General features: G+C 36.7%; 1 protein-coding gene and 1 long non-coding RNA gene across 3 annotated transcripts; both read right to left on the bottom strand.

Annotated features, from left to right (window-relative positions):
- Positions 1–52,876: 52,876 nt before the first annotated feature.
- BMP5 (bone morphogenetic protein 5) lies at positions 52,877–108,451 on the bottom strand. 2 transcript variants are annotated; one of them, XM_035322561.1, is made up of 8 exons: positions 108,230–108,451; positions 107,266–107,633; positions 84,778–84,970; positions 79,337–79,485; positions 68,571–68,768; positions 60,675–60,751; positions 58,748–58,858; positions 52,877–55,080 (listed from the first exon to the last, which is right to left on the bottom strand). In XM_035322561.1, the coding sequence occupies exons 2-8, from the start codon at positions 107,513–107,515 to the stop codon at positions 54,931–54,933; spliced, it is 1,128 nt and encodes a 375-aa protein (XP_035178452.1). In that variant the 5' UTR covers positions 107,516–107,633; positions 108,230–108,451; the 3' UTR covers positions 52,877–54,930. The 2 variants fall into 2 exon arrangements, with proteins under 2 accessions (XP_035178452.1, XP_035178450.1); XM_035322559.1 differs by having other exon boundaries at positions 107,266–108,451.
- Positions 108,452–110,669: 2,218 nt separating this feature from the next.
- On the bottom strand, positions 110,670–116,846 carry LOC118165322. The gene is made up of 3 exons (XR_004749986.1): positions 116,552–116,846; positions 114,890–116,053; positions 110,670–113,448 (listed from the first exon to the last, which is right to left on the bottom strand). It is a non-coding gene; the product is annotated as an uncharacterized LOC118165322 (long non-coding RNA).
- Positions 116,847–144,179: the final 27,333 nt, after the last annotated feature.

Genomic DNA, 144,179 nt, shown 5'->3' with positions numbered 1-144,179 from the left:
GGAGTCCCCAAATCATGAATCAGAGTTTTAACCAGAGAGGACACTAATGATTTGTGCTATTCATGAGTCAGAGCAAGAGTGAATGAAGTCAGTAATCAATGAGAAGGATATCATCAAAATAAGTGGCCTATTATTTTAAGTATTACACAAGCAATTCTACCAAAAATGGAGATTTAGAAAAGAAGGTGTTTGAGAAGTATCTTTAAGAAAAACATTAATATATCTTGCTTAAAAAGATTGTGTAGCTACTCTGAAAGAAAAAGGGAAGGGGGATATAATTGAAAACATATTTCCTGAGGAATGATATCTAAAAACAGTGATTCGGCTTTTAAAAACAAACTGCAAATTATATTCCCATCCCATTAAGAAAGCAAATGATTCCTTTGATTCTTAACACATGTCATCATGACAAAACAGAAAACTATGACTTTTTAACCAAGGTAAAAATTGAGTATGTCACATTTTCCCTTATAGCATAAAAACAAGAATGAATTTCATGGCAGGCAGAACGTTTCAAACTGATATAAATATTTTAATTTCAATACGTATTTCGGGAACTCTCCAGTAGTAGGAATTATTATTTTTGCATATCACAAAAGCTAAGAGTTTAGCAGAATTCTAAGAAGGACAGTGCCCACATGCATGAAAAAATAGCTAAAAACAAAAGGCTAAAAAATATAACAAATATTTATCCAGTTGGTGCTTGGAATGATAGTTTTCCTTAGAAGCAGAATTAATTTTTGATCACTACCTGATTTTTTATGATAACCAATGGATTGCAGTTCCTAAGACAGGTTACATACCAGCTAGACCTTAGACCTGATGTACTTGTATTTTAATGTGTATGTATCTCAATACATACCTCTGCTGTAAACAAAATACATCATGCACATCAATATGCAATGCTATTTATTTTTTATAAGAATCGGGCTGTAATCTTTAAGACTTGATTGCTCTCTTTTATAGTGCCATAACTAAGCCCTTCCATCTCTACCACCACAAAAGATAAGGCTAGACACAATAGCTGAAATGACAGTAAGCATGACAACTTGAGCAATGCTTATTCAGCTCTGATTTCACAATAGGTAACATGTCACCTAGCAACAGCAATACAAGGGCATGAGAGATGATGTCAGAAAACAATAAAGTTGATGGATTCGTGGCTATGATGAAATCAACTTTCTCCTAAAGGGCTGCCCAGCAGCCAGATATAAAGAATATCTAGGCAACAAGGGAAGACTGACTTCATACAAGATATGACCCAAGACTTTGATAGCAGTTCGTCTTTTATGGGGCGCTGTGGGATAAGTAAGAAGAACACCCTATTGCTAGTGTAGCTGTGCAGAAGGAGGATTGCTGGCTAGAAGCTGATCACTGGCCTGGCTCTCCTTCTTAGCAATTACTGGTACACTGGTCTGTACAGAGGTATACCATCAAAGCCTGTTGTCATGACTTTTGCTGCCAAAACACAATTTTAATGCCAAAGGACTCTTTTTGGCCTCAGAAGCAGAAGTGGGATTTTCCCTATGGGAAAAAAGTACTTTATTTTCCTCATACAATAAGAAATGCAGAAGTCCCATGTAATGACATATTTGGCCTTTGTGCAGGTGTTGCATGTAGGATCTGGAGGAAGACAAGTGGCCAGATGTTCCTTATTCCTTGTAAACTGGCCTACCCCAGCATGTCCCCACTGATACATCCCTAACAGATGCAAAGCACACCTTTATATAAAGCACAATACACTGTCACCCATACTTCCTTACTCATCACTGTATTAAAACCAGTTACAGCATTAAACACGAGAACTTCTTATATGAAAATTCTGCCACAAAAGGCTCAAATATAGCTTGCAGTATCAGTGAACAATGATCTGAACAGTGAAAAATAAGTGAACCCCATCATATCTACCCTGGAATTTCATACTGCTGCCTATTACTACAGTGTCTGAATGCTTTCCACATAGAATCAGTAACAACAGCAATGCCCGTACTGTGAAAATGACAATGATAATAATAATAATAACAACGGTCCCTTTGGGTTGGATTTTTTTTTTTTTTGAGATGCAAGATTTTAGTCATTATTTTTTATTTATATGGATATATTCTCAAATGCTAATACTGTTAGTACTGCTGTGGCTGTGATGGTCTAAGGATATGCACAAGTCTGTAGGCAGCAGCTTTATTTTTATTGAGATTAATCAGTATATTTGAAAAAAGATCATTCTCTGGGCACATGAATCCCTCCAAAAGTGCTTCAACTTTTTTGCTGCAGGGGCAAGAAGGAGGACTAGTTGAGAGATTTGGTGCTTTTATGAAAGAAGGACAAATAAGGGTTATGAATATTGTTCTCCAGCAGTAAAGTTTCTTCAGAGAAGGCTTTTGTTAGTGGAATGAAAAGTTTAACATCAGGAACAGAAAAAGAAATCTGTTTTGTCTAGTCTTACCAGATTATCTGGTAAGACAAACACAAACCTTGGTTCCTCTGGAATATGATCCTGTACATTTCCATGTGTTCCTGTTAATTTAATGCCTTGTATGTACTTTTACAGCTGGATTCATGAGCTGAAGCTGTTAAATTTAATTTCTAGCAAGCTAAATAGCTTATGGTCTAGTTTTATTATTCATATTTCTGAACCTTAAGCAATAAGACATTGCCTGTAGGGATGTGTTAAACCAACACATGACTAATCTGCCCCATGAGAGCATGAGTAAAGGAGGGGCCATGTATCCACAGCTGATCCCCAATGACTTTTTCTCATTATTCTTGCAGACAAAATAGTATAATTTTAAAATTAGTACAATAAGAGAGAATAAAGCTTGGTGACTAACCTGATGAACTGTTAAAAAATTTAATAAAGCAAAACAAGACTGAAAGATAAAGTGGGCTGTAACGAGTCTTCCTGGTATCATTCTTCACATCTGACAGACTCACCTGCTGTGAAAGGAGATAAAGGACATTTCCCGCTGAGATGTAAACTTTTTAGACCCTGATCTGCAAGTCAACAAATGTGGCAATCAGTCTGAGGTAGGCCTTGCTCACCAACAGGAATCTATTTTAAATTATTGTGGAATTTTGCAGACACATACTGTTTTGGATACCTATATTAATCTTAATGATAAAGTATATTTTCTTAAATAAAGCTCCAGTCATTCTTTAAAGCAAGCATTCTCTCTTATGTTTTAACTCCACTTATGTATTCCTCAGCAAAATATCTTTTATGCATATTTTTCTCATGAAAAATGACAGGCAAACTATGGATATGTTATTTGATCTATAATTTATGCTCCAAATTACAACTGCTTTCAATTTGATACACTTTTTTAAGCAAAGGCCTCCTTAGATATCAAGCTTCCCTCACATCAGATGAATCCTTCGGAGACTTGCCACTCAAGTTTGAAGGATTTCAGCAAATTTGGCAACCTTCACTGAAGGAGAGGCTCTGACTGGCGATAACCATGGTGGTGTGGCAGATCAGAAACAAAGTGCAATGGGGAGGTGATCTGGGGGTGGCTGCTTAGCACGTCTGCAATTTATTTACTCTTACCAAGGTGCAGCCAGTTCTCCAACATTGTAAACTGGCCTCTTACTGTGAGGCAAAAGCAACAAACCTGAAAACAGCAAACCACCAACAACATAAAATTGATACCAAGCCTGAAATGTGTATGTTTAATGTTAGCTTAATAAAATGCAACTGTACAACTGTGCTGCTTCAGGACTGTTTTGTGAGGTGCTGAGCACTACTAACTTAAGACACATATTTTTAAATGTGGAGCTGTACAGAGCAAAAAGAAAGGCATTTCATTATGTTTCTGGTCTGGATACCCAAAATAACAGTGCTTGAATGAACACCCCAAAATCCTTATATGCTAGTTTTATATGAATGCTAATGAAAATTAAAAGCCCAGAATTAAAAGCCTTCAACACCTCAAATGCCTGTACAGATTCAGTGTTAACTGCCATTTCGTTCTGTAGAACAACTCTATGTTAACTAAAAATACATTAGCTATATTGCTTAATGTAAATTTAGAAACCTAAATAAATGTAGCAGGTCCTACATAGAAAGGATATATATTTATTCCAATTGGATTTCATGAGCGTATGACTTGAGGGATTATATTCAATGTATGCTAAATTGGAAGAAATAGTTCCTTCTCTCTATGTGTGAAAATGTGCTTCATTAGTATTTCCAATAATATACTTTCTAAGGAGAAAATTTGCATAAATCCATATACACACACACACACACATTGAGGTGTACCTTTTATTATTAATACTGAGACATGAACTTGCACAGCATTCATGTATATTTCTACCAGCATTTAAATATTGACATATTTATATTTCCAACATCTAGATTATGCTCAGGAAACTAGTTTACTGATGATCGGAGCACCAGAAAACCAGTGAACCCTACTTTATAAATATTTGCAACAAGCAGTCTCTTCTGTGGCTTCTTCACAATTAATTCACTGGCAAATAATTCAGGTTTGTAAACATGGATGCCCAATATTTTTAAGCACTGTAGTGAATGAGACATTTGTATGGGGCTACAATTATGAAATATAAGGTGATACATAGTCTGTAGAGGATTGGCAGATGAATGAGACTGTGACCCTGCCCATCTAAAATGGCTGTTGGCTATAATTACCTAACAAGTAGCATTGGTTTAAGGTTACCATAAAGATAAGGAGCTTAAGGCCCTCTGCATTTTAAGCTCTGCCCTGAGCTCTGTCACAACATCTTCTTTTTATTTTCTAATGAGCAAAACAGAAAAGAAAGAAAGAGCATCCATGTATATCATCCCATCTTACTTGCTTAAAAGTATGTATGTTGCATCATGCAGCAAGGTGAAACAGCTGTTCTATTATCTTATGTTGTGCATGTGACAATGAAGAGTGTCAAAATTGATAAGGACATGAAGATCTGATCTTCTCATTCTGGGGATCATCGCCAGTGCTTTTGTTTATCCAGCAATTGACAATATCGTTCTTTTGCAATGATATATTCTGGTCCTGAAGCCTCCTGTATTGCTACAATGAGAACTGATTTTCTTGGCTCCCAGCAATGTCAAAAAGGAACAAAATGAAGTCTTCCAAATGTAAAAACACAAACCACAAAAGTATTAAACCTACATTTTTCTATTTTTCCTCTATTATTTGTATTTTGGAAGGGTGTTTTATTTTGGTTATTATTTTCGCAACAAAGTAAAACTAAAATACTGAATCTATCTGTAATTTCAAAAGCCTGAATTGGAATTACAACATATACAGCAGCAGGCAGTTCAGAAAACTGGCCTTTTTAAACATTTCAGAATGGTTGGAAATATCATCTGCCAAAAGCACATGGAACACCTCTTAAACAGACGCAGAACAGTATGCTACAAAGGACACTGAATTCAAGTGCCCTTTAAAACAGTTATCCAGCTTTAAATACAAGCTGAAGTGAAAGCCAAAAGACATTCATAAGACTGAAACACCACAGCTTGGACTTCCTCATACTGTGTGCTAAGGAAAAAAATGGATTGTAAAAAGTCACGAGCTGAGCTTCCATTGACCTTTGCTCTGCCTCCTTAACTCTGAAGGACTATAGATAGCCATAATCGTGCTTCAAGAAGAGATAGTCCAGATTCACAGTACCTGCTAGTGTGCTCATAAGTAGCAGAGGGAAAAAAAATCAAAACCTCAAAGGTAGCATATTTGTACTCTATAATTAGCCACAACAAAGTGACTTAGGAATAACAATTCTTTTTGACAACAGAACTTTATATTTTTTTTTCCTAAGAGTGTAGTTGCTTTATGCAGTGGGTGTTCTGCTCTGTTGGTTTCACTGAAAAATTACAGGAGGCTCAAAGGTGGAAAATCATCCTTGTTTTGGCAGATCAGGATCTTTAGTGTGGGTTGAGACCACAGTCCTGACAACAGTCTTGTTTTTTCCAGAGCTCATTTTGGAAGGAAATGGAATAACATGCTCCATTTCTAACCCTTTCTATTTTTCCTTACTTCTTTGCCCTTTTCCAGCCTCCAGTTGCAAGAAACTTGGGTACAGCTCACACAAGCTCTACTCACTCTTGAATTATTGTAATTCCTGCTGGCTCACAACAGCAGAAGCAAACCTGGTATGATGATCTCCACTGAGCTACCAAAGCACTGTTTTGAAGTATCTTCTGTCAAAACTGAAGTTTGCAGGAAAAAAAAAAAAAAATCACATTCTACTTTTTTTCTAGCTATATTGTTGATATCAACTTACTAAATAGGTTCATGCAAGATAGAGCCACACATATGCATATCTAAATGAGTCACGCATAGGTGAAAGACTGCAACTTAAACATATCCAAACATGTCCAATTCATGTGCTCATTCATGTGCAGATAAAAAGGCAACTGTCTACTGCCTTTTTTGAGAAAAAAACAGAATCTACTGTTTTTTTAAATACCTGACTTCGGCAGCTCAGGGCATTATCAACAGCTGGGCCTAACAATCCATTTTCAGCTATTGAGATCTGTGCTGTGCCCATAACAGTGAGTGTCCACAAAGCACTAGTGAGAAAGATGTGCTAGCAGGAGGCCACCTTTTCTGTTGAAGGAACACAGCCAGCCAGGGTAGCCAGAAGAGAACTTTCTTGCCTTCACCAGGTAATAAATACAAGACAAAAAAAAAAAAAAAGAAACCAAATGCTTCTCACAAGGAGAGAGTCACAAAAGGCTTCAGTCTCTCCCAGTGGAGCAAAATAAAGGTAAGAGCTCATTTGAGAGCTGGGACTGTGTGACTAGTACTTCAGAAGAACTAGGAAGCAAGAATCCCACTGGAATGAATTTGAACCACAAATATGATTGTTACATTTATTTCTCAAGGAAGCAGAAAAAATCTTGTGAGACAACAGAGCATATTCTAGAGAGAAAACACAGGTAACAAGTTACATTCTGGAAAAGAGGGAGAGAGGAATGTTTTCTCTGTGTGGGACAAACACCTAAGTAGTGCTTGGTCCTGTAAATTCTCATCCCATCTGAGTATCTCTGTTGAAAGGAATCTCCCAGTGGCCTCATTGCAGATCCAGTGAATAGACCTCAGTGAGTTTTTACTCACCAGCTGAGTGTGTTTATAGGGTTGGTGGTGGGTGAGATTGGGGCCAGTTCTTTATTTTGTAAGCAGAAGGATCCTAAGGTTTTAAGGTTTTGTACTGTGAAAAGTCTTATCCTCAAAAAGAATCAATTCATGATATTCATCTTCTATCACAGCATCAGGGAAACTGTGTTTGATTTCCCACAAAGTGAGCAGGGGTAGAAGTTGTCAACACACAGCAGTCAAGAATTAGGTGTATATTTCCTAATTTTCCAAACATAGGAATTTACATGAAAGTATTCTAATCTTTTCCCAGGTCAGAATTTCTGTTTATATATGTTTCTCTTTCAAACAAGAGTTTTGTGGGGTTTTTTGATTGTTTGTTTGTTTTTTAATTGTTACTGGGACAGCAGATCTTTAAAAAGATTCATGTAATCCAGAGAGTTGCCTATATATTTCCTGTAGAAATACTACAAAGAAAAGAGAGAGATATTCCCCTCCTGCCCTCCCTCAGTCCTAGTTTCCTTAAATTAAGTCACAATACTAGTGAAAGGTTTTCTTCAAGGTTAGAGAGGGAGGATCTGAAGCAACTGTATGTGAAGGTAAACTCAGCACTCAAAGGGAGTGATAACAGTATCTGCTTTTAACATTCCTCAGCATCCTCCTTCCTTGAACTGAGACCCCCCCCCCCCTTCAGGACTTGTTATAGCAAAGTTATTCTCTTCCTGTAAGCTAAATCTAAGTGTTTGATAGCTTCACCATACTGAAGGCAAAACACATACTTTGAAGAAACCACAGTTCACATTTTAAGATATTTCATCACTTAAGGCCACAGCTGGTCAGTACCAAAGAAGCAATCAAGAGACTAAGGACTGTCAACAAAGAACAGTTCTTTACATTAGAGAATCAGACACATTTGCACTCAATTAACACTTTGCTTAAAAATAGACAAAGATAAGTGGTAATGAGTGTGGTGCCCCACAACCTGGTCATTATGTATACAATAGCAATGCACACCAGTAGTTATCATTATGCTTTACCGTTCTGTTGGCTATAGCAACAAAAAGATACACTATCAATTCCTTATCATGTTTTGGATGTACGTGGAGATATTATTGTAAAGCTGTCTCCATGATATGGTCAAAAGAATGATAATCTAGTATTTGTTTAAAAGTGAAATTTATATAGTCTTATTCTCTTTTACTGAAAATCCTTACTTAGGGCTGAGTAAAAATAATCCTCTGTCATGTATGGGTGGCAAAGATGACTTTAGGTCATTTTCAGTGTTCTTGAGGTTCAGTAGAAACTAATTCAACTGTAGTAGAAGTTAGCTCTGCTTCAAAATGATACAAATCTGTTCATAGACTCAAAGAAGCAGGGATCACTGGAGTGCAGGAATACTCTGGACTATCACCTACTCAGGAAAATCTCATTTGTTTTCATTTTCAAGGCTAAAAGTCTGTTGGTACACAGCTTTCCAGTCCTTTTCCATCAATATTATATGGACATTCATGCATGCAGGAGAATTTACATCTGTATAGATCAACTAGCCCAACAGCTGTTTTGCAGCACCTGAGTAGTACAAAGCAGAGAGAATTAGGCTGAGAAGAAAACTCGTGTTATAGCAGGTCACAATTCAGTAAAGCTTTCAGCCTCACCTCAAACATTTCCATCTGCAAAGCTGTATCTGGAGAAGGCATACAGCATTTACAGAGCACTCAACAAAAGAGTAAACTCTTTTGTCATTTTCCACAGCAGCTTTCTAGTGAAGGAAAACACTTGTAGAACAACAGTAATAACTTTCTTTTTACAGAAGTATAGTTCACTAGCGATGGTTCCCACATGGAGAAGAAATGCCTCTTTTTTTTTTTTTTTTTTTTTTTTTTTTGTACTTACTTGGCACTTGGGACCTATTTATTACTTCATATACTTGGATGTAATGGCAGTTAACACACAGTTATGATGGGGAAGTGATGTAGGATTCTAAAAGATACAAATTGCAGTGCATATTAAACTTTAATCTGCTGCCAGTCACAAGTTCTTCAGCCTTCCTAGGCCTGCATGGCCCCTCCAGAAGAAGCACAATGGACATGAGCTGTATGGTGTCTTAGTAAAACCCAGTGCTGCAATCCCACTAACTGGCAGAACGGTATCAGTATGTCTTCTCTCTGAATTTTCCTGATGCTATGAAGATGAACATAAGTAATTGCTGTTTATGCTGCAGTCCAACCATACAATATTTGGCTTCCACAGTCACCTTAGAATAGGTGGTTAACAACATTTGCATTAGTTGCAACATGTTCTCTAAATCCTTATACTTTTACTAACTGCAATGGAAATACAGGAATATATCACAATTAAGTATAAGATTCAGTACATGATTAAGATACTTATATTTGTGTCTACATGTAATTGTGTATGCCAGACACACAAGCTCCAGTGAAGGCTTAGCCAATACAGCCTGTGGAGCTGGAAGAGCCATTCCCAGATCCAGGCACAAAGTAAATTAAATCACTCTCTAGACTGTGCTGATTAGATAACAGCTGTCATGGGAACTTAAACACCCTTATTGGAATTCAACGGCCTACTTACAAAAATCCAGTGCCATTTGAGAAGCCTTAGTTCCCTAGCTCCCAGTCTGGAGCAGAGGTCTCCTGCAGGTCCTGTGACATCTGTCAAACCTGCTGCGGATATCTTGGACACTCTAGAGCTCCTCACATGGTCCTAGGTACAACCCCCCTATGGTGTGTCTGCAGACACTGCAAGCATTTTTAGAGTCTCTTTGCAATGCCCAATGCTGGAACTGTAAAGGCAGCAGTCATCAAGTACTGCAGTTGTGAATATCCAGCACTCAAATGCAGGTCTCTGGGAGATTTGCAGCCACGCGTTAAATTTTCCTATTCAATAGTGGGGCAGAATCAGGGACCCCTGAATGGGATTCAGAAAGCAGAGGTCTAAAAAAGCAGCTAGTAGAAAATGTTCCAAGCAGTGGATTGTCTTCATCTTCACCCTATTTAAGACTTTCTGTACCTAATTACAGACTGAAGAGATAACTCTGTCTGATGGCATTTCATAATCTGGAAACTGGGGACATTTTTATCTTGCAAGAAAACCAAGATAACCATACACCTCCTGTTTAGCCATTAGTCCAGTGGCAGTGGTCCGAATCATGCCAGAGCAGAGCCAAATCCTTGTATTTCAGTGTAGGAATAACCTAGACATCACTGTATTTTTCCTTGGGGTAATGCCAGTAAGCAAGCCACGGAGTTGCTGACTTTCTTAATCCCTGGCTAAAAAGCCTTTAATCACACAATGAAAAGTTTTAATGTACCAGAAGAAACCGACAGCTCAAATGCCCTAAGACCTCAGAAGTCTGGTGGTTTACAAACACTGTTAGACCCTTTCAGCCAAAGGATGGGCCCAAAAACATATTTCTCATAAGTGGTAGGGGCACTTTATCTTCTGAAATTCAAAATAAAATCTCTACTGTCTTTAAGCATTAAGGCTGAGTTGTCTGTGGATATGCTGAGAAATAAAATTTGAGACATATGAGCAGCTTTGAAATCATAATCCTAAATACACAGGAATTTTATATACCGCCAGTGCAGGAGTTAGCTGAGTAAGGAGTGAGAAAATCTGTGCTTTAGATTTAGGCTTCCAAAGAGGTATTTAGGTATATAAATTCTGCTGTAATCTCAGCTATTCTAGCTCTTAAATAGCTAATTTGGCACAAAGATCGTTGTTCAGTTATAGCAAAAAGTTGATTTAAAATGTTCAACATTTTAACAAACCTAACATGAATTTAAAACTGAATTATTGCACACAATATATATAAATCTATTATGCATTAATATTCTATTTTTTGTCTTGTACCTTAAATCACCATACTGCAAAATGAAAAAGATTTATCAAACATAAAAGCAAGGATGTTTCTCAGCAGCTTACTATAAGTTAAAGTAATTGTTATATTTTTTTTCTAAAAATTAAGTAAATGAATGTATCTTTTATTACACCATAATGTGATGCATTTTTATGTCTGCTAAATGCATTATTTAATACCAAAATATAAAACTACAAGGAAATGTTAGTGGAGCTTGCTGGGATGAGGTCAACTCACTGCTGGAAAAGTAAATACAGATCACAAATACAAAAGAATCTGGAAAGTAACTCTGACTATTTTTAGCTAATGGCATGCTTCTGCTCCTTGAGAGATAATACTCCCTTCAAGCTGGAATTTACACTAAGTCTTATGCAGCAAGTGTAATCTCAGAAGAGGACAATATATGGAAATATGCATCTGATTTTTTTATTTTCTCTTTTAATATTATCTACTGGAAAATATTATTATGATTTGTTTTTCCTCTTGGTTCCATTTTTTTTTCTTGCCTCTCACTTTAAAATATGTATAATTTATTAGAAACATAATAGAAATTAGGACTGCACTGGCCTAACAAACATACAGTCAAAGAGTTGCATTTGCGTTCATGAATACATTTATACTACTAAAGGAATCCTCAGTGTTCAGAGAGTCAGTGCACGCATTAAGTAAATTATTTTAATTTTACATATTTACACTAAAAATATTTGTGCTCAAGTGGAAATACAAGGATACTGCTCACAGACTGAACTGTGTGGTACTCAAATTCAAATGATGAGCATTATCTTTCAGAAAGAGAAAAAAAGGCTCTGTTAGCGCTCTTAGGCAAGAATGGATTAATTTTTATCTTAATCCAGTTTATATAAAAGCATTTCCTCCTCTTTGATGTGGTATATACTAAGTGAAAACATCATACTCTACCCATCAAAATCATGCAAGTGGTCATTCTTTCTTTTGCACTGATGTTACAAAAGGAGATAGCCTGCATGGCTGGAAGGTATCCATGATATTAAACAGTTCATGGGGCTGTGAAGTGCTGAGAGCAATCATGCAGAGCAACAGGCCACAGGAATGCAAATCATCCACAAAGCCAAAAGTGGAGCTAGCAGGTGGCCTCTCCTATTCATCTGATGTCAACACACTGTTCACATCAAGCCCTTTTAACATCTGGGTAGGCCCACTATTGCTTTTAATTAAATATAATACAGCCATTCAATGTTCTCGCATACAAGAAAACCACACAGTAAAAAGCATATCTTTTGCACACTGAGGGTCACTATAGTTATATAAATAAATAGTACCATTTAACTTAGATTGTAAGGTAGTTTAGATTTCATATACTTTCCATATACTATTCAGTGCTCAACAGTTAGAGCCTCTATGACATGTCAGTGACTGACCATATTTCCATGGAAAATGTTCTTGTTCCTTCAGAGGATTTAGAAGGGGAAAAAAGCCTTATAATTAACTTTTTCTACCTTTGAAACATTTCCACTGTAAAAGGTTTTGAACAGAAACATTTGTTCTCAAAATTAGTTTATAGAGAGAATTTAACTGTGTTAACGTATAAGCCATGGAAACTGTCATAATATCTAATTAAATTATTACTGACGTTCCAATCAGTAGCAAAAAAACATCTGTAACTGTAATTCTACTACAGAGAAAGCATAATTAAATCTATTCAGTAATGGGTAACAAGCTATTTCAGAAGTACACTGCAAGGCTTTAGAAGGCTGGAATGCTTCAAATATCTTTTTCAAGTATAATAAACCTTTATTTTAAGTGAGAACATGAATATATGCATTCTTCCGAAGACCCTTTATTAGTATTTAATTTCAATGCATTTATGATTACATTAGTTTTTCTGTTTGAAAGACTGGAAAAAATAACTGCCATAATTCAGAGCCCAGGACACAAGAAAAGCACATAAGTGTGTTTTAGTCTTTCTGTATGGAGAGCAGAAGGTAATGGCATGATTCATTTTAATTTCACAAGATACGTTATATAAAGCACACAGTGGAGTGTTTTCTTGAAGAGAAACATTTTCCAGAATTGAAGCCAGAAAAATGTGACAATGCTGAGATGCATTGTAAAAATATTCAGAAAATAGATGGCTCAGAAGGAAAGTAATGGGATGTGAAGCATTTAAACTAAGGTCACAAGGTCACCTGTTGGTAATGGACTAGGAGTTTTAATGTAAATGATGGCTGTGCAGTAGCTCTGCTTGAAGAGAGATAGATGTCCTAGTGGGCAGATGTGATCAACCCACAGCTACATCACAGTTTCCTTTTTTTCTTCCTCCAGTCAGAAGACTGCATCTAACTAGCATCACATTCTGCGATACCCTCTCAAGTCTGAGCTGAGGCACACTAGCAGACCAATGTTTGGAAAATAGCCTGCCTGAATGTGTCTGCACTGTAATTATAAATATAATGTGGATATTCGATCTCCCTCCTAGAAATCTGAAATTATAACAAAAAAGTGTAAGAGACAACAAAAACAGCAATGTGCCAAACTTCTACCTCAGCCACTCATAAATATGTATGTCAAAGGTTGAATATTTTATTTCATTATTAATATTTTATTCTACCTGAACATACCATCCATGCAGAAACTGTTTCATTAACTCAGACACTCAATAGCATATATCACAAATAAACAGTCCATTTTGCATTCATTATTCTTATATAAAAAACCTGTATGTCTAATAACAGTCATAGCATATACAAGAAAATGGTACCTCAATAGCACTTCCAGAGTGAATGTCAGGTTTCAGCTGCATAACTTCTGCTGATTCACAGGGGCTTATGTGCCTAAAAGCCCTATTAAACACTTTCAAAATTTATGGCTATGTAACTTTTCCCAGTGTTAAGCTAGTCTAACTGTAGGCAAAAATATGTGGTACAAATATGTGGCAGTCATGGTGCAGATAAGAAGTTTATTGGCCTGCTAGAAAAAAAAAAAAAAAAAAAAAAAAAAAAAAAAAAAAAGTTTAGAGAGTGTTGCTCCTGCTGAGGTCATTGGCAAAACTTCCACTGACTCTAACTGCAGCAGAGCTAGGCCTGGGGGGAAGAGATTTTCTTTCTCTTCTGTGTAAATTCCACCATTTATTTGGTTTGAGTTCGGGGTGGTTGCCTTCACTGAAGAGAAGGGAAGAGAGAAACTGAATCCTTAATGCTGGCAACTCTCATAACAATTCTGAAAAACTTCAGGACTGTACTCATCCAATCCAGTAGAGATTTGTCTATTCAGCTCATGGCTGTTGAAGAAGAAATATATAAACATCATGCAAATTAATATATTCTGATAACCTGACAGCCACTATAAGTAATCAGATCCAACAGATTTACAAACTGCATAGTTAAGAAACAACTGTAAGTGGTTAGGCAAATCAGACACCTAGCACTGAAGCATTTTGATACTGTGTAAATGGAAAAAAAAGACACTCTACCATTCAATTTGGTAACTATATATAATCTCCACAGTTGTCCATGCTGAAAACATCTGTTTCTTATACTATTAAATGTTTTTTTTGCACATAAGGAAATTTATGCATATACTTAATGAGACATCTTATCAGACAAGTATCTTTTTAACACATTCTTTGTACCTGAATATACTTTCCTTAGTTTACAATGTCTTTGGTAAAGAAGCCAGAAACACCATCTAAAGTAATCAACTGGAAATAAGTATCTCTGTTAAGTACTGCTTTCCAAATATTGAAATCTCAGTATGACAATAGAAGTTCCAAAAGTTCCAGACTTATTTTAGTTCTTAAATCAGTTTGGCAACTGCAAACCTAATCAGCATTTTTCTATTACATCTTGTAATTAAGTGTGGAGTTTTTGAAAATAAATCATTAGAATAATTTTCGTAGACTGTAGGAATTCACTTTAAAACCTAACAAAAATTAAAAATAAAAAATTATTCTCCTACCAATCTATGTCTTAAATGCCCTACAGTCACAATAAAATAATTGGTATTTTGGAAGCCATGTCTTGAGTGTAGATATTCCACCTCTGCTTTGTAATAAGTTTCAGCTCTTTTCTTGGAAAGATCAACCTCTCTTTGGTACTTCAGTCAAATGTGTAGCATTTCAGACTTATTTTATTGAAGAATCTACACTTTTCTTTTATTCATTTTATTGGGGAAGTAATTATGTTTTTGAGGTGTTATCTCTGTTACGTACTTCATGACCTATTGTACATATGTCAAATATATTTTTGAAAATATGATACTCTTTGGGGGAATTCTGAGGCACTCATACAGATTTCAGCTGGATTAAGTGCTGTAATGAAAATGCTGCCCAAGTGTATTTTATACTACAGTAAGTACTTATTTCAGAATTCAATTATACCTACAGGAATATATTCTGTGTCTGATTATCTGGGAATGCCAAAGATACACAGTGTTCTGGCAGAATGACTTCAGCTCTGCTAACTATTCTTTTGAACAGGAGATTGGGTGAAAATATTACATGCAGGTTGAATTTCCTCCTCTGGTCTACCAAACAAAGGTATTTACTTCAAGGAAGTGAGAACAAAAAGGCTGCTCATTTATGTGCTCTTCTTAGCTTTTCCACTACAGCTACACCATTGGAAATGTAGTTAGACTTTTTTTTTTTTTTTTTTTTTTTTTGAATTATGGCTCAAGGCAAAAAGGAAAAAGGGCACTGTGGTCTGGGCTAGTGCAATACTTAGTAAGAGCTAGGCCAAGATCCTCCTGCAGTACAAACAGTAAACAAGAAAAAGAAAAAGAAAAAGAAAAAGAAAAAGAAAAAGAAAAAGAAAAAGAAAAAGAAAAAAAAAGCAAAAGGATGAGCTACCTTAATATTTCATTCTGACTTTATTTTGGGAAATAGCAATCTTAAATTCTTACTCTGTGTTTGATTAATATTTATTAAGAAAAAATAAATAGCATTTCTGTTTGGATTTCTTGTGTTTTATAACATTCACTCTTATGTAAAAATCAGTGATAGTCTCTTCCACTTCTAGTTCCAGTGAATTCTTTCAGTGATGTCTTGATGTGCTTTCAATAGCTGGTTTCAATTTTACTGGTTCATTGGCCTACTTGAAGACATTTCATTCAAGCAAATTCAATTTTACCAGCAGTTTGAACTGAAGTTTGTTATTCTGTTTAGAAGTTGGTTGTATGAGCAATTTATTGCTATATATATTTTTTTACTATCTCTAAAATGTTGAATGATTCTTAAGATATAATTCTGTGAAAAAGTTTTTATCAAAAAAAAAACAAACTTTATTTTTAGTATCAAATATGTTATTGTTATTCACATAAAGAACGTAAAATATACAAAATCATTGGAACTGGTGATATAATTACTGTTAAATATTATTGCCATTTTATTTAGTATTTTACACATTTTAATCCTTCAGTAGCTTTAGTATGCATTACTTAAAGGCTCTTCCTTTTGTCATACTAAAAGCAAGCTAACACATTCCTTTTCCCAAATCTTTTATCTTTCTGACCTCTTGATAAAGTGAAACTTTTTAAACTTTAAAAAGTTTTACAATGTGTTATATGACAGTTCCCACATAGAATGTTCCATGCCTTATCTTAACAAAGAGTTTAGAAAACTCTTTATATGTAGCAGATATCCAAAAAGAGCTTACAGACATGCTTAGAAAAATAGAGATACAACAAATTCCTTTAGACTGTGATTTTCAGTAACAAAGGGTGAGGATTTTAGAAGAATGGTACATATTGATTAGATCAGTGTTGTTAGAAATAGCAGATAATGTTTTTAGGAACATGGGACTTTCTACAGATCTGAAATGCAGGCAGCAAACTTCAATCTAAGTGCAGACTGATTATAACTTTTCTGAATTACTTAGGTATCAGAGAATGTGAATAAAGGAGGGTGACAGCAACAGTATAAGTGATGAAGTTCTTGGTCCTTAAAAAGCAAAGAGACGATTAGTGAAGCATGTTCTCCAAGACATTGGAGTTCAGGGGCATATGTAAACCTATTCTTTTTTTTTTTTTTTTAATTTTCAACTCTCATATTTACAATAGAAACACCAATTTATAAGGCAATTATTAAAATTGAGATCCCATGAGTTTAACCATTCTATTCCATGTATTACGTTCAACAGCTGTTCTCCATTGATTCCTCCAAAACCTCATTGCTAATATCAAGTCAATGGTTGTCAGACAGGAAGTTTAAAAAAAAAAAAAAAAAAAAAAAAAAGAGGTATGGATAACTTCAGCCTACTCAAGTACAAGGGACACAGCCAAAGGAGAGTGTTCAGACTTCTGACCTTTCCACATATTTCAGCTACTGTCAGATGGATTAGATAATGGAACTACTGTCAGTACCTAAAACATCACATTTGCTCTTTGGTTGGCCTGTTCTTAAGGTAAGAAGTGACAGTAGTACTACCTCCATTCGCATCGCGATCTACTGCCTATGGCATGTGGACAAGAAATGAAAGACAAGGTTCCACCTTAACCTCAGGTGATTCAAATCCTTATCTTTCTTCCAGAAGATGAAACCATTTATTGACTGTCCTGCTGAAGGGGCACTGCTGGGCTGTCAAGAACACAAACTGTAGAATTAAAAAGGACCTGTGACTGTTAGGGCCCTCTGCATATAAGATCAATAAAATGTTCATATTTTTGCATCCATATGCATCACACTTGGTAATCAGAATATAGAAACAATCTTGATAGCAAAAACTGAAATGATTTTTTTATTATTAAATTATGTTGATAGATTTGGCCAGAAAAATGTTGCTTAAATCAATGGCCTGATTAGTTCCAATGGTGCTAATTAGTTCTCCCATCTGACTATGCCGTGAACTTGACAAAATATAACCACCATGATTTTCACTTCATGAAGAGCTGTGCTGTAACACAGATTACAGGAATCATTGACTATACTCCAGTTAATACTATTGACATGACTAAAATCAGAAAATGTGAGATCATGTCAGACAAAGTTCCAGTGATTTCCAGATTATTAATATATTTGTTTTTGTGACTATCTATGTTAATTCTATGGAAAAGAGTTTTGTTTAATTAAAATTCAAGAAAGATTCAAATTTAAAAAAAAAAAATAAAAAATACATCAATTTGTAATACATTAAGATAAAAATATCAGTACAGTTCAGAAATGAATCTGGCAATAAAGTATTTATCTTTTGACTAAATAATTTAGCATTTGGCTTCATGATCTTCTTAATACTTCCCTCATCCAGGCTCCTACGAAGTCCTCAAAATATGCAGAATGATATATTGTGTTCTGGTTAATCACTGAGCTAATGAGTAGATACAAGTTTTTAGGTGGGAAAAAGTGCTCTGAACTATATTTTTGTGGTCTACACTTCCTTACTCATGTCTAAGGAAACACAGATAAGCCCAACATTATATACTCTCTTAGTGAAAGGCTATTATAATCAAGCTGATATTCTTCTCATTTATATAAGCTTTTTTTTTTTTTTTTTTTTTCCTGTTTTGGAATCTTCTTAACTAACATAACCCATCTGTGACAGCTGCTGTTGATAAAAGCTCTCTAAAAGCTGCTCTGCTTGAAAACAACACGCAATGTATTTTTTCTTTCACAACATTAAAAAATATTAGAAACAATTATTAAAAACAATAGTCTGCTATTACTTTGTATTATGCAATTTTCTTCTTGTATGCAATTGCATTTCTTTACAATTATAATTGAAAGACTTCTATTTTTTTTTTTAAATTTGGGATACTTACATAAAGAAAATGTCAAGTAAAGTAGGAAAAATACCTCAGTGATTAGGTTCATTACTCATGACTAGCAATTTTAGAAAGAAGGAAGGATCAAACTGAAGATTTTTTTAGCAGTTGATTGGGAAATATTATTAGGCATATATGAGAGAAGTAGTAAAAAATACCAGTTCAAGAATATTTTGTAAAGCAGACACAGTAATAAATTATATATATATATATTATATTATATATTAAGAAAGAATAATGTAGGTTGTGATTGAGACTTGTAAAAAAAGAATCTGGTTGCATTTAATACCAATACATCTGATATGTATACTGGTACACTGATATAGCTGGAATTTTTCTATATTTATATTTTATAGAATTACATTTTAATATAAACACTAACAGGATGAAATGTCTTTTTTTCTGGAATTTCTTAAATTCTGAATATCAGAATATGCCATTGGATTACAATTATTTTATATGTGAAGAAGGTTGGGGGGGTCATTTAAAGGAAATTTAAAATGTAAGAAAGAAAAGAAAAGAGAAACTCTATTTAACTACCCTTTGATCTCCTAGTACATGAGACAAAAATTCTTCCACTTGAACAAATGAAGTAACTCAATAACACACTTAGTCTTCTTTGTTCATTATCACTAGAAATGGTAGGTCACGTTTTTAACATCTGCTGATAGCAGTGTGATAACAGGCGAGAAGTGGTGTGTTCTGACTGGAGAAGAGTAAGCAGCCTTTGGTAAGTAAGATTTTCTTCTGTCTGCTGAGTTGGAGCCCATCTGGTCCTTCTAAGGTGCCTTGGTTTTTGCCTCTTCACCATTCTGACTGAATATATGTTTACTGAACATCTGAGTTTCATATAAATACCCTTACTTTTAAACTGCACAGAATCTTTGCTTTGGAGGAATTTGAGTACTCTGGCCATTGAATGAGGGGCTATTTAATGATGAGAAATATCAAAGAAATGGCTTCAGTTAATTCCCTTGTGCTAACTTTTCCCTCCAATGCCACAACACTACTAGGTGGGCCACATGCACCAGGGGCCATCCCTAATCAGTACAGATCATAAACTGAACCAGTCCATTGCTCAGGCAATAAAGAACACTGCAATCAAATGTTTGAGTCCAGTTTGCCTTCCTCTGCTGTACACAGTCCTTCGCTATCCAAATTGCCTTTGTGCCATAAAACATCCTCACATGTTTTTATGCCACACAGCTACCCTCAGGTATACGCTATGAAAATACAACTTAAATTAACTGCAAGATATCCCTCAGATTATTTCAGAGGGATATGAGTTTGTGGGCGCACACACACATACAGACAAAGTAAAAACTATTCTTCAGAGATAAGGGAATGATTTGGGGCACTCACAGGTAATGCTGGGCCAAGTATTACATAGTATGGCTGCAGTCAAGCCACCTGGTCTTGAATCTAGAGGATGATCCCTGGACCTGGCCCTAGTAAGATCAACTTGGATCACTGAAAGGTGGCCACCAGCATAATGTCTTATCTGTATTTACTGGGTATATCTAGTGAATCCCTAGTGCCTCGTAAGGTATGTCCTAAGGACTTGTAGGATACATGTCAGGCTTGCATATCTGAGCACTGTAGTCTGGAGCTTGGTCAATCAAGAGATATTAGTGAGCAGCCTACAACAAGTTCATAGCCCTTTATGTGGTTGCAGCAAAGCAAATGAAGCTGCAGTTATAGGGCAGGTTACAAATTCTGAGGTGTTGACTTGACTCTCATCTGGATTTGGACACATTTTCACTGAAACCATATCCTCTTACTCTAGAGGACACCAGTATGGCAGCTGAGCTGGCAGGCATCCCTGCCACTGTGAAGGCATGAGTGATTTTCAGAGAAAAACTCACCAAAGAATTATCACTGGGGGAAAAGAAATGCACTCCTTGTAAAGCTATATGTTGGTGTCCCTATCTTTCAGGGGACCACTGAAAACTTTAAATAAAGAAGCTCACCCCCCATACAATTACTTGGGTCTGAGGTGGACCAGTTTTGCACCATTTCAGATCAGATGGTTACATTTCACCTATTGAAAATGAGATTTTATGGATGGAAGTGTCAGGCAACTTCAAATAAGCAGAGCTGCCAGCCCTGCCTGTAATAAAAAGTTGTACATACACACACAGACATAGACCTCCTCAGAAACCTCATCTATGCTCACATGTCTCCTTCTGGACAGAAACAGCAGAGCTGGCCAGACAGAGATGGGAGGAGTACAGAACAAGCGTGAACTGTCTGGAGTCAGCCAGAAATGAGGCTCCCACCACTGCGGACGTTGCTTATAGGTCACAGTCATGCAGCATGCGTGAGTGATAAACTCAAGAGTTATGAGTCATTAGAGCAACTTATAGGTCATATGTATGCAGACGTGACCAGAGGGCAACAGCACAGGCTGGAAGCCAGATCTGCTGCTGATGGTATGACGGGTAGCACTCTTCCTTTCTAGTCAGCACTAAATCAACTCCACTCCCTGACCGAATGAATAGCTGTCAAACAGGGAAAAATCCTCCCTAAATAGAAGTCAAGAGGTGCATGGAGTGTTTCATTGCACCCCTTGACATCGTTCCCATTAGGCTAGCTGCCATGATGAGTGGATAGAAACATAGACTGGACTTGTTAGGAGGGTGGGTGGCCTATTTAATGCCTATAGTAGTGTGTGGTTATTAATGTACCCTCTCAAAACAGAGGAAAAACACCAAAGCTGCATGTTGAGGGAATTTAGGGGAGCTCCAAAAGACTGGCAGCTTCAAGGAATGCATTTTAATAAACACAGAGCCCTAAGAAACAAAACAAATAATAATATATTATTAAAATTAAAAACATATTATTAAAAGAAGGGCTTTATGATAGTGTTTGGACCATTTTCTGGTTTCTTGGCTGACACTTTCCTCCCTGCTGTTCCAGACTTTCCCACAAGCATTGTCACAGCTATAGGCTTCAACAGCCCTTCATCTGCTCTTGAGGTTCTTACAACTTTTTTTTCCCCATTAGGAACTGCACACAAAGCTCTTTAGTAGTGCCAGTTTTGTTTTCTTTTAATAATAATAATTAAAAAAAAAAAAAAAGTTAAACTGGGCAAGCTCTTTTCTTGAAAAGAATGAGGAATGACAGCAGCAAACTAACAGAAAAGACCAAATATATTCTTTTGTTTCTATTTTGCAGATTTTTTTTTCCAGCTTCCACTTATATTGCTTATTTTTCTTTTTTTACACCAGTGGGTCACCTTTCACACCATGTTGATCTTCAATGCCATCACTGATAGCTATGTAATGGAGCTATGTAATGTACTATGAAAAAAAAAAAAAAAAAAAAAAAAAGGAGAGAAAAAAAAATCTGGCTTAGAAGACAATGATTCTTTCCTTTGGGTAGTGGGAAATTAAGGAGTGGATAAGTATTTGTTTGGACTGTCTGAGAACTGTGCAGGTTCTATATGCCAGAATAAGTACTCTATTTACTAGCACTTACATTTGACTATACCAGAGTTGCTCTCCAAATGTTAATAAGCTAAGCAACAAATATGGTGGGGATACTACTTTAAACTTGTTCTTATAAGTCATAAATAGTGCAGGAGACTGTTCTAGTACATTGATAAATGGATAAACAACAAAAGGGCTGTCGTTATAAGAAAATAGTTCTGCTGCAATTGGTACTACATTTTAACATCAATGAGCAAAGCTGAAAAGAAGCATTTGCACATATTGTGCCCTCATTATAAAACAAGATTTCTCCTTTTGCTTTCATTCTTTGTCTTCTAGGTTCATGATGTGTTTAACTTTTTCTCTCTTTGTAGAATAAGCCCTAAAGAAGCATTGTCTACTGATCCAATGAAGCTATTTAAAACAGCAGCAAACATCTACGCAATACATAGGACATCATTCTCATGAGGGCAACAGCTGTTTTCAGGTCTTATCTTTCCAGAAAAGAAAGAAGATATTACATTCACAGAGAACATGTCCAAGCATTAGATTTAGTTTTGTATGTCTAAACGTATTAGCATTGTAATATAATAAAAAGTGCTATAAGAATGTCTTGACAAGCTTTAACAATGATAAGGTCTTTTTTTTTTCCCTGAAAGGTTCAGTTTCAGTGATCTTAACTCTACACATAAATTCTGTCTGCTGAATTCATACAATAGTTTCATTTGTTTTTCTTCAGGTTAACTTTTACACAAAACTTCTTGTTCGGTTCATCCTGTACCTCATGGGTTAAAGTACTAATCCAGACAGTAGCTAATTAACTCTCTGTGTTGAAGAATTTTAACCCTAATCTTTAAGGAGAGGCTTAAAAGTTACAAAGCCTTCTGGGAGCAAGTGGGCAAAATCAGCGTCTGTTGAAACTATTCTATTTAATGTAAATATGTTCCCACTAGATCAGGGACCAAAACACAGACATTACTCACTTGGGTGAGTAACTCACTGAGACCAGAATCATGGCCTATTTCTGTCTCAGTTAACACTCTCTTAGAGCAATAGTGTTTCATGGTATTTATATTACTTCAGGAACATAAACTGGTCTTGTCACATGCATTACTGGGTCTGACTCCATAGTCTCCTGCCTTCCCCATACCAGACCCAAGACTGGTATTGATACTGTCCTGCAGACCTACAGCTTGCTAACACCTTGTCTTCTGATCTGGAATCCACTGGTCCAAGGTTTACAGCATCTGGCTTGAAGGAAGATGACCACAATTGAATCTTGTTGATTCAGAGCTCACATGGTGGAAGATAGGATTGTGTTGGAGAGTCAGCCCAACTTGTTTTGAGTTATGCTCTTCACCACTTAATCACTGTAAAGTTTTCCTGTTGGTAATTTGTACCTTCCACATGATCATTTCAGCCTATTATTTCTTGATCTTTCCTCACCAATCAAGAAATCTATTTTTTTTCTTCTGTTCTCATTTCATATCATTCTACTAGGTACACTTCTTTAAGTGTACCACACTGCCACATTAATTCATCTTTTTTTTTTTTTTTTTTTTTTTTTTTTATGGATAAACCATGTCTTCAAGGTCTCAGTTTACTTCCTCTGCTTCCCTTTTTATCTGAACTATATTTTTTCCTGAAGTGCAAAGCCCATAACTGGATGCAGCAAGGCTCAATCAGAATGAAAGGATTATTTTTTATACCATAAGTTCTGTCAGTCTCAGGCTAGACAAGTTCTTTCTTGACACTTCAGAAACTTCTGAATACTTCTTGCCCTGCTGTGACTTAAGCCTGGCTTATAGAGGCCTTAGAGCCTTCTCCCCACTCCTGCCACAGCTCCCTGCAAACCACAAGGAGATTAATGATTAATTAAACCCAGATTCTTTGACATTTTTCTACATCCAATAATTCATTCTGTCACAACAACAATGGAATTAAAACAAAATGAAACAGTCATTAAAAAAAACAGGTTGTAGTACAGAGTCACTAAGTAAGCAGTCCTTAGGTCACTAACTAACCCAGCCAGCTTTTTATAGACCTTCCCCCACCTAAACCAGGACATCAAATTGCTTTATTAATTCAAAGTAATGCATGCAGGGAATCATCACCCAAAAATTTAGTTTGTGGGTAGTGGGCTGTACAAATAATTATATTTTCTGTATGACCACAGAACCAAAATATACAACACAATTCTTATTTCCTCTCCCACTAATCAAAATAGCATTAACTAGTTTTCTTTTTCTTTTTCTTTAAAATAATAGGGGTTTAAACAGGAATTCATGGGGAGAGAAAGAGTGACAGAGAAAGCTACCACACTGTATTCTGCAGGAAAAAGCTGAAAACAAGAAGGAAAAGAAAAAAAAAAAAAAAAAATAGGCAGAGAACTTGAGCAGGACATCTAAGCAAATATTCAAACTACTTCATTGTGTCCTACCTATGGATGCACTGACAGTGGCAGAACAGAATTACGAAAGCATTTTAGATTTGTTATGAACTAAACTAGGCTTTAAAGCATTTGGAAAATTTCTCATTTCCAAAATTTTCTTTATTTTTCATTTGGTGTGAACAGTTAAACAAACTTCAAGTCAAATTTGCAACTGTTTGCGAATGACTTCAAATTGCATTTTAGAAAAAGATAGGAAGGTTCAAAGATATTTTTTACTGGAAGAAAAAAGTGGCCCACTTCAGTAGTTAGACAGTGTAAGCAGAGCACACATCTGAGTCTCTATTCAAAGCAAAACACTGAAAAAAGCCTGTAAATTCATCATGACAGTATAATAAAAATTTAGACAATATAAATCACTTAAAACTACTATAAATAGTAACTTTTATTTACACTCACATGCAGATGAATTTTTCTGAGTATGGAGGGCAGGAGATTAAAGATGTTCTGCCAAAAAAACAGGATTAAAAGATAGAGTTCAAATGTATATTTAGGGCTGGGAAAGATGAGGGATGGTAGTGATTATTTTAGAGCTCCACCAAGCACCTTTGTCCAATTAGCCAAATGCTTTCTTTTTCAGAATAGCTTGGAGGAGTCCAGAGCTGCTGGCTGTCCTATGGAGCAGACATAAGTACTGCTGCTGAAGACTGTTAATCTTTGTTGTTTTAAATCTGGCCCTCTTTACAGTGAGAGACCAGTTCTACCTCTTATTGCAAAAAGCAGCGTACAGGTACAATGGCTGTATATGAACAAAGTCACTTTGCCTCATAGGAATTATTAAAATGTGTCCTTCCATTTGTACTGGGTCTGTCTGGGGTGTTAACTTTCCCTGCAGCAGCCCACACGGTGCTGCGCTCTGCACTTGTAGCTAGAACAGCAGTGGTATCACACCGGTGTTGTGTCTGCTGCTGAGAAGTGCTGGCACAGCAGCAGGACTCTCTCTAACACTCCTAGGGGGTGGGCAAAAAAAGTGAGAAAGAAACATCAGCAGGGCAGCTGACCTAAACCAACCAAAGGGATATTCCATACCATATGATGCCACACTCAGCAATAAAAGGTGGAAAAAGGAAGAAGACGATAGGGGTGGGCTCTCGTTGCAGAAATGTCTGTCCTCCTCCCGAACACCGGCTACGTGCGTTGAGGCCCTGCTTCAAGGACGTGGTCAAGCATCGCTCATTTGTGGGAAGTAGAGAGTAATTTCTTTCCTCTGCACTTCCACATAGCCTTTACTTGTTTTGTTTTGTTATTCCCTTTCCCCCTCCCTCTTCCCCTTCCCCATTTTCACCTTTAGTTGAATTGTTTAATTAATAATAATATTTCCTTAATAATATTTTTTCTCTTTAATTAAATCATCCTTATCTCAACCCGTGAGTTGTTCTTTCCTTTACTTCTTCCCCTCCTCATCTGAGGAGGGGGAGTGAGAGAGCGGTTGTGGTATTCAGCTGCCTAGCATGGTAAAACCACCACACCATTTCACAGATTTTCCTTCTCCCACCCAAACACTGAGCTTGATATTCCTCATTCAGACAAAAGTTTGTGTCATCCCCCTCAGGGGTCCATTTCCCTGACTCAACAATCTCACCCTTGATGTCTATTTTTCTTATATTCTCTATAAATTTGTACATGACAGTTTAAATGAACCAAAATATAGTGGTTATTATGCAGGGATATACAGAATAAATATTTTAGCAAAGTACTTTTATAAAGTTGAGCATCTTCAAATCACAAAGCCAAAAATTAGAGATCATAAGAATGCTCTACGCTAAGGTTGCTGCTAATATCATTTGGTTGCAATAGGAAAGCCTTGAATCATTTCTTGGACTAAAAAACAATGAAGATAACAATACTTGGTATAATATTCCCTCCCCTTCTCAACATACATGAGACAACTATTCAGATTAAAATGTGGGTAGGCCATTCCCTGACTTTCCCATTGACCATGATTATTTGTATATCCAAGAAGGCTCAGACAGTTACACAGTCCTGTTGCTTTTCTTCATTACATCAATTTAAGAGTACAAAGCCCACTGAAGGGGATGTCTCTTTAGTACTAGAATAATTAACACAATGATAGCTGGACTACTAGAGCAGTTAGTATCAACATAATGAATCAACCCAGTATTTGCTTTAACAAACAAAATGTTTGGGTCAATATTAAATGTCTATGTTCATCCTTTTATTTAACCTCTTTTCACTTCAGTAATTTTTTAAAGTAAAGTCTTTTCAAATGCTGGAATAGCTTTAGCTTTAAAGCACTAAAACAAAAAGCTTTTCCACTTTTGGCTGAAACTATGCTCTGAATTCATTGACATTTGCTGGTTATTTCAGTCCTCATGGAAGTCCTGTTTTGGATTAGTTCACAATGTCAAAATGTTTCACCAGATGTACTTAAACACAGTAATCAAATCACCACTCATTTTTTTGATAACCTAAACAGATTGAAGGTTTTTAGACCTTTTCTCCAGTTCTTAAGAAATGTTGCCATCATCTCCAATTTCTGAAGATCCTATGCAAAATGCAAACACCAGAGATCTCTATGATTTCTCTTAGTATTCTTGTCATGGGTGTATTTGGAAGATGATAATAATAATAATTATTATAGTTATTATTATTACTAGTTTAAAAAATCGACTCCCCTGTGTGTCAGGGGAAGAAAATAAGAAAAGATTTTTGAAGAGAAATACAAAGGGGAAAAAAGATTCTATGATCACAGTGAAACTACTCTTCCTTTTAAGCTAAATAGGTCATTACATAGTTTCTTAGAGCCTGAACAATTAAGTAAGTTTTCTTGTAGAAGCTAAACCTGTAGAATTTTAACCATTTTTCAGTATTGATTTCAGAAAAGTGAAATTTCAGTCACAGAGAGGAGCTGATACTGAGGAAGAAGCAGAGTTTCTCCAGGATCATGATGGTGCACATCCTGAGACTCACTGGTGAAGGAAGGGAAAGATACGGAAATGTGAATCAGGTCATTCTGCCTATTTGAGCAAGCATATCTACTCCAATCTCTGTTTCCCTGTGGATTTGATCAACACAAAGCATGTGCTGCCTCGAGGGCTCAGTGTGCACTCAGTGGGATTACTTAATGGAAATGAAGTAGATGGCCAGGAAATCACCATGGTATGAAACTAGTGACAGAGGAAGGGGGAAGGGTTTCATTTTCAGGCACACACTCTTTTGACAAGCCTGCCATCAATCCCATCTCCTGTGGCTCCTTCAGAGAGCAGCTGTTACAGGCATGAAAGAAAAAGCGGGGGCTACCACAAGAAGCACTCTAACATCAATATCTTAACTGTTCTGTCCCTCCAACTTCACTATATCGATCTTGCAGACAAAGTCTTCTGTTTGCCCGGGCCACCTTAGTGACAAAGATTCCCACCACAGTTGTCAATCATATGTTGGTAATTTCTTAATTGTTTTTGACTGCTTTTCCTTATTTCTACAACTCTTTCTGCTTGTATTCTGCAGCATGCGCTTCTGCTACAAGTTGCCAGAATACCCCATGAAACACACTGGACAAATCAGTCGGCCTGGGTTGCTGGGATGTTCTGGCAGATCAGAAAAGGCCAGTAGAGAAGAAGAAATAAAAATATGAGCAAAAACATAGACACAAACAAAAATACAAATACAAATGCAAATACAACTCACTTTTGGAGTTGTATTAGGAATTACTTACGTGTTAAGAATGGGGTACTTGTTCTTAGACCCTGACTCCCACTACTGTGTCAAGTGCTGTTGTCAAACCCAGCTAAATCACAGGAATTCATGGCACTCTGTTCTTTCTAGACCTACATCAGAAATTTGCACCATATCACCTTCATTCCAGCAGCAAACATCTCAAACAAGATTAAAAGGAGCATCAAAAAGAGCAGTGGTCACTAGAGTGGAAACCTAACCCTGTTAAAGTCCATTAACTATAGTGGGGCCAGGATTTCACCCCAGCTTCTTTTTTTCCTGCTTTAAGTGTGTGATTTGACAGGGGAAAAGTTCAATCGAAGGCACACAGTTAGACTATGCATACAACAAAGAGAAGGGAGGGGAAAAAAAGCAGCACAAAGGATTACTTTAAAGTTAGACCTCAGCTCCTTTAGTTTTACACAATGAAGGAAAGCACATAGGTTTCAACAGGATGAAAGCAGACTTTATTTTGTAAAGAGATCTCAGGATGAAACAAAGGACTGTAATTGTACCTCCTATCTGCAAATCTGAGGTGGTGAAGGAAGAGAAAGTGGGTGGATGGTTAACAAGAATAGCTTGAAACCATGCTTTGTTAACAGAGTAAAATTAGCTTGCTGAGAACCTTTATTTTCCACATAACTTTTAACAAGAGCATTATTTTACATATCTCCATGGTAGAGAGCCCATTTACAAATTTGCAGCAAGTAACCACTGAACTTGAACTAATTTTTCTCTCTGTTTTCTGTTTCATCTACTTAATTAGCAGCAGTACATTTGAGTTGGGTTGCTTACATCTGTAGCTGAAGGTCTGTCAGCGTTTCTATACTGCACACCTAGGGTGTTATTGAACTGGTCTATTGCTGCTTCACAAAATACCTTCTAACCTGATTACGTCTGAGAAAGGTTTATAGGTAAACGTATAGGTTGTTTTTCAAAGAGTCATTCAGGTAGCTCTGCTGAAATGGTTTGAAACAGCCAAGTAAAATGAAAATGGAGGAGTACTCAATTTGCACGCCCTTTTTTTTGTTCATTTTTGAAGCTCCAAAAAGCCACATGTGGTCCGAGCAGAAGTCCACCCAGCTTGGAACCTGTCTGCAGCAGGAGTTGCAGCAGATGCTGGAGAGAAAGCGATACCCCTGCCGCACGTCCCAACCACTGCCATAGCATCGCCCCACATGTTTGCCATACAAATGGGTTGAGATCTGCAAGTTGTGCATGATTTTTTTACAGTTACATTTTAGCAGACATATACTGTACTTGGCATCATAAAACTTGCTTCGAAGCACAGTTATATTATTACATGTAGGTTCATTCTGCAATTTCTACAAACCATCTGTTGTGGGGCACGCAAGAATGTACTTTTACTCTTGTGTGTTTGCATGGGGCTTAACACCAATGAACTGGTGTGGCCTGTCAGTACTGCCATCCGAAAACACCCTCAGAACTCACCAGTCTGTTTTAAAAACCTGGCAACTCTTCTCATTTTTTCTAGCCTTTCCTGTGAACTTGCAAATGCAGGATACAGATTGTCCCCATCATTCATTTAAAGACCTGATCGGTTTTTGGCTGGAAATGCCTTCTACAACTCCACAATGAAATTCAGAAATAGAGATTTTCCACTCATTTTTGTTAGGGCTTTTCTACCTTGCAGAGTGAATTTCATTATGACTTATGTCATGGCAGGTGTGTTTCTCCCCTCACCTTCTTAATGCAGGAAGCATATGAGGCATTACCCACAGTAATAACCCCACTGAATATCTCTACCACTAAAGATGACTGGGAAGCCAACTGGCCAGTTTGGAGTTCCCTTTCATAAGGGAAATTCCATGGGAGTTATGGGGCTTGTATAATAATAGCCTTATTCTATTATATTTTCCTATATGAACTTCATGTTCAGGTTATGGGTTTGGGGAAAGAGTTTTTAAAAGATATAAGGAGCTAACATTTGTGAACAACAATTGAAGATGTAGATTCATCTTCATGTAGATTCAGATTTAATTTCAAATTGTCATGTTTTGGAGAGTATAGATTGAACCTCCTGAGATTATCAGACCTTTATTTTTAAGGGTTTTATTTATTTATTTATTTATTTATTATTTTTTTTACATGTTTAAGTTCATTCAAATTTATTTAGCAGATCCATCTTTGGAGGAGGAAATCTCTACCTTATTAAATTCAATGAGTCAAAGACAGGAAGGTAGAAAAATATGTATTACTTGGAAAAATCTGTTGATTAATACTGAAGGGCTCTCTACACAATTTAAAATTAAGATTAATCTCAATCCATATAATATATGGAAAATCATTTAAAAATTGCAACCTGAGATTTCAGTCTTGAACAGTTCTGCCACACCAAAATGAATGCATATTTGCACTCTGAATTATATACATATTTAACTCTTATCCTCTAAACATAAACTCTTTTTAGAGTGTTCATTAAATCTACAGTAAAACTTCTTTAACATTGTGTATCTAGCATCTTTTTACAATACAGGAGTTGCAACATACAAAGTACAACACAAAACCAATCAAATAAATTTATCTATAGAACAAATACATTTGAGGGGTTTTATAGAGCTGCTGCTATTCTTGTTAAATTTCCTTTTTTTTTTTTTTCTTCTAATTTCCCTTTTGTCTATTTAGCACATCAATATTTTTTTTCTTTTCTTCTTTTATGGTTTCAGCCCAAACTGTGCTGCCCAGTTCAGGCATCAGGCAGCATGATGGTATTTATAGTGTTCTGGGATGTGGCAGTCTGTCTCTCCTGGTAGTGGGAAATGAAGAATTTGCACCACTTAAAGAAAGTGCTGTTCTAAAACAAGTTTCTTGCTCTGCCAGGCAATGCCACTACATTGTACAGCTTCACAGATGAAGCTTAGCCCAAGTGCATAGATTTTACAAGATTTCTTTACACTTGTATGGTAAATCCAGTCTACCTACTGTCTTTCTTGCAAAGGTAGAAGTATTTGCCAAGCAATCACTAGGCTAGTGTGTAAAAGTCAGGATGTGAAAACAATATTTTTTCTCTTTTCTCAAGTGAATGTACAAAAACATAAAAAGTACAAAAAAAAAAAAAAAGGCATAAAAAGTTAATGATTGAATTGAAAATAAGTGTTGATATCTTCTCAAAGGTGATTCCTCTTAATACGGTTGAGGATTTTACAGTCAGAGATTAGGAGCTGGGGTAGATACATTGCATCATCAAAGGGTAGCTGCCAACACCAAGCCATTGTGTGAAAGGGAAGGCTGCACCAACAGCCCTCTGCAACAGCACAAAAGCTACAACTCATAATTTTGTGCAGAGATTACTTACGTAAGGCTGCCTAAAAATCTTGATAGTGCTAGATCCTGTGTTTTCAATTGTGTATTCTTATAAATTCTTATGAATTGTGTATTCTTATAAATTCTTATAAAGGGATTCTTATCCCTTTGACATTCCTGTATCTAATTAATGCAAGGTGAAGCAGGATACAAGTTCATCAAATAAAATTCTACCATTTCTAACATTCAGCAACCTTATTCCAGGCACACAGAACAGGCAAAATTAGATTGTCATCAAGATCAAAGGTTCGGTGGCAGTGAGGAATAAAACTGATTGTTCACTAAAGCTGGAAACTACTATGATTTCTTAGCTAAGCATTGTTGCATAGAAACTAACGTTAGGACTCAGAAATGGTAGGATACATACAAGAAAATACCAAGTCACTTTCAGTATAAATTGCTGAAGTTTTTGGTAAAGTCCAAAGCATAGCCTAAATTATAAGCAGCTGTCAAACTGTCACACTGTCAGTTATCTAACATAGTCCCATTACTATTTCTCAGCCACCTATGAAAACTGGTGAAATAAATAGGTAATATGTCAGAAGATTCTCCTGTAAACCATCCATTAAGAGCTGGCTCACTTCCTGTGTTGTGTGAAGTTTTGTCTCCTAGCATTCTCATCTGTATATTTAGGCTTTATAGGTCTAAATCTTGGGAGTTAGAAATAAAATGATAGATGTTCACTCTTCTTTAGAGCCCGTCTCAATGTGCTCTTGCAGCAATGTGTTCCACCAGCTAACCATGACTGTTATGAAGAAACATTTCCATACGTCACTTCTAGATCTGCTGCCAGAAAATCACTCTGTTTTTCCTGCGTTCTATCAGCCAGTTGATCATGCTACTGAACAAGGTGATCCACCCAAACCCAGCAGCTGTGACGGCCTGTGATTCACATGGTGAGGAATGCGGTATGACACCAAATTTTGCAGCCCCTTGTTTTTAGAAAGCTGATCCACACCATGCACCCTGGCTTCCCTTGCAGTCCAGCTCTGCAGCAACCTGTGGAACTAGTTTGAAAGCAGATGAGTTAACTGCCGCTGAAGTATTTTTAAAGTGTCAGAGGTATTTTTAAAGTAATTGTATTCCTTTGATGAACTTTGCCTGAAGGCTAATGACTGTAAACATTCCTACATAAGAGGAGTCTTCATTACCAGATCCTCAGCAATTGTCTTTACAAAGAAAAAATGTATGAGAGCTGCACGGCTGGGAGGAAACACGAGCTTTCTTTTACTTTATTTATTTATTTATTTATTGAATGAATGAACTTCTGTTTAATAACACTCCCCAGTTATATTATGAAACAACTATATTTCTGTGACACTAGGAAGTCATTAGGTTTTCATGAAACTGCTAGAAAAGAACGTTTTTAAAAGTCTGTTGGATTCTTGTATTGCCACTGTTTTTTTTTTGTTGTTGTTGTTGTTGTTTTGTTTGTTTGTTTGTTTGTTTTTTCTTTCAACAATTGAATTGTCCTCTAAGGAGTTTATTCACATTCTACAGATTTGCTGTAAGTTATTGTGAAATCTGGCTTTGTCAGTAGCATGGACCATTTCAGTTGCTTTTCCCAGCTCTGGCCAGCTGATGTTATTAGTCTTTATTAAGTGACTAGTTGTGGATTTTTATGAGCTTCTACCACAAGATACATAACATAGGTAAAATCGTAGAGAATGGATTCATCCTGGAAAAGATGACACACGTGGCAAATATCCATCTTGTACTTAAGAGGTTAACTGTATGCAATACAACTTTATTGAGTATGCTTTTGTATTTAAAGTGTCCACAGTGTGATCTTTTGAAAGCTAAAGGTTAGATATTTTTTAATTGTGGAGTTTCTTATCTTTCTCTAGCGATAAATCTCTGTGGAATAGAAATTGATACAAAACAATTTTGCTTCAGACTTATTCTGGGGAAAAATTAAAAATAGTGTTAACAGAGTAATAAGTGTAAAATGTAGCAAATGCATTAAAAATAATTAAAAATAATTAGAACATTCTGAACATGAAAAAGGAAATGAAAAAGAGAGCAGGAAAGAGTTGAGCTCCATTATAAACTTTCCATACTAAGTGGTACAGTTACAGATAACACAAGACATATTAGAGTTTTTGCTGTTGTTGCTTTGTTTGTTTTTAATGAATCATTGACAGCTACATGGAGAAACATTTTTCTGTATCTACTAATCAGTTGGAGTATAGATAACCCTTTCCCAACACTGATATGGTATCACAATTGTCAGCATAGTCAGAAAGCACATACAGCTCTTTCTCTCGTGGTGATGGCACAGCAGTTGTGCCATCTACCTGATATGACCTAGCTTTGCTCAGTAAAAAAGTATCTCTTCATGCCCACAAATAACCGCTATTGATTTCATGATGCTCCTTTCTTAGCAATTTGACACTAAGGACTGCTGGCACCCAACTCTTTCAACGTGGAAGCTCTTTATCACCAAGGTAAATAAGGAAGCTATGGTCTCAGTAGCTGAAGCTCCTATCAGGTCAGCTTTTAATTATCTCAGTCCAGTAATGACTGGTAATCTCAACACTTTAAGCTTTACTGTACCTGTTGTTCTCCACTTACTACACCTGAAAAAGCAGGTGTGGAGCCTCCTTTTCCAAGCCTTTCTTACTGCTTCTTTCTTCACCTTCTGATCCACACCACTCCACCATCCCACTGGCTTAACAAAACAGAAATGGTACATTTATCTAAATTCTTGAAGGATGCTACATTATATATATAAGAATGGAACGTATATAATATATTAATCATTTATGTGTTAAACTAAGAGTAACCCCTAGCTTGGTTAGCCTATCTTTCATTGGTTGAAGCTGATTTTCCCTCAATGAATTCAAAGTTCATTTGCTATTTTAAGGGAATCCAGTAAAATTTTGTTCTGTGGGAGGGCAGTACAGTGGGGAAATAGTGAGGTTTGGCTTGAAGCAGAATTAGCTGGAGAATTTCTGGGTTTTGGCTGTACTTACTGTAATAGCAGATTAGTCTATGCTGAGAGATTTACTAGGGCCTGCAGAAAATTAGAAAACCAAATTTTCTTATGGTGGAAACTTCTCTATGATGTGAAAGCCTGCTTAGATATTCTCTGCGCAATCTGCCACTGGCTGCTTTCCGCAGACATCGGATACCTGCATCATAGCAATGCCATCTGAGGAGAACATATCTTTTGATCCCTTGGATGTGCTTTCTTGCACATTTAAAAATGGAAAGAAAGTTAGACAAGGGAACAAGTCTATAATTTCATTCCCTGCACTGTTTCTCCACAGCCTAGCAATTATTCAGGAGTTAAAAGACTGGATTTTAATAGATATGGCAAAACAATTAATATTAATAAAAAATAATATTAATAAAACCATTAATATTGGTGAATATTGGTGAACTGCAGTAATGAAATAGTTTTACCACCATTTTTGGCTAAACCTCTGCCAAACAGGTAGTTGTTTGTCATAAGAATCTGCAATGAGCATTTCATGTTTATGCAAAACTCATTTATACTGATTTCATATCAGTAGAATTCATTCTGGCTCATGGTGTTTTTCCTGATTTAAACCTGTACAGATCTGAGCAGAATCTGACAGTAAAGAGAACTAAGGTCCTATTAGATACTGGAACTCATAGTTGTTGAACAGAAAAGCTTTTATGCATGTGTCAGTGTTACTGAAAAATGTGCTATGTCACAATGCTTAGTGCATAAATCTTAGTTCAGTCTTGGTTTTCTCTAAGAGATCCTGATGTTTTCTCCCACATAATTTCTTCAGCTTTTTTTTTTTCCTCTTTGCTCAAACACTTTGTATATTTGTGTTTTAACACTGAATAACTTTTAACAGAGAAAAACTATTTGCACATATAAATCGATTTTAGGAACCAAAAATATGTGAAAGCTACTTCATGGATTTCTGGCCTTGTATCAGGAAACTGTGGAGAAGTAAACATTGCATCTCATGTACTGACCACGAGGTCATGATACACTCAGTTATGAAATGTCATTTATAAACTACTACCTTTGTGGTTTTGGGGAGGGGGATGGGTTTTGGTTTGTACCTTGAAAATCCTTAACCCTAAGGATTCACTCTTATGGGAATAAATCTGTAAATTAGGTTAGTCTAGGACCGGATGCTGTTGTTAGAAGCAGGGGGGCATTATTAAAAAAAAAAAAAAAAAAAAAAAAAAAGACAGGAGGAACAAATTATTTGCACTGTAGCAAGAAATCCTTAGATCAAGCAGTCCCTTTCAAAGTGTGATTGTGGAATGTAGCAGCTGCTCAAGATTCTGCCAAGTTGTGGGAGATTCATGACCAGTAGATTAATTTGCTTTTCACCAATTATAATTTATCTTACATCAGGACTGTTTACATTTTCTCTGTCATCTACATGCATTAGCACCAGGTTAATGTGCAAACCGTGTATTAAATTATGTCCTGTATAAATCTTTCCTGCTAAATAGCAGAGTCCTTGTCCTTACTTCCTGAGAATAACCTTTGATCTTCACATCAACAACGAAAATAATTACCATCTCTGCCCAACCCAGGACAAGTCATTTCACTCCTAAATAGCTACACAGCTGGAGACAGATGTGTGCCTCTCCCTGGATAGACCCTTCAGGGTCTTCCACAAGGCTTTATATCATACTTGTCATTCGTTTATCAGTGTCCAAATGTTGTACACTGGAAATGTGTGTAAAACATTCTCAGAATTTCAAACAATAACAAATCAGAGTGGGGGAGGGGAAAAAAAAAAGCTGAAGGAAATAATAGAAGTCTCCCAGCTGTGCGAATTTAAGTAGTTGTATTAACAGCAAATGAATTCTGAAAGTTGCCTTCTGCCATCTCCAGCAAAGGTTGATTCAGGGAATGCATTATTGATTTTCAAATCCGGTTCCAGACTAATGAAAAAATGTTTAAAACCTACCTTAGCATGTACAAAGACATCCAGACTATGGTATTCTATTTAGAGAAATAATGCATTTTTTTTTTTTTTTCAGGAACCTGATATTTCTGTGTGTTGTGGAGCACAGAGTTTTTCTAATATCTTTTTTTTTTTTTTTTTTTTTCTCTCAGATAAAGAAGATTTTTCTCTCAAGTGTATGTCCCATGTTGGATTCTGTTTTCCCCTTAATTTTATGATCATGTCTCTTTTAAGCCAAAATAATTTTTTATCTTTATTTTTTTCTTAATAATATGAAAGATTGTATCATTTCTGCTACATTATAAAAAAGTTTTTTTTTATGATACAATAAACAGAAATAATTTAAAGGAGAACAGAAATGGAAAAGATAAATTAAAAATATTTTTAACATTACCTCATGAAATTCAATATCACAAGCTTATCTCCATCTATTATAAGGCTACTGATAAACAGATTATTACAGTTAAGCTTAATTTAAAAAGTTTTGTGTCTTAGGAGGAATATAAAAACCTTCAAAGCCAATTTAATGAGACAACTCTTATTAAAGAAAATTTTTAAGAATCCTCTGAGATCAACCTTCATATGAGTTTGATCCAATATGGCAAATGCAACTCAAAAGGAAAAAGATGATGTTCAGCAGTCTGAATAATAATCTTAAATATATTTTATTTTTTGAGTTGTGAAGTCAGTAGGATTCAAGCAGAAAGTGTCAATCACATCTAAATAAGAGAAGAATTGTCTAATTAGGTTTATATTTTCCCCCCCTTTGCAGCCACTTACTTTGTTATCAGTCATCCCTGGTCTCTGCAGGAAGTAGGGACAGCCCTGGATGACTGCTCCATTGCTCACTACCACAACCCTTTTCACCTGAGAGCAGCACCTCTTCCAGCTCTCTTAGTTCAAAACATCAAGGTGAAGTCAAGTGGGAGAATAGTCTTGAGGGAAAAAAATATGAAACTGCCTGTTGCCTAATGGCCGTGTTCACTTGATCACTCTTGTTGTACTTTGCTATTTGAGAATTCAGGACAGAGCCATCCTCTCTGGCTGAAGAAAAGATCTCATCCTTGCTGAATGCTCTTTTTGGTCCTGTGCCTCTATTTATCTTCTACTGTCAGTGGAAACACATCTATACTAATGAACAAAATGGGCCATGGCTCATCTCGTGCCTCAAAGGACAAATGGTATGGCATAGTGCACATCTATAGAGTCAAGTTGCTCTCCAGTCTTCCTATGAAAACAGCCTCATCCATAACACATCTTGGGAGCAGTCTCCAAGCCCACAACTTCCCTGAATTGAGATGAAGCATAAAAGAGTGCCAACTATGGCATAAAGAGTGCCAACATAGCCAAAACTATGCCTAGAGTGAACCACAGCCTTTAGTAATCTGCAGTTCAAAGACAACAGGATGGACATGGAAACAGGACTGACCCATGCCCTGGCCTTGTTTAATTTAAGTGGAGATGTTTAACTGTAGGCTAAAATTGCCATCCTGACTCATGAGGTGTGTTTCAAATGTACGGAGGAAGTAAATGGTCAAATTTTTGTGGGCATTTATGTATCGGCTGTGCATGGTCCTACTGTTTTATTAGTTATACACAATTCTTGTGGAATCACAAAAAAAAAAATAATAATAAAATAAAATAAAATTACTTTTTTGTGTTCACATGAAGAACAAGTTTTTAAGTGGCAATGGTAGAACAGAACTAAAGCTAACAATGCAAGACAAGGAGAAAAAGCTACTGCACTTCAAAGATATTTGCTGAAATTCAGTTGTATAAGCAATTCCATTCTTTTCTGCATTTAGATCACCCAAAATAGTGAGCTGTGTCTGATGAAAATTAGATCAGCTACTATGTGAAGATCTCATATTGCATTCACCAGAGAAATGCAGTAAGCTTTCTTGGTCTACATCTCTTTAACATTTCTGTGAATGGGAGGCTTCACAGTGACCACAGGGTTCAGAGTCCAGATAACATACCCTGAAGCAACTGGGGAGTATCACATTCTATATAAAACATTTTTCAGCTAATACGGCAAGCAGTGATACTTTCAAAAGCTTCTAAGTGACTTAAAAGCGTAAGTCACCTTTTCAGCCAGAACCTTGCTTTGTATCAGGGACAGTCATCAAAAAGCTGAGCACCATGACCCCAGTGCTTTACATACCTCGCCATCCGCAGGAGTGCTCTGCAGGAGTTAAGTCTCTCTTTCTGGGGTCCAGAAGCTGAATGGAGAACTCACTAAGCTAATGAGCATATGGTACTAAAGCAATTCTGGAAGATTTGCTGAAGCCTGTAGTGCATGAAGAAGGCCCCATGTAGCTGGAATTCATGCCATGAATTCCTTTGCAAGCTAATATTTTTGCAGTCTTAGGCATAAAACTCAATATCGGTGGTAAAAGCTAATCATGTCAGCATTCCCTTTACCTAAAAAACTGAGTGTCAGAGACCAAGTTGTGGTAATTTGGGGTTCAGAGAAGCGTGAGGGGATTAAATCCCACATTTCCCTCATGAATTCTTCAGTCTTTAAGGTAACAACCCTCATAATTATAAGCATATTTTTAGTCCTGCAATGAGATTTAATGCTCTCCCTAAAGAACAGTTCTGTCAGGCAATATTAGGGCTACTTTATTCCAAAACATCCATCAGAATTGAAAGCCACTCTGCAGATACCCAGGTAAGGCATATGTAAGTGAGAATGGCAGTTGCATGCCACATACCTGGGAGGGTGGAGAAGATGAGGAGGACCTGCAGGAATAGTCCATGGGTGGAGAATGACAGCAGCAACCTGAGCTCCCATGGGATAGAGCGGGCTGGGCTGCATGCTCAGCTAGATCCCAGGAAGATCTGGCAGTGTTGACTTCAGATCTTGAGTCACCTGCTACCACAGAGACAATTCTGGATGTGCAGCAGCTCACGTGATACAGGCAGGTGATTTGGCTTCCAGATGAACATAAATTGCTCATTAAAAAAGGTAAGGACAGATTAAAAAATAAAGGTGCAAATCTCTCAAATTAAAGTGACCAGAATCAGAAACTTCACAAACACTGTGTTACTGAAGGGTGGGGAACCCATCTTCACTCCTGTGGTATTTTTGTGTCTTAATCCAGCATGCTCTGAAGCTGAGTCTCTACATCAGCTGAGCCAGCCAACAGTCCTTCTCACTCATGCTCCCACCCTTTCTACTAGACTGACTTCAGCATTTGACAAGCATTGCACTGAAGCCAGTCAGTGTGCTGGGAAAACAACAGCCCTTTTTTTCACATTAATTTTCTGTTGGATTTGCCTGCTAAAATGACTCAGCTGGAGATGCCCAAACAAACTGAAGGGAAAGGTCAGGACTCTGGCATCCAGCATTTAAATCAGGTTATGCTTGCACAGCAGCCCAGTGAGCCTGCCAATGAAAAAGGTAAGGATTACCTGGGCTTTGTTGTAAGTGTGTCTAGCTACTAATCAAGTGTAGCCAGTCCCAGAATTCTCAAAGGGAAGTATTCAAGCATTTTTAGAGAACTTCACTGGACGAAGTTTGAGTTTAGGCAATTTGACAATTTGATGATGCTTAAGTTGGCTTTTTTTTTTTTTTTTTTTTTTTTTTAATTTTCAATGTTTATTCTAGCAGTAAAATAGCATTTGGATTCCTAGATCAATTTGGAATTTTTAACTCTGGGTATCAAAGCTACTTTTAAAAATGTTCTAGAAGTCCCTAATTTGTGTAAATGACTTTGAGAATTTTAGCCATTATGATCCCAAACTATTCAAGGATAATTGTAAATGCTGTAATAACTTCTGTGTTTTACAAGTCTGCACTAGGCTTTTCAAGCAAATATTACATATGATAAGTAACACATTACTGTATTAATACCTTTATAGCCCAACTCTGACAAAGGCAAACAAGAGTAGGACATACAGAGAATCTGCATTTAAATAACAATTGATTAATTGAAGTAGTGCTTAACAACAAGATATGAAGGAAGTTGCTGATGACTTAAGGAGATTCTCTAATTTTTTTCTCGTTAGTCAGACTCCTGACTCCAATTGCAGTATGTACTAAATAAGAAAAAGTACCATATGAAGTAGTACTCAGCTTGAGCTTCTTTGGAGGATTGATTATTGTTATGATTGTCACAGTTTCTCTCAGAACAGTCTCTCCTAATATCTATTGTTAGTTATGTGTTTGAAAATGATGTTTCTGTGAATAATCAATTTTGATTTATATTCATTATAGTTCTTACTTTATTACCTTACTTTTACACAAACTTGTTTCCTGCTGCTTAAGAAAGAATTTATTTAAAAAAATAATAATAATAATAAAAAATACATAATATCTTACTATCCATGAGGGACTTAAATCCAAATCTTGAAATTTCTTTCACTTCCTGAGATCCTCCTTGGGAACAGGCCCCAAGAAGGTTCCAGCAATCCCAACAGAGTCTGCCATTCTCATATTTCTACTTATTCATACTTTCATGAATAAGTTTAAAATGAAAGTACAGCAGTCACAGCACAAATGTGGTAACTGAAAGGACAGATGATCATCTCTTTATGCATTTTCACACGCTGTAATTCATTATCAATCATATTTTTCTGTGACTGTCTGAGCTCTAAGAATTGACAAATACTCTAAATAGCAGGTAAAAACCAACATAAGATGAGTGATTTTACCTACTCAAAATCTATTTCAATGGCAGAAAAACAGAGAAAGGAAAAAAAAAAAAAAAAAAAAAAAAAAAAAACAGGAGCCAGAAAGGGAAAAGAGTTTATACTGGGATTCTAATCAGATTTTCATCAGCTAGTAAAATTTTTACAAGTGCTTTTTATCAAACAAGAGTAAGTTTAGAAATTATAGAAATTCAAGCTTTTCAATTGCATGTAGAACCCATGGGACTAAAATCTGGGCTTTCTGTATCTTTCCATTATTTGTCACTGAGATGTATGCTGGTTGTTGGGTGAATTCCAGATCCAGGTTTCCTTTCTTTGTGCACAGTGCTGTCACAGAGTGCCGTGACATGGGAAAGCTCCATTTCTTGTTGCTGCAGATGAGTGTCAACTCTCCAGGTGATATCAATCAAATATAATAAAGCTACTCCAAAAAGCTCCAGCTGCAGATCTAGCCCAAGGACTGAAGCTTTGAGCCTTATGCACGACATCTCAAAGCAAAGTCATATGTGATGGTAACAAAATACAGCCCAAGCAGTATTGTTTTCATGCAAAAAACACTGCTGCTCTTTGACAGTGTGAATTGGGACTGATCCATGCAGACCAAACACCCATGCTCAGCAACTGCAAAGTAAGAGAAAAACTTGTCTGAACAAGGATATGAGAGGACTAAGCCATGTTCTACTTTCTGTACTGTGTACTCTGCACACACTATCTGGAAGAAGCCACAAGTCAGCCAAGTATAGGTTCATACTCCAGAGAGACCTAGCTCTTTGCAACTGACTGTTACCTGTCATCCAGGGAACTCAGAAAGTCAACTGCAGAATGTAGAGCTTGGGATTTTCACATTGTGTTCTGGCCTTTCCAGTGATATTCTGCATCCATAAATCAATTCATTGCCCTCAACAGCACATCACTTGTTTGAAATAGATTGAATGAAAAAAAAAAGGCCAAAATTCCATTCAAAGGCCAGTCTGTATTCCAAGAGAAGATATTTTATTTATTTATGCATGCAAATAAAGCACCTAAACCATAAACATCACATTGAAAGACACATAAATAGTCAGAGAATATGTGCTAACAAATAGAGAACCATTTTCACAGCAACAGCAGGTGAAGAGGAAAATGAAAAATGGCAGATGAGGTAGCAATGCTCTGAAGGTTAAAATTAGTAAAGGGAGAAATATAACTACTTAGAACTTGTCATATATCTCATAGCTTGAAATAATACAAATATAGAAATAGGTATTCATAAAGATTGTGGTATTTTATGAAGTGCTGATCTAAAAGAACAGATGGTGCTGTAGAGAAATGGAGATCCACATTACCACTCCGCATACAATAAGAAAAGATGTGGAATTTCCTCAACTTCACACTCTTGATCTTTGCACTGTCCCTAAAACGCCTTTTAAGCCTTACCTTTTATTTTTACAAAGTTTAGTTAGAACAGCAATTTGAAGGAAATGGGAGACAGATTTGTGGACCGGGTGATGGAGGACAGTGATTATAGAAAAGGCACAGAGAGATTGATATGAAAAGCAGGCAGGCAGCCAAGATTGCCTGCAAGATTTGCATCTTAGCGGGTAGCATGAGGAGAGAGATTTGGTAAGGAACAAGAAACTGGTTAGACAAATAATTGGTCATACAGGCCTTGGTATGATAATTTGTGATCATCAAATCAACAAGGATTGATGTATACTAGTGCAATAGATGGAGGAGCCAATTGGAGACCTTGATGATGGTTTTCACTTGGTTTCCAAGTAGTTTCACTTGAAAGCACTTGGGTATCAAGGGGGGGGTTGCATGATAGATTTCTGAATGTAGAGACATTAAATATACACTACAGTTCACCAGTGTAAACAGCGTTAAAGACTGAAAAGTTAAGAGAAATAAGAAAAGACTGAAAAGTTAAGAGAAATAAGAAAAAAAAAAAAATGTTTCTTGGGGTGTCTGTGTTGTTCCTTAAGGGCTCTTGGTCCCTTGGGATGTTCAGCATCTACCATTTGTTCAGGAGATGAAACAAAAATGTATAGCCAGAAATCAAAACAAGATCTAAACCCATCTGGGGATATCACCTCACCAGTATTTTAACTGAATGCACAGTCTTCTTGCTCCAAGCTATTTTGAGATAGTTCTCCATTTTCTCATGACCTTTGAGATGAGGTCTATAGTTCCATCTACCTTCTTTCTTCCCCCCCCCCCCCCCCCCCGCGGGGTGTGTTTTTTTTTTAATCTGAAAATAAGTGTAGGGTTGGGAGTAGCAAGTATTCTGATCCAGCAAGTTCACTATGATTTTGGACATACGTTTCCAAAGTTAAAAAATGGAGATGACACTGAGTGTGCTAAGACTGAAGCATAAAACCTGAACCCTTTGGTTTCTAGTGACATCAGTCAGTAAAGTGACATCAGACATCATACAGTAAAGAATGTTACCATAACCACCTGTACTTCTCTCTAGCTTATTCACTCATAGATTAATGTCATCAGGGAAATAAAGATCAACACAACTGACAAGTATATTTAAGCTCTGATTTCAGTTCTCTCTTGCCCTACTTGTAGATGGCAGCAGAGAACTGTGTACACCTTGCTTGAGCTTGTATGCCCCTGGAAAGATTTCTGTAATGCAATGAATCATCCCACTATGTCACTAATTACAGAAACCTCCTCTCGGTTGCAGTGAGCCATCAGCTCTATACATTATGTTTCTCAGTCTTTTTCACAATATGTCAATGATTCAGAGAACAAGAACATCAGTGTTTTAGAGACTGGAGAAAGTCACTTCAAAGGAAGTGATACAAATAAATAAATAGAGAGAGAGAGAGAGAGAGAGAGAGAGAGAGAGAGAGAGAGAGAGCCTGGGCAAATAACCACCTTTGATAGTAACTAAAGAAGTTTTTTAGGGTGGAACAAACTATAACATTGAAGTCAAGTGAGCACATCAGAATAAATATAGGGAAGGAAGAGCCCGGACAAATAAGTTATAATTTTCTAATAAAGTACTATTTCACATGGTGCGTATATGCAAATAACTTACATCACTACTGATACATCTGAGTCCTTCATTATCACTAAAGAATTTATCCTCTTAATTCACCTGTGCTTCTATTATTGTATTACAAATGAAAACAGAATAAGGTGCCTTAGTCCTACCAAGGCAAACCTATCTTTGAAAATTTTCACCTATCACAAAAAGAAGCATATGGTAGATTAGAATTAGGAAACAAACCAACATTCAGTGCCCAAAGTAGCACAATTTCTGTTCTGCTCTACAAATTTCAATCTCAGAATGTTTCACAAAAACTAATTTATTTCATTTGTCTTTTATAAATGCATCATCAAGACATGCAAATATGGAATTTTTGATTTCCAAAGTTTCATAGTGAATCAGTGACAGAAGCAAGGAAACAATCCAGAGATTAAGACCCCTTCTCTTTTTCTCATATAAATGAAGCACAAGACTCTAGGCTTATAATCTTGAAACTGTATCTTAAGTTTTAGTAATAACTTATATGATATGAACTAGACATGTGACCTCAAACATCAGTCCTCAGCCTTTCCAAAATTAATTGACTAAATAGTTTTTATAGATAGCCACTGCTGGTTTTTTTGTTTTGTTTTGTTTTCTTTACAAGCCAGACAGAAATGGGGAGAAAGGATCCTTATGTACTAGAACACAGCCAAGGGTTAAATAAAGTAGGTACAATATGAAAACTGTACAAATGAAGGAACTCCTTTAGGAAAATATCTTTCTTTGTATTGATTTGAATATTTACAAAGATCTACATCTTTGTGCTTAACAAGGAAAAGGTTAAATAAGGCTACTGTGAGTTATATTAAAACTTTACTAACTGGACAGCCTTTATACTGTAATAGACCTTTTTAAAAAAAAGAAAATATCTACCATACAATCTTGACCTTGGAAGAGGTTGAGAAGACAAGTACTGTCAGAGGCTCCCTTTCCTACAGATCTTAGCCAGCACCAAAAATATCAGCAGAACATTTTCTATTTTCATTTAATTCTCTCTGCGTTTTAATTGGACTTGTGTGTACATTTCAATATCAGGCTGCCAAAGTGAAGAAATTCTCAGCTATGCGCAGATGAGTGTATGGCTAAGTGTCTAATGCAGTTAACCACTTCACTGCAACTTTGAAGCAATGCATGAGGCAGGGGAGCTGTCTCAAGTAGGACCCTCAGAGATGCAACTAATCAAAGATAAAAGTACTCCTGACAGGACAATAGTCAGAAGATGGTGCTATTAGAACTTCTAAGAAAGCTGGGGTTCTACATGAAACCAATGATTACAAAACAGGCTCAAGAGAAAGGAAGCCATAAGTGAAAAATAGCAACTTGATTTCAAAGCGAGAGAGCTCAGCATCTCTCTGAACACACTTTACAGAAAGATACTCACTGACTTAGAGATCCTTTGATTTTTTGCCTTGGCTTGCTTGCACGGTTCATACCAAAGAGGAAACACATACACATACCAAAGAGGAAAAAAAATACACATTAAATTGCCATTCACAAACTTCTGCAAAACTGTTTGGATCTTATCAGCTCTCTTCAGAGAGCCACAGATGATTAGGAACATTTTCATGTATTTCTACACCATGTAGTACACCTCCATGTCAAGATGTAGGTTCTGACTGACATGCTGCTAGTATTGCAAACAATCTGGAAACATGCAATAACGCAACTGCACGGCTTCTGGGGTAGGGTTAGCTCAAGTATCTGCATAAAACTGCTGGATTCTGTCACATAAAAATAGCATTAGAAACATTTCCTTTTCTCTTTTTAAGGGAAAAAAATTGAAGTTGCCCAGATTTTCATTGACAGAATACCAACTTTTCTGCAGTGTGAGAAGACTGAAGCATGACTGTGAAAGAGAAAAGGCTGATATTGGTGGGAAAATAAGCAAACAAAATGTAATTACCAAAGCCTCTGTTTGCATGCAAATGAGTGTGGTAATTACACAGATAGAAAATGGATCTTTAGAAATGCATGAAATTAGAGTAGTCCACAGGAAGTTAGTTGCATCAATTCATACGATGAGTGAGAGGGATTCTGCAGGCTTTGGGCAACCATGAAAACAAGATTATAGAGAAAAATACAGAACCATTAATAAATAAATAAATAAATAAAAAACACCTGTAAGTGTGGTTTGCAATCTGATGGAGTTCTGATTCTTGGTAGAAAACTACTGTGTCATTTTTAATATCTAGAATAAAAAGAACATATATTTATATCATGAAAATCTACTTGAGCACAAGTGTCCTCTTCATGACCCGACTATGTCAATGGAAATACCATTCCTGGCTGCCCTTCTGGAGGTATTGGTCCTTCAGGAGGAACTTAGTATATTTAGTGTTTCACCTTCTAGTGAAACAGTTTTTTCAACAACAATAACAACAAAGTAAAAACAAACAAACAAACAAAATCAGCAGAAGAAAAGATCCCATTTGTGAGCTAAAATAGCATGACTAGCTTCATAGTATAGGGCAGAAGCCAGGACAGAAGCTGTCTGCAATGCCATTGTTGCACTCAGACAAGAATATTAGTGCTGATCTTAGTTATAGCCTCATTTTGGAAGACAGAGCTACAAGGAAGGCTTTCAGGGAACCTACACACCTGCAATCAGCTATGAAAATATGCAGAGCTGTTCCTCCTGCCTTGTAACCAAGGATTCCAAGGAGAGGGACATCATAGCCGTGTATTATATTTAGTTACTTACTTTTTAAAAAAATAAAAAATAAGGAAGTATGTGCATGTAATCTGATTCTTGTCTTGATAGTTATAGTTATTACTTGATTTATTGGCTTATTTCTTATAGGTTTTTCAACAGCAGAAGTCAATTTAGGGGATAGATACAGAGGAGTGAAAGGAAAACATGGTAAGAAGCATTTAGCCATACTACTTAGTTATTCTACAGTAAATCCAGAGAAATACAATCTCTTCTACTGCAGTTTGTATTTACATCATGGAAAAAGCTAAAAGAATGGCAAAAGACTTTGAGACACTTGGTGGAAATGGGGTGTAACATGATTGAAGAGAGGGATCAAATTCTTTCCTGCCAAAAATGGGCAAACCTCTGTGAAAATGTCAGTGAAGCTTCACTCAGTAACACTAGTAGAGCTTTTAGCCAGTATGGGAATTTTACAATGAATATTTTTCTGTCATTGAAATAGAGGCATATCTTTAAGCACATTTCTGATAAAATGCTGACATTTTGAGTATGCTTGACCGTGCACGGTTCTGCCAGACACCTCTCCCATTTGCCTGCAGTGGACATGAAGATGCAAATCTCCTGGACAGCCCCCACATCTGGACTGTGTCAGAGAAGGGAACCCTGCATCTTCCAGGCTGCTTTCCATGAACCTGGGAACCCGCAGTGCTGGCTCCTCATCAGGGTACATCAGCACCCCACCACCCCAGCCCTTGCCAAGCTGCCAGGGCTTCTGCAAGACGTGGACACAGCCCTGGGTCCCCTGCTCCCACCAACCTGGGTTTGGATGCTTTCGATCTTAAATGCTTTGATCTTTTTTTTTTTTTTTTTTTTTTTTTTTCCCTTTTAACTTCTAATGGAAGTTTGGGAATTTCAGTTCAATTCTGAACTGAGTGTTTTTTTTCCCCCAGAATCACAGAATCGTACGTTATGACTTTCAGCCAGATTTTGTTGTGGATAGATGAGAGGAAAGAGCAAAAGCATAGTGGCTTGGTTATAAGGAGAAGAAAACTGAGAATTAAGCAGTTAAATTGTATTCTGGCACAAGTAAAGTTCTCATTACTTCACTGTCCAATACAGATAAACAGTAATAATCAGAAATATGTTCATGAGGATTTCAAGGCCACTGCTAATTTTTGTGGATTTACATCAGTGTATCTGAGAGTAACTATCTGATCCTTGGATAATATGTCCTGAGGTAAGCAATGTAGATCCTGCTAATTAACTCTTTAATTTTGTCTGAATTAATAGATTTCAGAACATGAAATTTGACCAAGGTCATTAGTTTGCTTCCTTAATTCAAGTTTTTTACTAGCTATATTGGCATAGTTAAATTTTCTTGCTAAATGCACAAACACTTTTCAAAGGAAGGTTTCAGGGAACTCTATGTACTTACTTCCACATCTGTATCCACAAGAATTTATAACATTATATCAAATCAAGAAAACCCCAAATACATGTGAAAAATGAAAAGTTAGCAAAAAGGTTTCTCAAAGTTTTACATCCCAATTAAGCAAGTAACTGGCTTGGCAGGTCTTGTTTTTGTTCCATCCCTGCAGCACAGTGTAGGAAAGAGCATTCCCTGTGGGAGTTGTTAGTCTTGAATAACAAAACAGATAACATGTGGAGAAGGCTGAAAAGAGCTGTTTCAGAGCTTAAGGAAGAAACACTCATTTTGAAAAGGAATCCCAGTGGTGGGTATATAATTGGCCCAAATAAAAGCGAACACACTTTCTTGTGGCAAGTAATTCAAGACAGCTCAGCAACCAAGAAAATAATCAGACATGAAAAGCATTGTTTTTCAATTAGATCAATTTAGGGAGTTTGATGTATGTGCCAGGTCTCTCCACCTTGTCTTATCCAACTTTTGGTCTCTGAGCAGTTGAGTAGCTCTAGGCTTGAGACTAGATTTCTCCTTCTCAGGGGCAGAGAAAAAGCCCTCTCCAAGTTTTCTCCTTACAGCTTAGTTGAAGACCTTTCTCATTTTTACTAATGTTTCTATTCACAAGTCAGTTGGAGACCCAGAAGGGACCAGAACAAGTTATTCAGAGCAGATCCTGTTTCCACATCTCTGCTTCAATTCCACTCTCTCAGAGAACTATTCCCCAGAAAATATGTTGCTTTACAACCAACATCTGCCCTGAGATTCCCTGCTACAGAGATTTTAACATAGTCTTAACTTATTGATGAACATCTCACTGAGCAGAAGTGTATAAGGAAGAAAAGGGAGGGAGGGAGGCATCACTGCCTTCAACTCTACTGGTGCAGATTTACAACTTTTTTGAAAAGGTGCTCCAAGATATGATTCAAAGAGATATTGATTAATTCCATAGAAATAGCTGCAAAATATAACCACCCACATATAGGAAGGTAGAATCTGCACCCTGCACATGCCCAGATTTTATCAGTCACTGCCTGCATTTTCACAAAAAAAAAAAAAATAATAATAATAATAAAAATAAAAAATAAAAAAATAAAATCACGAAACTGGAAAAGTTCTTGGTAAATGCAATTATAGGTCCAGGTAAAGCCCTAAGATTGTCGATAATCAGTGAAAGATATGAGCTGCAGTGATGGGACTCTGAATTGTATGTCACACCACAAACAGTGTGGGATAATTGTTAGAGCATGGGATGCTGAAGATCTCATCTCCATATACTGCTTCTCCTCTGCTCTTATCTTACACAAATGTCTCCACCTTTCTGTACCTGTAAGGTGGCAATAATAATAACACATACTTCTTTTATAAAGCATTAACATCTGCTAAAGCAATGCAAATATCTTCATTCCTATTAATAATAATTGATGGTGCCCATATGGCAGCAAAAACATGCAAGAACACAAAGCATTTAGCTGGAAATGTAGCAGTCAGGAGAAATGGCTGTGTCATGTGTTGTAAATATGGAAAACAGAATGCAAAAGGCCCATTTAATTCACATGAGATTCCCGATCCCTCATGTACCACGTTTGGTGATGATTTATTTGAATTAAGATGGCAAGAAAACCTCCTCTTGCTGGTTTTTGTTGGATTTTTAGTGTAGATTTCTTTTGTTTTTAATCAAGCTCTTGCTCAAGCCATGTGAATAAGTATCCAGTAACACATTGTAAATCACAGTTTGCAAGTTCTCTGACTGCAGATGAGATAGTAAAAGATAATGCTGTATAATTCACATGTGGCTTGTTCATCATTCAAGCACCACATGTCAGATTCTCCCAATGCACAGCCGACTGTGCAAGCAGAAAAGTTGGTAGAGATTGCAAAGAACATAATTTAAAAGTCTTGGTTATTAGAATATTCTGCTTATTCCTGAAACAACTCAGAATCTTATGAGTACAAGCCTGAGAACTTTTTAAAACTACCTTAAGAGTCATCTTTGAGTCAAAGACAATTTGCCATGCAGTTGTTTCAGAAGACAAGGCAATAAAAAAAAATAAATGGAACAGAAAAAAATATGCAGTCAGCAATTGAGACAACATTTCCCAGGTAAAATGGATGAGAAAAAAAAATTGATTCCAAAATGGTACAGTCTGACATTCCAGCATGATAAAAAATATTAATTTTAAAACAATATAATGGTATTTGAAAAGTGTCATAGGTTGCCATTTCCTGCAGTTGCTCAGAAAAGGTCTATAGTGCAGCCACTGTTGTAAACCCAGTTTGTAGTCTTTGCTCAGAAATTGGTGAATTGTAACCCAAAAGTGCAATTCCTCTATATTGTCTCTAATGAAAGCCTCAGTTCCAGTGTCTAAAGTATAGATGTAACAAATAGCACTCAGGTAAGTAGCATTAAATACATTGAGGTCCTGAATTGTTTAACATTTGGCTCCTATCATAATATAAATGCTAACTACTGTTTTACAGTCCTACAGGTACCAGCATGCAAAATAAACAGCTGCTCAGTCCTGTGCAGCTATGAAGGACTGTTTTCTTAGTCCTGAAGATAGCTGAACTTCTCATATGGCTCCTTTTATATTAACTACCTGGTCACTCAACACAAACGCAAATGTATCTAAAATCCTAAACAGGCCACTGCAGAAGAGTCAGAGGGTTGGAAAGGACATGACAGTCAGGATAAACTTTCAACAAGAACAAGGAATGATCATCCTTTTTGCTTGAAGACATCCATGCCAACGTTTGTCTGAGAAATCTCTAGTTGTTTCATAGTGATTGGATGCACTGCTATATTGTCAGCTACCAGCCAGCTTTATATGAATTTATTTTTGGCTAAAAAAAAAAAGGGGGGCTAATGCAAACTGAAAGAAGAATGTTCTTGACTAGCAGTAAGCCTCTCCCACCTGTTTCCTAATTAATGAAAGATTTAAACCTTTGGCCAATATCAGCAAAACTTGGCCCTATAAATACTTTGTGGAAATAGACTTCCAGAAAAAGGAGAGGTGCTCATCAGGTTCCAAACTAGAGGAAGCCTATTAATGTGGGTCCACAGCATAGCACATCAGAGAATTTGCAAATGCTCTACACTTCAGTCAGTCAGAGCTCACCTTGCCATCATTGCACTCACAGGACTTTATCAACATCACAGTCATAGGACTATGTGCTTTTAAAGGAAGATTAAATAATTCTTGCTGGAATACTGCACATGTTTCAGCACTGACTACCACATGGTGAATACTTCTAAGCCATATAAATGGTCACTGGTAGCATACTGCAAACCTTTGATTTTGGTCAAGAATGTATAGTAAGAATATTAGCATTATGAATAAATTGAAGATATAGAAACTCTGACCCATAATGAAACAGCAATTTTCAAAGAGTCATAGAATCATTTAGGTTGGAAAAGATCTCTGGATCATCAAGTCCAACCATTACCCATGGACTGCCAAGTCTACCTCTAAACCATGTCCCTAAGCACCACAGCTACACATTTTTTAAATACCTTCTCTAGGCAGACTGTTCCAACGCTTCACAACCCTTTCAGTGAAGAATTTTTTCCTAATATCCAACATAAACCTCCCCTGATGCAACTTGAGGGCATTTCCTCTCGTCCAGGTCCTTGTTCCTTGGGAGAAGAGACCGACCCCCACCCTGCTACAACCCCTCTTTTGAGATAGATGTAAAGGGTGAGAAAGTCTCACCTGAGCCTCCTTTTCTCCAAGCTAAACAAGCCCAGTTCCTACAGCTGTTCCTCATAAGTCTTGTTCTCTAGACCATTCACCAGCTTCATTGCACTCCAGCACTTCAATGTCCTTCTTGTAGTGAGGGGCCCAAAACTGAACCCGATACTCAAGGTACAGCCTCACCAGAGATGAGTACAGGGGGACAATCACTTCCCTAGTCTTGCTGGCCACACTCTTTTTTATATGAGCCAGGATGCTTCTGGCCTTCTTGGCCACCTGTGCACACTTCTGGCTCATCTTCCTTTTTCTTTTTCTTTTGCTCTTTAAACTCTTTACATTGTTAAGGATTCATAAAACTTAAGCAACTTTAAAAAGGATAAAATTCTCATGTCTCCTAAATGATAATGAAATGATCTTAGCAACTAACTATATAAATAAATACAGATTATATGTATATAAATTCAATACAGTTACATGCATATTATCATATACATATTTATATTTGTATATATTATGTATAAATATATATAAAGCAAAAGGTAATGATACAACCTAATAAACAAAAAGCCCTATACTAGGTACCCCTTGTAGTAGGGATTAACTGAACAAGTTTTCATGAAAACACACACATATAACCTTGTTCAGAGCATGGCAAAGGTCGTGCCACTATCCTTTCTTTCAAACAGAGGAATGATCAGTTAGGTATTTAAGGAGATTTTAAAGAATATTTCTGCTTTCTGGTATATTTTGAGCAGAATGTGAGGTATGATTTGAAAGTGATTTATTTAAAAATTGGATGTTTCAATGAGCTGCAACTTAAACAAAAAAAATTGCAAACTATCTGCATTAAAAATGAACTGCAACAAAATCTATGCATAACTATTGGCAATTTCTTGCTTTTACCTTTAAGAGAATAGATGAAGTTGGTGTCATTTTGTCATGTGTCAGAAGCAAAATCACAGTAGAACAAGATAGCATTAGAGGTTTATTATGTCTCAAAATATAGAAATATATTCCAACAGCATATTTTAAAGAATAATATAACAATAATCTTCAGTTTCTTATTCTCAAAATGGTACACCATTATTTAAAAATATATTACTTAATGTACCCCAAACTTAGTTTCCATCAAATTCTATTTAGAATAAATCAAGTTCTAAAAAGCATATCCACCTACCCACTTTATACAGAAACAAGTAAATTTTTGAAGATAACTGAGGAATTTAAATTGTTTTATTTAGCTGCTCCCAAAGGATAATTCAACTGAGGACATAGTATTTTGATATAAACCCTTGTGCATGAATTGCAACTAAACATAGATATGTAGGTAATGTAAGCATAAAATAGAAATTGAAGTGTAATGGAACAAAAATGGAACTTGGGAGAAAGAGCTCCCAAGACTGAAATAAGAACTGTTAATTTTTTAAAAAACTGTTTGTATGCATAAAAAGATGTATGTAATATTCCAATATCAAGATAAATTAGTTTCTGCATAAAAGGTAGTTGCACATTTGCATGCATACACAGTCACACACACACTGATTTTATCAGTGTCACAATCTGAGTTTTCTGAAATACATCTTAAATAACCACTAAAGTCAGAGTTTACTTGAACAGATTGTCTAAAGAGAAACTGAAATGTCCTATTCATTTTTAACAACACTCTGAGAACTGTTTAAATGAAGCATTTTTAATCAAGGCAATTCCTGATAAAAGCATATTATACTTAGCCATTTCATAAAGAGAAAACAGAGTTACTATTTTCCCATTTTGATAACGTGAAAACGAAGGGATGTCCAAATATTTTAAATGTGGTAAATTCGAAATAAGCATATGGGTTGTAGTGATGGGAATGATAATCTGTAATAAATCGTGCAATTCACAACCACAGGATTTTATTTGAGGCTGAAAATTTAGGGAGGTTAAAAATGATTTGTATGGATTTAAGGATTTTCAAAGTTGTAATAACTGATGTTAAAAGGAAAGATATCCCATCTTACATCTCATTATTGAAACCAAACCTGTTAGAAAGGAAGATGGGACCAAAAGTAGGCTGCAAATTACCCAGCAGCTTCTTATGAAAGGTGTTTTTCATCTTTCCCTGTGAACAATTACCATCAGGGTCAAGTATATAGTAACTTGTCTTTGCAATGGTAGCACTTGTGTGGTTTTTGTTTGATTTGACCTTGTGTTGTTATTGTAAAAATATTTGCCATGGTAGTGTGATGTGATAGGTAACGGACTGATGTGATTTGAGGTAAGAATGTTGTCGTTCAATTTTTAGTGTTAACTTGGAAAGTCAGAGAGAGATACTAGAGTCTGTCTCCACAGAATTCCTGAAGCTTTGGGTGTTGCAAGGTGTTGCTCTGGCCCACAAGCCAAGAAGTAACACGCTCCTCCAGTTACACTCATCTTGTTAAAGAAAATAGTTACAACAATTATGTGCAATCTCTTCACTTCTATTTTCTATCTACTATTTATTTACTTAAACACTGTTCAACATTTCACTTTTTCTAATGGAGCAGAACTTCTAAAAGAAAAAATATGTTTAGCCAAGCAGTTTTGTTTATTTTTTTTCTGTGCCTTTTTCTAAATAAATAACCCTCCACAGTTTTCATTGGCACAATATGACCAAAAGTATTTTAGTTCCTTTAACAATATGAAGCAGTTAGAGAAGTTCTGGAATTTCAAACTTTAAAAAAATCAATACAAAGGTTTTACTTTAAAGTATTGAAATTGAATGAAATAGGTTCTAGTATGCTCAATTGAAAAAAATAGTTTTTGAAGTTCTACTGCATAGTAAGGTAACCCATAATATAAATGGTTTTGAAATTTTGCTCATACAAAAGAAACTATATACTTTTAAATAAATAAAAGCTACTATATACATTATATTGTACATTTAAATGAGAGATGACATGAAATGGAATAAATTTAGGACTGCCTTTTCATCAGCAAGGCTCATATCTTGACTTTATTACAATACTGAATAAACCCCTCTGCTTTAGATTATCATTTTTTTCCTTCTAGTGGCAGCCACATGAACGCACCACCATATTCCTGTATTTTTTTAAAATAACATTGGAACTGTCATCAAAGTAGAGCACGGAGATTGCATTCAGTTTTGTTGGTGCACAGCATGGCTTTGGTACATGATCAGGGAACATCAAATGAACCTGAAAGACAGATAAATACATAGCTCATATATCAAACGGAGAGGTACAAGGACAACATCAGTGCAAGACATGTCTTTGCAATTCAGAGGGTTCTGCGGTTGCAGATATTCCTTGGTTAGCAACTTTAAAGCACAGCTTACCTCCAGAATGTTGCTCTGATTTCAATCGTGCAGGCAGAGTTATACAATAATAGCAGATGGAGAGATAAATGAGGAGGAGCGGCCAAGATACAAAGTTGGTTTTTAGATGAAATTTAGAAAAGAGTTGAAGCTAGGCTATAGTTCAGGAAAACACATATGTTAGTGCCATCTCTGCTGAGGATGATGCTTAACATGAAGCACATGCTCATGTCCTTGGTATAACTGAGACTCCAGCATATGTTAAATGCTTTCTTGCATAGAGTCTCAGCATGGAGGAAAGTTTGTTACAGGCAGCAAAGGCTGTGCAGGCAGACTCATTCTGAAACATTGTTTTCAGTCTATGAAAGAGTAAGATGTAGGTTTTCAGACAGCATGAGTGTATTTTAAGGTTTTATCTAGGTATCTGTGGATCCAATTCTACTTCCACTGAAGTCAAAATCAATTCATAATGTGGGTGCCAGCTGGACAGGAGGTATGGGGAAAGGATGGAGACAGAGAAGGCTGAAATATATCAATGAAAGGTTAAAGAGAGGAAAACAGTTTTGAACAGCATCCCAGAACGAACAAAATCTAGTGGAAATATCTGAAAATGGGGGAAATACGAGTTCTTTGTACTCGAAAGAAGGTTGGATGTAATATTCTACACATGCTGAAGACTTGGAAACTGGGGAGGCCAGAAAGGAGGGAGTTGTAACAGAGAGGGCAAGAGATTATTAAGGCATGGATGAAGTCTTCAGCAGTAATAGGTTTCATTTGTATGTTAAGTCTTTGTAAATCTGTTAGAGCCATCTGTCTTGCAGTGATATAAGCCCAGAGACTTTGCCAGACAACAGAGAACAGTCTATCAGGAAAAGATTTTTACATAACTGTTACCATGAGAAGGTCTTTTGAAATGAGCAATAATAAATTCTGAAGTAGCAATTTAGAAAGGGTTTAGACACACATTTAAAAACAGTTTAACAAATGAATAGCAAAGCACTGGAGAAAATAGTGATTGTGCCTTGTCTAAGCAGTTGTTTGCCCTGCCATCAGTGCTGGTTCTGCCCGCCCCTGCCACCCCAGAAAGAGCCCCATGGCCCTGCTAGCCACTCATGACAGTGATGCTCACAGCCCTTTAAAGAGTGAGCATCTTTACTAAGGCAATAATTCCAAAAGCCTGGAAATCAGTGGGTCTACCTGCTGACCCTCTGGCTTGAGTGACCATGAAGTCAGTTCTATGCCAGCACCTTTTCAGTGGCTGATGGGAGGAAAAGAAAGCTAATGTAATTTATTAAGTGCAGTCTATCTTGTATTTATATGCGTCTGCGTCTTCTGTCTGCCTTAGCTCAGCCTCAGAAAAAGAAGAGAGAGAGGTACTGGCCCAGCATTTCTCCTATGCTTGTTACAAAAGAAAATAAAATAAAAATGAGTCAGTAATGTTTGGAGGGGTACCAAGGAACAATCACTCCCCAAACCAAAGAGTGGGCTTTTTTAGAATGGTGTAATCAGTATGGCTGGGAAATGATTACATTTGGATTAGGGTGGGGTGTATGAATAATTGTTTCCCAAGCCATCCCCATGTGCACACCTTGTGTAGATCTGAATTGTGCATAATTTAAACCAGAAAGCATACAACTACTGTTATCTCATCTAATTTATGTGCAGTTAAAATTTAATTAGCCTCATGATTTTTTGGCTGCACAACTGAATGCATATATAGTACATGCAGAGGGAGACACACAATTCCAAAAAGGCCATAAAAAGGAGGGAAAATCTAAATATCCAATTAAAAAAAAAAAAAAAAAAAAAAAAAAAAAGTGGACAATCTACACAAATTTCTTAACCATAGTAAAGTAAGCATTTTTGGAAAGAGTAGACATACAAGAGAAAATAGCACTGGGCCACTTCTTATTTAAAAGCCCGTAATTGTAGAAGGAACTCTAACCTGGGGATTGCACTGATATTGGCAAATTTTCTGGGCAATGTTTACATAATGCTAAACTTCTGCTTTGCTGACCTATTTCTTTGCAGCTCGGGACTGCATGTATTCTGTTCTTCATCATCTCCTAGGCACATTGCTATATTCCTTGCCAAATAGCATTTGATGTTCCACTTCACCTGAAGCTCTTACCACAACTCCTCTGTATATTTCCAGACTCTGACTTTTTCCCTTCTTTTCTGAATCTGGCTGACTTCAGTTCTGGGATAGAGGAATAATGTTACACTGGTGGCTGGACTTGCAGAAGGTTCATAAATGAGATGTTGAACGGAAAGGAAAAGGTCTCAGCACATGCTGAGTTTCTAAGAGTGTCAATTTCAATTAAGATAGCAACATTCACATGAAAAAAAAAAAACTGTTTACTGTCAGAAACAAGCAGGGAAAACCAAACTTTCTTTGCTTGGGGGTTTTGTTTGGTTTTCTTTACTTTTGGTTTTGCTCAGGAGGGTAAAACTGCACACTTTTCTGAAGGGGAAAAAGCTTTTCAAGATAAGTGTTTTTTGTTTGTTTGTTTGTTTGTTTGTTTGTTTTTGTCAAAACCAATGAAGATCAACAACAAGCGACACAGACTCATCAGGATAGTCAGATGGTCAGGACACTTTTCTACCATCAGTTTAAATCAGAGGGAAGCTTAAACCCATGTTTCTCTATTTGCAGTCAAGTGCTTTGATGTTTCCAGAAACTCATTAAGGATGGCAATCTTCTCTCCTGATTTCATCTTCCCACTCCGTTCTTGTGTATCTCATTTCTCTGTTGCATAATCAGTCTGCTAATAGTGATGTTGTACATAGACTGTTCTTCAGCTGGCACAGGTGAAAAGTCGTGACCAGACATCAGAGCCATAGCATTGCATTCTAAAGGTCTTGATTTCTGAAGGTGCTGTGTTTTTGAAAATGTAGCTGAACACGTCTGGGGTGGAGGAGGACTTGCCAGCTGCTCCAACTAAGATCATCCTTTTGGCTGCTCTGGCTGGTGCCCAGGACTAACTGGCAGAGGCAAAAGGCTGGCAGCAAATCTTTTACATGTACCAGGCAGAGCAACAAATCCAAACACACTAATAAAAAAATTGTATTTGTTAGCCAGGCGAGACTGAAGACAATTTCTTACATGCAAATGCATCTGTGCAAAGATTCACATTAAATTACATTTTAGAGCTCTCTGCCAACAGTTGACAATAGAGGTCCACAGAGTGGCCAAATGTCAACAATTCTGGAAGGTATATTATGTAGAAGTTAACATGGAGCTTCAATAAGCTACAAAAAACTCAGAGGGAGGAGGGCCCCCGCTTGGTTCCTGTTTACGCAATTCTCCAATAATAAGACATGGTCTTTTGATGTATTATTGCTTTTGAAATGCAATGGAAACCTATTGCACAGACCATTCTGGACAGTTCATCTGCTCTCCACTGTAACCATCAAATCATGTCTTTGAAATGGGTAATTATTTATAGAAATAATCAAGGTTCAGTAGTAGTAAGCAGAGGAAGAGACAGGCCCTGTCCCAAGACATGAGTGCAAAATAGACAAGTATAACATAAGCAGAGGCATACCAGTGTCTGAACGATGGCGTGGTTTGTTGCATTCATGTGGGCATTGAGGGGAAAGGAACACTCCCCATCACAGTAAAATGCAGCATAGCCCTCTGGTGCAATAATCCAGTCCTAAAACAAGAACAAATAAAGCCAGTCCTTTTTTTCTTTTTTTTTTTTCCTCACTCGGAAAATATAAAACTATATCAAGTTAATTAAGACTTGTGCAAGAACAAAATGAACTTCAGAATGTGGCATGTTAAAATACTTTTTATTTTGCCAAAAAAAAAAAAAAAGAAAAATGAAAAAAAGAAAAACATTTGCTTTGTTCCTGTAAAACTCCAATGAAAATTAGATTAAACAGAAATCTGTGCTGAATACCAACTAACAAGACTGTAACAGGAATTAAAGACCCAAACATGTTTTTTAAAATACTTTTCTTCCCAGAGTAAAACTCTTGAATTCTTTTTTGTGTAACAAAATTAATTAAAATCTATCCTCTTTCTTCATCATATTCAATACCATCAATTGTATAATTTCATGAGACTAATGGTTACTAGAGATTACCCAGTCGAATGGCACTGAATCATGTATTTTGAGAATGTCTAGCAACACAACCTGCATAGGGAAAAGATGACATGAGGGAAAATATTTTAAAATGTTAATGAAATCTATGTGTTTAATTTGTTGAATTCTTCCTTTACTAGGCAAAGTTAATGGAGCCGCTGTGGAAAAAAAGGAGAGAAGCAAATACCTATTTCATGGTTTTTGTTTCTTTTTCCACCCTGAGATTCCACTCTGAATTTCACAGATCAACTATTATACAGTGTAACTTTTGTTCTCCAACAGAAACTCTGAATTTTTTCAAGTATTTTTTGTAGAAAAAAAAATAAAAATTCTTTATTTACTGACTGATTTAAGAGCCTTGTGCATTGGGGGGCATATCAGAATTTCACGTTTCAAAAAATTAAAGAACTTGTGATACCTGACAAAGACAGAGAGACAATAGCTCACTTGTTCAGTAGTCTGAGCTCAAGTGATTATGACAAACCTGCTCTGTCACCATGGACAGAGTACTTATGCTCTGCAAACTTGGGAAAAGACTATCTGCCTACTTCTTCAGGCTGCTGTGATCAAAAATTCAGACAGGACCTTGAGAAGATATGAGAATCTGAGCTAGGTATCTTAAGAATGAGCTTTCATTAAAGAGTACACTTTTTCTTCTTGAGACTATATAGTCTGTTTTGCTCATGGAGATGCCTTTTGAAATAATTCAGAGAAATGTGAAAGCAGGCATCTCTGATTTCTTAACATATGCAACCTTTTTAGGTTATAGGCTTCTGGTGGCCTTCTTGTTCTCTCTTTATAGACTGCTCGTTATCTTAAAGAAAACAGACAAACAAAAAACTAGACTGATCTATTTTCTTTTCCTCATCATGCCCTATCTCTGTCTTTGTGACCTTTTCCTACAAGTACCTTCTTTATCTCGTTACTATACAACAGAGAGAGTTTTCCTAGGAATTACAACATTTAGCAGCGATCCAATCTCTCCTTGCCTATGAACCCCAAAGAAGTGAAATCTCTCTGAGATGCAGTAGACTAGAGTATGGAGAATTTGAGTGCAAATTTCCAAAGTTTCTTTGCTTACTGTGGGAATTTTGGTTTTATCTATTGCAGATCTACTCAGATCTTGAGTAATGGTCCAGATTTATCTTTTAGTGAATAAATCCAGATTGTAAAGTCAGTCATCTGCAAAATGTTTGAGAGAATAGCAGCCAAAAAAAGTAAAGAGATAGTGATAGGGTTGCATTGCAGAATGCATTTAAAGAATTTGTCTCTCATCAGTGAAATACCAATTACCATGAGAAAAACAGACTGTAAATACTGGGAGACAGTAAAATAGATTGTGCCATTTAGTACTGACAGGAAACAGAATTTATAACCATACCTGCCATCCCAAGTCTCGGAAACTCACATAAAGTTCATGTTTCTTACATGCTTGCTTTTGCTCACTTGTGTTATAATCTATAGGAAGAAAATAAAAATTAATAACTTTTTTCAGAAACATTGCTAGAACTGACAAGATTTAGCTCCTGACCAAACTGTAAAAAGGAAAGGTACAAGCATACTGTCATTTATCCCCCCAGAGCTGGTAATAATGTCAGTATAAACTAGGAAATTCAGAATCACCAGTATCAGTCTGAAGCAAAATCTGTACACAGAAGAAACGACACACTCAGCGTTAGGGAAAACAGGTTCGCATGACCTGTTTGCTCTCTATCTATGTAACAAATCCTATAATATTCACACAGATAATTAAAGGAGGACACTGACAGCCTGATCTAAGGTAAACTGAAGTCTTGTGCATGTTGGCACAGATTTAATAACCAGGTAAAGAAAGTAGCCCAGCCCAGTTCAAAAGATAAATTAACACAGACAAAATTAGTCCTGAAACAGCAAAACTTCTAAAATTCTATTATTAGCATGTTTTGTACTCTTTTAGATCGTATTTTCTGGAAACATTCACCAGTCAATGATCTTTAGTTTTAAATCTACTAGTATCCACAAGTAGAATAGCAGCTCTTTATAGATTCTATTCAGTAGAATAGAATGCTCTTTAAAGGTTTGAATGTTTCTGTAGTGTCAGAAATATGTCAGGATCAAAGGACATGAAGATCCTTCCATATGTGCTTCACCAGAACAATCTTAAGACTTGAGAAAATGTAGTATTTGTTCCATGCTGCCCCTGAGGAACAGGAAAAGAAGGAGGTGTAGACATGCCTTCACCCCATTAGCAGCCCATTATTGGTTTAGAGACCTATTTGAGTGATGCAATCAGTGAGGCATGTGATGGAGCAGGGTTCTATTTAAAGAATGCTTAAAGTGTTTTCGTTGTTGTTGTTGTTGTTGTTGTTTTCTTTACCAAAATAACTATTCTGACAGAAAAGGAAAAAAAAAAAAAAAAAAAAAAAAGTTGGCTGAAGTTCATGAAAAAAGAAAAAAGACACTGAAAAACAAACAAAATCTTCATTTTCAGGAACAGATTTTTTCAGATAAAGTTTCTTAACACTAAAAAACTTGAAACTGAAATAGGATGGTCTCTGTTTAAATGTTATGGGAAATTTGAAAGAGCACCCTTTTTCATATAAAATGAAAAACACCACACAATTTTCATTGCATCCTGTTGTAACATGGAAGAGCTTTCAGTTGACTGGAAGAACTTTGTGACATGCCATAGAAAGTGGCAAGAAGGAGGTTCTTCTAGAATTTGTGGCAAGAGAGAAGGAGGTTCTTCTAGAATTTGTACTTTGATCCTGCAAGGTTCCTTACAACTTGATTGAATGAAAAGCTTGCATATATGTTTAGAAATATTAATAGTCTCATTAATTAAAGCTCACAATTAAGTACCATGAAATAATAGAATTTGTAGGTTGCAAAAAGTCTCAGTGATGATTTAGTTGATCTTTCTGCTGTAACATGGAACTGGTACATATAGAGTATTCCTGAAAATTGTTTGACTAATGTATAGCCCAAAACCTCCAAGGCAGTGAAATGTATAGCATCGGATAACCTGTTGTTGTGCTTTTCTATCTTTGTAGGAAACTCTTCCAAATAACTGTCTTAAGTGATCTTTTCTGTGAATTTACCAGTTGCTTCTTGTCAACTGTATCACTACTCTGAATTCTTCTCACTTTCTCTGTGACTTTCTGAAGATGTGATAGCCAAAACTGAACACAGTCTCATGTAAAGTAAAACAATTATTTCCTATGACTTCTGGATTATTTTCAGGCTGTAGACCACATAATGGGAGTTTAAAAGCAAAATCACACTGCTGAATGATCAACTTCAAATCCCTTTTTTGATGTAATGCCACCTAGTCATTCCAGGATTGTGTTGTATTTATATAAATCACCAGCACCATTGCAGAGGCACTGTCTGACATTTTGAGTATTTGTAGTGACTGGAGAATATTTCTCATGATTCAGAAATGGGAAATGTCACACCCATCTTCAAGAGGGGCAATCAGACTAACCTCAGTTTCTGGGAAGGCTGTGGATCAAATCCTCCTGGAAGCCACATCGAGGCATATGAAGTACAAGAAGGTGTTTGGGAATAGTCATCTTGGATTTACAAAGGCCAAACTGTGCCTAAACAACCTGACAGTTTTCTGCGATGAGCTGGCTAGCTTTGTGGGCTAGTCAGAACTGGGTGTTGTTCACGTTGCTTTTTGGAAGGTTTTTGATATGGTCTCCCATAGTATTCTTATAGTCAAATTGACCAGATATGGTTTGGATAGGTAAAGAATATAATTAGTGGAAACTTGTCTGGACTTCTGGGCTCAGAGGGTTGTGATCAGTGGTATGAAGTCCAGCTGGCAGCTGGCTGCTATGGACGTCCCTCAAGGACCAGTACCAGTGCCAGTACTGTTTAATGTCTTTTTTAGCAACCTGGACAATGGGACAGAGTGTGCTCTCAGCAAGTTCACAGAGGATACCAGACCTGGGAGGAGTCATCCATCATCCAAATTATCAATAAAATGTTGGACCAGATCAGATCCAGAAGAGACTCAATGAGATATCATTAAAAATACCCGTCCAAATTTTACTTTTATTGGTAACATGCTATTTGTATGTTTTTTTCTTTTTCCTTTTTCTTTTTAAATCAAGCTAACTATATAGTTTCTGTTGAAGGCACCTGGGCCCCAAAATGTCTCCTGAGATGGTGTCAAAAGCTGTGCACAAGTTGAGATATATCCATTTGCAGTTCTAAATAACTTGTTGTAATATCGTCATGAGTGTTAAGTTAGGCTTTATAATCTATAACATCCCAACCCCCATTCATTTTTAAAGATGAATACTACTTTCTTTCCTAGCCCTAGCATTTTCCTAGCATTCTCTTAGACCTTAATGAGCTATTTCTCAATGACAGCCATTAAAGATTCAGCTCAGTTCTCCACAGGTAGCTAGTTACCTGCTGCCATGTATACTGGGTCCACCACACCATGTCAGATACCCTCCATTTCCCAGGGCAGGTAGGGCCAAAGAATATGCCCACATCCTATAGAACTCTTGTATCTTTCTGGAGTAGCCACTGAAAGCAAGGCAGGATACTCTAAGACATGATGAGTTTCCAAAAATCTGTATGCTTTCAATATAACCAAGAACTCTTAGTCATCCCTTGTGCTGAATTGCCTGTATCTAGTAAGTTCTGCACAGACACTGGAAGTAAGACAGTGGAAGGGGAATGCAAAGGAATTTTAAGTTCAAAAAAAATTAACTGTCTCACTCTTTCTTTACAAAGATCTGTATACTGGTCTTCACTAATATCAGTGCTTGTAGGAGGTAAATATTGAGCTTTTTTGTTTCAGCCATTAATAAGAATTTTAAATTCAGTATATACAATGCAAGTCACACTGAAAAAAAAAAAAAAAAAAAAAAAAAAAAACTATGATTGAAAAATGTGGGAAAGATATGCATACGAGACAGTCAGGGAAGTCACAATCTGCTTTTAGATAGCACCCAAGCAGTCAAATTAATGTAAGCTGAAGATTGTGATTTGTAAGTTCTCTCAATCATGACATCTCCATATTTAAGAATATGTACAGAAGTTTTAGTACCAGAATACAACAGAAGTGTCTACAGTTAAAGGAGAAAAGCTGAATAATAAACATGTGCATCACTGCTGAGATGCGTTGATTGTCGTGATATTCTAAATTACTTGAATATAGGTTAACCAGGGGTGGATGCGCAGTCACACCACATTACCTGATATGGTGATCTGCATTTTATATGAAGATATGAATCTGTAAACCATCTAATTCACACACCTATGAAGAAAGCTAAACTCAGGCAAATGTGTATTCCTTCCTTGAATTCTGTCTTTCATACAAGACAAATGTTGTGTCTACTGTAACACTGCATGTAAGTATCAAATGTGACGTTTATAATAAGATTTGGTGCCAAGCATCCAATTTCATATAATGCAACTTCAAGGCCCGTATGCTTATTCTGTCAAGAATCAAAACTATAGGCCATTATGGGTAAGTAAATGTTGTTCCCAACATTATCAGGGATGGCAGTTAGGGTCCGAACCCCTAGGTAGCAGAAGGAGTTGTAGAAGGAGGGCAAGAAAATATAAGAATTTTTAAAAAGAATTATTATTATTTATTTATTTTGGCAGGGAAAATAAAGACATTGAGACATGACTATGTATACTATCATGTGTTCTTCGTTAATTAGTGTGACATCAACCAATAAAATACAGGAAATGCACAGTTAAGCACTGTTTTTTTGTTTTTATCTCATCGCATTATGACCAAAATTTATTTTGTTTACCATAGTAAGTATTCAGTTGTGGATATTCTCTAGTGCCTAATTATATATATATCAATATATTCTTTTTAGGTAATGTTCAAAAATAAAAAATAAAGTCTGACTTTGTTTCAAGGCAGAGTTCTATGAGGTATTTTAGGAACAAATTGTCTTGTTTTGTTTTATTTTTTTTTTCATTTAACTTCAGTTTGGCTGTGATAGAACTGGATAAGTAATAAACACTTCAATCCTCTGTGCAGGCAGGTGAGGTCTGAATGCTAAGTTTCATTTCTGTTCTTTGCACTACATTGAGGCCATGTTCTTTTGAAGATTTTAGGAACACAGGGATGCTGGCATCAAATCTGTTAACATTTACCCAGCTGTTATAATAATAACTGGTGCATGTAGATTTTATTTTCTCCATTTTGTATTTGTCTATGTCCTCATGAATAATTCAAAAATATGTTTTCCAATGGAAGGGGAGAACTGAGTTGCCTAGCAGGGCTATCTTTTTTGATGTGCTGCGAATATAGTAATGCTAATCGCTGGGGTCCAAAAACATAGAAAAGAAATTAGACAAAAAGCAAAAGACAAAAGGCAACAGGAAAGAAGAAGAAAAAAAAAAAGAAAAGAAAGAAAAAAAAAAAGAAAGAAGGGGGGGAGAAACAGAAAAAGAGAAAGAAAGAAAGAAAGAAAGAAAGAAAGAAAGAAAGAAAGAAAGAAAGAAAGAAAGAAAGAAAGAAAGAAAGAAAGAAAGAAAGAAAGAAAGAAAGAAAGAAAGAAAGAAAGAAAGAAAGAAAGAAAGAAAGAAAGAAAGAAAGAAAGAAAGAAAGAAAGAAAGAAAGAAAGAAAGAAAGAAAGAAAGAAAGAAAGAAAGAAAATGAAGTAAGGAAGTAAGGAAGTAAGGACTGAAGTAAATTTGGGACTGACCTGCAGAGAAAAATATAACTGAACACTGTGACTTATAAGTGACAACATACCTACCTGGCTCTGACTACTTAGATGAACATTTGTCACTGTCAAAGTCTGACTTGGATGCTGTGAATATAGGGTTGTGGAACAAGCTTAGAAACAAGCATCTAGATCACACAATGATTTTTGCCCATCACTGTGTCTTTTACTTCCACAGGACCTTGCATCAGGGAGTAAATGAGAATTGAATATGGCCTCACAGACTACTGTGAGGGGGAGGATGGGCAGAGTTCTTTGGGTTTTTCTTTTGATTAAATATGAAGAGAAGAACTAGAAACCTCTGGAAGCTGTGCAGAACTCGGAGCTAGACTCCTCCCAGAAGCTTGCTGCAATGAAACACATCCAGTGCACTTGTACAGTTCCTGGGGTTGTTATATAGGAGGAAAAGCTTTTCCCTGATAGCAGGCTGTGCCTGTGTTCTGTGAAGATGTGAACATCTGGGAAATAAGAACGTTCTCACCTTCAAATCATTTTTTCACACTGCAGCATCTGGATAGAATGTGCACATTACCTTTGCAGTCATCAGTGATATCATCCACAGATTTTAGTGAGATTTTTTTCAATAATTATCAAAACAGAAAGCATTTTAGATCACTTACAGCATGAAAGTTCCCATCACTGATCTTTAAGGGCATACAAACAAAAGGAGTTTGTTTATGTGTGATATGGAGACTGCTGGTTCAAACTGCAAGGCAGCAGCATGAAAGCCAATTTGCTGTGGTGCAAGAGCTAGTCCTACAAGAAGTTTTGCTATGGAGGACATTGCTATGTGAGGCTGTGGTTACTCATCTGCCTGCAGCTTTGCCACCTATTCCAGCCTGCCCACATCTTGCCACCTCCATCTCCAGTCATATGTTGCTGCCCCTGCCTTGATGCAACTGCACATTCAATTATTTCTTAATCTAATTTTGTTCTAACACTAAGGTTTCCTGAAACTACAATCTTTTTTGACAGAAATATAGCATGGATCAACATATATAGTGATGCACCTCTGTGGTTATGCAGACTGGGGCCCTAAAGAGGTTAGGAGAAAATTTGTTTCATCATGCACATTTCACTAGAGATATTCTGATTTTTCTTGTTTTACAGCAGTTCTGGAGCAAGACTGGATGTATAAATGAGGCTGACCAGTGTTTTGAGACATACATACAACTCTTCATAAGGCAATTCTCATGCTGATGCAACTTGTTGGCATGTGTTACAGCTGAGTTTTTTCCCCAAGTTAAACCAGCAGGGAGCTTGTGTTCAGCTTTCCTGTTATAATCAAGCAGGCTTAACAAACCTGTTCAGTTTTCATTTCCTCATGGACTAGAAAGATGGGATTCAATGGATTCAATTTGAAAGTATGATACTTACATTTAAGTATCTTAAAGGTATCGTACACTTTTTTTTCTATATATATATATCTATATATATAATTCTCAAAATTAGTAGACATTTTCCAGAAAATATTAGAAGACTTAATTATATATATATATATTTTGGCTGTTTTTCAGAGAGAATATTACTTACCCTGGAGGTAACAGAGAGTATTTTAGATTTACTGCAGTTACAAAGAGCATGTTTGACTGTATTTAAAGAAAACAAAAAGAAAAACAACATAAGAAAACCTCATGTTATGCTATTCAGTTCAAAGCCCTTTTATGAAAATAGAAGTGCATCGTATGGTAGCAGGAAAATAGAAGGTATGGTTTCTGCAGAACCAAAGCTGATCATACTAGAATCATCCAAAAGGCAAATTCATTTCCTTTTCTGAAGTGAATGAATTTAGAGCTAGGATAAGCTAGTAAATTTAACTGATGTGCATGCTTAAACCACATCTAAGTTACAAGACTTCTGAAGAAGTTTATATAGTTAATAAGGAGAGAATGCTTAGTAAATATCACTTTATAAATAATGGATAATAATAGCTTTTTAATATAGGGCATGTATTTTTTTTACTTATAAGAAGTTAAAATTGCCTAGTTGGTGACTTTTTTGTTATTTATTTATAATTGCTCTCCTATAATATTGACTTACGGGAATTAAAAGTTAGTTGTGCAGATGAGCTGTTTGTGTTATAGTTACACAGAATATCAGAAAATCTTTCAATATTCAAAAACAAACAAACAAACAAAACAGTTGTAAACAGAGATCCCTGGTACCTTAATAAATGTTAGGAGCTTTACAAATAAATGTTAGGAGCTTTACAAAACCTAGGATCTTCAGAAGGAACACGTGCATCCCTCTAAGTCACCTACCTCAAAATAGCTATGTTCCAGATCTGCAATTGAAATTAGAGAAATAGTAGTGCATTTTTTCTACCTACACATCAAATACAAATAAAATTGAGTCATACATGTAAGTGAACCAACTCACAGAAGGTAGATCGTGCTCAGAGCCAGCATATCAAAAGAGGTTTAAGCAAAGCTACAGGGGCAGGCAGAAACAGAGCAGGAACACAGTTTCTGAAAGCTCAGCCAATGAGCGATGTCTTGTTAAGCTGCTGAGACACCACTGCATTTGAGCAGGTGCCCATAACTCCTGTAAACAGAGACTAGTAAATCATAGCTTCGTCTTACCCCCAACACTTGGCATCCTAGAAGACTCCTGATGACTACTAGATTTGTTGCGGTTCTGATTTTTCCTTTTATTGTTGGCTGCTCGGACAGAACGGAAAAGCACTTCGCTCGCCTTGAAGAATGCAACCATGAATGGCTGTTTTGACTGAGGCCCTTGTCTTCCAACCAGGCCAGCAGATTTAACATTGATACTTCGACCTATAAAGCAATGGAAATCATAAGTTATATATATGAGGTGAAGTTCTGCCCCTCCTGAAGCCGCACTGGGATTTCCACCAGTGGCTGAAGCAAGGCAAGGATTTTGTCCATAACCCTGAAGTTACATGAATAGAAATCCTACCCTCCTTTTGTTTAAGAAATTAAAGGACAAAAAATTCAACAGTTTACAAGGGTTTCAACAGCTTTACAGGTAGTTTATCACTGCATGAAAGTACAGTCTCCATACACGGTATATATTATTCAATACACTGATATTTTAATTCAGTCTCATGTATGCATCTATAGAAGTGAAAAATAAATGAGTCCCATTAAAGTCTATAGGCTATCAAAAGGATAATGTAATGCAGCCATCTAGTTTTTGCATCACTTGGATGTCAGATGTGGAAACTTATATCCCCAAAGCAAATACGTGGCAAAGAGAAGCGTGGATAATAAATATACCTCTGCTTTAAAAACAAATATTGTACAGTGTTATTCAAACTGATGTCCATTCACTAGTAAAGGTAGGAAGGTGTTCAATTGCTCAAGAGAACAGGGTTTGAAATATGGACTTTATTGATTCTGGTTCTATACCCAAGGGATGTGCATATTTCTCTAAAATATTTGTTCAGCCAGGACTGTGTGGTAGCCTCACTATATTATAGGATCTAAACCTCAGTAAAAGAAAAGAAAACAAAACAACTCACTGAAACTGCATCAGTGACATTTTAGCAAATAAACCCTTGCTCTTAACAGAATTTATTTTGGCAGCATAAACACTTTTGTGCGTACATGTATTATGCAGAGCCCTTCAACCGTCAGAAAACGAGACAGTGTCATGTGAAGCTGTGCAGCTGTGCTGGTTGGGGGACACAGAGGTCCTTTAAATGGGGAGGTGTGGGCACTAGCACTGCCCGCGCTGTGGCATCAGGGCACTGGGGGACTCCTCTAAACTGGCTAGAAATGTTTGTTGCGTGGACAACAAAGGAGCATCTGCCTCGCTAACCTGCAATACCATTAGCTTAATCACCCTGAAAGAGAACTCACAAATAAGCCTAGGAATCAACCTTATAGAAATAAGCATATAGGTTTCCTTTTCAAACACAAACGTACAGTGGCTGTACGCCAGAGTCTATATTTCTTAGAAAAACTCTATCACTGGCATAAATGAAAGAGGCAGTTTGATTTGTGGTTAAAGTAGTTTCCATTCTACTTCCACTGTAACAAATGTATTAATTCAGCTCAGACTTCCTCCTTCTGGCAGCCCTTTTGCAGTAAAAAGAGAAATTAGAAGTTCCAGCCAAATACCATACCTTGAACTGACCCACTTCAATACATAAACACTTTTACAACATGTTTATTCAGGTGTAGCACTTTAAATTGGTTTAAGATGTTTCCAGTGACAGAGAGCCCAGCAAAGGCAGGAGAAGAACTGAGAAAGTTAGCAGTTATGGAGCAGAGTAATTGGCAACATATTCTGAACAATTTTGATAATTACTTTTTTGACTGCAAGGGAAAAATATATTTGTTGAAGCTTCTGATTTCATTTTAAATGTCTTTTTAGTCTTGTGTTTCTTTAATTCTTCTTTTCATGTATTTATGTATGTAACTATTAAATAATTCAGTAACATTAATTTCTATATGTTCAAATATTCTGTTGCAAGTCAGATATGAAAAACTGTACAGACTATTCTCTATTCATTGCAACATGGACAAACCAACCTCTTACCACAAAGTTCCAAGTTTCCCCTCATTTCTAGAGGGAATATTTTTTATTATTTTTCTTTATTTTTTGTTCCAATGACTTTCAGAATTTTAATTTTATCTGTAAAAGATTAATACCGTACTGGTGGACATTTTAAGAATACTATTAGATTTATGTACTGAGTGCTGTAAAGATGTGTGTAGGTTTTCTGAATTTAAATCTAGGTTCTCTGAATTTACAATGGTGGATATTGTGTGCGAAGCAAAATATCCTTCAAACCAACGTGAACTCCCTTTAAAATAACTTTTAATATTATTAAGTTTCCTCTGGGTTTCCTTTAGACTTCAGCAATGAGATGACTATTAAGATTCCACAAGTTAGGGCTTACTTACTTATTCAGGGTATAGAGATATACCGTAAAAAATTAAGCCTGTAACCCACAGCCTTTTTACACACAGAAACAGTTTATGTGACTTTATTCCTTTATTTGTTTGATCTTTTAAGCAGCCAGCCTGAATTTTTAGGACCCAGTTTTTCAGTTCATGAATAGTATATGCACTGAATCTGCTCCTAGTGAAGTCAAGACGAAAACGTTTATTGGCTTCAGTGCGTTCATCACTAAACTTTTCTCTCTCGGTTTATCATATACTGTAACTTAACTCTAACCTTCAGAAGACAAAGCAATCAAAATATACACTGCCCTTGAGACACTAAATTTCTTCTGAGGAGGATCTCTGAACTGTTTAGTTTGGAAATTCAAACTACATATGTTGTCTCCATTTTAGGTTGCTTCTGTGCAAAAGAAAATTTACATTTACAGAACTTCTATTGTCCTTTATTAAATAAAAATCCTGCTGCTGAAAAGCATCAAGCATTTTGCTATAGCAGGAGCTCAATCTCTTTGTCATAGTCTTGTAGACTGCACCTTTTACCATAGCATGGATTTCAGAACACAGTAAGAAAAATCTTACCCTAACCTGAACTGGTCTTTGTAGCAAGAAGCATCCATGGGCTTCATTTTTAGTAAGTGGTTGTAGTTTATCATTTCTAGTAACTATTTATAAAATCTTTCTCTTGGCCTCTGTGGCAACTGGAAATTCAGGTCTCTCCAGCACAGTTCTCCCTACCGTGATACTAGAGCACCATTTCCTAAAGTCAGATGAGTGGCTCAGGTTGACCCCACATCTTCCCTGATGGCTTCACCCAACTGGAAAACCAAAACAGTGAGGTGTATCTCTACCTCTCTTGAGCATGTCTGAACAAGAATCAAATATGGTCAAGCATTCTGAAACTGGCTTTGATGGTCAAGCATTCTGAAACTGGCTTTGTTTATATACTTCTATCATATCTTTAATCCTGAGGATTTCAAAGATTTTTTTTTCAAACTGTATAGATGCACACAGCGCAAGAAACCAGCAGTTGGTGATGCCCACTTCACTGAACCTAGCCGCTGCATTTGAGCTACACCTAGCAAAAATAAATAAGTGCAACAGATGGACTTACTTTGTGCAGGGACAATCCAGAGCCCTTGTATTCCTCACATTCTGGCATATGCATCTCAATCCTGCTATGATAATTTATTGTCTCTTTTCCATATTGACAGGTATATTCGGGGACTTAAAACTTGTTTAAAGCATTATGTCCCAAATCTGCTCAACTCCTTACTTCTTATTCATATGATTCTGAGTCCTTGGCAAGATGTGTTTGTTTGACTTGGCATTTAAACTTATTTTTGGCTTTTATTCTATTTGATAGAAAAATGCCCTTAGCAGTTTGCATAAAAGGTTGTGTGGAAGTGCAGGTCTGAGTGACCGAACTGAATTAATATTATTTCTCTTTCAATATTCTGGCCTCTTATAATAAAGGAATATCTGTTTCAAAAATAGCTGTGACATTCAGCTTAAAAGGTACTACCTCAACAATCCTGATAATTTATTTTTTTCCTTTTTTTTTTTTTTTAAGCCTACAGAATAAGAACAGCACTCAGGATCAACACTCTGGAGCTATTTGTTGTATCACTCTTTTGCGTGGTTTTCTGCTGTCACACACAGTAACAGCATACAACTCCTTTCATAAACTGATTGAGTCCCATCTTAAAAATTCATTTTCTCCCCCAGCTACTCCAAATGGAAATGCAAGAGCATTTCAAGTTTTCAATAATAATCTGTCTCACAGTCCTGACCTGGAGAGATCACCTCATTTTTCATGGCATTCTGAATCCTGAATTTTTCTGAGATCGCCAGCATGGATGCCAGAGACAGTGGTAAGATTTGTGACCTGGCTCTCTCTCCTCATGCAGTGTATATTTTATGTAAGGCATTGAGCAGACACTAATTTTGCAAGAGCTTTCAGCCATTATGCATCTTGGCCAGATTTTCACTGGCAACACAGGACAACGAGTGATTCCAAGATCCATTATTTTGTCCTGAGTCATCAAACTGCAGCAAACCACTCATTTTGTTATGAAAAACAAGCATTTATTTACTTTCAAAAGTGTTCAACAAGCCACAAAACACATTTTACAGATTAACCACTACTTCTAGGTCACAGTAGTTATTTTGGTAATAATTTTACATATTTGTAGATAGAATTATGAACTTCAGTGATGTTGGGAAATCATTTCTGGTCTGTTGAAAAACATACCAAAACATTCCTATGCCACATCTATGGTTTCCTTCTTGTGGGGAGTGATATCTGACAAGAGGACTGGGGAAGTCCTTTTGGAGAAAGACCCTGAGTATACAAGGCCCAATAATGTCTAACTTGAGCAAACACACTCTTGAGGTTCTCGGTCTGAAAGCTCACTAGGTAGTTTCAAAATTAGATAGAAACTTGCTTGATTTCTCATGCCTGAACAGTGTTCTTGAGAGCAATGAGACTTCACAGAAACAAAAGAATTGAGGGAGAGCTTGGCTATCAAAGCTTAAATGAAGATTTATTTTAAAAACAAAAAGAGAAAAGCTAACACAAATATGATGGTCCATATATAAGGCATCCACAACCCTCCAACTGTATTTAATACTCTCTCTACTGGATTACCTCCATAAACTGTTACACAAACTTTTTCCTTTGGTGGACACATTTATCTACATGGACATAAAATACAGCTTTTGAAACAAGCTTCAAGTATTTTATTGACTTGTCTGCTCCCTGGAGGCTTTAAGGAATTCTGAAAAATGGGTGGTCTTGGATGGTCTGCTGTGCATTTCTGAGGCTTCACAGCTTCAGTCAAAACTAAAGTTCCAGCCGTTGTTATTAAAATCTTACATTTTGTTGCTTTTATTCTTTCAGTTGAATGAATTTTGCATATCTTTTTGTATTAGTTTTGATATTCATAAAGCTCTTGAAGAAAGCACTTGGGATAATTTGTGAACATGTTAGGAACCGTGGCATGTTGTATAATGCAGCAGTACCATGTATGCTTACACAAAAAATCAGATGAAATCATACATGAAAACTCTTGCTAAGTACTTGATTTATCCTTTGCATTTAATGTACTTAAACTGTGAATTGTCTGTAGGAGTCCTAAGGCTTTTCAGAACAGTTAAGAATGTGTTCAGGAAGATCATAAAACAAGAAGAGATTAGATTAATTGGTCGTCCACCAAAGAATAAAATGGATAAAAACCTTCTGAATGAAACTAAGCAAAAACACTAATTATTATTCCTAAACTACTGGTGCTTAGATGCAGATGTATCCTTCATCTGCCTGGGAAGCAGGGCAGAGGGGGAGTTGTACAGCCACACATCCAGGACCAGTATGCCCCAGTATGCACTGGTGGCTGGAGGAGGGGTAGGAGCCTATCTCAAGTAAGTGTGCCCACACTAACACAGGGTGTGTTCACATCGTTGGTTACAAGCAGATGCAAGGAAATGCTGGTGGTGTTTCTGACCCAGCTGGAAATGGGTTACACCTATTTGCAAAAGTAAGGGGTGCCCTGGAGCGCTCCCAGGTGCTGGAGCTGGACCATCTGCATTTCTTGGGGCCACCCAAGGTGTTGCTGCCATGCTCGTGGCCACTGCCAGCTGTCCCCAGGCTCTCCTGTGGCAGCTGCCATGTGGCCACCCTTTTTCTGGATTCTGAGAGAGTCATCACTCTGGCTCGTTTCAAACCAGCAGAGCTCAGTGCCCCACGCTATTCCCAAGCATGTTTAATTTACTCATATAACATTGGCCAAAGTCAGCTCTGAACCAGAACTCATGTAGCTGTACTTAGGCAGTGCTTGAGCCCAAGCTAATAAAACCTGCTGAGGGGCAGGATATATTAGCTTGGGTTCAGTGCTGTGCTAACATGGCTATATGGCTTCCAGATGGCTCAGAATTTAGGCAGAGCTATTGCCTGCCAAAGTCCATATATATTTATTTATATATATGTATATATCCTAAATTCCCCCACTGTAAGGACACTAATGAAGGTGAAATCACTCCTGATGGTTTTGCCTTGTAAATACCAGTTCCACCAAAGGACTTAAATGTGACAACCCAGCAGCAGCATCTGGAGTACCTGCCAGATACTGTGGTCATGTAGGGTAGGTGCCAAGGTTGACTGGGGGCAACCTCAGGATGAGATTGGTAACGCTGAGTGTTGTAAAGGTGAGGTCAAGGCCAATGTGAAAGTGTGCAGCCAACTGCCTGTAAGAGCCAGGGTGCTGCCACGGTTTGCTATGAGTTAAAAGTAATTTGTCCACCTCCTGCAGTTCACACCCCAAAAGAGAAGGTGGCCATCCTGCCTCTAGAGGCTTCATAGGAGAAAAGGACCTTGAAAGTCCTAGGCTGAGATGAGGTTAAAAAAAAAAAAAAAAAAAAAAAAAAAAAAAAAAAGAGATATTACAGGGTCTCCTAGTCTCCTAGAGTCAACCATGACAACATGTCAAGTCATGAGTCAAGTCATGCCAACATGACACTGGAGAAGGAGCTCCCCAGTCTTCCTTGCAGCATGTAGGAGTAGAAGCCAACCCCCTCCCAGGGGATACACATAGCAGTATACCCAAGTATGTGCTGGAGAAAGACTTGGCCTTCCCCAGCCTTCACTTGGATCAGGGAACCTATTTTTGTTCAAGTTTCCCTTTGCTCTGAGGAAAAAAAATACCTGAAGTAAGAGTCAGAGTCAGGGAGCCAAAGATTGTTGTTGTCTGCCTACCTCAAACAGCAATAAAGTCTAAGAAATCCTTCCTTAGGACTACATGGTGACAGAAATCACCTTAAGCGGCTTGGGCTTTTCAAAGTACCAATTTCTTCCCCTGTGATGCACAGGGTGATGGAAAATAACTGCGAGCTGCAGCGGTCCAGGAAAAGGCACAGAAATACAGGCTACAGAGGCTACCCAGCATGTTGTATTGAGAGGTGTGTATTTGGGATCTGTTTTTTGTTTTGTTTTGTTTTGTTTTGTTTTGTTTTCTATGGATCACCAATAATCTTAGTTACACACTTTCTCCATCTCCCATTTCCTGTAGACAACATTAGGTTCTCCTCAGCACTGACATAAACAGCAAAGGGAAGGCTCTTGCAGATCTGTACTTCTCCATTAGAAGTGATGTGCAAATTGTTGCTAACTTCTAATTATAAAAATGTTAAGTGTTAACACAAAGGTGCTGATTCACTGGAACATGTTTTAAGTCTTAGGACACATATGGTATATATACAGGAAAAGCATCACATGGAGCATTTCAAATCGTTTCTGCATCTGCATTGATTTTATGCTGCAATTCATCTAACACCCGCACTTCCATCAGTGTGAAAATGATCACCTCTCATTTTAAACACCATGGAGAGTTTTGGTGTTAAAAGGAGGGAGTTGGCCAAAAGGAGATGCTGCAGAATGCTGAGGAGACTTTAAAAAGAGAGAATACTAATATATATATATATATACTTAATTTACCACAGCCCCGGGGAAACAGTGCATTATATGTTGACAGCTTCCATATGTGTCATGCAAACCTTTATTCTTACTGTTCAAAATAAAATGTCCCATTAAGAGAAAAAGTCTACATTTCATGCTAAAATGATGCGTATGATACCAAATACTGTCTTAAAGAGAAAAGAAAACACATTCCAATGTCATGTGGCTTTTTGTACTTTTTCAGCATTTTCAAAGGGGAAAAAATATGAATTACAGCAACCAGACATTGTTCCAGAGTTGTTTTTATCACACTGTTATATTAAATAGCTACAAATTTTTTTATTCCTCACCTAGACATTATTATTTTATATGTATCTTCTTCAGGGATCACTAGAGAATTTTATCTCCACAAGTAATTGCTTTAAAAGTCATAGAAAGATAACCGTAAGAAAGATTACTGCTAATGATAATGATAACAACACAGTAGCACCCTGAAGTCTCAGTAATTACCTGTATCCCATTTTAAAGGTGCTGTATGAATACATCTGAAAAAAAATAATGAGCATGTATTTACAGACCCTATTATCCAGGGCCCCAGTGCAACATCTGTCTATCCCAAATATGAATCCTCTGACTTAATGGAATCAGATTCAGTTTAATGGTCCATTGCAATACAGACGTTCGTGGATCAGGTCTTACCACAAATATCCCTCTAGATATGGGGTCAGAACTCCTGTACTTCCCATAAACTCAATGGATAGCTGAAGGCATGTGGAAAGATGCTTCAGACTTGCATGGCCTGAAGTTCCCTTGAGCCAATGGCAGGTTTTTCCATTGCTCTAAATCAGTCCCTGGGCTTTTGTGGGGAAGTGGTTGGAGGAAAGGTGGGTGGGGTTCTCTGGGTTGCAAGCAGAGTCTACTACAAACTGAGTCATGTACAAAAATTCATGTTTCATCTGTACACAAACATGTCATTCAACTGCTGGTGTTTCTAATAGCTTCCAGAAGTAACAGCAACCCAATAAAAATAATCAAAGCCTTAAGAGCAAAATTGTAAGAGCATGAAAGGATGATTTTCCTTATGCTAAAATGAAGCAGTATAGCACAGGTCTTCCCAATAGTTTTGAGAACTCTAGTCTCTGGAAGGGCACTCTTCTTGCATTAATAAACTGAAAAGGGAACAGAAAGTGAGGAAAAAGGGGAATTCCCTCCTCACTTGAGCAACTGTGTTGAGAAATTCAAATAAGTGAGGTGCAGACGGTAAAGCTGCCTGTGGCTTTGGAATTTAAAATAGAAAATTATCTATCACCTTTCTGATCTTGGGAGTAAGACAGGGGAAATATTTATATAAGCTGTTCTTTTACAATTTCTTTAGTGTATTAATCTAAAGGTTTCCTTTTACCCATACAAACTTTCCTGCTGTTTACTGAATGAATATAAGGTTGAGGCTAGAACCAACAAATTGCTAGTTCCAGGATTTCTTAATGAGTGCCTTTCATGGGTATTTCATTTTCAAGAATTTCTTTATTTGAATCTCCTGGAAATAAATAAATAAATAAATAAATAAATAAATAATAAAAGTTAAAGATGGAGTTTATTCTGGAGCAGCAAAACTGGCTGGGAGCTAGTTCACCTCATTTGGATGACTGACAGAGGTGTCACCTCTCCAAAATTTTAAGGTCTTAAAAATGGCCTTAACAAAACTATGCTCCATGCTGCCTCCCTGCACAGCCCATGCTCAGGTGTGGGCCATTTGTAGAGTGGTCATTTGCAGCAGCAATGTGGTCTACTTATTATCAGTGCCTTCCTTTTCCCTGTCAATATCTGGACTTTGTGGGCATCATTAGGTGAAATTGTGCAGCCTAGTTCAAGCCTTTTCGCAGCACTGTGCCTAAAGGCGGACATCGGGGCCCACGGCAGCCTTTTGCATACCTCTCCAGCAGCCAGAGAACTTGCCGGAAAAGTATGAGGGGCTTTGTTCATAGCCCAGCTGAGCCTGAGGGAGAATGAAGATCAAAAACAATGAGAAAATGTAGCCAGAACAAAGAAAGATGAATATATATATATATTAATCCTTACACCAGGGTTTCTTCTGCTACTCATTAACATTATGTCAGCCAAGGTTTAGATTAACTGGCATCATAGATCCCCTGACCTCTGACACAGAAAGCTTTTTGACAAGAAAGAGCTAAATCTGAAAGTTTGCTTGTAAAGTAGTACAGATTAAGTGAACCATCACAGAAATAAAAATGGCATATAATTCTCTTTTTATTAGTTTCTAAAGAAGTCTAAGAAAGAACACTTCTTCTAAAAACAGTTTTGCATTGAGATGCATTTTCACTTTTTAATAAATAGTATAACTGTGAATAATGTAGTAGTTGAGTAAATTTGTCCTATAAAAAACCCTCAGTTATTACTTCAGATTTGTTAGAATTCTTTCTAATTTTCAACTAATAAAAATTTTCAAGATTTCAAAGTTTTGACCCATTTCAAGGTAAAAAAATTTGAAGTTATCTTTTTTATTTTCTTGAAGGGTAGAAAAACAATTTCCAAATTACCCTATTCTTAACCTTTCTACAGCATTAGTATCATGGTCTAGGAGGTCATTTCTAAAATATTTGGAGATTGTTTTATACCTTTCTCCATGCTTCAGTCCAGAATGATCTTTAGAAACTTTATAAACCAAAAATTCCACAAATCTGCTCGAGTTTCCTGACTGCATGTAGGTAATCACCAGTGGAAGAACACTAAAATGGAACTTGATTTTTCATGTAAGAATTTTTATCCCAAACTTCATTTAATTTAGCTTTATTCAGTTAGCCTTATAATTGTTATATTCTACATAATTGAGAACAATAAACAGTTTCCAGACTGTAGCTGCAGCAGGACAAGCCTATGTTCTTCATTTATAAACCCTCCATGAATTGCCACCCAGTAGAGTTAAAAAACACCCATCCAGAAAAGGTTCACAGCAACAGGATGACAAGAGCATATACGGAGCTATGATCTATAGTAACTCTCTTACCGTCCCCAGTTTCAGCGCAGAGCTGCAAGCCCAGATTGTTTTGTGGATTAATCACCCAGTGATTGCTGGTCACAGTAATGTCAAACACAAACCAGCCCACATCAGAAGCTTGAGCCTTTCTTGTGTCTAACAGGAACAAGTCTGCATCCCTAAGTTAAAGAAAATAGAGAGTTACGACATCCAAATATTATTATTTTTTGCCCTTAACTTCCTTGCTGACAATAACTTCCTCCAGCCCAAATGAATAATCCTTCGACACATCCTCATCACAACACAGCCCAGCATGTGCTGTAGCCAGCATATAATTGTTAAGTATAATATAGGTATTTCCCCTTACAGGCCTTTCTGAAATGACTCTCATCATATGAAAGCTGCAGTTCTGGAAAATCTGAAAAATCTAGCTTCCTGATATAAATACACAAAATATGTAATTCAGACTGTGTATAAAGGATTCATCTTTCAGCACCAGAATGTCTCAGGAATATTAACTTTTATAAACCGTCCAGTGCAAGAGACAAAAAATGTCAAAATCACGTTCCAATTTCAACTAAATTCAAAGGAATAGCATTGCTAAAAAAAAGTCTGTTATTAATAACATATGACAGCAGTTATATCATATAACAAAACATGAATATATGACAGTTTCATATTAGTACAGATGTTTAGAAAATAAGTCTATATATCAAAGTAGAAATTATATACCGATTCAATAACGTAATTATTACATTTTAACCCTTGATTCCCTGGTATATTCTCAAATTTGTTCCCATGAAATTTTCCAGTAATTCAGAAGGGCTGCTCAGGGGAGTTAGTATAATTGTGTTACTAAATGTTTAGCATGGATCGTTTATTTGTTCTGTTTTCACATATCTCCTGACACAATTGGTTCCAGAACCACATCTGTATTACAAATAATTTACTGCAATGAACATACTAAAAACAAGATATTTAACTCTCATCAGTTTCATTTTAAATGCTTCTACAAAGCAGCACACATTATTAAAAACTGTTTTCACCATTTAGCCTTTTAAACTTAAATCCATTGTTAGAGAAACCTATTCCTTTTCTGCCATAAATAGCAATCAAAACAACAATATACAAGAAAAATGTTTTACTTTACATTTTGACTGTCCAAATCAACTAAAGACAGACTTGGCTTGCACGGATCTTGGAGTCAAATTGTTACTTTACAGACAGCATGAATATATGCTTAAAGAGGTAGGAAAGATGGAAAGAACAGTCTTTGCATATAATAAGTGAATTTAAAATTATGATGTTCCTGTCACTGTATTCTTATGCTGCTTAATCACAATGACATGGTAGGAATCTACTGTTTTATCTTGACTAACCACTTTACACGCACTACAAGCCTTTTACACTGAAAAAAACATCTTGTGTAGCTCTTGAAACAGTGTTTGTTCAGCACTCAGAAAAATAAGACAAAATGCACTCAGACAAGCGTAAAACATTTGCTTACATGTGAGAAATATCTACATTATCAGGTCAAAGAGCTCAGCAACAATGAAGGAAACTTTTTTTTTTTTTTAAGTAAACAAAATTGAAAGAACTTTCTTTAAATTTGTCTTTTTGCCTTTAAGGGATAATCTTTTGCTGGGCTCTTACCATTTGTGTACTAGTAGAACTGTATGAATGACCACACAAGGAGAAAACATACCTTCTCCCTCTGGAGCTAACATGAAAACAGTCTTACGATTTAAAAGAGCCTGACTCGCTACGCTAGCACTGAACAAATTAACAACGTACCGCAAGCTCATAAATAGTACTCTCTGGAGTCTTAAATGCCCATTTTTTTCTCTAATAAGCAGTTTTATCGGAACTTTAAAACTGAATAGTATAATTCTGAATGCGACAGGCTTTGACATGGTTATTTGTAAATATATTGTGTATCATTCAATAAATTTAACAGAAAACTGTAAAACTGTTTAGAATATAAAGTATTACAATATTACAGTGCCATAATTTCACTTTTGTATTTTCTCCTCCTGGAATGCATCATATTTTTCCCATATAGATTCTTTCAGCTCCAAACCTTGCTGTGAATAATATAAAAAGTCCTCAAAAGTCAGTGTGTGCAATACTTTTGTGCCAACTCAGAACAGGGGACTACTAATGGTGCAGCCCAGAAATCTGTATAAAAGACAAAATCCTTCAGTGTGGCTTTATTACCCTGTACTGAAGCAGAAATTCACACCACTTTGTCTTGGCATTGATATGTCAATCTTCTTGACCACCTTCCTGCAAGCAGGATCTAGCTATGGTAATAGCCAGCAAACTGTTCTTACCCATTTACTCAACAAACAAACCGAAAATTAGTTGTGAGTACCTAGAGAAAAATAGAACTCCTTCTTAAGAACAGATAGTGAAAAAAAGAAAAAGCCTCCAGACCAGTGCAAATGATTTGGTCCACATAATAGTCATTTACTACAGAAATTCAAAATATTACTTAGGAAAATAAGTTTTTTAGTTGTTTTTTGTTTGGTTGGTTGGTTGGTTGGTTTTGTTTGTTTGTTTGTTCTTGTTTTTTTACCAGAATTCATATAACATCGGGTGAAAACCTGACTCTTCAAAAGTCAGTGACAGCTCAGGGTTCAGTTTTCCACCATTAGCTGGTGTCTGAAATTTCTCATCACATTTTGTGACATTTTTAATTTTAAAATTCTCTTTTATTCTCTGAGGAGAAAAACAAACAAACAAAAATCACACTTAAAATGAAAAACAGCTGCAAATTTTGGCTCTATTTTTTTTAAATCTATTTAAAATCACAACACATGATAAAAAAGTAAGGCATTATGTTGTAAATAGCCTGAAATGTAACAGTGAACACATTCAGGCAGAATACAGCTGATTGTCTTTACCTTTATGGAGGCTGTTTAAGTTTAGTGATCTCAGTTTGGACCCAGATGGCCTGTTGTCTACAACAGAAATGCTACCAGAGTCAAGAATCTCAGCAAAGAGGCTATGGTCAAAATGTCTAAGAAGCTCCAGATCTCCTGGGTCATTTAAGAAAGGAAAGGTGGAACAAGCCATCTATATGTTCTTTGAAACCCAGCAAAGTTTTTGACCAGATCAAATCATGACTACTATTACTATGTAATAAGCCATCCCCATAACGCTGCTTCACCTCTCGCCTCATTCCAGAAAGCTGCTCTAGTATCTTAATGCCACTTGAGGATTCCCTAATGCAGGAAGAATCCTTCGGGTTTAGTTAAATTAGTGGCTAGCTGCCACCAGATCATGAACAAGGATTTGGACTGTTGGAGCACATTACTTTCGTCATGAGAAAAGATCAGGGTAGGAGTACATTGGCAGGGCCAAGTAGGAAAGTTTGCCTTGCCATTGGCTGTGCTTTACACTTTTCCTTAGAACAAATAGAAAACTTCAATCTCAAAGACTGTCATTTCAGCAAACTCTGAGTGAATTCAATACGCACACTTCAGCAGCCATGCTGCCACAGAGACAGAAAAATGTGTGAAACTATAAAGTCTGCAAAACAGAAACCATAAACCATGACCATGCCTTGCCTAAAGGCATAGCAAAACCTGTAGCAGGTTGTAGGACTCCATCGGATGCTCATATTTCCCATTCACAACAAAGAAGAGTGGATGGCCAGGGTCAAACTGAGCAGCTCTGCTGTGGTATGACACTAGCAGGGAGCATGGAGCACGGCAGTTGCACAAAAATTTGCACCTAAATCTGAAAATTTTGCGCCTAAAATCTCACGTACACATGTAGGACAAACTCATGAAGTCTGAGCCCCAAAGCAAAAGCTGTAACTTTATTGCAGAAACCAATAATACAATATTTTTGGGAGCTCTTCTATCTGGAGTTATAAAGAAGCAAGTGGGAAAAGTTCCTCATTTCTAATATGAGCACTAGAGAGGCTATGATCTTCTCCTACCTCTACACATTGAGGCATTTACCTCCATATAACTCCATATACTCCATGTGTAAGTAGAGACCAGCATTAGACTAAGTCTGAAGTTTCCTTTGTTATGGTAGTGAAAAGCAAATAGGTGGTGTGTCATTGCACATGCACCTTTCCGGCATCATGATTCCATCAGAAGACAAGGGGCTTTTATGCTTATAAATGGAAATATGTATGTTTATAGAATTATGTTTATAAATAGAAATAGTGCTTTTACTATCTTAGAAATGTGCAGATGAGATAATGAAAGAAAGTACTAGTATTCTCCAATGGTTTAATAGAGACAATTGTCATTTTAACAAGCCAGATGCTATTTAAGTTTCATCTTGCTTCAAAGGATTAAGCTGTTTTTCCTTCTCTGAAATAGAACAGAAATAACTCACTGAGAAAACATAAAAACAAAAAATGAAACCCATTAAAATGGATTAGAAAACCAACTTTTCCCAGTAGTTCTTAAAAATAAAATTAAATCTGTTGAGTTTGCAGGTAAAGAGCTTTCATCACCCTAGCCTTGACCTGTGCTCTTCAAACAGATACATTTTTTTCCCTTCCTGTTTCATTCCTTCCTCCAAGAAGCTTCTTGTGGGACCTATATCAACTGAAATATTGCAAGCTGAACACAGAGGAAAAAAAAATCCTGTACAAATCTAGTAAGAAAGCAGAAGATACTCTGGAAGGCTAAGTGCTTTCCCACCTGTTGGTTCTTCGCCGTTGACATAAAATAACTCCCTGTTTTTAGCCATAAAGTTTTTATAACTTGGTGTTCAGAGATCTCACCTGGAAGGTACAAGCTCAAGGTTCTACTTACAAGGTTCTTACTTAAACTACTAAGTAGTTTAGCTACTTTGCCTCATCAAATCGGGTAATTTACTCATTTTTGTAGGTTTTGCACAGTCTTGGAAATATGTCACTCACACTGTTCTACATAGAATCAGAGATTTGCTCATGTGTGACATTATATTTGCTTTGATTTTCAGTTATTGCAAGCACCATGTGTCATCTTAAAGACAGTGCATGACTCCATCTTTTAATCACATTCTGCAGAACATTAAAAGATACAAAAAAAGCCACGCTCCTTCAAAAGTCAGCAAAGTTGAACAGTCTAACTGCCTTTAAGGAGCTAGCTGAATCTTGGCTTGTAGTATATCCGTGTCAGCAAATGGTGTATTTCCCAAATCCAAACGCTTCGACTGAGCTTACAAATCCACCATTTGCTCACCAAGAACATGAACCTTCACCCACTCTGTCCATGGGCAGATTGTTTGGTGAGATTGGATATGCAACTCTCCATAAACCTGGAATAAATTACATTGAAGATATGTTTTATTCTTGCTCAGTATTTGTTGTCGTTGCCTAGGAATTAATGCAACACAAGCCACAGCGATAGCAATAATGCCTTGCCGAGGGTACGTTTATGGTCAGTTACCATCTCTCTAATTCAGATAGAAACCTGGGACATTGTTTCAGGCATAATACACTCATGCTGGCAAGGTACCTGTTGGGATACTCCTTGATGATCTGGTATATGCTAATCTGAATTGTTTCATTCTCAAAGCGGCTGTTGCTTCGATCTTTGTATATCCGGAATTCGGCTGCTGTCACTGCTTCTCCATGTGGGATTTGAGTAAGGTCAAACCGAAATTCCTTGTAGTGCCTTCGCTGGTGGGAGAAGTCCTTGTCTCTTTCAACTGTTAGAAAAATAGTTGAATGCAAATTAAAGAGACAAAGTGTGAGACAACCCCCTTTTCCCATGATTAATGGAGCGTTCCCCATGCTTAGGAGTAAACAAACAGGACAATATAAAACTGTGCAAATAATAAAACCACAAGCCCAGACATACTTCGAGTTAAAGGAAATTCCACAAGCTAAGTGTCTTCAGTTCAAAACGAAAAACCCTCAGTGGCTTTTATACAAATTCCAGAAGCCAGAGTGGAAAGAATATATATATATATATATATATATATATATATATATATAAAAGCTGAAAGAGAGCATGTTGTAAAGTAACTAGAAATATGGACAAACTTAAGGCTGCAGAAGGATTTAGGGCTTCAGTTTAGTTGTAAGCACAGCAGCAGTAATGCCAGAGACATAGGTGACTTTGGAAAACACTAATTGCCACTAATATCCAGGCAGCTGAAAGGAAAGCTGATCATTCCCTCTCAACATAATAAATCCTGAAGTAGTGCTAAAGTGCACTACAACCGCTATATATTCAAGAAGCGGACACATATAAATTAACACATGCTGTAGTCTAATGGCATCAGTGTCATCTTGCTAGTGGTCAGAAGGAGCCGTGAATCAGGGCCAAGAGGTTCTGGCACCCCGACAGCAAAGGCAGGGGCACTCCTGGCTTGAGGTGTCCCCTCAAACAGGAAGGGTGTGCAGGGCAGCTGCCAGAGTTTCTGACAAAGTAATTTAAAGAACAAAACAAAACAACTAATCTCATTATTGCTTAATTCAGGATCATGTGGAATTTTAAAGTGGAGTGGACAGAGTATTTTAGGTGATTTCAGTGTACAACTGATTTGCAGCTAATTCAGATGTCTGCTGCAGTTCTGACCCTGAGTTAGGAGACACTCCTAAAAAAAAAAAAAAAAAAAAAAAATCTGTTTTGATGCGACAAGTGAACGTACAGGCCATAGTACCGGCTGATGACCATCTTATAGGATGAATAGTTCAATTTAAGAGATGTGGAAAGGTTTTCCCTTCTACAGAGAGTAACATTGACCTGTTAAGAAGCTGTGCCAAGTGCCCTGTGGCAGTGAAGTTCCACTTTCCTCATGAGGTGCTTTGCTGGACTGATGGTGGACAAAGCCAAACACTCAGAGCTGGGATTCAGTTCAGATAACCAGCTAAAGATTTGTGACTGCACCCATCTCCACTAAATACTCCCTCCCACAACCCTTGCTCTCTTACTGAGTTTTGGTATTAACAGTCCTCAGATCTGAGAGAGGAACAACCTCAGTTCCGAAAATGTGTAGGTATAGATTACTGCATTACATGTATAAATAATAAAATATGTGTATTATTACAATAGATGTATGTTTATACTTATATGTTCATGTTTATGTGTACATCTGCAAAAATTTACATACATACACAATGCATATGTGTTTGTATATATATATAAATAGTATATAGTTATAGTTATGAAGCATATGTAGTCTTACAAAACAGAAATCTGCTGAAAGAAAAAACTGTTTTGGTGTTGCCATATAAAGTTATGGTTATGAACATACTAAAATGAAAGCAACTGAAGCAAAAGTATTTACACTATTTTCAGAGCAGTAGTCAGCAGCTAAATCACCTGTGGCCATAGAGCTATCCCGTACAGTATAATTCTCTTTCATCCCTGCAAAAATATAAGCTATCCTCATTTTATAAGCACAATTTTTGAAAACGTACAAAATTGTGTTTCCTTAAGAATCACCAAAAATAAAATATATAGGCTACAAGAACACTGTTTTCAGTGAAAATAACTTTCTCTTGGCTGACAAAAGGAAAATTGTCTGCTAACTGCAAGGTTTACTTGGCTCAAATGTGTATTTAGCTTACGTGGGTTTGCCATCTTACACTACGTAGAAAAAGTAAAGCAGAAAAGAGGCAGAAGCATGTAAACGGGCTGCTCTGTACCTGGAGATGAATGGGCTGCTACTGAAGAGAAACAGGATACGGTCTATTTAGCAGCTCCGCTGCTCGGCTCTAAGCTGTGAGATATATACAGAGATCTAACTTGAGGTTTGGGGTTTGTTTGCCTTGTTTTTTTTTTAAATGTACATTTCTGAAAGAACTTGGCAGAGATTAGCATATGCAAATTCACTGAACCAGGGAGGATTTTTCTAGTATGAAGAGTCTGCCGCAAGTTTCTAATGTTATAGCTGAGGATTGCTGGGCTAACGTGTAACAGATATGTCAATAATCTGTAAATGAAAAATATACTAAAACCAGAATTAATGTAGCAGTAATATCTTGGGTTTGTGTTTATTCAACAAGTATTTACCAGCATTCATGGGTAACTAAGCACAGCTCACTGTGAGTAAGCATTGGAGAATTAGACTCTGAATAAAAGTATTAAATGCCAATACTCCTGGCCTGAGCTGTTTTTATTTGGGTTTGAGGTTTCTTTTTGTCTAGTTTCTTACAAGTACATTCTAATTAATAACATTAGTTTGGAAACAGCTGTTGTCTCCATATACACTGCAGTTTGGACACAAACATCTACAACACACTGCAATAATGCTGACGGGATTCTCTCAGGACCACTCACAACTGCCGAAAGAATACTGATAGCCCTTGTCTGTAGAGCTCCAAATTAATTATTACAGCTAACACAGATCTTACTTATCCACATATACCCTAGGAAGAGACAGCACTGCCATCTGAAAGGGACAGAATTTCAGATTTTCCTTAGGCCTAGATTTGCCAGGACAGAATTGGCAGGCAAGGCAGGACTTGCGGAGTATCAAGAGCCTCCACAAATGAAGGGTTGTATAAAACAGGCGCTAAAATTCATGAAATACCCCGATTCCAGGGAAGTCCCACCCTCTGCATTGGAGCCAGATTCTCAACCCGTAAATTTCTGTAAGCCAAAGCACAAAACATATATACAGATATTTTTAATGAATTTAGACAAGATCTTGCATTTTATAGCAGACTGGAAAAAAAAATCACAACGATGTTGCAGTATTGTCTAGCAACTAGAATGATAAAATATAAAAGATAAATGTTATTTAATGATACTGAGTATTTTAATAGTGAAAATAATATACAAATCTAGATCTCTTCTACATCTAAAAAGTGCCTTGTTAGGAAAGACCTTGAACGCACCGTAAGGTATCTTATTGGGTCTTTTGCACTGCTGAAATGACATAAAGTGCAGAGGAGCTCCATGTCTCAAGTATTTTTATTTCAGTTCATCAGTACTGGCAGCCCAAAAAATACAGGTTAAGATTTTTTAAAGTATTCTGTTTTTTCAGATCATTCTCATGTCATTCCAGCTCTGCTCAGATCATCTGCCAAAATGCCTCTCTGTGGGACAGATCACAGTATCTAAAAATTTGTTGACCAGAAAATCAGGAAGTCCTTTTTTAACCGTCAGAGGCATATCATTTTTGTAATTAAAAAGAACTAGTATATCAGTGTCAGTGCTGATTACAACAAAATTCTTCATTTGCTGTCATTGATCAAGATTCCTAGCACCAGCTTTTTGAACTGGTATTTTTACACCACCTGAAACTAATATATTCAGCACTATGGTTACATCAGACAAATCATAGCTCAGGGGAATATCACAAACACCTGTGTGTGTAAGATAGGAAAGAATGATATTTTCCACCCATGTGGCTCACTGATGAAATATTCACACTGTACTAACACTCAGCCCAATCACAAAAAGACTGAAGGCAAATTTACACCACAAAGATACTTTGGAAAAATGAGTCATCTTTAATATGAAGAGAACATATTATTCACAAATTTTCATTAACACAAGTATAAATCACACAGATGGATGTGCAATAAGTAATCAGTATATTATCAATTCAACTATAAATGTCTGACTGAGCTTAAAAAAAATGTAAAAAGTGCTGGCAAGAAGTTTATGTCGCAGTGTATGAGGGACTGTTATACGTGCTCTTATACGAGCAGTTAGCTCCCCACTGACATGTGTTTTGCTTTTCCTGAAGAGGCTGGTATGTGGTGACATGTATGGAAAGTGAAAGCTTCTTTAGCAAGTGGGGAGCAAACCAAAGCCAGGTTGAAACAGGCTGATTTTACAACATAAGGTTTTAGGATCCCAACTGGATTCACAAATAGTGAAGCTTCCCTAATCAACTTAATGTCACTGTTTAACTACTACTTATACAAGCCAAGGCATGGTCTTACAGACCATGTAACTATAAGGGGCCATTTGCATTAATCTCACTGAATTTCACTGTTTGAGTCTGGATTCTTTGTATAAGCACTAAGTAAACCAGTCAGTTTTAATCACTTCAAGGTGATAAAGGTTACAGTAAGCTGATACACTACAAACGACACTCGTTTACATCTTGAATATAATGAAATGATAGTTTATCTACAGTGAACACTTGTGCTTATCTGACAGAAACAGGTCAAAGGTTCCAGGCGTTTTCTCCTGAAATTACTCAGTGCTGCCTCTAATGACTGATAATTGAAAGCAGAGGCTGGAAATATCAAATGTGGTAGGTGACAGATAAGCAACAGATTAATGCAAGTACTCTGTTACAGGACACTAAAAGGTCAGAGGCCCTAGGAATTAGCTATTGTGCTACTGTGAAAAGACAGACATCAAATAGCTATTTACCTCATTCTTGCTCTGTTCTCCAGCATTCAAATCATAGAAACCCATTCTTTCTTCTACAATTAGACTACGTGAAGTGACAACACTTTTTACAAAATATAGTAAAAAGGTTTTATAGGGTGTATTGACAAAAGAAAAGGTGCAATCCCAGAGCAGAATGAAAGATGCTTTGCTATTATAGATGTTAACATGTTAATGAAATGCATCACAGAGAATTTAAGAACATTCAGTAGAACATGATTCTCAGTTGAAGAAAGCCAGACTTTTAAAAACATACATTTTAAAGCTTTGTAACTTTGTGTAGGCTTTTAGGCTGTAGAATACAAACACTAACTTTAAGAAAGTTAAATTAAGCTTATGTCAGGAAGTATATCTTTCATCTTTTTATTCCTCAAAACACAAATTATAATTCAAAGTTTGTTGAAGTAAATGGAAGTCTTTTCTTTCTGTCTGTTGGCTTTTGTATAAGAATTAGTCTTCTAAAAAAGTCTTAAATTGAGTGTATTTTTAAAGATCAAGTGCAATGAAAAATACTCTCCAAAAGTGATCATTTTAAAAAAAAATGTGCAGACAATGAAATACTTGTCTAAGCAAAGCTACTTTAATTGTAAAAGGTTATAATGCTTTTATAAAATTAAAAGAATACTGATCAAGACTCGAGAAATTTATTTTGATTTAGATATCAAAATTCACAAAAATAGTCACCGGCGCTCACAGGAATGTTTTGGACACCACAGCCTGACACAGTCACTGGAGAGACAGTTCTGTTTGTTAAGGGTCAGCTGCCTTGGACCAGTCCATAATAAGAACAGTTGAGTTTATCTACCTTTCTTCTTCAGTCAACTGCAGTTCCAGTCCATAGGAGTAAGAGCTTTCCCAACAAACACTTCAACCCATACCAGCTATTTACAATGACTACATCTTAACTGCCAGGATATTGAGTTGCTCAATGGTGGGTCATTCTGGGCCACTGCACAAACATAACACAGGAGCTGGTGGTCAAAATGAAAATATATATATATATGTATATACATATATATCTCATTTTTTGTTCCTGCATTTGTTTTGCTTTTTTTTCTTTTTAATCCATTTATTGATATTAGGCATCTACTAGATAATCATTCATCTGAGTGTTTTAACTACAAAGCTTCAGAGTCATATGCCCACTTGCTTGGTCTTCTTTTAGTACCAAATCTACTGCATTTCTTTCCAAATTGAGATCCATTTTCATCAGCAGAGCAAGTGAGGGCTCGGGCCCCCACTTCTATTCTGAAGCCAGTAGTAAGGGAAAGTAGGTGATTTAGACTTAATATGTCATTTCCCTTCCCATCTCCCTCTCCATGTTGAGGTGGGAACCAAAACCACATCCTCTGTTTCCTTGGTGAGTGGTCTATTAGGCAAATAAAAGGTGAATGAAGATGCAATCATTACCATATGGTTACTTCATGAAAATAGATTGCATGGAGTTCATAAATGTCTGTCCATATGCCTTAGCCATGTCTTTTGAACTGAGATCTTTTGAGAATTCTGGGCAAAATGGATCAGTGAATACTCAAAGCCCAAGAGCAGTCTTATTGGGATACCTTATGTCAGAAATGTAGGCATTTGAAGATGGGTGTTCCCAAAATTAGTTGTCTTCTTGAGTTACATTCCACTCATATCCTATCCTAAGCATCAAACTCATCACCAGAGTCTTAGTCCAAATTCTGATTCTGATCCTCTTCCAAATGAAGCAAAATTATATCTGCAATCAGTGAGAATTTTGTTTAGTTAAGGACAAATTTGTTTAATTTGTCCAAAAAATCTTACATTTCTCATTGTAGCAGTTCATTTAAAATAAATAAATAAATAAATAAATAAATAAAATGCTTTATTGCATTGCTGTATATTTGACTTACTCTATATTTATTATTATTAGGCTGGTTGTATTTAAAGTAATTATAGATTTACAGATGTGGTTTTGAAAGAGTGATGTAAATTGGTTTTACAAAATATATAATTTCTTATTAAAACACAAAGGAGAAGGCTTGGTAGGTCATACTCTGAGGCAAGTTACACTACTGTAAATTTAAAGTTATTTCACTAAAGTCTTTATTTTCAGTCAGTTACTGACATCAATGAGCAACATTTAGCTATTTTGGTTAACTAAATTAGGGACAGTTAGAAAATTATTTGATGAAATGCTATGCAGTTAGTGGCAGTTTCAATAAATGAAAAATCATCTATTGTTTATTGAATCCAGACTTCTAATGGTAGAATATCCCTTCCCTTCCATAATTGCACAGAATTACTGAAATGTATGAATTGTGAAGTAGTTCAAGGCAAGATAAGGTCAATGAGAAAGCCTTCAGTGACTGCAGCTGAATCTAGAGCAAGAGTGAAAAGGAGAAAAAAAGTGCTTTAATATCCCATGCTAAAAAAAAAAAAAAAAAAAAAAAAAAAAAAGTAAGTTAGGATATTCCTGGATCTTAGCCAACTATTTAGTATTACATCTTTTGAGAATGACCAGAAAAGCACTCTTCTAGTATTGAATTTTAAGTTTTTATTTTTTTTTGTTGTAGTTAATAAGATCTCATAGATTTTTACCAATTAACAACAACAATAAAAAACTGAAAAAGTAAAAATAGGAAAACAGTTTGAAACCCTGAGTTCTTATTAAGGTAGACTTTCAAATTATATAATTTTTACATTCTAGAAAGTGGTAGGCAGAGACTACGCAAATAATGGAAAAAATTACAAAGGCATTGTAAAATATAGTAGAATATGTAAAAATGATAAATTTCTTTTTTATTTTTTTCTGGAATTATTTTGACAATTAGAACTCAGTAGCTAAAAGCTTTCCCTGTGAGCAGGAAAAGATTTCCCAGGAACTATAGAGCAGTGCCTGCCAACAGCCTTTATAAGCACAGACCTAAACAAATGCCTATAACGAAGAGACATAACTGAGCTGCACTTTCTCAGGCACAATCTCACAGATGTTCTATACACCACGAGATTACCTATGATGCCTTTCTGTTACTTCACATTATTCAAAATATGGGACAAAATATTTGTTTAATGAAATTGCTGTTTTTCATTCAATAGCTGATGTTTTGCTGAAAATTTCACTGGTAAACATGTGGTATTCATTTAATTTACTGTTTTCAGTGTCTTCCAAGTCAAATGCACTTGCTCAACAAGTCAAAACAAGTGCTACACTGCAGCTGTTCCAATGGCAATTAAATGCTGGAAAGTTTGCAGTTGTTGATACAGAATAAGTGGAAAAGCAGCACCCTGCTTTTCTTATGCTGGTCTAATCCTGGCCAATGTAACAGTAGGAATAAATAACCTGAATAAGAGGTTGGATGATTCCTGCTGTAACACAGTTTTGGAAGTGAACAGTACTGTGAGTGTCTACATCTGCACGTTATCACAGACTGAATTTAAAGGGTAGTTGATAAAGCCATTCTTCACAATCTTTTTTTTTTTTTTTCTTAATTTCTACAGTATAATGTGCTGTATCCCTTCAACCTCTTGAATGCAAAACTTTGACTTCAGAAATTCAGATGCAGCACAAAGCACAACAAATGATACACTGCATATATGCCCTTTTTAACTCCAGTAAGAGTGGTAGAACGTATCTCAGTTGAAACTTCCATAAATTTAGTGGCTGAAAGTCCAGATGATTGCAGCTTCTAGGAATAACATAACAGGTCTTACTGGGTCCAATTTTGGGCAGTCAATAGTGTACCAAGAGAGGGAAACATCACAACCAAACATCTGGGGGAGGCAATGAAGAGAGGATGAAAGGATCACGTACAGTTTGCTGTTTTGAATGGAACAAGTAGGTGTCTGTGGTTCATCATTGTTTTAAGTCACCCTGTACTGCAAAGGCATTCTGATCATAAATACCTATGCTAAAAATGCATGTCCACTAGATTTTTGGTTGTGTTCAGTTTCATCAGTGAAAAACAGATCCTTACTTCAAAAAAATAAAAATAAAAATAATGGAACAGATAGAGAAAAGATCACTGCATTACACAGTTCTGAGCTAATGCATAGATAAATTAACTAATCCTTAATCTACCATGATTGAAGTTGTTAATTATTTCTGTATTTTCAATGATGTCTATTTCTCATGGGATTTGGCAAAACCAGTATATTTTGATACCTTCTGTCAATAGACTTCTATTTTATCTTGTATGTGATTTTGTTTTTCTCTAATCACAAATTGTCGCAAAGAAAACTAACAATTATTCCCAGGTTTCTGACTGTGTGAGAAAGTCAGGATGTCAGATCAACACAACCTCAAGGTTAACAAATGACATTAAAAAAAAAAAAAAAAAAAAAAAATCCCTCGGGTTCAGCTGCAACTGAATAGGAACAAAAGTTATACCTCTGGGATCCAATGGTCAGAAAATAGGTGTAAGTTATAACTGTTTTGACACTGTAAAAGTATACAGATGGAACATAACATAACTTCTGAGAAGGGTGAAAGGGCATATATCATCATAGGGCAACTGGCAGGGGAGTAAAAGCTAAACACTGAAGCACATTCTATCTTCCCACATATTCTTAGTTCCTGTTCACGTTAACCCTCTGCTTACTTCCAACCTAATGGTGCCAAGCTACTCCACCATTTACCGTTCATACAGGTTGTCTAATAAGCTCCAGCCATTTCCCACAGTGGAATTTGTCATAAGAGTACTCATGGAAGTCATTTCTGCGTGTCAAGCTGGGTATGACTGGACACAGACTTTTTTTTGCTTAGCCTGTACTCACATCTGAGTATTTTAACACTACCCATTCCCATTAACACTGACCAAACATTCAGTAAAAAGCTGTTCAGCTGTAATAATGGCAAGGAAGGAAAACCTCCTGATCATCTCACTCAGAGTCAAGCAATATCTATTACACATAATAATTTGAAATTTATTTTTATATACTGTATTTTATATAGGATACACACAGAGGAAGGGGAAGGAGAAAGGGAAGAGGAAGAAGAGCCAGGAGAGTGGGCAGAGGTGGTGAGGTCTGGCAATTTCATAGGACAGGTTTTAACTGCCAATATGGGAGCTAGCTGTGATTATAACAGCTCGTTACACTGATTCAGGCTGCACCCTCTCCTCTACAGCTCTGGTGGTCTAATCAGATTATGATTAATTAATAACAAGGAGAGATTATTTCACCTACAAATAATTCCCCATAATGAATAAGTGCCCTCACTGGGAAGGAAAAAATACCTGGTTTTGCTTTTGTTTGTTTGTTTGTTTTTTCCTGAAAGAAGCTTAAATTAAATTTTACCAAAGTAAATGATTATTTCAATCCTCTTTCATCACAGAAACTCTCTGGCTGTTAGTGAACAACTAAAAGATCTCTGGGCTGGCTATCCAGCATTATGCCTACACTGCCAGAGGAAAGAGGGAAAAAAAAGTATTTGCAGAAAATATTTGTGCCATGGAAAAAAAAAAACTATCTCAGATTTGCTATATGTAACATAAGAACAGGTGGTGATCCCTCCCAGTAGGTTATTTTGGACAGAAGGGGAAAGAAAGATACAGGAGTGTCAAAATTACTTAAAACCAACCAACCAACCAAAACCAACTGCAAGATAATTTCCAAAGGAGAAAGAAATAACACTTTGAAAATATAGAAGTGTTAATTCAGCAATTGTCCAGGCAAGCTTATAACCCCACTTCCAAAACTATTATTATTATATAATATTAAATATGATATATTTTTACATATTATATATTAAATAATAATAATAATAATAAAAGCAGGAACAATTAGTGTCAATGTAGAAGACAAGACTAAAATCCTTCTTTGTGGTGGCAGAATCCCAGAAAGGCTGAGGTTGGCAGGTAACCTGGAGGTAACCTGGTCCACCTCCCTGCTCAGGTAGGGACACCCAGGGCAGGCTGCACAGGGCCAGGGCAGGATGGACATACCTGAATAATTTTTGCATCCTCACCTTCATTACACCTGGGGCTGCATTTCTCGTGTATATAGACATAATGTTTTATGGTATATCTACTCAGTTCCTGACAAAATACTTACAAAAGCAGTACCCTGGCTGATCAGAGTTATAATGTGACTACTGCCCTAATTGTTGGTGATGGGCCTAGGTTTCTTTATAAAGTAATTCAGAACTGTCTGTTGCCTGTCTCCAAAACTGGAAGTGTCATGGAGTCTTCATTTCAGGTTTGTTTTTATTCCCATTTTGATGAGACCACACTCCCTGCCTGAAGACAAGCTGGACCAGCAAATTTTGATGGAACACCCAGTAAATCTCACTGACCGAGGTGATATAATGTTAATGTTAAAGATAATAATAAAAGAAGTTTCATTCCTGTATGGCAGCAAATGGCAATGTAAATATGAGATGAGCCAGTCTGGATTTTTCCTCGTAACTTATTCAGGAGCTGTCCCCCCTGAGCCCAGCTTTCAGCTCATGTGTGTGCCTGTTTCACTCATTTGAGTCCCCTGATGAACATTAGGTCTCTTCCGTACATACACATTTCGTAGTATTTTTGCCTTTCTAATGAATACATGTAAATATAGACAAAGTGGAACACAACAGCTAGGAAACCAAAATGGGGAGAAAATATTGTTAATCCTAATGGCATCAGTTCCTCCATTCTGACCCAGCGAATTGCAGCATGAACTTGAAATACTTGGTATTTACTCCATAGCATAAACTGTCTCTGGATATTCCATTGCTATATATATATATATATATATATATGGCAATAATATATATATATTATAAAATACTATTTGGACAATACTTACTTAAAAATATTTATAAACATATATAAATCTATCTCCTTGTAAATGTGGTCTCCTTATGATATGCAGCCTCACCAAATCACGATTAATAATTTCATGTCTTAAGTGATAAGAAGTACCACTTTTTGAAGAGTCACGTGGTTAAAATGGAAACTCATCTCAAGAACTATAATATGACATTAATAAAGCAGCATGCCAAGGAATCAAGGAACTTTATTCTGAAAAAATATGTAATATTAAATAACTTTAATAAAGAATACTATATTGTGTTACAATGCATGTACCTCACAAAATTTTGAAAAAAAAATATAACAAGCATTCTTGAAAATTCATCATATTTAATAGTATGGTTTCAGTTATACCTACTACAGATTAACACAAAAGAGAATTTAAACATTATCATCTTTTGGTTACCTTACTATGATATTCAGCAAAGTCCATGTTTTGTTTTTAATCACATAATCTTGTAACTTAAATCAACATGTAAAAACATTCATCTGTGTAAATGCAACTGTGTATAGCTGAACTGCAGGTTTAACCTTTGCTCCCCAAAAGTCTTGGTACAGATTTTGAGCTTTCGCAATAATTCCGTTCACTTTGTGGTGTGAGAATCACGGGCAGTACTGTATCAGCCCACAGTTTCACAGCACAGCACCAAGTAGCTCGTTCTTTTTTTTATCTACAATGTGACACATGCTGCATGATAGACCTTCTACAATAAATCCATAATTATGTGTAGTTCACAGACAATTAATTCTTCATGACACTTCATTCTGCAGTAAGTCTAATTATCAGTGTTTTAATAAAATAAGAATGAAGGTATATTCCTTTGCTTTGTGTTTTTTAAAGTCTTGGGTCTAGATTTGTACCTGGTATTCATCAGCACTATTCTACTGGCATTAATAAAATTGAAATATTAAATCAGATAAGGATATGTATGTATATGTATGCTTATATACAACATAGACACCACCTGTCTTTTTATTTTATAGCTTCCACTCCTTTTTGACTTAATTCATTTTAGAAAATGAGTTTAATATAATCTGTTTGTTAAAAGTGAGCTATGAAACAACAACAATAGAGAGAGCATATATATATATCAGTTTTACTGAGAAGACAAGCAATATGGTAAACCCCAAGTGTTTCAAAAGACATCAACTATATGACAAACATTATAAAATATGAAGTGTTTGAAGATGCTTTCTGAGTCTTTAGAATACCCATTTTCTAGAACTGCATCTGTTTCTGGGTGTTCATTTATTTTTATTTTTGTTTTTCTGCAACAACAGAAGATAATTGCTGCTTTTTAATGAACCCTTAGATGTTCCCATAAATCATCAGCTCACAGAAAATCTCATACCAAATATTATACAACTCTCAATAAGCTCATGGGAACTAGCAATTCTAGGGAAACATAAGGAACTCTGAAGTTTTGGAAAACCACAGGGAGATCGTTTGTGGTGACAGAAGCTCATCTCTTTTATCTCATCATATGTGAACTTCAGCCCTTGCAGTGCTGTTGATAGGCTTCTCACTCCTTCCCTGATCTCTTTAGAGAAAGATCCAAGCTGAGAATGAGAGAGGAGAAGCCCTTCTCAGAACAATGACAATTGAGGAACTTTATTCTGAGAAGTACCAAGGATCAAAATGGAACAGTTTAATGATCAAATTTTGCAATCAATTGGACAAAGCACAACACTACTGACCTAACTAGGAGATTACTCAGCACCTCATACCACTGAATTCTTCTGCTGTTTTAGTCTTCAGCTCTTTGGAGCAGATCCATAAACTCTTCTCCTTATTTCAAAATGTTAGGACAGGATGTAATTAAGTACAATTAACAAGAAGGTCAAACAGTCATCTGATAAACACTGGCCCAAACAGGCAGCTTGAAAGGTCAGGGCTGCAAAAACCACATAGTATTGATGGAAAAAAATACTATGATTTAAAAGGGAAAAAATCCCAGTGACTAAAACTGAAGAGATTTACATGCTTGCTATATTACATACACAAACTCATGCACACACACTGATACACATGCACACATGCCTCAGAGAGGCACCAGCCTACACTATGGGGACAAGAGCAAAATTAATTACATGCTCGCTGTTCATTAGACCAGGTCTGAAATGTCAGATTTGGTGCTTTATTTCTAGTATTTGTTTTTCTTTTTTGTTATTTTGCAAAACCATCTCTTATAAGAACAGTAAAAAGTCTTCTTGTCCAGGGCCCTAAGATCCTCACAGAAGGACCTTCCCAAAGCAATGTCCCTGCTGTCCCATCATAAATCACCACAAAGACTACCGCTGTCATGGTGTTGTACACTAGGCTTGCTCATGCTCTATGGTCTTTATCATCCACACACTCAATTAGTCCTCTTTAAATCATATTCCTTCACATCAATACTATACGGTTTTATCCACACCCATGCTTTTGATTTCTCTGCTAATTTTTTTTGCAAAGCATACCACTAGAATCCCGTAGCTCCAGACACCAGTGCTATCGGGTGCCACCCACCTTCTGCTCCAAAGTCAGACTCACAAAATATTTAGCAGCCCCGTTCATTCATCTCCTGCAGCCCAGGTATGCCTGCACTGAACTTAAAATATCTACCTCCAAAATTGATGCTATCCAAATTGTAAAAGTCCAACACAACAATTTTTTGAACTTACTTTGAGGTACCTTACAACTGAATATTCCATATATACTTCCCTCTCCGTTTTTAAAACATGGGATATTTTAAATGGGTATACCTAGACAAATTATTATTAATTTATCACTGTACTGGATCATGGCTACAGCTTTTCAAGAGAAAGTGAATAAAGTTTCATAAATTTAACAAATTTATGAGAATCAGAACAACAATAATTTAATTCAATAGGTACAGACTACAAGAGGGATTTTACAAACCAGGTTCTCATGGGGTCTGAATGGATAATATTGCTAAGCTAGTAGAAAATAAACCTAATAGAAATTTCAGCTGTTCAAGTTCCTGCCTCCTCCTGATTCTTCTCCAAAACCAGATTTAGGTGAAATTTTGCTTCTGTAGAGCTACCAGTTGTCAGCTATGGGAATATATCATTCACCATCACTAGCTGTCCTGATTAGCTTTCTAGGCTCTGACTCATGAATAACTGTTGTCTCAATTTGTCCTGCATTACAATGGGAACAAAGTAAAGCTGCAGTCTGGCAAGGTACCACACATGCTATTAAATTATATAATTATATAATAGCGGCCGATCTCAATCTATTGCACTCGAGCAGTTTCTCAAAAAAGAGTTGGAAACTAAAAGTTTAGATTCACCTTTTGGAGCACCTTTGAAGAATCATGGGAGCTTCAGAGTGGGGAGCCACACTGTAAAACCTCTCCTTTTCTGCTTAGTTTACAGTCATTTTTTTTTTGTATTGAAACAAGTTCATAATCCAGTCCCAAACACAAAGCAGTCCCTGCTAGGTGTACCCCACCCACCAACTTAAATAATGTAGTTGTCAGGGTTGACAAGTTCTGCCTGCTGTAGCATTTCTGTGTTTTATAGGAAATTTTAACCAGGGGTGTTATTTTAAGAGATGAGCAAATGGGGAAACCCCATGGCCTAGCCAATAAAATATGAACTTTAGGTGCAATGGAGCACTCATAAATATGACTTGGAACAAGGGGATTCATTGTTTCTCCTGACCCCTTTTAGCTGCTCCTCTGATCTCAACCTCTCTGTGTGCGTCATGGCAGCCCTCATCCTTTAACCTGTGGTTTTTAAAAGCTAGCTTCTACGTTATTTATGGCTGCCAACCTTAGTAGCCCGTCTGTGTACTCCCTGCACACAGGCTGGAGGTGGGGAGGGCTGCATTTTATTTTGCAGGAATGAAAACTTTTGCCTGGGGAGCCAAGTAGCTGGGGAGGTTGCGGTAGTTGCTCTGCCACAAGGGATCGTGAAGAAAAGTGCTCCCTTCACCTGCAAGGCTTGCTGGAAAAAAGAGACCCAAACCCCAAATCATTTTCTCTTTCATTTACTTGTCATTCATATTTATCATGTTCTCTCTCATTTTCTCCTCTGTGTGCATCTCACTGTGTTTGCACCTTCTTCTCCCTACCATTAAACTCCTCTCTTCTGTCCCCCGAAATTATCTAGCATTATTGGCCTGGACAATGCCCTCACTGCTGCAATACCATCCCCATGTGGGGCTCCCCAGTAACACCAGTTTCTCCTAGCCCACATCGTCTTGAACCTTTCCCAGGCCCACTGGCCAATGCCTGCTGAGAAGAGGCCTCTCCTCCCTCTGCAGCCTGCACTGTGCCTTGCCATTTTCTTCTCATTCCTCCATCTCCCGCACCGTCCCCTGGTCTCACCGCTTCTCTTCCTTTAATCCCTTCTCCAGCCAAACGCCACTGACATAAAATTAAAGTTCAGTGACCCTGCCCAGACAGAGGGGGCTAGAGACAAGGGAAAGGACAAGCAGGAGACGATGGGGAAAAGTGTGGGAAATAATTATGAAGTCTGGTAGCAGCCAGAGCTCTCTTGAAGCCCTGGGGAGCCTTTCTTTAGCTGGAGGCTGCAATTGGCACTTCATAAACTGTTCATTCTCAGCTATGTGGAAACACCAGACGACACCTAGCATGATCAGACTATAATCAATCAATTTTCTGCAAAACTCTATTAGCCTGTGGGCCTGTGAAAGCAAGCTGAAAGGAACTGCCATGGCTAAAAAGAGAAGAGAAAGGAACCGCCCATCTTGTAATTACCCCCATAACTCAGGCAGTAAGCAGGCAGGTAGCCATGGCAAAATTCTTCGCATAATTTAACATCCAGAGAAAATAATAACAGAAGCAGTAAGTTTTGAAGACCACATATGTGCCAAAGTTGTCCCATTATCTAAGCATATAAACTGGGGTTTAGGAGGAGAACCACGAGGATTTCCATCCAGTCCATGGCAGGCCAATTCCTCCCCTAACATCCTCCACACAGAGGCGTCTCTGCAATCTGCCCTCTTTCTCTTTCATGGTTAGCCAGAGTCACTCCAAGATTGTGTTTTCCTGGGAAAATATGTACTGTACAATACATACAATCCCCACAACCCCACCCAAAGTCTGTGTTTAGTCTGGAAAGCAGCGCTTTCTAAAGAAGCAGCGGAACTGGGTCAGCCATTCTTCCCAATGGGAAAAATATTATTAACAATTTATATTTATATATATGCATGCATATATATAGCTTTTCACCATGCACGTCTAACCATCTGCTAAATCAGTTTCTCTTCAGTTATCTGCAATTTCTTTCAAATCTGTCGGCAAGGAAAGTCAGACAGTTTTATGTCCCGGTTAATGGAAAGCTTGACATTTTTTTGGCTGGGTAGATAGAATAATTTACTTGGATTTAAAGTGTTAACTTTGGCAAAAAAAAAAAAAAATAATTGACAGTTATAAAAACATTATTTTGGTAGATGATATTCATGGGTAGCACACAAACCTATTTTGAGGTAGAACTATATAGTTCATGAAGTTCATGTAACATGAGAGATTTCAAAGGAAATATAAAATATTTCAATAGAAAACAACAAATGTAGTATAATTCCAAAAAGGAATATGGAAAAGAATATTTCTTGTTTGAAATCAAAAACAATTCCTAACAACGTGTGTCATCACACAAATATTGGTTAAATCTGCCTAATGAATTGTAAAAATTGGGTGAGGATTTTTAGGGAATAAAATGAGTAAAGTCTGTGAATAAAGCCCCAATAAAAACATGTTCTGTAAAAAGTTATCTTAATATTTAATTTGAGCAGAGAGAATGCTTCCATATTAAAAGTTATTTCTAATGACTGATTGGGTACCAATGTGACAACAAATTATTTCATCTCACTGATTGGGTGACTAAAATTTTATCAAGGGAGAGAAAAATCAGGATTTCAAGATACCAGTGAGGTCTTTGGATGAAGGTTTAATCAGACCCACTTTCTATAATTTCCTTTAGATTTTAAATAAAAGAGTGAAAAATACCATCTTACTTATTTTGGGTTGCCTTTAAAAAAGCTTCAAAAACACTCTATCATTTTTTCTTGGTATTAATCCAACTCCGCAAATAAAGACATGGGGTCTATTTTTTATTTAACAAGTTTTATCTTTGTAATAGCATCCCTCTGTCCACAGCAAGATAATAGCACTATTTCTGTCACTTCACTTAAGGCTGTGTCAATATTTTCATTAGAAGTCTTCATTTTACAGACTAAAACTGTACCAGAGCCAAGGAAATTCATGTAAGGTTAAAATTAAGACAGCAACATATGAAATATGAAAGAAAGAAAGAAAGAAAGAAAGAAAGAAAGAAAGAAAGAAAGAAAGAAAGAAAGAAAGAAAGAAAGAAAGAAAGAAAGAAAGAAGAGAGAGAACTCATTCTTAAGCTTTGAGGGGAGAAGTTAATGATTCCGAGGCCTTTTTGCATGTATCGTTCAAACCCAACTCCCCTTACACAATTCCTGACATTTTATGGCTTAGCACTCCATATCCCTCACTGGTGATATGTTAGCTGTGAGGGGAAGTTTGTAGAAACTGAATTAGTTTAATTTAGGAAACTAGCTACTATATGTGCTCCAGATCTGATTGCAGTTAGCAATCCTTTCTTTCTCAGATGTAATGCAAATATGTTTGTACAGGTATTCAGTGTGGATTGATATACTGTAGGTTTCTTAAAGCACTTCTATAAAAGTTGTGCTCTACCATGTTAGCATTCTCGGCTGAACACAATAAGTTGTAAATCTTGTGAATTTATGTATTTGCTCAGTGTTTTAAAGAAGAACATAATCTTCAAGGCAGCATATGACCTTGGGGTAGAAAACTGAAGAAATATGAACAGCTTTCTGTGACTCTAATAGGCAACATTCCCTTGGATTTCCCTGTCTGATTTAAGAACTGATCGCAGTGGGTGTGATTTTAAATTATTAATTATTTTAATTAAGATCATTGGATCACACTGAGTGTGAAGAAGATAAGGTGTCGTTCGATGGTGCATTAATTACTTTAAAAATATCCATATTATTGGCATTGTTATCTAAATTAGCATTAAATTAGGTCAAAGGCACACATATAATAGTGATCTTTACATCTGAGTCTCTGAAATTAATTCTAGATGCTAAGAACAAAAAGCTTGACAGAAAAACACAAAACTTTTTTATATTTATCCCCTATCATATAGAGTACAAATCAATTCACAGGAAAATATGCAGAAAGAAGTTGAGTTGCTTAGCAAATGCAGCAATCTGTTTTGAGAAAAAATTACAGATTTGTTGTAAACAAATGAAACTACAGAATATTTGAATTGAAAGAGAAGGAACACTTAAGTCGAGTGGATTTCATGATCACTATGATGCTAATGGAAAATTCAATCCTTGAAATGCTTGAGTGTAGTTTTTTAAAAAGTGCTGCTGTTTCTCCAAGTCTCAGTCGTGTATGCTTTTCATACAATCCCTCTCTTTTGTTGAGAGGTGAGGAGTGGGAACGCTAACATTTATCTTAACAAAGTCCTTCCCCAACTTAATTTTGAGTGAGCAGAAAAGTGAGTAGAGCTACATGAGCATTATTTGTCTGTTCTCTGAGGAACAGGGTATCCTACATATGTCATTTTGGGAGATCAGCCAAAAAGAAGATGCCAGAACTCTAAACAGTCAGGGATTTGCAACAATATAATAAAATGTAACAACAGGATAAAAAACACCCAGTGAGGAAAACAAAGTCCTGAACTTGTAGGTGATATAATCAGATCTTTGAAAACCCCTGTGTATTTAGTGGAGGATTTATTCTTTGACTGCTGGACCAACCCCAGTTAACTCTTCTGCTACAATCATCAATATTTATGGAGAGCTGCCAATGCACACAGTCTTATACAAAATACAGGACAAGGCACAGTCTCTGTCTTGTCGTATCTTTCAAGAGAGAAAGAGATGGAAATTCTGTTATAAATTCCAGTATAAAGAGCAGGTGTTTACAATTTCAACTTCAGGAGAAGTAAATGTAGTCTTGTTTTTCTCCCTGGTTGCTTGACAGACTTATAATTGCAGTTCCCTTGATGATTATTTTTTAAATTTGCTTTGGAAAGTGAGGTATTTGCAGCTTTGACAGGTTGATTTTTATCAAAATTAGCATATAAGCTCCTATTTTTAATCTTTAATATAAAAATATTTTTAACTTTATTTTTAATCTTAGTCTTTTCAATCTAATGCTTCATAATTCTTATCAAACATCTCAGCTACATATTTCTTGTTTAAATATATATGTCTTAAATTATTATAACTGGCTGCAATTATATACAAAAGTTTCAATTTAAAATATCAAGATGATTAATAAAGCTTTATAATTACACCTTATGTAATTAATGGTGTGCAAGTATGAACATGGTGAATACTATTTCCAGAGTAGATTATAGTTTGATGAAAGTCAGCTGAGGCTTCAAATCTAAAACCAGTTGAGTTATTACTGCGCTGCACCAGCATTTATTGATTTTAAGGTACAGTGTTAGCATTCGCTTATCACTGCATATTTTCCCCATTCTACATTAAAAGAGCATGCCCTCATCTGTCACAATCTTATATGGCATAAATCATACAAAATGGTCACCTGTTTCCATGATTTATTTTGTTATTATGTTAATTATCCCAAAACATAGGATTGTTTAATAAAAATGTTGAAGCTAATCTATGTCAGTCATCAATATTTCTTATGCAAGCTACATGGTGGAATATGTGATAAACCACAATAACCAATGTGTATGGAAGGGAATTTGTAGTGAATTAGAGTTTAGCCTCACTAAAAGTTGAAGCATATTTTAATTTTACACAGGCCAAACAAAAACTGGTATTTACTTTTTTTTTCCCTAAGTTAAATGAGTCTATTAATCTTAACCACTAGAAAAATAACACATCCCACCCCCACTTTTCACAGCATACAAACACAAGATGAAAGATAGACTTTAACTTCTCCAAATGACTTTCTTAAGGCAACACTACCTTCCAAACAAAATGAGACAAAATATTAGAAACTTCCCTGTCAAGGTAAGGCAATGGAAACTTGTAGTCTCACAGAGGAGTTTTGTCTGGGAAAACACAGCGGATTCAGGCCAGTACATATCTGACACTGACCCTTCAGAGACTTATACTCATGCAGTGCAAGAAGTCCTCCTGCAGTCAAAGATGTTTCTTGAAATCAAAGGCTAGTTCCCATGTAAATAGCCATCAGTGCCACTGATGAAATGGTCTGCGACATATTTACGGAGGGTTTTTCTCAGGACACGTGAGGAAAATTTTTGCAGGATGAGGGCCTTGTCTAATGCTTAAGAGATGTTTATTTTTTATTATTTTTCTTTACAACATTGCCATTTCATATTCAATGAACTCCAGTTAATCTGAGTTAATCAAATTGTGCAATGATAACTTAAATACGCAGATAAGAAGTAACTCTTTCTTCAGGATGAGAAACATATTTTCCAAAAACAAGGATTTCATGTTCTTCTAATCTGCTATTTCGGAGCAAGAGCAACAAGCAAATGAATTTAGAATTTGGACAAATGTTGCTCTTAAAGAAAAAAGATCTCAGAATTAAACACCACCTAATCTGCCAAATAATTAATGAAAAATAATTTTATTGTTATGCCAACTAACTCTAGGGTATCGTTTTCCTAGAGATTCGAGTTGTTGAGGAATTTAGTGTTTGGAAACATTTTTAATCCTTTTGCAGGGATTAAAGACCTGGTAGACATAAAAGATATAGAGTGTGTGCGATAATCTTAAGGTATTTCAGAACATGTGCCATTGTTTAAAAAGTTTCTACAGAGTGTATTATCCTGGAAAGCAAGGTTTTATCAAATTTACTGAGTAACTTTAAGTTTTCAATTAAATCTCCTGCTATTCAGATCAAACAAGGGGTTTTTAGATAACTTTATGAGTCCTGCAGCATTTAAAATACTTATAAAAATAGTAAATACATTTCATGAATTATTTGCAGTTTTCTTAATGAGATTTAAGTTGCCTTCTATTAAAGAAATCTGTAACTGTTTTTTTAACCACAACATAGCTGGTAAGCATGTTTATTATACTCAGAAGCCAATATAGTTTAGTTTTATCAGGTTTTGAGTCTGATTTGAAATAATTTTCAAAAGCATTCCTTACTTGCATGTTTCTGGTGTTTAATACTCTATTTGTTATTTAATTTATTAATGACAAAAAATGAGAACCATTGCAGACTCTGAGCACCATGGCAGTGTAATAAAACACGGTCTATGGTTATTAAATAGAAATAACAAAGAAACAGCAACAGATTATTTAAAATCCAGCCATCCAGATGAAAAGATAATAAAAATCTGACTCTTACAAACAGAAAAAAAAAAAAAAAAAAAAAGCCCTAAATAACCTAAGAAAGCTTTTTTTCTTCTTCTTTTTTTTTTTTCCCTAGATATGGATTAACTTTTCCCTCTTCATAACATTCCGGGCTTTAAAATATTAACAACCGATGTTTGTTCATGTCTGAGCTTTAAACAAAACAGTGAGGGAAATAACCGAGCAATAGGCATAAGTGTTTGATTTTTAGAGATTTAAAAAAAAGGGAGTTAGTTGGCCTAAGGCTAGAATTTTCATTACATCAATGAAAGAAAGAAAACAGAAGCCAGCAGAGGGGAGTTATAGAAACTGACTTTATATAAACAGTGAGAAAAATCTTTTTCCATGGCCACCTACAAAGTAGCTACTTTACCATTAGTACAACTTTTCTTTTGCTAGTGGCACAGCAGCCAGGGCCCAATCCTGCTCTTTTAGAACAGGTTACTCTCCAGATGAGAGATTTGCCCCTCTGAGCCCTCCAAGATCAGGCTAACAGTCAAACAGAGCAGAAACAACAAATAAAAAAATTCGACCTACCTAAATTGACAAAGCTCATGACCATGTCAGCATCATTCAGAAAGTTGGTGTCGTGCAGGCTGGCTAAGGGAGGATTCTGTGTGGTCAGGGGGGTCATGCGAGATAATTGTATTCTCCGCGAATATCCATTTGGAGAGGCAGGGTATCCTTTCCGTATCCCTCTGCTCTCCCCTGCCATGGATCCCTTTAGTGAATACTCCAGCTCCTCAGTATCCTCTTCATTTGTCATGGCATTATACAGGTCCAGCATGAAGAGGGGTGCAGATGAAGCCTGCTTTCCTGGTGAAAATGGTCTGGGTCTGTGAGGTAGACCCAGGATAGAGAGAATCTCTCTCTGAATCTCCCTTCTCTCATGGTTCCGCAGCCTCCTGTAAATAAAACTCGAATGGACATGATTGTCTCCTAAACCTCCCTGTGCGTGACCCACCAGAACCCAGCAATTCCAGAGCAAGCCCACGAAAGCTTTGAGCGCAGTTAGGTTCATCTTTGAAAAGAAAAAGAACAAGGAAAAAAAAAATATTTTCTCCTACTTGTTTTGAGTTCCTATGAGGTCTGCTTTCCCAGAGGCTGAAAAACAAAATTTACCTATTCTTCATGTCAATGTCATCTCTAAACGTAACATCTTTGATGCTTTCTCTCCCCCCACCCTGTTTAAATATTATGGAATGTGTCAGGTTGCAGTTATTTCTAAGAAAGCTGAAATTCAGACTTCCAATTTTCCACTGTTGTTATCGTTTTTTCTGCATTTATGGAGCAGAAGACCAGTATTTTGTCAGCTGACCTAGGCATTCCTATATAAACCTTAGATAACCAGGTCTTGGGTGGGGAGTTGTATTAGCAAGAGCTGTTCTTCTGACACATTGTAGTTCCCAGAGTTATCTTCCCTTCTTATTCTGAGTTCTTCGTACACCTTGCGCTCTTCCCAAGATAAAATCCTGAGTCACAGATTTGTCTTGATCTGTACCTTGGTGGTATAATACATATTTTTCCAGCAGCCTGGTGATAACCGTAATATCTTTTGAAGCGCTTGAGTGTAAAGTAATTCTAAAGCATGTACTAATCAAATTAATGTGTTGCCATGAATTTACTTGAAAAAAAAAACCTTCTGTAAATCCATTCAACCCTTTTCAGCTTCTCAACTGTTATTTCCAACTCTAGCAGGCACAAATATAACAGCTCTCTTCAAGAGAGATCTAAAGACTAATGTAAGCACAACCCTGCTGGGAAAGAAGAGGCTTCTCATTGTAATTTGAAACGGGTATAGCAAAAAAGTCCTTAACCCTTCTGTTGCCAGACAAAGCTTTAACCCCCCACACATACTCTCCCCCCAGCTTACAGTAATATACCTAATTTGCCTGTTGACTGCTTATTTTCCTTGCAGCTTGCAGAATATCCCAGCAAACAAGTTTAACTTTAGCAATTTTAGGATATGCAGATAGCTGAAGGCATGGCGTAACGTGGAAGCTCCTGCAAGCCTACTTATGAGTATATAGTTTCATAACCTTGAATATGAAACCCTTATAACAGACCAAAACAGCATCCTATTAATTCATGAAATGTTTATATTTTAGATAGGTTTAGCAAACGAAGGTGACCTTTTTAATAAACTCAGTAGGAAATTTTGTCGGTTAGGCTTGATTCACTTTTCTCTAAAAATGTCGGGAATGCACTCCCAATGAAAACAAATTTATTCAGCAAGTGAGATTTCAAGTTGTGCATAGCCAACGGTGTAATTAAGGGTTATAGTCACAACTTTCATAAACTGTAATTTGCAATGATAATTTATTCAAAGTAGATTTTGACTCATAAACTGTTAGACTACATTTCCCAGTAAATATCAAAAGCTGAGATTAAATCCCACAACCTGTTATTAACTGGAGAAAGAAACAGCTTGACTGAAAGAAAAAAAGAAATACTAAACAGATTTAAAAACTGCTACACATGCAGTTAAGATTTAGCTTAGGATTTTATGACAGCCAGCAACTTGTATTTTCCTCTCCCTAAAACAAAATCACAGTGTTAAATTTCATACTGCTCAGATTGTTTGTGGTCACATTTTCTCACTCCTACCATTTGCCTCAAGTCTCGGGGAGATTTTCCTTTGAAGGGGGTGGGAGGGTAGGGGAAAGACAAAAAAAGTTAATAAAACACACGACACTGAGGAAAAAAAAAAAAAAAAACACAGGTATATAAAATGCATCCTGTCGGGTTTTCCCTTACATGACTCGCACCTACTCAGCAAATCACACAGTCCTTGAGTAAACTTGGGAGTGTGACAGCAAGTACAGTCACACCCTAAGAAGCCAGGAACAATTTATCTAGTATATTAAGTACAAATGAGCTTTTCTCATATATTGTGAGTCCTGGTCTCCATTTGCAGTCCAGTGCAGCTATCGTTAACATACAGCTGATTCTCTCCCATAAATCAGCATACATAATAGACAATGTTTCTACCAAGGAAGGATTTATCTCATACTAGACCTGCTGAATTAACACTGAAATTAATTAAGCTATTTAGCAGAAGTCATGTTATTCTTAGTAGAAAATCAAAATATGCTTTCTGTCCTTATTAAGGTGTTTCCTCGAAACCCATTTGTTACAAGAAAACCGTTATTTCTGGTTTTGTTTTGCTTTCACTTGTTCTGAACAGACAGTTGTAATGATACATGGGACTTGACCATATATACGTCTTTTCTGAATCAGCCCATCACGTATTTTGCAACAAGGTTTATTTCTCTTTTCCAGAAATGTATTTCCTTTTTTTCCCTAAGCATTCATAAAAGCCAGTGGATTGATTGCTCAGAGGATTTAAGTCCTCAGCCCATCAGTACGTCCAGCAACAGAAACTTCCTATATTATCCCACTAGAGTGCCTGGCGTTCCACATTTAGTTAATCTTTTCCTATTTAAAAAGCCAAAAATGCCCTCAAGTTTGAGGATGCTTTTATGTTATAAACATATTTCTAGACAGAAACTGAGTAGGAAAACATATAACCTAGTAATCATATGTTTGATGAAAACAGCTCCAGCTATCTTCAGATGGAGCTACAACCAAAGATGCAAACTAAATACAAAGGATTTATTTTACGGTAACCTCCCCTTCACCAAACATCCTTGTCTAGAACATAAAGCTAAGAATATTTTTTATTAGTATAAACACAATGTCCTTTTGTAATAAACCTGTGTTCCATAAACAAACATTGTTAACATGGATATCTCATATATGGGAGATATAGCCAGGTCTAAAACTGAAAGCCTTTCCTAGAGAAATGAAAGGGCTCTGTAACAGCTGATAGGTCCCATTTCATATTTCCAATATGAATCAATTTACTTCTAAAGAAAAACACCACATACAATTTCAGCATGTCAAGATATTTTATTTGATAATACATAAAAACAGATTGGCACAGATATCTGGATTCAGTTTAGGTTGGGGTTCAGTTTCAAAGTCACCTTAGATCCAGGTTTCAAGTTTTACAACAAAAAATTATTCCAAGTTGTTTGCATAATACTAGAACTTTAAAAAATACCATGTTCATGCCATTTTCAGATGCATTCAAATCTAAATAATAGTTGAGGTCAGTATAAAGTATTGACCCAGAATCAAGCCCAGGGATTTGAATAAAATTCCCCAGAGATTTCGGCGTCTAAAACTGAAATTCTGGAATACAAAACACACACATGGATCGACTTCCTTTTTTTCCCCAGATGCTCAACCTTGAAGCATCATAAGAAATTAACTGACCAGTGCTCATCCAGAGTGCTCATACAGAAGTAAGAAAATAAAGAGGCAAAACAGAATGACAGCACCAGTAAGCTCACATTACGGACAGACATTTTTGGTAGAGGAGCATGCAACCTTCAGAGCAACCTTCAGGCCAGGGGTTCAGAATCAAGAAAGGAGCAGAGCACCATGCAGGCAACGCAGGCACCATAAGGCTGAAAGCAGTCACATCAATTTCTTAAATAACTTGGCATATATGTACAGGATGAGTGAATTCAGAGCTTATTATATTTGCACCAACCTAAACAATGTTAGAGAAAATATTATAATGAAAGTTGGGAAACCTGGGGTTTCAGATCTCACCAGTCTTGGATTGCAATGGATCATAACACTGCAACAGTGCAAAAAAATATATATTTAAATTATCCAGCAGGTTACTACAGTCATTAAGGGTGCAGTTGTTTGTATGGGCAGTACCTACCACTCAAAAATAAAATCAGCAGACAGCATCCCACTAGATTCTCACTGTCACATCAACTGTGAGTGATTCAGCACAACAGCAGGTCTCTGTAACTGCCTGCCACATGCAGAACAAAATAAAAGGCCGACCCGCTCCAAGATATTTGCATCCTAAATCTGAAGCCTACACATGCAAGTTGAGTGATTCTGCTGGCTCTTTCCCCTTTAAAGACCAGCTAAATTTGGCATTCATACTGTGCATAAACAGATGACCCTGTGTTAAAAATGTGTAAATCTGTCATTGCTGTCTCTCTGGAAGGTTATTTCTGAAAAAGGTATATGGAGAAAGACTTTTATGAAAAAGTTTCATGAAAGCAGGAAAATTATCAAGGGTTCATATTACAGATTCCCCAGCAAAAAAAAAGCAAACAAGTCTCCTGTACTTTTCCAGGGACAGAAACATTACACAGACATCCTAGTCAGGCATACCTGTTATACTACCTGCATCTGAGCTGGATTTACAATGGTATGGATTGCATGAGCTGTACCTGTGAGACTTTGAACATAAATATGCAGATGTTTGCGTGCTCCAAATGTCCAATCCACAAAACATGTACGATATCTTTCAATTTTTCATTTTTAATTTATTGAGTCGAATGTTCTATGGAAGCTGTATTCTTACCCTGCAAGCATATCATAAAAAACAAAGATATTTTTCTGTCAATGAAAGATATGTCTCCTAATGCAAAGGAAATTCCACTTATAATTGACAAAGTGTGAAAATTGGCAGAATTAGCTGCAGAAATTGGCAGTTGGAACATAAATTGATTATGATGCTTGTAAATGCAGCTTATCTATATAAAAGCCTTTTACTTGGGATGATCTTGTTAATTGATAGACAGGAATCATTTCATGTGCAAAAACACTGCTTCTGGAACAGAAAACTTATTCAATGTGATTACTTTATTAAACTTCAAATCAGGACGGAAAGATATCTGTGCTGTGCTCTTCAACCACAGGCAATTTCAGGGTAATCACCAGGGTTTTACTCAACATCTGAAAACTTTATATGCATTCCTGACGACTGTTTAGCATTATATAAAGAGAGGGCTTCTATTTTATGCTGCAGGCAGAATGCATTGCAAAATAAAGCTTGCTACGTATAAGTGTTCAATGCTCAGATTATAGAGCAATTTATCCAGTTACCAATCAGCTTCCTATAGCAAAAGAGTTTTTCATTCGGGATTTCAAAAGCTCTGTCAAAATCACAAATCATCCCAAGAGGTAAGACATCAAGCATTTTATAGATGGCACTTAATAGAACACTGTTTAAAATTTACAGAAAGACCTCCAGCTTTAAAGTATAATCATCTGGGAAGTTTGTTCTATTCATAGTGCATACACAATGTTGTAAAGCTATCCTCACAGAATAGTCTGTAGCGTTAACAATATACTCTTCTTAAAGATTAAAAAAATAATAGTAGAAAAGTCATTTTGCAATCTGCTCGAAGACTTACTGTGTTCGAGGACTGGGAAGAAAAAAAAAAGAAAGAAAAAAAAAAACTTGTTTCACATACTCTTTGGAATACATGAACCACAAAATATACAATTAATAATATGATCCAACATCATAGTGCTGTCATTTGCATAATTTACAAACCCAAAGGGCTCCCAGAAATCCCCTCTGGTTTACATAAGCCTCTAATTAGTTAAAAGAAAGGGAAAAAAAAAATAAAAATGGAACTGCACTGAGGCAAATACAAAACACTTGGACAAGAGCAACATTTCTAAGTAGCAAAGCATAGCACTTTTAAAGTAGATTATTCTTGGCTCAGCTTGCAGACGGGTTTTATTGTGCCCCACCTGCACACTGGTACTTGCTAGTCTCATTGTTCTCTGGCTAAAGCATTTCCATTGGCATTTTTTGTTGTTCCCATGCTGTCCTCAGTGCCTTTTCGGGGAACCTCTTCTGCCTCTTGCTGGCTGCGTTTTTGTTTTCAGCTACAAAGAAGTATAAAAAATTATTCCCAAACTGAGTTCCCTCAAATAGCTGCAATGCACTATTGTTCGTTTCTTGAAACACTCTACCTATCTAAATTTAGGATTTCTTCCCTCGAGCATTTTGCCACTAAGCTCTATAGCTGTGGCTTTAGCACCTCCACTGGCAACTGTATGATGCAGCAGTCTCACAATCTTTTTTTAACTGCAGTTTTGTTTTTATACTTTTTCTGTGCCTTGTTTTGCACATGCTACCCCTCTCTTTCCTCTATTTCCTCACGTTATGTCTCTGTACTTTTGGACGTGCTACTTCTGAAGCCACATAGCTTTTCTTTACCGCTTTTAAACTGTAAACCTTTTTCCTCCATTATCTCCATTGTCTTACTCCTTCCCTGCCCTTTACATTTCTTCTCTCCCTCCCCACATATCTGTAGACAGATGTTATTTTTTTTCTTTTAAAATGACTTCCTTTGTTTAGTAATATGCTTCCCCTTTTGTAAGAGATCATCTGGCCTCTCAGACAGTACAAGAGGAACTGCTGCTCCAGTACTTTCAATTAAGTGAGCACTACCATGAATCATGCAGTCCTTGAGAGAGCAGTCATCTCTTGCTATTCGAAGAGGATTGCGAAAGAAAAAGATATGCATGGGACCGCTGCAAGACTATATGCACCCTAAAGTCCGTGGTGTATGCTGGCTGGTCTTTCCATGTGGACTTCTTCAGAAGTGGTGATCCATCAGGGAGATAGCCCAGACCCAGCTAAGGAATTGGCAACAGCCCAGCTACAAAATGTCTTCACACAAACAGCATTTTCAGGAAACCTGACAACATCAGAGTTAACCAGAAATCAGCAATACAATACCTGAGATTTTGTGAACAGTCCAGTAACACTAGAAAACCGGTGTTCTGCTGGCAGTACTTTCATACCAGCTCAGTCGGAAAGGACATTATTTATATCCTTTGTATTTGTACTGAACCACAAGAACCCGAAACAAGTTAGCAACCAAGCTCAACTGTGACAGTCAAGCGTGTGAACACATCAGGGAAAAATTTGAACTCTCCAGGGTTGGGTCTATTCAAATAGATAAAGTGCAGAAGCAGTGTGGCAGCAATGGCCATGACACAAGTTTTTAAAATAAAATATTGCCTTCCTGAATTTCTCTCATTAGACCATACTCCCTTCTAGCCCATAATGCCTTTATCTTTCAAAATGATTACAATTCGCCACAGCTGATGGATTTTTTTAAACCCACAATGGGTAATGGTTGCCAAAATTTACTACTATAAACAGCCTGTTCAAGCCAGCATGTGGTAAGCTGGCAAAGCAAAGGAATAAAGTGAAAAGATAGTCCATGCTGCTGGCATAGAAAACTCACTTGCTTTCCTTAAAGATTTGTTACAGTGGTTGAGAAAAACTGAAATATTGGACAAAGTATTTACCTACCTTACACTAAAATCTGTATATTGGAGTTGAAAGATCTCTTTAGCTGCTAACCTTTCCTTCATGGACCTGGAGGTCTGAAAACAGGATTTGCATGGCGTTAAATAGAATAATGCATGTATCTCATGAGACAGGGTTAGGCAAGAAAAGCATAATTTATATCACAACCTTTGCATCCAAAACTGCAAGGTAATCTAGACAGGGAAGAGACATACAAGTGGTCCTTCATTTCTGCTTCCTTAGCTTCACTACCTTCAGTGCCTCTTAGCATTCAGACTGTTAATTTGGAACAAATGGTATTTCCTGGAGGAATTCTAGTTAAGCCATGTAAATTATAAGACAGCTACAGATGCAGACTGGGACTGCGGAACAGTCTTTTCCTTTGGGGAGTAGTTTCACAATGATATTTTCATGTTTTTTTTACTATTTGTTGTTCTGTGCTACTCATCAAAAACGTATCTGCCTCTCTAGAAACTCACCCCTGGATCGTAAAAATAAACTGGTTTTTGTTCATTTATAGCTCACATTAGGATGATAAATGGGGAACTTCTGCAGTTTACTCAGTTGTTATATCAATAATGCTCAACGGGTATAGCTTACTTCAGTGTAGCCCAAGTACACAGGTGTACCATCTCATTGTCATTTTTCAGAGCAGATGTCCAATATATTTCCAATATATTGCCTCTTCATTTTTTCTTTTTTTTCTTTTTTTTATCTTTGGTGATAAATGTGTACTGGGACAAGTTAATGAGAATTTTCTCTGAATTCCTGACAGCTATTTTCCTCATCATCCTGTGAGCACTTCTAGAAAAAGCATATACAATAGGCTGCTAAGAAAGCTTCAGCCTTGGTCTTGTCCACCCAAGACCCATGAGATGCTGTTGGCTGTGGCTCCAGCCATGGCTTCTTCTGGCATAAGAAGGTGCTGCAGGTCTCTGCTGGGAGCTGGAACGCTGAGGTCAGTCTCATGGCCGAAACATTGTCCAATGATTTCTTCTGAGGCCCAGGGTTAACTCATTTCTGTTTGTTCTCGTTTCTTCATTGTAATTAAATGTTAATTGGTTTTCACTGTTTCTGTAAAGAATGCTTAAGTTTGTTTTCCTCTATTTATGGATCTTTGAAGAACTAAAATCCTCTGCTTCCAAGCAATGAAGGATACTCTTGATGCTGATGAAACAACAAAAATATGTTTATACTACAGGATGGCCTGAAAGCTTCAAAACCGTAAAACTTCTGGCTCGTTTACTGCTCTCCTATAACAGCAAAAAAATGACCAAACTGATTACTTATATTAAATAAAAAAAAATAAATAAGTAAAAAACAAAAGCAAAAATTTTTGGTCTAAGAACTTCTTTGCCAAGTTTCAATCTAAAATTATTTTTATGGCTAAGTTATAAATTGCTTAAAAATGGGGTTTATAATGGAAATGGTGACAGACTTAACTATGGCGGCACTAACAGGCGCCAGCATAATTACAGTCTTCTTGATACATAACTTATTACAGGCTACACAGCAGAGCCAGTATTTTGTATTTTAATTAAGAAACCTGGATTTTGTTTGTAATAATTGACTGTTACGCCGCCCCTCTTGCCAGGACACCCTTGTAAAAGAGACTCTTGCCTGTAGTAGTCTTTCTTTGTTAAATATTTAAAATAAATTTTATACTGTTGACTGGAAGATCGCATGCGTTTTATAGGCCATTACTGTCTTTGGTGACTTCTGATGCTCTATATTTTTAATGGAGACTTTTGTCCCTCTCATCTGTGACCAGAAAAGGTTTACAGGACCAGAAAACGTTTGCAGCTGAAGTCTCCGAGGAGCACAGTGCTGCGGGACCCGCGCTATCTGCCTCGACCTGCAGCGCTCAGGCCGCAGTTAAGATGGCGCCCGCGCCGCCCTATATCCTCCCGCTGCCTCACGGCGCGGCGCGGCATGGCGCTGCCTCCGGGGGCGACTTCCGGGGCCCCGCCGCCGCTTGCGCTGCTGGCGCTGCCTGCACGCGGTGACTTCCGGTTGGGATGGGGCAGGAGGCGGCCGTTCCCTGCTGCCACCTGCTGGGGCCACAGCCACGGCCACAGCCACAGCCGTCGCCCCGCGGCCCGGATCCCTTCCTTCCTCTCCGGCCGTTGGCACGAACGGGCTCCCTCCTGCCGCACAGAGGGGCTTCACGTTTGGTTCATTTGGAGCGGGTATCGCTCTGTGGCAAACGGCAGCAGCTCTTTACGTGCGCGCTGCCGCGTTGCGACAGGAAAACCACGCTGGCAGTGAGATGGTCAGGAACGTGCCTAAAATTAAGCAGGTCACCACCCCACTTGTGTCATTTAACCACTTGTGCCATTTAACGTCCTGCAGTATTAACGTCCCCTCTCCCCCCCCAAATGTGATAGATGGAAGTGTGTAACATTTTCACCTGAAAAACGACACACAAACTGAAGCAGTTCTAAGTATATTTCTCAACATCTTTTTCCTTTGCCTGAATTGCAGTGGGTACGGTGAAGGCTCGGCTAGAAGCACTGCTCACAGTTCTTTTATTTCTCTCCTCTTGGCCTCAGACCGAGACTATTCCAACAAGCGCTATTCAGTCATTTTCCCCCAGGGTCCATCTACCAACCGGAGAGATTATCAAAGTTAATTATGTCACTTCCTAGCTTCTCTCCAACACACTCCCAGGCTAAGAAAAAGAGATAAAGGAGTTACCAGCAGATCTCTCCTTGATTCCTCCTACAGGAGCTTTGCCTCCTGCCAAGAGGACCTTCAACGAGTCTTTGCTGCCTTTGTATCTTGCAAGTGGAGCATGGGGGAAAAAGCACAGTAGATAATCTACCAGTACAAGCTTTGAAAAAAATATATAAATAAAATTAAAATTAACAAGAAAACAATTGCACTGTCTTTTGATTTTCTTTCAGGTCTTGATACAGCTATTAGTATTACATTACCAAAGAGCTGTAATTATGTCCAAACAGCTGAATGAAAATGGAAATACAGTGTTTGTTTTTATTTTGTGTCCTTGGAGAACAAATGCGAAGTGGAGAGAAATTTAAGGGAGAAAAACAGCAAGAAAGTCTGTAGAAAATGCACAGAAATTATACTATGGGCCTTCCTCCAATATCTATATTTGAGGTTTCAAATATCTCAAGTATCACTCTTCACCAGCTATTTATTAGGTGACATTGATTTCAACTGTGTGAGGAAAAAAGGTTGGAAAATATGCCTCAGTGATAAAGCTCAGGCAGAAAAACTGGTGAACAAGCAATAATCTAAGGGATGACTGGAAAGACTGGAGGGTCTGAGCCTCGGATGCCTGCAGCCAGCCAGGGTCCAATGAGGTCCCAAAGAACAGAAAAATCCGATTGATGCAGTGATAGATCACTGTCTAGACGCTGACTCCCACTCTGCTTTTAATCATGGGAAAGAGAGAGGAGCTTTTAAGGTGGGATTTCAAACATGGCAGTGAGTCACCTCGCAGGTAGTTCCAGTCAGAAGAGCAGTGGGAGGGCAGCAGCAGCCACAGCTAGGGTGTCCTGGGAGGATGCACGCAGTGCTGCCTGAGCAGGACTGGAGATGAGACCAAGGAAGGAGGGTGGGGTACAAACACGGGGATTTGGAAAACACAGTAGATTTGAGGGGTGATGATGAAGAACTGCATGAACTGCTACTGTAGGTTCAGTTCTATAATATTTTTTTCCCCTTGGATGGGTGCTAAAACACCTCTTGATTCTCGTGTATATTGTGCCATGCACAAAATGAGAGGGGTGAACGAACAGGCTGTGTGTGACAATGAAAAAGAAAGAAAACACCAGACCCATCATCTGGCTCCTTTATCCAAACTGACTAGACTGATTGCCTTGACATCATGTTTATCAGTTCCACATGTTTTTTGGTTTGGGGGCCTTTTTTTAATTCCCAGCAAAGGATACCTACAAAGGTGAAAGCAGAAACCAGTAGAGTCCATCTCCTTGGAGGGTGTATTTGACCTCAGCAGCTTGTTATTTTCTGCCATAGAAGGGAAGTGAATAAGGCCTCTTTAAAACAGAAAAAAAATGTGAAAAAGAAGATGCATTTCAGAAATAAAATTACAAAAGAAGGTGTAGCAGGAAAATCAAATAAAAAGGGATAATTCTGTCTTCTATGGTCAAGAACAGGGCTGTATACACAGGAGTCCTTGAAAACCAAAAGCTTTTCCTCTTTAAGTGTCTGGTAATTTGAACTTGAGTTATTGTCAAGATTTAGTCTATTCAAGAACAGAAGAGAGATAATGAAAAATACCATGGGGAGTGTTTGGTAGAAACCAGAATTAGGTATCAGTCTCACAAGCATGATATGCAAACAGGAAGCTAATGAAACTAAATCTCTGCCACCAGATATCAATGACAGAAAAAAATATAACAAGTAGAATAAAAGATTAAGGTTCCTATTGTAAATAAAATACTATTCTTATGGATTTGTTGAACAGATTTTTCTATTCAACATATACAAGAGCTAAGAGCAAAAGCTTCACTTTGTTTACCTAACAGGAAACCTTTTCTGTCTCATGTCATCGTGTAAATAAAAGGGTCATTAAATCTGAGAGCTCCCCAGGAGCTGAGCAACAAGATTATGTAGTATCATTAGCAATTGTAAATCTGTGTGCAAGTTCTGCTGCAGCCTTCCATTTGTTCTCCAAACGAAACGTGGAGCATGATTACTCCTCAGCTGGATTTATTCTGGTGACTTCTGTCATAACAGTGGAATGATAGAAAATGTTGGCCAAATCATGCAGCCTGTAGTCAGGCAGTGCACCTAATTAAGTCAGTGGGAGATTTTTTCTTCATGCTAACTGTAGAAATTGGCCTGGTTTCTTTATCCACTCACAGATCAGGATCCCTGTCTTCTTTGTGCGGCACTGGCAGATGGTTTAAACATTGTCTGGCTGTTCAATGTGATAACAGTCCAGTCGACATTGTACTAACTCTATCCTGCATAGGGATGGCTCATCCCGACTAGGATTTAAAGGTGTGTATTACAGTGCGCAAGCAAACTCATTCTAGCTAGCAGTAAAATGTGCTCTGGCAGAGTTCCAGCAGAGCACTTAATCATATGCTTATCAGTTAAAAGGATGACTCAAATACTTAAGATTATGAACACGCTTTTATGCCTTGTTGCATCACACCCAGAATGTCTGCACCATTAGCCTGTATTAATATTAACCAGAGACTAAAAGAGATGAAATAGGAAGTGGGGTTTATAGTGAACTGAAATTCCAAACACTATAGCAAACAACTGTGATATTTTAATCCTACTAATATTTTTTCAAATGGTTTGTACAACTACCTGTATAACAGATGAGATCTCTGATTAGAAACTTAAGCCTCTGGTCTTCAGAAGAGTATAAATATAAATATAAATATTTAATAACTTTGCTTTTAAGTCATCCTAAACCATCCCACTTATATTTAAATTGGTGTAATCAGTGTTTCAACTTCCCAAGATGGATAAGAACATCCTAAGGTCTTTCCTTTTTCTGAAACTATTTCTTTTTCTTGCTATGGATGACACAGTATTAAAAAAATCTGAAACTCTTGTAGTTGCATAACATGGTCCCAGCTGTGAGCGGGTGATGACCAAGTGAGGTTATCAACAGTGCTACTGATCAGGCATGAGTCCGGCACATTTTCTTTTTTTCCAACCACATGCACATTTTGCCTTCTGAACCACAGGCATGCCCTACTTTTACACACTGACCTCCTTCTAATGAATTAATAGAAAAGCCTGAGTAAGTTTTGTATGATAAAGTAATAAAGAACTGAATACTTACTATGAATTATATAAAATAAATAGATTTTCACTTACTGTGTTATTTGATGAAAGGTAATAAAGAGAATGCCTCAATTCCAGACAACTTCAGTGATTAAATCTCAAAAGACAATGATTGGACTCATTTCAGGTTGCAGAAATGCATACACAAACTAGAAATAATGATAAATATTAGGAAAAATACTTCAAATGAGAGCGAATTGGGAGTCTGGTAAAGAAGAAGTAAGACAGAAAAATAAAAAATAAAAAAAAAAATGAAAGGACTTCAAGGACTCTTAAATGAGAAGATGATGTTGTATAGAAAGTTTTTCATTGCAGCTCAAGAAAATACAAGGGAAGTCTGGTCATGTAAAGAATTGCTTAGTGTAAGTTTCTCAGGAAAAAAAAAAAAAAAAAAAAAAAAAAGTAGTTGATATTTTGACCCAAATCTTTGCAGTTGCTATCACTCTTTTAATATATAATCTTTAGGTTAAAAAATGATATTTTTTACATCCCTGAAAAAAAAGGAAAGTTAGCAATAATTTGTAAAAGCAAGTCCCCATTGTCACTGTTAATGGTAGTATGTGTCAGATACTAATGAGAGGGAGTTCACTCCCATACCCAGCAGACTTATTTATCAAAAGAGACGAGTAAAAGCAAAGACACCCCCACACAATCTTAATTAGCCCAATAAATGACAAGTGAAAAAATAGCAGTTGGTTTTCACATGACATTCATACTTCTGAATACAGTTTGCACATACACCATCATTTGCATTTCCTATTTTACCTCCCTTTTACAGCAATATGAAATACCTGCCATTTCATTTAGATGATACTAACTAACTAGAACAGTTGACACACGCTGCCCATTACTTACATCTCTTCTTATTTCACAGAGGTGGCTTAAACAACTCGAAACTGATCTGTTTCCTCCTGACTTCACCATTACAGTGCTAAATATGGTTTGACAGAAACAATCCAGTTCCCTGCTGGTGACTACGGTGGAACTTCATATCATTCTGCCTAATGACAAGACCTGAATGAGTCTCAAAATTATAATCTTGTAAACTTAACATCTACCTAATCAAGAGAAATGTGTATAGCCAACACACATTACATGTCCTAGGCACTGTCGCCATTCTCAGGTAGGTACAAGGCACTAGCATTCAGTGATCCACAATTCTACTAAAAGGACAGCACTGCTCCCCAAATGCTCTTCAGCTTTTCTGTTTAGCAGGAGGTAGGTGTGGGAATGACTATGTAAAAACAGTTGTGGGTGGATTTGCTGTATGTGATTCTTCCTTAAGTATGGAGGAGAGGGAACAAATGAAATACACTGACAGCAATCTGCAGTAGCAGAAAGCATCCATCTGACTGAGTTTATTTAATACATCTAGAGGTCGTTTTCAACACAGGTGCGGCATTTATCGCTCACACCACAAATATCTGTGTGTACACAGTGCATCATTCCTAATTAAAATAACTGTGGTACAGTTACAAACTGAATATATCTAGAAGACAGGATAATACTGAATATTATCAATCACTCATAAAAGTCACTGACATTTTGATTAAATTCATTGATCAAACAATTCACCAAATATCACGGTAATAACACAAAAAAAAAAAAACAAATACATATTTCAAATATCTAATACCTATAAATAATGAATTTTAAATCTGTCAGAATATGGGTTAAATATATTATATGATAAATTTTATTTAGTTCCATTAATAAATTTTCTTAAACAATCTTAATCCTACTTGATGGTCATGCTGGAGTAATATATGGCAAGCAGTGGGGCTTCCCTTAGAGTTTGGTTTTGTATAATAACAAAATTCACCTTTGTGGATACATACAGATTTACTATAAGGAGACAGCTATATGACAATCTTGATAGAAATGTTGGTCATACTATGGGCAAATTTAATAAAGAAATAAATCAAACATTAAAATAATTCTCTGAGGAAACTTCCTTCATTTGAGGGGAGAAATAAAGGTTCACCAGTAACCATAGTGAGCTCATATTATTGCCATTGTTTTTATAAGTTGTTGCCATGACTTTTTTGACTTTTGGGCTAGATTGGACTTAAAACACAACAGATGGCTACAATTATGTGTCTGTAACTTTTTTTTAGAATAACTAAACAGAGCACAATAAAATAAACAGGCTTATATTCCAAAGAGACTCTCACAGTTTAAGACAACTATACATGGTTATTAAAACATAAAATAAAAATTAAGAAAAAAATAAAAATAAAAATAAAACTACCTCTCTAGACCCTATACAATAGGAATAACGCCTAAATGAAAAAATAGTTTCACAAGTATGCTGCTATTAAGGACATGATCATGCCTGTAATCTAATTTCTTCAATTAACAATTTCAGGAGTACTAAAATGAAAGCACATTATAATTTTGTGAACATTTGGGGACCAAGGGTGTATTCCTTTTAACAGCAAAGCTTACACTGATTTTTTTCTCAACCAGAAGTGCTAGCCTGGGCTCTTAATAAGATAATTTTTAAATGAGTACAGCTTAATTGCAATGTTTATTACCTAGAATTAATGCTAAAGAAGAATTTGGATCATATGCTTTTTAGAAAAATGAATTTAATTATCTCATGCTACTTAAATTACTTTATCAGTGGACTTTGTAAATGAGAAAAAGAGTTTAATAAGCCAAAGGAAAAAGACTTGTGGAAAGAAAGAGCATATTGGCTAAACAACAGACCACTAAAACAGCAAAACAGTGTGATGTGAGCATCAGTACGTATTTAAGGCTTTGTTATGTAACATGGATTACTTTAACAAAGAGCACATTGAAAAACATAAACAGTTTCTACTACTGAAAAAAAAAAAAAAAAAAAAAAAAAAAAGTATATCTGGCATGGAAAGTCAGCTAAAACATTGAGCTTTCTAGCTTTTTTTCCCCCTCTTTGTTGATTTTTATTTTTAAATGCGGCTGTTTATTTAATTCTTCTCTACAACTTTTCAAGCTAAGTCATTTATAATCATGTATTTTAGAGACATGGAAAATCTACTTGAGACTTCAAGTCTTTTTGACAATGCCTTGGTCACGCTCTGCCTGGGCAGGTCAGCAAGGAAACATCAATGGCATGGGAATGAGCCTTCCTGCTTCTTTCACTGCTAAATTCAACCCATACAGCAGAATTCCACAGTTTATCTGTCTATCTCTGAATAAAGCATAAACTGTTTTTTTCAGAATTCACTACCGTCCATTCAGTGACTACATGACCATATTTGCAAGATTCAAGTGTCAGGCTGAAGATGGGCAACCTAAAATTAATAGCATTGCCCTCATTAACATAGGCCAGCTAAACTTCACAGCCTGTGGATCCTGTGGATACATGAAGAGTATCAGCAACTTAGACCAGTCTGAAGCCCCCATTCTATGTGCACGTAATCCTCTACCCCTCCTATGAAAAGTAGACATAACTTGCCTAAGGATAGTCCTTTTGGGGGTCTGGAGACCTAATGGTCTGACTTTCTAAAAGTCAGAAATTATCTAAGATGTGAAAGTGAAGGTGACAAGCATGGGAAACTTAGAAAGGATAATAAAAGCACAATAAATAATAATGCACAGGCAAGATGTCCAGTTCAGAAAAGCCTTCCAGCATACACTGCCCTTTAAACACATGCTGAAATTCACTGAAGCCCATTCCTCTAAGTAATCTATTGGATCTAGGATAAGTTGTAGAATAGTAGCAAAAAAAGCCAACAGACATATTTTTCAAGATTTATTTCCATGCATTTACCAAATCTCTGCATACCAAACAAGGTAAATATGCCTTCATGGTATCCACAACTTTCAAAGTATGATGATATCAAACTCAGTTTGCTGGAGCACTCTAATTTTAGCTAGAGCAAAATTCTTAGTAAATCTAAACATAGACAATTTATTCAGTCTGGCTATATATGTGTATTCAGAATGCCAGGGAAAATTGGAAAACACATTTTCTGTATCACTGAGAGTTGTTTCAGAAGTGTCATGGAAAACTACAAAGAATGAAGGGAAACAGTGCTGTTTAATGCTGGCTAGACAAAGACAGGGATGGATACAGATTAAGTTTAATCACCAATAAAACCTGGAATTTCTAATTTGACTGACATGTTGTGAGTATTGTTTGTAGAAAAAGCTTTGCTGAAGGATTACACTGTACAAAATCATCTTCTGTGTTCAGAATTACAAAGAAGTATAGCATTTGCTTAATTCGGTTTATTTTCAGTGCAGTACTGATTTGTAATGTATGGAACTTGTTTTGTTCCCTACTTCAATAGTTCCTTTAAAGTCATCTCTTCATTTTAACTCTGGCTAGTTAAATATTTCCTAAGAATCTTTATAAGCAGTTGAGGACTACGTGAAAAAACACAGAGGACGCCACATGAAAAGGAAAACTCTACTGCAGTTCCTTCGAACCAAATTCCATCAGCTTCTGTTGAAATCATGAACTCACCACTTTCTTTACGAGAGTGAAGCTGACACTCTTGAACCCAAACACTCTCCAGAAGTTTGATTTTATAAGATCTGCTGAAGGATGAAACAGTGAGGTCTTAGATTTGCCTCACAGGTGGAGATATGACCACACCAAAGTGTAAAAGGCAATTGCCAGGTTGGTGCAAAGAGTTTGAGTTCAGTCGTGCGGAGCTATTTATATGAGATTTCTCTCTCCTACAAGAATCCTGATGGGGGAGTTTTCTACAACTTGCTCAAACACTTCATGGAAAGGAGATTAGTTTGGCTTTAATTTAACCAACTAAATTGAGTGTTATTACTGGAAACAGCTCTAAGCTTTTCAATTCCCCTAATGAGGTCCAAACTTCTATGGATGCTATCACCTGAGACTACTGTAATATTTTATTTGGATTTAAATCTTTAACTTGGCAGCGCTGCTGCGTCTCCGTGGACACCTCTCATTTTAGTTTTATATTCTCCCAGGTGGTTGATTACTTATCCCCGTAACAGGATTCCTTTTCATATCGAGGAAGCTCTGACCTCCATTCCAGCACCATACTAAAATTTTAGCAGACATGGGATGTTGTTTTTGTTTGTTTTGTTTTGCTATCAGGACCTAACAATCCATTATATTGGATTTATGTGACAGATTTTTCAAGGCACCTTAATTTGCTGAGCTTTTTTGATTCTTAATGTCATTTGGAACTAATCTCTTCTGCTAACATGAAAGCAAACTAAGAGCCAAGATTTTTATGGGAGACAGGAAACATATATTTAAAGGAGTGTTGTGTTATCTTTTACAGCAACAACAAAGGGAATATAGACCCAAATTTACCCCCAAATGACATAGTTGATTTTTTAAACTGGTTTCAAGTGTAAGTCTTCTTGGAATATTTATATGGTATCCACGAGAGCATTAAAACCTTAGAACCACAACCACAAGGCAGAATTACTGGCTGCCCTTGCCTTCTGTCAGAGAAGACCTAACCTGCATGGAGCTCTAGGAGGTCTCAGATCAGCTGGAAATGGCATCAAGAGGAGCTAGTTCACAAAAGGAATTATTAACACTTCCTTTGTCTAACGCTTTCCCTCTGTTTTATATTTAGCAATAGAAAAAAAGAGGGAAAAAATCATCTTAGCAGTCATTTCAACCAATTTTTTTTTTTTTTTTTACATGTATTAAAAAAAAAGACTTCTCATACATAAGAAAGGTTATTTGTAGACTTTGATTAGACTACAATACCATTCTGTGTTACAGATACCACTGGAAAAGTTCCCTAAAGCAGTGTGGAGAGAAGAAGCATTATGCAGTTCAGAGAACCTTCTTCCAGTTCTGGAATAAAATGTTTATTTAGCTTAATTGGTCTCTATTAACTGTTGAGGACAAGTTGATTTCTACAGTGCTCTTAAGATATTGATATAGTAATTGTTTCTTAAGTAAGATATACAATTTGTGAAAGAGTAGACCTGAAAATTCTAGCTGAGAAGACAAGGATGAGCTCATTTAAGAAATACAGTTAACATAAAGCATTGCTTCTACAAAAGAGAAGAGACATCAGTTAAAATAAAGGAAACAAGTTTGACAATGTTTATATTGCTTGCTTAATAAAAGGATGAAGAAAGGAGTGCAAAGAAGCCAACATCCAAAATAAAGGGAGATCTCTAGTAAGTTAAAAAATAACTTGCTTGTATCAGCACTCACATCAGTAAAGTAATACAATGGCCTTCCTCAAACTACACTATAGACACAAAGGTATCCCTTGAAAAAACATTTGTGATCTGTGAAAGGGTATCTGAAATTCATTTATGCAGAGAATATTTACCCTGTTGACATCCAGCCAGCCCCAGTTGCCTTCTCCAGAACTGCATATCCTATTCTCTTACTTGAGTCAACAGATCAGATACATCTAGCTTAGAAGTATATATATGTATATCTGAGGTAAGTTACCCCACCACACCCACTGGCAGCAGCTCATTTTATCTTCAGGGTTTAAAACAGATTAATATGTATTGTGCCTAGGAAAGCCTATACTGGCAGCAGCACACAGCAGCTAACTTAGATGCAGGCATCTGAAATAGCGAGTGATGATTCCAGACTGCTTCTCTCTGCCTCTGGCCATAGTCCCGTACGTGCCCTCTCTGGCCAGCACAAGCGGTGCCTAACTATGCTCTCTGGTGATGTTAGCTGCTAAAACCAAGGGAGATTATGTTGCCTATGTGCAAGGAGTGATTTTGCAAAAGCCTGTAACAGATTTTCCCATGATTAACAAAGGTCATACTCTGACTCTAAATTGCCTTTTCATACCCATTCCTAACAGCATAATTTCAAACCAGCATATATATATATGAAATAACTTCAGCATATCAGACAGAAAGAGTCACTCATAGAAAAGATCCCAGATTTTTTTTATTATTATTTTTTATTAAAACAAACAAACAAACAAAAACCATGGAATAACTAACTCATTTTCCCTAGGCTTTCTTGGAAGCGACTGAACCTTCTCGGCCAAAAAATTCCACAAAGTTCAGCCTGAGGCAGAGCCAGGATATAAAACACTGCCCTGAAGAAGTGTTACAGAAGAACAGTTCAGAAGAACAGAAGGAGCTGGAAAATGGGGTTTAGGACTGGCAATATGAAAAGCACGGGTGATTCTATTAGTCGCTGTAATGCACAATTTACATAATATCTATGAAACATTTCAAGTCACCAGGACAAGTTCAGTGCATATATAAGCTAATTAAGGCAAACTAACTGAGCTCCAAGTGTTTTGCTTGGAAACTTTCTACTGATGTTCAGTAGCTGTTCTGTAGATACAAAACAATTAAGGGAGTTATTAAGGGAGTTAAGGTCTTTGACACCTTTTTGCTTTCCACTGAATGTTTCAGAATGTATTGTATCATCCTCCACCTGAGAGGTAGCTGTGTTTCTCCAATGTTTCCAGCCAGCAGATGTTATTGATGCCAAACTTGTATGGAAAACATCCACAGTAAACAACAGCATTAGCAACTGCAGTGTTTGTCTGACAGTCAGAGAAGCACTTAGGGAAAAATAAATCAAAGCATAGATACATATTTACATACATGTGTGTACACTAGAGGGAGGGGGATTTCTATGTATATGTGCAGTGCATATTTGCTGCATTATTCAGTGAAGATTCCAGCTGCTGGAACTGCAAATGCTCTAGGAAGAGATGGCAAAACAAGGACTAATACTCCGTCACGGTGTTGTACTAAAACCACATTGATTGAACATCCATGAAAACGTCAGTGAAAACAGTCATTGGGTAAAAAGGTTGCCATACAACAACTTAATATGCTACCTAATATAAAGGACTTAAAATACATGTAGTATACTATATATACAGTCTCAAAACAAGATACACTTTATATTGGAAACACTCTAGTGATAGTACTTGCTTCAGATTATTTGCACCTTTGCAACTTGTTTTGGTTCAGTCTTCTATGTATTTATTTCATATTGAAATTTCTATGACCCACGTATGGATTTGATGCCGCATCAAAGTGAATTTTGTAGCCAAACCTTTATGATTAATTTTTAACATTTATTTGCAATAATTCAGAGAGAGTGAGCCTACATACTCAAAGTTACCTGGCTAGTATATGGTTATATGTATCTGTAAGAAACTCTTCAATGTTTGGTCAAAAAGAAGATTTAAATCCAATAATTATTTCATGGGTTGCTGAATATTCTGGCCCAAAGTATCTTCTGCCATCTAGTGGGCAAAATGCCTCATAAACTTCTTTCACATAATGATGAGTGCTTTCAAACATCTGCTTGTAGATTATTACAATCAGAACACCCAACTTAAAATGCATTTACTCCAGTATATAATTAGGGGAGGATCTTACAGTATTTAGTCCAAAGAAAACCATTGAAAATCATTATTTTTCCTCTTGGGCTTCAAAGTAATTCAATACCTCACATAAACACATTAGAATTGTCTGTCCTAAGAAGCAATATATTAGTGTATTTACAGATATAGTCACAATCCTGACCTTGAAGTATACCTCAGAAGCCTGAAAAGCTGTACTGAGTACTTTCATTGGAGGAAAGTTGCAGGACTACAGCGAGCTCCAGCGGTTCGTCCATGTTTCCACAGTCACAGTAAATGAAATCATGTCTTAAATCCAAACAGACATAGCACAGAGAAGTGTCTGTGCCTTCTTTGAGGCAATGGGTGGTTGGTGGGTTAGAGCCAATGCACAGCTGTTTATCTCTGCAGCTCTCTCCTTTATTTTTTCCTGTTCTCCAGCAAGGGTCCTACAGTCCCTCTGGGGATGTGCCTGGTCCACCACGGAGCACGTCCTACTCTTCTGACCTTCCTGCTCCCTCTTGTTCCCACTCAGTTCTCTCATCCTCTCTCTCCCCTTGTGCCTCCCTCTGTGCTTTTACCCTTCCTTAAATACATTTCCCCGAGGCACTGCTGTCTTGGCTGCTGGGCCCAGCCATGCCCTGTGGTGGGGCCCTTGGAGTTGGCTGTGACCAGCTGGGGCCAGCACGGGGCAGTCCCAGCCTCTCCTCACAGAGGCTGCCTCACAGTCCCCTGCTGGCAAATTCTGGACACCCACACACAATACACCTTGGGGCATAGAGGAGTTGATTAACATGCATCTGGGTTCTAATTAGTTATTACTTATTGTAAGGTTAAGTATGAATTGTTATATTGCTTTCCCTCCACTAGGATCCCTAGTAAATAAAAGCATCAGGGGAAGATTTATTGGTCCTGTCTCAAGCCCACTGTTTTTCAAGGGCCATAATGGTCTAACCATTTATACTAAATCTAGGCAAAGAAATGTAAAAACAAACAAACAAAAACCCACCAAAATAATAATAAAACCAGCAAATAAGAAAAAAAAATACTCTCATTGAACTCAGTTCTACTGGGTGATAAAATATTTCTGTCTTGTCTATGAAAGGAGTGATCCAACCCTCTCTTTTGACCATCTGGTGAACTCTCTAATCCTGAAAGAGAAGGAAAACACCTGAAACTGTCATTTCTGGTCTTTTGTCTTTACATCCCTATGTGCACCACAGGTGATCCTTCCAGGAACAATCCTGTTTCAGGTGGCCAGGTACAGCTGAGGACAGGCAGATTCACTGGAAGCACATCAGAAGATGGCTTTGGTTACCATCAAAAGCTAGCAGTTAACATTCAGATGAGTATTATGTGTTTTGCCTGTCAAATCTCCAAATGGAAAGAAGTGAAACAAACTGTTCTGTGTTTACATCTGAACTTCACATTATATAGTTCTCCAGATGAGGGGGAGAGGAAGGAAGGGATAGGCAAAGTTGCATTAGCTCTGGTCTCAAAGCTGCTGTCCTGTTGAGTCACCCAGGAAGGTACACTTTCCACTATGGAGCTTCTCAAGCAATTTACAGTTACTGTCATTTACAGATGTAACGTTATAGAAAACACCCAATTTGTTAGTGAAGCTCATACCTACAGGCTTGTTCAGAGCATACTTACAGTCAAAGGTCAGCACAGAAATATTTGGGAGATTCATCTGGCATGTGTATACCTGCTACAGCTGGTACAACTCATGCCTGACTTAGAGCAGAAACTGAACCACCAATCTTCCACATCCACAGTGAGAGTTTATGACTATTTGCTATTTTTCACTGGCTTATATATATATATATATATATTGTAAAAAAAAAAAAAAAAAAAAAAAAAAAGCTAGATGTTAGCTACCTAAGCAGCTGGCCTGAGTTAAGATTTTAACTCCAGAAAAAGAAATATAGGTGAGGAGAGATCTAGATCTGGCACAAGCAAAGCAGATCGGGACCAGCACTGCAATATTAAAATTCTTAAAAATGTAGACCAAGATGAATTTATAGCTAACTCAACTAGCAAAGCACAAAAGGGAATTAAAGTTTAGCACTAAGCCAACAGGAAAAAAAAATCAGTATTCTTTACCTTTTTTTATTATCATGAAGAATTTTATTTGCTTGACAATCCAAACATAAATGAACTGAACTACCTTGCCATTCAAAACTGATTACAAATCTTTGCCAGACAAGCACAAATAGCCACTATACACAGATAACATAATGAGGTGACTAGATAAGAAGCTTCTTTCCCCTTGAAAACTATGCAGGACGACATTTTTTTGTAAAAAAAAAAAAATAAAAAAATAAAAAAATTGTAAAGAATAAAAAAATACATATTCCATGATCTGGAAGTTATTTCAATTTATGCAACAAGATTCTTTATGGACATGTCTTTTAAATTTTCTGTGCCTCCAAGATCGTTGTAAAAAGTAGGTGTTGAAAACACTTATGCTGTGAAACTTCACAAGATTTTAAAAATGGATTAAAATTGACCAACAAGAAAAGGGTGGCAACAGAAATCAAGACTTCATGACTTCCTGTCTTAGATTCTGTTCCAAATGAAAAAGCAGTTCAGTGAGAAAACAAAATGCATGAATTTATCCCTTGATTAGGTCACTGTGATTACAGTTATATTGGAAAAACACAGATTGCCATCTCATTTAAAAATTATAATGTGAATCACAAAATTAGAGATAATGTTGCAAATCACCCTGATGAGGAAGCAGAAATAAAGTTCTATACATAATCATAAAACTGACATTGTTTCTTGATTCTCTTGACTAACCTGACAGTTTTAGTTTTTTCTTACTTAAACTTATAATTAAACAACTCTAACCTATATCATGTTTCCTTTTCTGAGTTTTCCTGACCCACCACCAATAGGGTGCAAAATTTAGTTTAATAGAGAAAAGATAATGTCATGGAGAGATGGGGACCTAGGGACTCTTCCCTCTTTCAGTGCTTTCTTTCATTAGGAGGTGCAAACACTCACTGTCTTCCCACACTTGTGCAATTGTACCTTTATATCTTCATACACAGCAGTGACAAGCTTTCCTCGAAACGCTAATTATCCCCAAGCACAATTTAGAAAAATCAAAGCAGCCCTAGGTTTCTGAAATATGTGCTAAAATATTTCATTTTGTTGAAAATTAAAGACTGTCTTCTTAATGGTCAGCTTTCTACTGCAAGTTTCAACCTGACTGCAGTGAGCAACTTCAGGATAAAAAATGGGAAGAGGCTTAAAATGCAATTCACTATAACTGTATTTGAGACAATAAATTTTTTGAAAGGGACAGCAAGAGCTATTTTGTAGTTTTTTATTTGTGCAGTGCTTAGTCTAGCTTACATGTAATAAATACTAATAACCACTATAAGCAATAGCATAGACTGACCTTTAAGCTCCACGGGAGTCATAGTGAACAAGAGCTGGGCATGACTGTATTTTTAATTACATTCTCTCTTTAATTACCATTTAATCAAACAAATGTCTTTTATAATACAGCCCACATCCTCTTAAGCAATCAGTGATTTTTTTTTTATATATAACCTTACCAAAAAGGTCACAACAAAAGTAAGCCATTAAGTTATCACAGATAAGCCTGGAAGTAATTATGTAAAGCCAAACAAATCCTGACAGATAAATTAAACAAATCAAAGTTCATTGTTAGAAGGACTAGAGCCTGACCCAGTAACCTCATGTGTTTGTTCCTCAGATTCCATGAGAAGAGAAAAGGAGGTCTTCAAAAACCTAAGATAAGAAAGATTAGTATTAAACATGTTTATTAGCATGGCAGTCTTTCATGACCAAGGATAGCTGGATCCCATTGTGCTAGGCTCTGTAAAGGCACAGGGTAGCAAGTCTACTGTGATAATCAGAAAATCACTCTATCGGTTTCCTTAAAATTTCCTCAAACTAGAATTAATTGGAAAATAAACTTTTTCAAACTTCATTGGTTGTTTTTGTTTGTTTGTTTATTTGTTTGTTTGTTACATAAAAGTTCCAAAGTGATCCCACAATTAAATATGAAACAGTGACTGTTTCATCTTTCATCAGACTCAATGTAATCATTTGGGGGTAGGTCATGGACTGGGCATGGGGTTGTTTTTTCTCTTAATTTTTAAGGCACTCACTTTTTTTTTTTTTTTTTTTTTTTTTTGTACTTTAAAGACAGGCACTATGCAAAATATATTTTTTGTTGTTTTTTTCTGATTGCCTGTATTTCTAGTGGAAAAATCGCTGTATGATGCCTATCTTGTCATAAATATGATATTTGAGGAGCCAGTTTTACCAGCTTTCATAATAAGATGGATCAACCTTGATTAAACTTTTATGCAACAGCCAAATATGTATTCTAAAGAGCTACCACAAACTCAGATGATTTTGTGAGATATGAGACCAAATGAAAGTAACTACTCAAAGACTGCTGTTAACCACACCTTTTTTGGACATGGATGCAACTTAATCAAACTATAAATTAGGAATCAAACCCTAAATCAATGAAAAATCAATGAAAAATTCTCTAAAATCTGTAAAACCTGGGCTGAAGATCTGTCCCTCTGTTTTCAAAGTTCCCTTTCCACAAGATACCACCAGTAACAACACTGCAACTCAGCGCAGTGCATATTCTATTGAGCAGTTTATTTTTGTAGGATTACATTTACTTTCCTCTCCTAAATCCTAGATAAAATAAGAGAGAAATTTAAGTCATATGGGAACTAATAGTCCCAACATATAACTAGTCTCTATAACAATTTAGATTTATTATTTCCATTGCATAAATTTGCAAAGGTTCAGAAATCCTTTATGACACAGTTGTCATTGAAAATTACAATAGGTTTTAATTCATTGAGGTCAGTATGTTGATTCCAGGAAGTAAGTTTCAAATGATGGGAGATTTTTCTGCGCAAGGACATTATATTTAAAATAGTAAAGGCAAAGGAATTCAAAAATTTGTACACCAGATGGCAATGTATTCTTAAAAATGGCTGAGATAACTGTTTCATAGAGATTGTTAGATCATTGCTGCTTATAGCGACTAGTTTACCTGTTAGAATTTACTGATTAACCTATTACTGAAAATGAGACGAACCAGAAGACATTGATCCAATTGCTATCATGTGCAGGCCTGACTCTTCATCTGACATTCTCAGCAGAGACCTCCTAGGGTAGAATTTTAATTTTAACTTCACTTTTTAAAGAGCAGTTTTCGGTAGTACTTAATCCATTCACTTAAATTGAGATTTCAGATTTACATGAGCAATTGTCTTGCAGGCACTTTATATGCGAATTTCTAGAACAGCCAAATGGAAAAGGATTCTTAAAGCAAAGGCCTGTACTAAAAGAGCATTAATGTTCAGCTGCAAGTCAGGAAGTCAATAGGGGTTCATCTGAATATATTCAATCTTGTACTAGACCTTGTCATCTCTAAAAACTGTCAAAGAAAGGTGTCTAGCAGTGTTCAACAGAAAACAATAAGGCATATGTGAAACCCTAACAACTTCCTTATATATATATTCCTGAACACATTTCTTAGATCATACTCTAAGATACATAGATCTAATATAGCTACCAGCTACATAGATCTAATATAGCTAACAGCTAAGCTACACTGGAACAAGCTTTGCATGGTGGTAGTAGATTTCACAGTCCTAGAAATAGAGGTTTAAGCCTAAAAGTCTTCTGAGTCTTTACCATGCCTCCATAATATTAAAAACTATTTCTCACAGAAATTCTTTTCTTCATCTCTGTGCAGTGAACTGGTTTTAGCCTTGGTCTGTCAGTGTGAAAGAAAACTGAAATGAGTCTTTAGACTTAGGAATGAGAATGACACCCTTCCCCATGAAGAAAAATCCAAACAAATGCTTATTCCAGGAATTGGAGTTTCATCATCATCAGATATAAACACCCCCTTATAGTTCCTGCGATCTTTATCTATAAGTAGCAGGGACTTATTTGTCATCAGATATTCAGTGTGGATCCAAAATCTCTACCAGTGTACTTTCTTCAGTGATGGCTGGAAAAATTCCTGATTGTCTCATCCAAAGGTCCCATCTTAGTCACCCAGCTCAATCCTGCTTTAAATATATATATATATTTAATCCAGAATTAATCCTGCTTATCACAACATCTCTGTTTTGGTGCAATTTCAGATTCATGTCTTTCACCAACTTTTATCAGCTTCACCCACCTAGACTACAGCCCTGCTTGGCACAGATTTTTACCTTGTCCCATATCAGTGTCATATTCAAAGTGAAAACAGAATTCTTGCTCTTTCTTTGCTCAGTGTGATGGTATGTTATCCTGAATTACAGCATATTCCTGCATATACAAGCATATACAAGCACAACTTGTATTGCTCTTTCTGAGGTTGTGTTACTTTCTGGTTATTTCAGGTCCACCTAAAATATACCTTTTCTACCCAAAAAAAAAGTCCAAAAATTCTTCATCCACTTAAGAATACAATGGAAAATTGTAGCCCACGTTTATTGGTCTTAGCTTTTGAAACTAAAATCATGAATGTGTACTTAAACTTAGGAGTGGACATCTCTGTAATACTTATGGAACAAGATAGGAATGGCCATCTGAGGATCTCTGAAGAAATGAGACAAGCCTCCTTCTGAAATTGCTTTAATGGTTAATGGTGTCCTTCTTATTCCAAAAGTGTATACATAGCTATTTTCCAAAATCTCACAGAAATAGGTATAACCTGAAAGTAGATGGTCATGGCTATAGGAAGAAAAAAAAATATAAAAATTCAGGTAGTTAAATCTACTTCAGCTGTGAAATGTTCTTGTGGTTGGAAGAGAATACAGTGCACCCCAAGAAATAAACAGTTTGGAAGATTAAAATCTCACCATCAGCTGAAGTGTTCAGCTACTAGCAGCAAGTTTGGAAATGTTTAAATATGTAAAAGAGAAGCTATATGAGTAATGGATGTTTTTGATACAGTGGCTGACCTCTTCCCCACAGCAGTACATACAGAGCTGTGTACACAATTTGTTTTGTGTCACTCCCAATTTTGATGTGGATTTTTATTCTCCAAGTTACCCATGTGGTTTACAAACTGTCTTGCTCCTGACATGCCTTCAGTGCTGACCAACCAAGTGCCCTTGCTCCTTGGGACTCATTTGGCAGAGTACCAGTCAGTCTAGGGATGCTGCAACAGACCCCATGGATGAGAGAGACCTCAGCAGAGATAGAAAGAATATCTCTGCTTGAAATAGTTCTAGGTCATGTGAAAAAACTCTTCCCTTCAGAGGTAGTTCATACCAGCAGTAATATACCAAGAACCATTGTTAAGGTTGTGATGCAACCTGACGTTACAAAAAATTAACACACCTTTAAAACGAAAAATCTAAACAAAAAGATCTCCACTTTATAAAATCAATTAATAATAATAATAATAAAACTGGAATTTTTAAAAGCACGTTCATTGTTGTTTTCATCAAATATTAACAAACATGTTTTTTGCTAACCATGTTTCTTCCTCACATCATTCAATTATTAAAAAACTGGGCTCAGAAAGTGAGTCATATGGGTTACCATCTCAAGTTTTGCTACTGGAAGTGCTGATTTTACCTGCTTATTTAAAAATAAATAACTGTGTTTCATCAACACGAGCAAATTTGTCATACAACTGTCAATATAAAATGCATTTAATGAGCACATTCTATGTGTACAGTGTAAAATACTGTACAGTGGAAAATACATCTTGTTTTCAGCTAGTGTATACATATGTTGCCCATATGGTTAGAAGTTTTAAGTCTGTCCTGAACACTTACAAATATTTTCCAATAAATTCTGTTTTTCTCCTTCTTTACTTTCTAATGTAAGGTCTTCTTGATTATTTAAAAAAGATAAATATTTTTAAAGTTTCAGTTATACATGCTGTTCTTTCTATGCTACAATATTTTCAAGGGGTTTTGGATACACTTTTGCCTTCAGATGTGCAGTCAGAAATCTACCAAGCCTCAAGAGAAGTCTGGCTTCTGTTTTCATAAAAGAAGGAGTTAAATTGTTCATAGATTTGGTTTTAAAGGGATAATGTGTATTGTAATATTTATTTTTCACTGAGGTTATTTTTCAAACAAGGAAATAAGCTCTTAACAGAGCTTGAAAAAGCAAGGTACGTGTAGCAAGCATTGTGTGCAAATTCAATGCAATTCAACTGATTGTGAAGAACATATGAGGAGTCCAGGTCAAAGAAACAAAAGCTGGGAATATTATTAACCCAGCAAATGGAGATGCTGGAAAAGAGATAGGTACCCTTGACATTCTGCCTAAAGCTTCATTTTATACTAGACAGCTGCATTGTTAATTAGGGCTTATACCAAAATAATTGCCATCATCTTCACTAGCATGCAGTTCTGGTTCTAGAGAACAATACTCAGCAATTGCCGTTTGGATCAACCAATGTAACATTTCCAAACTAACTTAAAAAGTCTTTATTTAATACTTATTTCATAAATCAGATATTCAAGAGAGAAGACACAATATATTTAACACTAAAAAGACTGTTACTCTTCCATTCAATTTTAAACTATTTAAGGACTACAATGTACCATGTTTATCTACCTGATGCCTCTGATCAGTGCAATTTAAAGGAAAAGATTTGTAAGCATGTTTCTAGGGCCCCTAATGCTTGTCACTTGTAAACGGATGACTTTATTGATGAATGCCTTCCAGCAATAACACTGCTATTCTCCTACAAAGCTGAAAAGGACATTTCAGTGGAAATGATTTTACATGTGAAATTTAAGTTAAATGGTATGGACTGAAGCTATTACACTCTGACCTCCAAAGTTTGCATAAATCATGGCAGTTGGATTAAGTGCTTGAAAAACATCTAGAATGAAGTGAAATTCCATGTTGACTGATTCCGACAGTCCACATGAATGCTGTAATTTCCCTTGTTTTCATTTCTGCACTATTCTGAATTCCCTTACCACCTGCAAAAGAGTTCACAACACTTCCTTGAAGGGAGGCATGCAGGGAGGAAATTCACATCACCAAACTTCAAGCAAATACCTTTGTCTTAACTAATATCTGTATACAGCTAATAGAGAGACACAGGCACCTCCAAAGGGCAATTCTGAATTGGAGCCATAAATTCCCTCCGTATCAGTGTCTTTATTTGATGAAGGAGCCAAATTTAAGCTACTCTTTGAATACCCTCCTTTCACTTTCTCTCTCACAGAGAGACTGACATCCAACTTAGATATTTGAGTCAGGCATTTATAATTTGACAACACAGAAGGAGCCACATGTCCACCCAAATTAATAACCTAGTGATACAGACTACATGCTCTATTTTCATGGCTCCATCTCAATAAACTTTCATAGGTTAGTGACACCATCTTTGTCACCATCATGTAAAGCATAAGCTAGTTTTTCTTTTACAGGTAAATAAGATGTTTCTGTTGTCACCTTTTGCCTGTATTCATTGGTAAATAAGTGTTCAATATAATGAAAAGTGAAAGAGGAGATCACATCACACTGCAATCAGTTACGACCCTGTAACAATTTTGATCTGGTCTTCTAGTCAAAACCCAGGCGAAATGAATGGCCTTCTATTTCTGCAATAACAACAGTTCTTGAATCTTTCTCTAAAAGATTCTAGGATTGTTCTGCAAATATAAGCTCAAAGAACAAACAACATAATGTAATTCCAAATTAACTCACTGTTTTACAGGAAAAACAACAACGTCAACAACAAACACAAAAGCCTTTATTTGTCCTAATCTTCTTTTGGAATATCGCTGCAAGAACAAGAGAATCTAGCTGCTATTTTTTTTCTTGCTCTTCAGGCACTAATTTCTTTATTAATATGGGGTTAATATTCCCTATATCCTTGTTTTGCTGAATAAGTAAAAAGCCTAAGTTCTAAGCAATCAACATTTCTAATTAAATTAGCAGATCTGGGGGGGGAGGTGAGGAGAGGAGGGCAAGAATTTTTTACTAAATGAAACCTTGTTAGTAACAAAAGTATTGATCCTATTGCTCAGGGGCACAGTTTGATAACTACATCAAGTGATGCAGCTGCTAGTTCTGAGCTCTTCACCAGAAACAAAATGACCCCCAAGTTTGTGACAGTTGATGTACTTTATGTGGGTCAGACAGCAACATTACTGTGTTGTTGCGTACAGTATATTAACTGTACATTGTTAAATACAGAGCAATGGAAACTTGCATTTAACCATGTATGGTAAATTTCAGTTTATATTTCAGTTCATTTGCAAAGTAAGGGAAGAGGAAGAGCCTACCATAAACACTTGTCCACTTTGTTAAACATCATCAATAAATGACCCAGCAGTGTAGTTCCTATTTAAGTGCATAATGTTCTTACGTATAGACTCATGACAGAACAAAGTCAAACAAACTTGGGGCCACTGCACACTTCTCTTTTCTCCTGTCTCTCTTCTTACTGATGTCCACATATTACCACATCGACCTACTACTGGGAACACCTATTGTCCCAGGCATGATTGCTTCCCAGAGCAGTAAAGAAATAAGTGTTATATCACTCTGTAGAGAACACACTTTGCCCATAACAAGTATTCAAGTATTTAAGAACCAACAAAAGGAAGTACTTTTTCACACAACACATAATTACATTTTGGAACTCATTGCCACAGGATGTTGCTAAGGCCAAGAGCGTAAATGGAGTTAAAAAAGAGACTAGACAAATTCATTGAGGAAGGGTCCACCAGTGGCTATTAAAATATGATGGTCCAGATGCTGCCTCTAGCTCAGGAAATCCCTAAGCCATTGATTGCCAAAAGCTGAGTAGAGAGGAAGGGACATACAATTCAGAAGATAAGGTTCAGTATCGGTCTGTTATTCTTTGGTCTGGATACTTACAAAAAATTATCAGTATTGTATGACATACTGATAGTCTTACCCACAAACTTTTCATCTCAAGTTAACCAAAAGATAACCAGATTTGGCAAAGATCTCATGTAGCTGGTATAGGCAGAGCAACAGATGACAATTTTTTTTAAAGCTGTAACATCAGTTCAGCTCTTCTTAAATATATACCCAAGACACAAATATGTAAAATATCCAACTGCACTACAATAGCTACTTGCTATTATAATCTATAAATATTACATAACCTATTAAGAATAGTTGCAACAGAATGAAAACTGTAGTGAAGCATATAATCAATGTAACAGTCATCACAGATTTAAGGTCACATGAAACACTAAATAATCCAAAGCCTAGAGTCCATCCAGCTGCTGAAATGCAGACAATATGTGCCATGAAATAAATCAAGGAGAAAAAAACACCATTAAAAACAATAAGAAACAAAGCTGTTTACATTTGATAATCAAAATATACATTTTGCATTACCATTAATTTCCAGTCACATGTCATAAAGTCACATCTGCACCAAATGTTCTACTCCCTCTCTTTGAACTCCTTTGAAATGTTCCCTTGGTCTTTTTAAAGGGGTGTAAAAACGGACTCAGAAAACTAATTCAAGATCTGTTTTGTTTCTTGCCAAGATTTCCTTCCAGATTATTAAGAGGGCCTCAAAATATAGCTAAACAAAATAATTGTGTTGGAAAAAAAAAAATAGTGATTCATTTGAAAAAAAAAAAAAAAAAAAAAACATGCTTCTTGGCAAAAAGGAAAGGGAACTAATAGGAGACAAAAGCAGTAACTAAAGAACTTCCTTACAGAAATAAGCATGCATAAATGTCAACACTGATTCCTTTTAGTCAGCACACATGATATGATATTGTATTTACTCTGTGCTCTATACAATATATTTACATATGGCAGACAACTATGGGCAAAACCATTTGAATAAGCCGATGCTGGTTCATGACTTAACCTTTTATCCAGCAAAGCATCTTCATGGCATTCCTCAGAGAGCTAGAGAGTCTATAAAAGATAGAAATAAAAATCTGTCTTGTTAGAAATTATTGTCCATTGGGGAAACTCTAAATGTGAACACAAAGCTTGAGTATAGAAAGACTACAATGCTTGGCCAGAAAACAAATGTTCCTATGGGATTACTTTTTGGATTGACTGTGACTTCAGTGTATTTATTTCTGAATCTGAAAATTTCTAGCCATTAAGAGTCCAAAACCACAATTTCTTCTTTTAGTATTACATCAGAAGTGTTTTACATACTGCCCAACTTACAGTACGTTATAAATGGAAATAAATCAATGAGAAAGCCCCGAAGACCAAATTTATTACAAATGGCTCAATCCTAAAGCTTTTGCTTGTAGACTCACTGAGTTCAACAAGGCAGTTCATATGTTTAAGTGCAAAGGCTCAGAACACCTCAGGGAAAATGAAGAGTGGATAATTGTTTCTAACATATCATTTACATGTTGTGAGCTATTCCTGACTGGCTGTGGGGAAGTCTGCACTGATTCATGGCTTCAGACACAGAGAGATGTGGAATCTGGATATTAACACAGCATTCACAGAGGAGAGAACACTGAGACTTGCTTTGGGATTGTAATTTTTTCATGTTTACAAAGTAATAGAAGTGACTGACATCTGCATTTGTCTATGTTATAAAATCAATTTGCCAACAAAAAGAAAATTACGTTCATGAAATATAATACCGAGAAATGGTAATTTTAATTAAAATAATAATTCTAGTCCATGGAAGAGTCAGTGAGTGTATCACTGTGCACAGACAGCTGCATTCCTGTGCTTGTACCAGCTCCCTAGCACCTCTGCACTGCAAAACTTTTAAGCCCACACAATTAGAATGAAATATTTAATTAAACCTCGAGAACATCATTCCTTAACATTCAGCAATGGTGGTACTTAGAGGAAACCACTCATATGTCACTAAGATGAATATCTGCTAAGATTCCCCCATATCATTTTACATTGATTTCAAAAGAACTTTTAATTAAGGCAAAAGCCCATCAATTTCCAGTCCTCTAGCAACCTTATAATTACCTAATGTAAGCCCATTGGAGTCTACTGGAGTCTATCCAACCCCTTTAATATGTATGGGGATCAAATACATCAACTGAACTGACTAGGTAGTACTGCTAGGGCAAGTTTCCGAGGATTTCAGATGAGTTGCCATCCGTTTCCCACATATCTTCTCTGATTAGGGAATAGCAACAGCTATAAGTCTGCTTGCTGACTTTGGATAAGGTAATAAGGCTGTGACTACTGTGCATATAACATCTGAGTCTAAGGCTTCCTTTTGATGTATTTAAAGGATAAGAGCTTAATTATTTTCCAGGGGCTTACGTTAAGAGTATAAATGAAGACTAAATATGAATAAGAAGAATAGAAAAAATACTATAGAGAATAAAAGAAGAATAAGAATAAAATCAAAGGATCACAGAACAGTCTAGGTTGGAAGAGACCTCCAAGATCACCGAGTCCAACCTCTGACCTAATGCTAACAAGTCCTCCACTAAACCATATCCCTAAGCTCCACATCTAAACGTCTTTTAAAGACCTCCAGGGATGGTGACTCAACCACTTCCCTGGGCAGCCTATTCCAGTGACTAACAACCCGTTCAGTAAAGAAGTTCTTCCTAATATCCAAACTAAACCTCCCCTGGCACAACTTTAGCCCATTCCCCCTCATCCTGTCACCAGGCACGTGGGAGAATAGACCAACCCCCACCTCGCTACAGCTTCCCTTCAGGTACCTGTAGAGTGTGATAAGGTCAACCCTGAGCCTCCTCTTCTCCAGGCTAAACAGTCCCAGCTCCCTCAGCTGCTCCTCGTAAGACTTGTTCTCCAGACCCTTCACCAGCTTCGTAGCCCTTCTCTGGACTCACTCAAGCACCTCCATGTACTTCTTGTAGTGAGGGGCCCAAAACTGAAAACAGTACTTGAGGTGTGGCCTCACCAGAGCTGAGTACAGGGGGACAATCACTTCCCTGGACCTGCTGGGCATGCTGTTTCTTATACAAGCCAGGATGCTGTTGGCCTTCTTGGCTGCCTGAGCACACTGCTGGCTCATATTCAGCCGACTATCAACCACTACTCCCAGGTCCTTCTCTGCCAGGCAGCTTTCTAACCACACATCTCCCAGCCTGTAGCTCTGTTTGGGGTTGTTGTGCCCCAGGTGCAGGACCCGGCACTTGGCCTTGTTGAACTTCATACCGTTGGCCTCGGCCCATCGGTCCAGCCTATCCAGATCCTCCTGCAGAGCCTTCCTACCCTCGAGCAGATCGACACACGCACCTAACTTGGTGTTGTCTGCAAACTTGCTGAGGGTGCACTCAATGCCCTCATCCAGATCATCAATAAAGTTGTTAAAGAGAACTGGTCCCAGTACCGAGCCCTGGGGGACTCCACTAGTGACCAGCCTCCAACTGGATAAAATATGTAAGTCAGAAATTAACCATGTTTTACCTGATTTTGTTTCTCATATATTTATCTAAAATAAAGGAAAGCATTATTTTTTTTTTTATTAATCCAACTGTTTCAATTCACCTGTCCTTACATAGGCAGCTAGTGCCATTTGGGAACTGCAGAAGTCTCAAGTTTAACAGTCTCAACTTGTCCCTGACGAGGTTTAGGTTGGACATTCGGAAGAATTTCTTCATGGAGAGGATGGTCAAGCACTGGAATGGGCTGGCCAAGGCAGTGGTGAAGGAGGTATTTAAGAGACCTGCAGATGTGGCACTAAGGGACAGGGATTAGTGATGGGACTCAGTAGGTCAGATTAATGGTTTGATTTGGTGATCTTGAAGGTCCTCTCCAGCCTAGATGAAGCTATAAGCCATTGTGTAGTTTTGGAAGCAGAGGAGTATTCTTCATTTTGCAATAAATAAGGCATTTTAGATAATCAAATTCTGAATTATAACAATAATAATAATAAAATGTTATAATAAAATTTAACTAAAATTATCATAAATAGGTAAATCTTTTCATATGTACTTTAAAGACTGTTACTTTAAAGACTGACATTCCTGAGAAATATACTGGGGAAAACCTGAAGTACAGGCCACCTGTACTTTCCAGCATATTAGTACTGGACCTGAAAGATAATGTCTGTTACCCACAGCAGAGGTGATTTTGGAAACTATGTACTAATTCATAAACATAAATAAATAAATAAAAATTACCCATATAGTAACTGTGTTCACATAAAGCGGAAGATCAGGTAATGCCTCCAACAGTTACAGTTCATTCCACCCTCAGGAAATCTTTCAGTTAATTACTCAGGCCCCAGTTTATGC

Source organism: Oxyura jamaicensis, chromosome 3 (genome assembly GCF_011077185.1).
Source record: "Oxyura jamaicensis isolate SHBP4307 breed ruddy duck chromosome 3, BPBGC_Ojam_1.0, whole genome shotgun sequence".
Classification (NCBI taxonomy): domain Eukaryota; kingdom Metazoa; phylum Chordata; class Aves; order Anseriformes; family Anatidae; genus Oxyura; species Oxyura jamaicensis.
The sequence above is the reverse complement of the archived record's forward strand: the minus strand, read 5'-3'. Positions and strand labels throughout refer to the sequence as shown.

Coding starts and splice junctions, on each gene's coding strand:
- BMP5 (XM_035322559.1), bottom strand. CDS start 107,749: ATGAACCTAACTGCGCTCAAAGCTTTCGTGGGCTTGCTCTGGAATTGC. Junction 84,971..107,265: donor CATGAGCTTTGTCAATTTAG/GTAGGTCGAATT, acceptor TTTTTCTAACAG/TTGAAAGAGACAAGGACTTC. Junction 79,486..84,777: donor ATCAAGGAGTATCCCAACAG/GTACCTTGCCAG, acceptor TCTTTAACTTAG/GGATGCAGACTTGTTCCTGT.